General features: G+C 34.6%; 3 protein-coding genes across 4 annotated transcripts in view; 1 reads left to right on the plus strand and 2 right to left on the minus strand.

The window, feature by feature from the left end:
* Window positions 1-20,842, minus strand: part of niban2a (niban apoptosis regulator 2a) — a 50,824-nt gene extending 29,982 nt beyond the window's left edge. The window contains exons 1-5 of the mRNA XM_056446005.1: window positions 20,610-20,842; window positions 12,200-12,330; window positions 8,758-8,886; window positions 8,433-8,538; window positions 5,808-5,975 (exon numbers count right to left, since the gene is read on the minus strand). Coding sequence (XP_056301980.1) covers window positions 5,808-5,975; window positions 8,433-8,538; window positions 8,758-8,886; window positions 12,200-12,330; window positions 20,610-20,664 — 589 coding nt within the window. The 5' untranslated portion in view covers window positions 20,665-20,842. The remainder of the gene's footprint in view (window positions 1-5,807; window positions 5,976-8,432; window positions 8,539-8,757; window positions 8,887-12,199; window positions 12,331-20,609) is intronic.
* Window positions 20,843-23,984: 3,142 nt separating this feature from the next.
* On the plus strand, window positions 23,985-82,807 carry stxbp1a (syntaxin binding protein 1a). 2 transcript variants are annotated; one of them, XM_056446128.1, is made up of 20 exons: window positions 23,985-24,101; window positions 49,318-49,367; window positions 49,590-49,671; window positions 50,077-50,153; window positions 50,916-50,994; window positions 52,301-52,404; window positions 56,394-56,542; window positions 57,737-57,821; window positions 59,456-59,586; window positions 60,806-60,913; window positions 61,019-61,079; window positions 61,498-61,563; window positions 63,392-63,472; window positions 67,536-67,674; window positions 67,762-67,871; window positions 69,792-69,893; window positions 69,972-70,057; window positions 74,671-74,825; window positions 75,649-75,804; window positions 81,103-81,190. In XM_056446128.1, exons 1-19 carry the CDS (start codon window positions 24,065-24,067, stop codon window positions 75,756-75,758), a joined length of 1,812 nt encoding a protein of 603 aa, XP_056302103.1. In that variant the 5' UTR covers window positions 23,985-24,064; the 3' UTR covers window positions 75,759-75,804; window positions 81,103-81,190. The 2 variants fall into 2 exon arrangements, with proteins under 2 accessions (XP_056302103.1, XP_056302104.1); XM_056446129.1 differs by lacking the exon at window positions 75,649-75,804 and having other exon boundaries at window positions 81,103-82,807.
* A 4,944-nt stretch (window positions 82,808-87,751) lies between these two features.
* On the minus strand, window positions 87,752-138,293 carry akna (AT-hook transcription factor). The gene is made up of 24 exons (XM_056445699.1): window positions 138,149-138,293; window positions 129,447-129,768; window positions 128,202-128,370; window positions 125,080-125,965; window positions 121,182-121,485; window positions 119,248-119,322; window positions 113,477-113,633; window positions 111,148-111,275; window positions 110,987-111,046; window positions 110,787-110,905; window positions 108,697-108,862; window positions 108,446-108,615; window positions 103,457-103,624; window positions 101,204-101,450; window positions 101,014-101,117; window positions 98,911-99,206; window positions 96,950-97,070; window positions 94,395-94,565; window positions 93,100-93,230; window positions 92,810-92,938; window positions 91,985-92,080; window positions 91,790-91,891; window positions 91,550-91,688; window positions 87,752-88,580 (listed from the first exon to the last, which is right to left on the minus strand). The coding sequence occupies exons 2-24, from the start codon at window positions 129,630-129,632 to the stop codon at window positions 88,343-88,345; spliced, it is 4,362 nt and encodes a 1,453-aa protein (XP_056301674.1). The 5' UTR covers window positions 129,633-129,768; window positions 138,149-138,293; the 3' UTR covers window positions 87,752-88,342.
* Between the last annotated feature and the right edge of the window lie 5,886 nt (window positions 138,294-144,179).

Here is a 144,179-nt window from a genome sequence, read left to right on the forward strand (position 1 = left end):
GAAGGGCAGAGGGCTACTGAAAGATTTCAGCTGCTGTCTAGGTTTTCACTATGTTTCTACACCTCCCTTTCTTTATGTATTCAAAACTTTTTCCGTGTCGTTTCATTTTATAACACAGAATTTAATTTATAAACTAATTCGATTTGTTTTCTTATCATACAATTATTTATTTGGTAGTTAACATCTGGTGGAAATTTCAAGTGAACAGCACTTTTAGAAATATGTTTTTTTATTTTGAGAAAAATGAAGAGGTGTTGAATACTTATTTCCCCCACTGTAGATCATATTTGTTATGTCCCAGTTTATTAGTCCTATTTGTTTTAAATTAGCTGGAAGAGATATATATATATATATATATATATATATTTATTTATATATATTTTTTTTAATTGGCCATTTTTAAAAGGTCTATTATTTAATATATAATATTATATTAGTACATAATATTATCTAATATTAATATTATTGTCCCACTTAAGAAATTAATTCTCCAATTGCACAGAAAAAAAAAACACTAATTAAATGGGTACTAATAGGTGCAATTTAAGCTGAATACTAGGATATTTCAAAGCAAAATATTATGTACCTTTATTATGGCAAAGAAAAGACAAAATAAATCACTTATTTAAAATATTATGTATAAAAATGCATGGGAGAAAAAAAAAACTTAAAAAATGTATTTTACAGGCTATAAATATTGATTTCAACTGTATAAACAAGCTAAAAATACTTTTGATGCAGTATAAACTACTTATTTAAAATGAGTTAAACACATTTCTTAAGCTTTTTGGGACAACTTAATTGTTTTATGTTCAATCCACATAAATTTAAGTTAACTTGATTGATGTCAGGACAACATGAAGGAATTGTGTGGAATCCATACTTTTTATAGTGCATGTTCAGCAGCAAGACTTTGGAACTACTAGAGGTTCAGTAAATGATGCAAATTATCATTATTAGATGAACTGTTAGTTAAAAGCCACTAGGTTCATACACTGCCATATAGTTCAAGTTTAAATATCTTAAATGGTGTATCTGCAGTTTGCTTTATCTTAATTCCATGAATAGTCTTTGTGTGTGCAAGATGATGCATTAATTTAACTGCATCTCTTTCCATTGCTGCAATAAAGCCCAAGCACTTTGAGCAGCTGCTGTAATACCGCAGCTTTGCATGTGGTTGATCTTCTCTGCCCTCTGGTAACCCTCTAGCCAAAACACAGAGCTGCGTTCTCACGTTTACCTCAAGTCATATTTGCCCTCGGCTTCAGGCGGGTTTCAAGGACTTTGCAGAGCCCTACCCTACTGCGTCAAAAGGCAAATGATGTTCACCATGTAGCTTCGTGACACTCGTGACAGACTGTTTCAGCCTGTAACATAGTCAGGGACTTTTAGGATTCTAAAAAGGCCTGGCAGAACGCCTGGACATCTCTGTGTTTGCTGTACATATTGATCTGGGGTGTCTCTTGTTACATGTTCATTTTAAATCAATATGCAAAAAGGGCTGAGAAACGACACTTCCTCTTGACGAGTCAACATTTATCCTAATTAATGCTAATTTCTTGTCTTAAAGTGCATGGTTGATGTCAGTGTTATGTAAAAGAAAAGAGCTACATAATCCTGTATCAAAATGTAATAACTTGCTTCCACTCAGATTGTGCAGGCTATTGGCTACATGTAAAGCAACAGTAGCAATATATGAAGATTTTATTTGCAAAAACAGATAACCTCCATTTAAGCAACTGATATCTTCAATCCTCAAATTTCTGAAAAAAAAAAAAAGAAAAAAAAAGAAGAATTGTAATTTCCATAGTGTTTTTTTTTTTTTTTTTTTTGCAAATGTACCCTTCAAATGCAAAACATAAACATATATATTCCTGAAAATTACTAAAAATGGAGGTATTTGGTTTTGCAAATAAACATTTACTAACATGAACAAACAATTAGTAATAGATTTATTATGGTATTTATCTTTGTTAACATAGTTAATGTTATTAAATTCAAATGTTCATGTTAACTATCTGCATTAACTAATGTTAACAGGCATAAAATTGGGTTTCAATAATGCATTAGTTAATGTTGAACTATAATTAATAAATGCTTTACAAGATTATTCATACTCTGGTAATGTTAGTAAATGCATTAACTAACCTTATCCAATGGACCATTATTCTGAAGGTGTTACCATAAACTCTTCATCATAAACTCTTCATCACATACAACTAATTGTAAAATATTGCATATATAAATTTGCTAATAAAGTACCATTTCCATCCTACTTTCCATCCTAATGTTTTCAAAATTATCACTTTTTGGTCATTTTTATTCTTGAAAAATATATTTTTTTAAATCTGGACATTGCTGCAACTATGAAAACTACTTTCTAAAAAGTTTAGAGAACAGAACACAATCAAATGATCCCTATTCACTCAGATCTTAAAAAAATAAAAATATGCATGTCACTTTTAAAAGAAACAGTTTAATTCAAGGTTATTTATATAGTGCTTTTACAAAGTAGATTGTGTCAAAGCAGCTTAACATAGAAGTGCTAGTAAATTGAAACTGTGTCAGTCAAGTTTTCACTATGCTCCTGCGGATATCCTGTAGGTCCAGCCTGATCTCACGAGAAAAAAGTATTACCTTTTGTCAGTTTAGTGGCTAATTCATACGAGTTCAGTCGTATGAAATTGTACAATTTTAAAAAGGAGGCGTGGCACCTAACCCCACCCCTAAACCCAACCATCATTGGGGGATGAGCAAATCGTACTAAATTGTGCGAATTAGATCGTACAAAAACATAAAAATTAGCCACCAAGTCAAAACGTTACGAATTGCCGTGAGATTGTGTTGACACCACTTGGGTTTTCCTTCTAAAGTACTTTCACGTGCCTTTAGTTTAGGATGAATATGTACATTACAAAAAAAAACATCACGTTTACATAGAGAAAATAACTATTAATAGTTCACTTTCTAGTCAGCGCCAGTAGCCTCATGATCAAGTACTTTGGAATGTAGCACTTATGTTGTATGTGGCAGCACTGCAATTCTGAGTTCGATTCCCGCCTGAAGGTCCTTTGCCAATTATTTTCCAATTTCTTGTCTACACTTTACTGTCCAGTACAATAAAGGAGTTCAAATACCCTAAAATATATTTAAAATTGTTTTCTAAAATCTAAAAGCCAACCAATAGCATGCACCTATTAATATATTCCATTTTACTGCCAGGGGCGAATTTAGTGATTTGAGGGCCCTAAGAAATTCCAGCCATGGGGCACAAAAGTCCTAATAGGCAGCCTTTGTATTCATTTATTTATACATCTTTTCTATATTTTTCTTAAAATAATAATAGTAATAATAATAATAATAATAATAATAATAATAATAATTAAAAAAACTACAAATAATAAATGGTTTGATTTTTAAAACTAAATCTTTATCTGATTTGACTGCTGGACTGCTCTATTATTGAGGGGTGGGGGCGTAATTTGCACAGACGTAATAATTTTGATGCAATTCTATTTATTAGACACAATCTGACAAAACGATGTTATAAATAAATAATTTATAGGTATAATTTATACTCCAAGTATTTACTGGGGCCCCTAAATTTCCTGGGACCCCTCAAGTGGCTGCTCACCTCTCTTACTGGTTAAATTCTCCCCTGATAACTGCAATGTAATTAATTGAAGCGGTATCATGGGGAAAATAACTAAAAAAGGTCAAGAATATTTTTTTAAACAAACAAACAAATAAAGTGTCAATGCTGAAGTAAAATGGTTTGCTTAACTTCTGCTGGTGAATAAGCAGGAGGGTCCTCTTGCTATAATAAGTGACCCAAGATCAATCCATCACTGAAGGTCTGGGTTTCCTCAAAGTGGACAGACAGGGAAAAGGAATGTAAAAACTATCCATCTAAGAATCTTATTCATCCCTTCAGGTCAGGCTGTGAGTGATAGAGCTTTACTTCTTATAAGACACACCCTTAATTCATACTAGCAGCTTCTCAACACACCCTGGAGAGAGAAACACCAGGAGGAATCTGATGTAAAAGTGTCTGCGTAAATTGTATGGTATCTGTTGTGAAGTCTTATGTCATTATCATTGCTGATCCACCAAGCTAGTAACTTGCCATCATGTCTGGACAAGCCTAAGTGAGAATGCCTCTGACCACATGTCAGCACCTTTTCTTAATGCCCTGGAGTAGATCAGAGGATGTTCAGTTAACAGTCAGCGACTGGCAGAATAGAGCTATGCTGCTCTGCAAGTTCTGTAATTACTAAATCAGCCAATAAATACAATTCCTTTTATTAGTTTTGGTATTAAAGTCTTCAGAAACTTTCAGCATTTTAGACTTTTTTGAAACTAGTCTTTTTTTTATTATTATTAATTATTATTTTAAGTTTTCATCAGCCTATTTTTAAAATAATTGTTTAAAATAATTTACACAATGAAAATTGACAACAGACAATAACATTTATGGTAGATTAGATTTTTTTTTTTTCAAAATCATTTTAAAACACTGTTTTGATGCTCAAAAGATTTCTTATTGTGGTTTCCCAAAAAATATTAACCAATACAACCAGTTTCTAATAAATAAAGGATATAGTGGCCAATGTTATTGTGCATCACTACTTAAAATTACACCATTTTGTTACTATATTTTTACGAGAAAGCTCCTTGAAGATAATATAAATGCATTCCATTTGTAAATTAAAAATGACATCATTCTCAAGGAGCAGTAATTATTTCACAATTCTTGAAGGGATATATTCAACAGCAGTTAAAATGACAAAAGGAACATCCTCCACACCTTAATGTCATTGCAACATTTTGATTGAAAAAAACACAAACACTTTCTTCCGCTCACAAACACACACCCTGCTGTGTGATTTGAAATATGGCAATAGGCCAAACGACAGGTGATGTCTGAAGGTGGAGTTGAAGGTAATCTGATACTATGAATTTTTAAAAAGGTATGCAGGGATTTAAGTATACGCATTAAGAAATTGTTTTTAGGTCATGTTTGAGTGACAGCATCTAAAGGCGATCAGAAGTTAGGCTTTCATTCATCTCTTGCTGTGACGCAAAGCAGATTAAAGCAAACGTCTGAGGCTTCAATTTCATCTTGTTTTGTTTTAGAAAGAAAACGTATTTTACACTGTGGGACAATGCGTCTCGTCCACACAAAAATCAACAAATAAACATTGAGCCTGTTTCCAAAATAAAGTGGTTCTTCATTTTACAAGTCCCCTAGAGTTAAACAGGCAAGATTTTCACTTTGAAACCCATTAAGTCGATCTCTGGGTCTGTCACTCTTGGCTTAGCATAAATCATTCAATCGGATTAGACCATTAACATCTCGTTCAAACATATATATTTTTTAAATTCTGTATTTACATTTATATTTACATGTGAACCAAGACGGACAAAATTTTTAAAATTTTGATAGGTCTAGGAAATGTGCTCTCATACCAGCATTATAAAATCAACTAATTTTGCTGCCGCATCACGGCTGCAGCAGGTGCAAGAATATTGCACAATGCTTGAAAATAGTCCCCTGCCAAGTAAGAAATCAGCTGAATGGATAAAAAAATTATAAAACTCAACGGTTTAACTATAGGACACTTGTGAAGTGAAGTTTTCTTTTAACATGTGAACCAATGTTTCCTCAGATTTTGATAAACATGAAATATTAAAAAAAAGCACATAAGACCAATCTCATGCTACAGAAACAAAAACACAGGACACGGCATAAATCTAAAAACAGTAAGAATTTTTTTTTTTGGTCTTTCTTTGTGACCGTGACTCACCGTTGTTGGTGTGTCTCACACAGTCCTGGAAGACAGCATGCCACTTCTTCTGTTCCTTCTCGGTCATGACGCAGAAGTAATGATGGCGAGCGTATGGATGCCACAGTATAAGGGGAAACTGTGTGGGACATTTCAGAAATGGGGCACTGCCTGCTTTTGCCTTTATGTCTAAAACAACACATCACACAAGACAAAAAGATGAACATTAATTAAAATTTATATTATACTGATCAGACTGAATAGACTATATCAGTGCTTTTCAACCACGTTCCTGGAGGACCACCGGCTCTGCACATTTTCCATTTCTCTTTAACCAAATACACCTGATTAAGATCATCAGCTAATAAGCAGAAACTGAAAGACCTGTAATGGGTCAGACAAAGGAGACATCCAAAATATGCAGTGTTGGTAGTCCTCCAGGAACGTGGTTGAGAAACACTGGACTATAGAACACCATTTATAGATTAAACAGAGAATATATTTTGCCTCTGAGAAAAAATAAAAAAAATTCATATTATTTTGTAAGTAATAAATTATAAAATTAAATTAGTTTTAAATGAACACATGAATGAATGAATTAATCTATCCATCCATCCAATCCATGAATGATCCATCTGTCTTTCAATGTATTTACTGTATGCATCCATCAACCCTTGCATTAATTTTTGCAACAATGAAAGACAGGTAATCAATTTTTAATACTAATGAATCAGTTTTTATTAGAGATATACAGGTCAAGGACCAGATTTAAAATAATAATAAAAATAATTAAAAAAGTGTTTATTTATTTTTTGCTTTCTTTATTTTAAGAACTAATTTTGACAGCATATAAGAGAAACAAAATCAGCAGGTCACGCTTACAAAAATAAATAAATAAACAAATAAATTGCAAATTGCAATCAGTACATCTCTAGATTTTGTCTTAATGTTTTAATTTTTTTTCTATTTAGGTTTTGGTAATTATGCAAATATGCAATTTTGGTTTTATATATTTACAAACTTAGTTTGTTTTACATCTGGTTTGATTGTAATGGCCAAATATTACTTAAACTTATTTTTTTCATTTCAAGTAATTAATTATTACACATTATAATAATTATAACCAGAATACCATATTAACTAAAGCCAGTGCTTAATTTGAGCTGGATCTTACCAGATCCTGTTGCGGAAAATGTCAGAGATAATAGATCCAGGATTAACTTGTGCATGGTGAAAAAAAATCCTGTTTAACTACTGGCCCTATTTTCAGCCAATTCGGCTTTCTTATGTTTACAATCACTCTCATTGGTTGGGGATTGTTTCGCGCACAGCGAGCAGCGAAAATAATGGCATAGTGGCCAACCTAAATAATATTTGTATTTTAGAAATGGCAAAGAGGCAGTCACACATATTTTACATTTTTTAAAACCACGAGTAAATCTGATAATGAGCCTTATCAAAGAGATCTCGAGAAGAGAAAACTGCGCAAATGGATCAGGACAGCGGGAGACAAAAGCAAAGTGATCTCAAGTCAGCCATTTTTTTCCCCATTTTGCACATAATAATGAAGTGAACTGAATAGTGATTGTTCATACGATTTATGTTTGTAGCTACTAGGGTTGGGCCGATAGACGATGTCATCGTCCATCGCCGATGGCCATTAGACATCACGATGCTGAGCCAGCGTCGCGATCCTCTGCCCCATCCCCGTCACAATCCGCTAGTGAAAAATACACACTTAGGCCCCGTTTACACTAATACGTGTTAGTTTTTAAATTGCATTTTAGAATGAAAACAATGCACATCCACTCTGGCATTTCATTCAGAATTTCTGAACAGTCTGTTCACTTCAGTACACTGCTTCAATCTTTCACGCTTGTACTTTAATTTTAGGGAAAACCTCAGATAATGTTGGTTGGTTCCTGTTGGTTGTGCACCTTTTTTACAAACCAAGTTTGTCGACGTCATTATAACGTATTCTATTCATCACCTATTCATGCCAGAGTCCCACGGAAAAAGTGACTGACAGGTGGTAATTTGTGTGTAATTTCTCTTTATTTATTTATGATTTGGTTATGAGTAAAACTAAGACCATGCAGGTCTGGTAGTTGAAATTGAAACCTACAAATAATGAATTGGTTATGAATTAACTAATTATTCATAAATAATTCACCGCAGCCTATGACGACGATGCCATCGTCAATCGCGATGTTTCATATTAGACATCATACGATGACAAATTGGTCAACGTTGCCCAACCCTAGTAGCTACATGTTTTTATAATCCATGACTGACCTATGACGTCATAATGGCACAAAACAATTAAAGAGCCTTTAGAAATGTGATGCTCTTTTTGTGCTATCACCGTTCAGTGACATCATGTTCCGGGAAAACTGAAATTGTGTGGTGGACGTCGGTCACAATAACTTTTATTTCCTGGTTTTATTTCGGGAATTATTTGTTTACAAATTAAGTACTGACTAAAACCATTAAGAAGAGTCATTATTACATAAATGATTTGGATTCCCATTGTCATCTGTAAACCCTACTTGCACTTTAATATTCTTTTAGGATTCCAATAATATTTTATACGCAAGCCTACTTGCATATAAATAATTACAAGGTTACAAATAATGTGCATCTCACCACTCAAGCTGCTATTGAGAAGCTCCAGGTATTCGTCCATAGAGGTCAGGGCTCTGTAACCAGCACAATTAATGACCCCTTTGGAGTGGAGACCACGATCATGCGCCTGCAGAGAAAACAAAAAGACAGCTAAAAATCTGCAGTGAAGGAAATGACATGCATGTCCACTAACTGCAACACACCTCAAAATCAAATGAGGTCCAGTAACAATAGACTAACATTCTGATCATTTTTCTTGTGTTTACGTTTAATTATCTGAGCTGGGCGTGCTTGTGGTAAACATGGTAAAAAAAAACAACAACAACACTAAGTGGTTCACACTCACCGCTTTGCTCTCATGCAAGCTGATGTTGTAAGAGTCGCCCACATACAAAAAGCGGCTTCTCCATTTCTTGCTCTCTTCCAGATACTGAAATAGACCTCCAGAGAAGATGGATTTGTTCTTCAGAGGATCCTGTGATGAGAACAAACATGTTTTGAATGAATGTGAATCAAAATAATTTTTTTTCTAGATGAAAGCATGACTAAACAAAACAATGAATGATGTTTAGAGGACAACGTCAAACGCTCCCAACAGTCTGGAAAAACAAAAAAGGCCAGCTTCAACCATGTTTATATAACACGGGTCCGAGTTATTCAGCCTAAAATAAGAAATGGGTGGAGCAAATGCAACATAAAAGACATTCATGCTTGTGTTATGTCTACAATCATGACCGCAGCTTTCTGGTAATGGATGCTGAATTTAACGCTAGTGAACACACATGCCTTTGAACAGGTAATCGGTTAATCTTTGCAACGAAATACAAATAAATATGGATGGATATAAGTCCAGCTGTTTTGGCTCATAGCAATTAAAGGACTTTAAAAGTAGTACATCAAGTTGTGACCAACTGATTATTGTGACCAATTTAAGATCAAGGGTAATTGGTAATTGTGAGGTTTTGAAATCAAAGAGAAAAGAAAAAATTCAAAATTGAAGGTTGATGCTTTTTAAAATTTATTTATTTATTTTATTTTTAATTTTTTTTTACTTCATGCACATTAGTTACGGACAGAACTGAGATAATCATGGAACTCATTTTCTCCTCTTAAGCCCAATGCAATCTACTGGTTTTGACCAACATTATGCATTTTTTGCATTTTTTTTTTATTTCAGAAAAGATGGTTTTCAGCTCCTTAGACCTGCTGTTTCACTCCAAAAGCTCTACATTTAAAACTCCCAGAGGGCTATAATTTATATTAGGGTTGTAATTTTGCAACAAGAAAATGTGGACAAACATAGTAGATCATTGCCATTGTAATCAATTTGAAGGGATAGTTCACACAAAACTGAAAATTCTGTCATCATTTACTCAAACTTCACTTGTCACAAACCTGTTTAAGTTTCTTTTTTCCCTGTTGAACACAAAGTTAATATTATTGGAAACGTTTTTTGAATTTTATAACCATTGACCAACTATAGAAAAAAAATAGTCACAGGTTTCTGAACTTTTGTGTTTAACAGATGAAGAACCACTTGAGGGTAAGTGAATGAGTAATTTTTCATTTTTGGGTGAACTATTCCTTTAAGAAGGATAGAAAAGACTTATAGTTAGTAAGAGAGGTGCAATAGCACACAAAACAAAGGTTTGGTTTTAGGCCCTATCCACACGGCATCAAATTTAAATCCATAAAAGTTTAATATGTTTCTGCCTTCTGACCACACATCACTGCCATTGTTGCTGCCTGGAAATTTACTTTTTGAATGACAGGTTACAGAGTTGAAAACCTCAAAACCTTTTATTTGTTCTTTTTGATTGTTTTAGACAAAACTCCAATACATGCACAGAAGACAGCATGAGCATTTATATATAATGAATTTTGACACCCCTAGCAAAAAGACAACTTTTTGGAAACAATGATGTCATCATACCATGTGACCAGAAGGAGGAGGAAGAGCCCGGCAAGTAACAACAATGACAGATTACAGAGCCGTGTTTGCACTTATTAGCACTATTACAATAAAACCTGATATTGCAGTATCAGCAAGGCAACCAGTAGAGATGCATTAACAACTACACACATCAGATATCGTTAAATCCACCATGGTTTCCTGCTTATATCTGTTCTCATCGAACTGAATGAGGAATTCAAGTGCATGCATGCTGTATTCTTCTGTGATTATAGTGTATCCTGCGGCTCTGTCTGTGTTTGTTTACAGCACCATATATAGGTCTGGCATATACACTACACCAGGCATGTCCAAGCTCGGTCCTGGAGGGCCGGTGTCCTGCAAAGTTTAGTTCCAACGCCAATCAGACACACCTGGGCTAGCTAATCAAGCACTTACTAGGCTTTCTAGAAACATCCTTGCAGGTTTGTTGAGGCAAGTTGGAGCTAAAATCTGCAGGACACCGGCCCTCCAGGACCGAGTTTGGACACCCCTGCACTACACCATTTTACGCAGAACCCAGACATTTCTTGAAAAAACTAAAATATGTATAGACGATTCTAGAACTTCTAAAATCCGGAGAAGAAGAAGAAAAAAAAAAAAACCGATTGAAAATAGTAGCCGTATGATGATGCAAATGTAGTCATGGTTCAGTACATCACAGGTAAACATTAAACTGCTTTTTTCCCCATTTATTAGTGGTTTACTGAACATACAAATTAAGGATTTAGTTAATTGTTATTAATTTTATAATTTTACAGTAGCTTTCATAAGTTGTTTTTAAACGTACAGTTGAAGTCAGAATTATTAGCCCCCCTTTTGAATTATGTTCCTTTTTTTAAAATTTCCCAAATTATGTTTAACAGCAAGGACACACAGTATGTCTGATATTTTTTCTTCTGGAGAAAGTCTTATTTGTTTTATTTCGGCTAGAATAAAAAGCAGTTTTTAATTTCTAAAAAACATTTTAAAGGTCAATATTATTAGCCCCTTTAAGATTTATTTTTCGATAGTCTACAGAACAAACCATCGTTATACAATAACTTGCCTAATTACCCTAGTTAACCTAATTAAGCCTTTAAATGTCACTTTAAGCTGTATAAAAGTGTCTTGAAAAATATCTATCAAATATTATTTACTGTCATCATGGCAAAGATAAAATAAATCAGTTATTAGAAGTTAATTATTTAAACTAACGAAGAGATTTCAGCACATTTCTAAACATAAACTTGAGGAAAAAATAAACGGGGGCTAATAATTCTGACTTCAACTGTACATTAAAAAACAAATGTGTATATTAGTCAATTTCTATATTGAACTAGAAAGCTGTGTAAAGCGGTGTGACGCAGTTTAGCTTTTTTTCTCCTTAAAGTAACTAGTAATTAAAAAATAGGAATATGGCTCCAATTTAATGTCAGCTCAGGGGGAAATGGCTTGCACGAGCTGCAGCAGCATAATATTGCTGGAAACGGGGTATTGGAAAGATCTTTTGATTCTTTTATGTGCATGCATTTGTGTGTATTTGCTATTCAGGCCTTTGTTGTGGGTATTTAACTTGTGTGAAATCTGCTCCACTTCCTTTTAGCCAACTCCATGCCGATAAGCACGACCACAGAAAGCCTCAAAATAAGGAGGGAAACCACAAAGCAATAATAAAAAAAAAAGCAAAAGTGAAGCAGGAAGGCTGATTTCTGATCTAATTTTAACCTGGAGTGGCCAATATGTTGGACATTTCTGTCAGCCAAACGTAATGAATATTGACAGGCTTTCCCCAATCGCTCTGAGATTACATCACTGCACAGGTTTAAGAAATTGAGGAAAACATTGGAGACTTTACCTTTCTGTGTAGTAGTTGTGTCTGCGTACTCCCTCCTCCCTCAATCTCAAAGCGTACGCTGTTGAATAAAGCCACGGCATACTGCTGCTCATAAAACCTCCCAAACTCTGCCATCACGCTACTGGTGTGGGCTGGGTGGGAACAGAAACATGGGGATGTCAGTGTTCAAACAGAACCACAGCACAGGAAAGAAATGATTACTTTACAGCTACAGGGTGCACCGCAAATCAAATTGCAAATGGATTACTCACATATTGATTTAGTTTTAGTCTTTTAGTTGTGAATTGTTCCAAATAGCAGTAAGACACAATAGATAAAGATGCAAACACACAGACAGAAAAATCCTGGCTTCCTACAACACTAAACAAAACTCAGCAGTAATTTGATCCAAGGTTTTCGCTGACTAGACCTAAAGTGTCAAATACAAGTTACGGTCTGCTGCCAAATGCACATCATGGGCCTGTGTGTGTGTGTGATATTTTGAGAGAAATAATTGGGAGTGGGAGGGGAGGGTGATTACAAAAATGTCAGCCTATTATGATTTTAATAATGCATTGTTTGAATGCTTCAAAGTCGAATATACAATGTAAAAAAGAACAGTGCAGTTAATTTAATAATATGACTTGCCTTTACACAAATATTAATGAAACTTCCTTATACTGGAGAGAAACAAGCTACATGAACTTAAAATGATTAGGCTAGACTTACAGGGATAGTTCACCCATGAAATGAAAATTACATCTCTTCTCATGTGGTTTTACAAATCTATTTAAGTTCCTTTCTTGTGTTGAATTCAAAATAAGATATTTTGAAGAATGCTAGTTGCTATGGCATTCATACACTTTCATAATAGGGAAAAATTTTTTTTTCTAAATATCCTTTTTGTGTTAAACAGAAGAAACAAACCTAAAAAGGGAAATTATAAAGTCCAAGGCACTCGAAAAAAGGTTTTAATTTATTATTATTATTATTATTATTATTATTATTATTACTACTATTATTATTAACATGGCTATTCCATAAAACTGCACATACGCATTTGGGCAAACACTTGCCTTCATCAGGGTAATGGAGTTTAGAAGTGTCTGGAGTAATTTGAGCACTATGTTCACATGACTCAGTTCAATATATTGAAAGGTTTTACTTTATGAATCCCCTAACCAAAGAGCACCAATACATTAATTACCCCTGAATCACTTTTTGCTTGATTTTGAAACTCAAAGAGGGTTTGAACAAGTGAAGGGTGAGTAAATGACGTAAATGAGATTTGGAAAAAAAAAAAAAAAAAAAAAAAAAAAAAAAAAAAGTCAACTTTCATTTATTGGTCAATTTTAAAATTCCCAGCATGCTTTGAGGCATAAGAAAAATAAATGCTGAATATAAGTGTGTTATTGTGTGTGTTTTTGCACAGGTTTATCTAGCACAACATTAAACACTGATTCATGGCTTCCTATGTTGGGATTCACAGAGATTTCAGTTATGCTGAAATTTGTAGGTTTACCATTGTGGTGAAGAGTGGAGTGTGATAAATAAATAATAATAATAATAATTTAATAAAAAATTAAATAAATCTCTTTAACTGTCACACCAAGAATTTTTTTTTGGATTGCAACTCCTAATGATGTCGCTAGTTAACACACTCAATGCTTTTCAACATCCCAGAATTTCTTTAATATCAACCAAATGGTTATGTCGGTTTAAGGTAAGGAGTACCGGAATTAATCCATATACTTTGAAAAATCAGAAAATATGAAGTGTAAGGCCAATTTATTTAAAAACAATCAAATAAAAATTTTTTGAATACTAAATCATCTTTATTTTTTTGAAGTATGCTATAAAATATTTCAGATTCCATTTAACTTGTAGTAGTGCAACAGGATTATGTTTGTTAGATTTTTTTGTAAACCAATAACTCTGTGTGTGTGTGTGTGTGTGTGTGTGTGTAAACCATTATTTAAAATAGTCATTCTTTAAAACAGTATAAACATGGTCAACATTTGGTAAAAAGGGCAGTTATAGGATTAAGGACAATCATTGATTTGATCAATTAGCCTAAATCAAACTTAATGTCATGCCAGAATATTTCTTTCAATTGTGGAAATATTGTTTTGAATTGAAGTACAAAGTGAGAGCTATTGACAAAAGAGACTGTTACAGGAATCTGATTGTGGTTACACTTCACTATATGTGAAAAAGTAAATAAAATAGTAATCTTTTTTTGTTTTTTAATCTCAGCCCTATACAGTTTAGAAAATTTCTAAAAATCTTTTAAAAGTATATTAAAATAAAAAAATAATATATTGCAACAAATAAATCTATTATTAAAATACAGAACATTTTATTAAAACAATATTATACACACATAATATATACATACAATTAATAAATAATATTCATGTTTATAATATAAAGTATAAACATTACAATTACTTATACTGTATATATTTTTGTCATAATTTACCAAATATATATTTTAGATATAACTGCAAGATCACAGTTATAATAGTCAAAATAACCATATCAAGATTTCACCCAAATTGTGCAACCCTCATGTACTCCATATCAACATAACGGTCATGTGGAAATAGATTTTCCTCAGTGCAAACACTGAACACTTCACTTTCCAGAAATTCAATAGGATTACAACACAAAGAACGTCCAACAATAAAAGGGATTTCTTGATAAAGGGAGAGAGTTGCAAAAACAGTCAAGTGTGGAAACATACAAACACGCTGTATGAACATACACATTAAAAATGAAAAAGACCTGAGCCTGCAGGCTTATCAATGCTTTATGAAAAGAAGATGGTGCCATCAAGAGGAATTTGCTTATATAAAGAGGCCAATAAATGGAAAAAGTGACGCATGATTAGACGCGATTACATTTGAATGCCACATTCAAAGCATCTCGGTCTAGTTAGTTTTACAGCAAATGATATCCCTGGCATTTAACATTGACACGAGCTCAGCACTGGGATGAAAGCTGGCGCAGTACTGTAGGCTATGTGAAAGGAGATGTTTGCTTCCATAAGAACAGGAAGGAACAACCTGACAGGGACGGAAAGGGAAGAAGGCCACATCTGATGTCAGCCGAATTTAGAGCACTGCACCTGAAAGTACGGATGGCCTTCTGGGTATTTTGGTTTACTGTACCCTAGCCTTGGTCTGCACTCTGCACAGGAAGGAATCTCTCCACTTACACTTCATTTCTTAAGTGCTTCATCAGATTAGGAGCTTCTAGTTACAGGACATTTGAACATGAAAAGCATGTTGTTGTATTTGCATGAACGCAGCAGCCGCTGTGTCTGTCAGGGCAGACCGTTCTCCACTATTGTATTAAACTAGAATAACTTGTAGACTCAGTTTGCTTTGGCTCAGTGTTGACTATTCTACTGTGTTCATTCACATGTATATTTGCAGAAAGTATTTCAAAGACAATAAGCACAGATGGAACAGACGCTGATGTCGAATTCACTGGAAAACGGCTACGTAAACCTTGAAATGTAACACGACTGTAAACACTGCACATCACGTCACTCGTCACATCTTAAGAAGACACGTTTCAATCAGAATGCTTTAGAGTTGGGGTTTTGAAACTGGGGCCAAAAAAAGTTTGTGGAAAAATCTACATTAATTTAATAATAATAATAATAATAATAATATTAATTAATAATGTATGACCATAACAAGTACAGCTCTGTAGTGTGTGCAAAAAAAAAAATCTAAATCGAATTTATTTTTTAAATATATTATCTTATTCATTGGTCTTCATTGATTGGATCTCCCCTGTACAAAGATTAACAAAATTGTACGTCTAATGAATTAACAAGCTAGATTTAAGCAGGGTCAAGCAAGGTTAGTAGGTCAGACGTATACTTGGGGGAAAAAAAAAATCCTGTCCTTAAAATGATTTAAAACAATTACATACTAACATGTAAACACTCAACAAAATGATGTTTGCAGTTTGTTTAAACTACTTAATTAAAATAAGCTAAAACACAACTATTGAGTGTTTTGAGAGGACAACTTAAATGATTTATGTAAAATCCACTTAAAGTTGTAAAAATTAATAAGTTAACTTAATTCCTTCATGTTGTTGCAACACAAATAGATTGTGTGGAACCCAGCATTTATTTTACAGTGTATGTATGTGAAATTTGTAGCTTAACATAAATTCACAGAGCAAAGTATATGTTAACATTATATTGAAACATGTTTATATTTGCCAAAACAACTAACCACAGAGTTACAGGAGAAGAATAATATCAATCTGTAACATTTTTTATAATTTAAATGAGGGAAATAAACATGTTATGGATGTGACCAAAAAAAGTCTGCGAATTTACAGCATACAACCTACTTTGTAGAAATTCAGTGAATTAAACTGCACAACCCAAAAGAAACAATGCTAATAAGGAGTTGTGCACTATAGAACAAACATGATTTATTTCATTTTACCTTCCATTTTTGCATTTATGAGGGAAAAGCTTGGTTATGGACGTGACGTTTCTTCGTTATGGATGTGACTAAAGTTACATTGCCACTTGTATATAATTGTTTGAAAAAAACTGACAGAGACATTTTTGAGTATTTTTACAATTCTGTAAAATACAAGTATACACAAAAAACCTAGAAAGGGTTTTGCTATTTTGGTAACGTAATTTTTTCATGGCAAGGTTGACATTTGCATGGAATTGCTCGTATTTTTTAATAATATAGTATTGGGCTGCACTATATATCATTCCAGCATCGATATCGCAATGTGCACATTCGCAATAGTCAAATCGCAAGACATTCAATGTTGAGTCTGAATTATAGTTGACCAGGAGCCACAGAATTGTATTACTGTATATTTAGGATTTATACACTTTCTGAAAAAAATAAAATGTAAAAAATCTTATAAAAATTTTAGTTTCTAGTGCAAATTTCTACATTACATTTTTTTTTAACTTACCCCACTGGCTGATTATTTTACTCGTCTTAAGAAATAAGTCAGGAGAGTTTTTCCTTAAGTTGAACAAAACAATATGCTCACTTGATCATCTAACAATTAAGATGTTTGTACTAGAAACAAGACAAGGCAAAGAAAAGCTATTTATTGCATAGTGATTATTCGATTTCTGTACACGAGTACTGTTAGACTCCCCAGCAAACTGCAAAATAGTGCTAATTCAAACCATCTTTTAAAACTTCTTTTCACAATATTTATCGTAGAAAAAAATATCACATCAGTTTTTCCAATATCGTGCAGCCCTAATATAATTTAGTATAATATAATATTTAATGCTATTTAAATTAACGTTAAAGTGATATTGTCCTCATACTTTGAAAAATGCAGGTATACATGTAAAAACATCCTTGATTGGTTAGCTAACAAAATAAACTAATATTTAAAACATGGTTACTGATGCTACCAATAATACCACCTTAAGTAATTAGCAAATCCACAAAACTGTAAAAAAAAAAAATCCTGGTTGCCTTATATTTTTAAGCTGAATCAAATTAACCTTAGGAGTCCATATAAGTTACGGTAAACTGACTTGAAACAACTTGCATAACTTGTAAAATTACTTATAAAAAGTTAGAACATGATTAATCTAGTTTAATATGTTACAATGACCTAAAAACCTATGCTGTCAGAACTAATTGATCATATAATTTTTTTTAAGTGAAGAAACATATTAGACTACTTTAAATGTACTTTAAAAATGAAGATGCATTTCCATATTTGAAAAGTTAGACTAAACTAGGATGCACTGATGTATAGAAACAGTGCTGACTCTGCTACATTTATTAAATAAATACTTTCTATTAATATCATCAGATAAAAGTTATTGGTAAAAGAAATACTGAATCTCCTTTGCAGATTGTCATATTGTAATCATGTGTTTATAGTAAATTGTGCCCATTTAAACGTTGAATGTTAAGTGAATCCGATCCAAAATTTATTTTGATGAATTATGCAGAAAATCTATCTAGTACTGTATAGTGCGGTATGCAACTCCTTTGCCTTTTGCTGCTTTTTCAAACTACTTACTTAAAATGAGTTGAGAAACAATTCTAAAGGTTTTTAGGGACAACTTAATTAAGTTCAATCCACTTAAATTTGTAAAAACTTAAGCTAACTTTGTTTATGTTGGGACAACATGAAGGAATTGTGTGAAACCCAGCATTTTTAGTGTACAAATGTCTGAATTGTATAGCAATTGGGGGGGGGGGGGGGGGGGGGCAATTTGTTAAAATTGGTTTTGTATCTGGAAAAAAATCATATCAGTGTATCCCTCAAAAATTACTAAAAAAAAGCTGCATCATGCATGCCAGGCATGTTTGTGATGTGACTTAATAAAGAAACACTGCACACGTCTATGTTGTTTTGATTGTCAAGTACTAACACATACATGCCCATAAACACGTGCATGCATCAGATTTCTCAAAATTGTGCTTTTGTAATTAACACAGTGATCCCACTAGTAAATGTTTGCATTTTCAGGCCCCCAATTGACATTGTAGATTAAATAAATTGCCAAAAGATGCATTGGTCTTCCAATTATAGGTCAGGCAAACATCCCCCAATTGTTGGATCTATAAGTCCAATGCATTAATCATTGCAAGAAAGGAACCATGAAGATCAAAAGCTGACACACATCCCCTCTCACATGCACAGTCAGCAGATGAACCCCTCGCTATCCATAAAACAGAGCGAGAGAATGAAAGACAAGGGGGAGACAGACACACAGAACGAAAAGTATGAGGGCTTGATGACACCTTTAGATGATCCTCCTCCCCATTACTCAAAGACATGCTCACACTTGCACTCACGCTCTCAAAAAACACACTCAAATAGTTCACAAGGGAGGTCTAAAGATCCCGAAAGGAATTTCCGGTGTCCAAAAACCTCCCGTCAACCTCTTGACCTTATGTCCATCAACAGTGAACATCTTTATAATTTCTCCAGGCTTCATAAAGGGAGTCTATGAGGGTGGCTTTCCCTTCTGATGACCAAACATCTCCCGACAGAGTTCATTTTAAATGGGCAGAGTCAGTGTTTCATTATAAAAAGCACAAGCGTCTGCATTAGATCCACCTTGCACTGATCTCACCGAACTATTTCACAGAAATGAGCTCTGAATGGGATAATTATTTCACGAAGCAGAGAACCATTTTCAATTCAATTAAACTGTTTTTTATGCGTCTCAGAACATTTTACATAACTGAAAATAGTTTTAAAGAACAGTTAGGCAATGACTGTTTCATATAGAAATAATTCCTATGATTGGCTTAAGGGAAAAACATGAGACGAAGCTCCAAAACACAGCAACCACCACTGACGTCACAAATTATGGACTGCTAACATTTCATTTCCCATGTGTCGGTCTGGTTGGTGCTGGAAAACTATGAAATATTTATGGAAGTTTCTAGGAAAACTCCTTAAGCAAATGTGCTGTAAACTTAATTGCGGTACTGCACACTTCAAAGAATAAAACCTTTTTAATGAGAAGAGCATGTGTCTTTTTAATAACGTGATTATTTCTGACACGCTTGAGAGAGAGGAACTAATATATGGTTATGGAAGTGTGTCTCTGCAGGACATTATTAGTTCTCCAAACCAAGCAGAGGAACTAAAACAGCCAAAAATACTGCACAATATGAAAATGCATAGTCTTAACATTATTACACTGTAAAATAAATACTTGTTGCCTTAAATTAAAGTTTAACTAAATTTACTAGTAATTTCAACTTGCATCAGTTAAACAAACGAATAAATTAATTTGAAACCTTATTAACAACAATAATACAAAGTTAAAGTAACAGAAACATATGTTGTTATGATTTTTTGATGATTTCTTTTTTAAAAGTGGAGCAGAAATTATTGAAGCCCACAGAACTACTATTAAAGGGTTAATTTAAAATTACTCTTAGTAACATAAGCAAAATGCTAAACATGTATAGCAACAGTTTGTTTATATAAAGACAAATATTACTCACTATTTCCTCGAAGAGGAATGTAAACCAGTATTGACTGGGCGGTCGGCCTTATTTTAAATTTGTTGGTTAGTGTACACACGCCGTGGTTAACAAAATTCCTTCATGATTTACTCACCCTTGTGAACTTATACAAACCGATGTGACTTACGTTATTCCTTACACGTGGAACATTTTTTAAAAGTTAGGCATATAGACACTGGCTGACTTATAAATCATGACAGGACGTTTTATTTTAATTTATTTTTAGTTTTGGAGCCTCTCGAGTCTCGCTTTCTGTCCCACGTTTCTTTAGATTAAGTAACACGAGTCTCCTAAAACACTTAAATATTCGGAGATTGTTGTACCGTTTACTAACACATATAATGAAGGTTAACAACAATAATGTGCTGAAACAACTGTTTAAAACAAACACAAACGCGTTTTACCTGTAATCATCTCCCGCTTGGCATCGTCCAGATTGGTAGAAATCACGTCACCCATGATCGCGATTTAAATGACAGCCACGGATATTGAGGAAAGTTCCTTTGAATCTGAAACTCAGGGAAACACTACAGAAACGTGTCTGCCAAATTAATCATCACTGGTCACTTCACAGCTTTGCGTTCATTTCGCATTGACGTCGCTTCACCGACTGCGTGACGCCCTCTGAGAGAATCCACACTCATTTAAACTCGTTCAGTCAAATGAGTGACATTCAGAGGGCGTGGCTTACAGAGGCGGACACACCCAACCTCACAACAAACCCACTGTTGCGCTCTCTATGGTTATGCTTTGATCAGAGAATTCATACAATATAGCTTTGTTATATTTTTGGGTTGTTGTTTATTTAATTATTAATTAAAGGCAAAAAAAAACATTCTGGTATCAAAACGACTTTTCAATCTGTTTAATATTATTTGTTCAACAGCTCATTTTATTTTTAACTTTAAAACTGTTCCAAACTTTACATTTTCTCTAGAAAGTCCAAACTACTATTTAGAAATATGAATTATTTAAGGATTCCATTCTTTATGTCTATAAATATTTATTTATTTATTTATTTTATTCAATATTTATGCTTTATGTATTTATTTTAAAGTTTGCCACTTATTATAGCTTAAAATGCAAATATTACAGTATTTCATTAAATAAAATATCATGAAGATTTTTTATGAATGAAGGAATAAATAAATAAATAAATAAATAAATAAATAAGGCTTCCACTGTTTGTCAAGGAAATGACAAGGAAAAGGCAAAATGTTGTTAAAATTATTATTAAATACAATATTTTGTATTAATAACAATGATAACAACAATTCATTACATTTCATTATGAAAAAATTCTGATTAAATATTATATGTAAACAAACAAACATATTAATAAACTAAATATTGCTTTGTAGTTCGGCATAGTTTGTGCCAAATTAATAAGAGTTGTTAATAATAATAAAAATTATACTAATTATAACTAATATAAATAATATTATAACTAATAATAGCCACAAAGTAATTTTATAAACAGTTATATATTATATATAAATAAATATTATAATTGAAAATACTACTATTTTATTTTATAGTTTTCCACTTAATATAGTTTAAAATGTTAAATATTAAAGTATTTAATTAAATAAAATATCATGATGATTTTAAAGCACAAATGGTGCATTTTAAAGGCCCCTGCCTATATGCATAACTTTCTAAAGACTGAATTATGACTTATGTTGAAAATTAAGATCGTAAATAATAATAGCTAAAATAAAGTGTCGTTTTCCCATTGATGGGTTGCAGCTGGAAGAGCATCTGCTGTGTAAAACATATGTTGGATAAGTTGGTGGTTCATCCCACTGTGGTGACCCCACATTAATAAAGAGACTAAGCCGAAAAGAAAATGAATGAATGAATGAATAATGTGTCATGTATAACTAAAGAGCAAAACTATTTAATCATGTTTGATAGACGTTTACCGCCCTCATGTGGACTAAATGCTGCACTAGCTATCAAGCAATAATGATCACTCAGGATTTTTTTTATTGCACAACCATCAGGAACATACATTCAACAACACAATATAAAAGGTGAACATAAAAAAAACTAATGTAACAATGGTAAAAAAAAAATAATAATAATAAAATTAATTAAAAAAATTTAATCCACTAAGCATAATGTACAGAATTTCTACACATCCATTGATTTTAAGAATTAACAGGGGAATCAAAAAAATATTGTAATAATTGATACATATCTCAGATGTTTTGCTTTTCAACAATTTCACAGAAGAAATAAAGACATCAAAATCAATAAAAAAAATTGTAGCACTTTATTTTGATGGTCCATTTGAATATTAGTAGACTGTCTGCTTAATATCTGTTGATACTGCTCCTTCAACAGACATTTAACTGACTATAAGAAACTTTGCGAGCACATGTCAACTTACACTAACCCTAACCTAACAGTTTACTTATAATCTAATGAGAATAAGTTGGCATGTAGATGCAATGTATCTTAAATTCAACAAACGGACCATCAAAATAAAGTGGGACCTAAAAAATGTGGGAGATGACATAGCAAATTTCTGTTTATGTGAAATGTTGTCAGATTAACAATATATTCAAGACTTTTGTTGGATTTGTTTTCATAAAAAAAATTATATCTTTTAATGTAAAATAATAACCAACTTTTGTCATTTTAAAAATATATATGCTAGATCGTTCCAGGAACTGTTTACAATGTTACATTAAAAAAATAAATAAATAGATAAAGGCTCTCTTTATCTGCATTACAGAAACCACAGATGTCCTCCATTTCAATGTACTTTGATAATAAAGATTCTACTGTGTAAATTGTATGTAGTATTTTAAAATGAATCTTTACAATTTTATTGTTAATAGAGCATTTGAAGGGAGTTTGATGATCACTCATGATGATATAATAATGTAGACTACATGACAATGCATTGTAAAATATTGCTACATTGTAAAACCCAAAAAGTTACGGTAACTCACACCGTTTGAGGAAACAGATTGCAACGAACCATTTAAGTTCAAAACTAATCCTAATGAGTACTGTGAACTTAATCTATTTGAGTAAAAAAGCAATATGAGCACAGTAAATCCCGATAAATGAAGAAAACTCAAACCAACTGACTACTGTAAAACCCAATAAGTTAAGGCTACTCAAACCATTTGAGTTAAAAACGAATCTATATGAGTACAGTGAACTTACTCCATTTAAGCTGAAGTAATGAGGTAAAATGAAGTTGAAGTAATTAACTCATTACCTTCAACACTGTGTTCAAAACTCTTTTCAAATGAGTATAATTAACCTTCAGTAAATTTTGAGTTAACGACACTCATTTTATTTGATAAAGTTGACTGTTGGGTTTTACAGTACATTTTTTAGGCCAGCCTATGTATTTAGTTACACCAACTTGCTTTGATAATATATTTCAAAATGACATTTAATAGGAAATAATCAATCAATTAAACACATTTATTTAATAGTGAAATTAAAATTAAATCTAAAATACTAAACATTTACCGCTTTTTCAGCAACCCGCTCTTTAATGTCAAGTAGGCGCAACCAATGTAAAGACAAGAAACAGATGCAGGGTATTTTACAACCTCCATTCATCATGGCATGCAGAATGAGCGTGAAATGAATAAAAGGATCCACTCGTGATTCTTCGTCCGCGCCCTCAGCGGTTGGCAAGCGCGCGGCACACAGAATATCGCGGCGCGCGCTCGGTCGCATGTGAGGCGCGGGAGGGGCGGGTGTTACGCAGTGACGAATCTCCGCAGTCAGAAGCTGTGAGTGCGCAGAGAGAGAGAAAGAAAGTGAGAGAGCAAGAGGAGGAGAGGGAGGAGAAGATACAGCACACGGGCGAACACTCAGGAGCATCATGGCACCAATTGGATTAAAGGCGGTCGTTGGCGAAAGTAAGATCATAATGCTACACCTCGGCTACTGTGGTATCATATTCAACCATATATGTACGTGCTGATTTGAGGTGCCTTCCCGTTGCATGTGTCAGAAGTGTTCGGTTCCCTCAGGATGCGGCTGGTTGTTTCCCTGCCATTGTGCTGAACGGGGAGGACATTACTCTCGGGATGTTGCGGATGCGCATTGTGCATCAGTGGAGCATGACGCGAATAGCCTTTATTCCATTTGCATTATGTTTAAATCATGTATTTAAGGCAGACTAGATATTAAAAACAGCTTGATGCGAGATCATAATCCAGCACAGGAACGCCCTTATTCGAGCGCCCTTACACGAGCGTTCGAGCGATAACGCAAGGCTCTGTCGACAGACCAAATGCGATTTTATATTATTCATCTCTGGTTTCCATTTACATGAGTAACGGCGTTAGAATTGCGGAGATGTTTGCATAACTCTGCCTTTTGCGTCCAAATAATTAGCTTATGCGTTCTGGCAAAGCCTCACCCCTGTGATTGATCACCAGTGCATTATATTCCATTGCGTAAAGCTCCAGCTGCTGAGCTGATCTGCCCAGGAAGTGCCCGTGCTTTTATCATGAATGCAGCTGCTTCATCTCCAGATGAGTCGTTAAATGGCGGAGTGCTTCACGTTGGGATGGATAGTGGAAAATGAGAGCACAAAATGCGCATCCCTCGGATGTGTATATCTGTCATGTGTAGCATAGCCTATATAGTGCATGACGTTTAATAGGCTGCAGATAGACCGAATCGATGGCGGTTGTAAGTGCTTTCGTTTAAGGGAATATTTTGCTTATTCAGCAGGATTTGTAATTGTGGGGAAATAGGCAATGAATGGTTGATAGGATGCAATATTATGGCATCAAGTCTCTGTTTTAGATATTGCAGGCCTTTAAAAAATAATCTAAACATTAATGCATGCCGTGGTTAAATGCCAATATATCTACTTGCGAAAAATGATCATATATTTAAATATTTGGTACATTTTTCTAATTTATACAAAATATATTTTGTAAAACAGTATAAATGTAAGTTTTAGTGTTATTCAAAACATACAAACAAAAGTATATCCTAAAAAAATGTGCGTAAAATTAATATTGGCAAATGTTTGGCTTAAAAAATGTTTTAAATAAACAGTGAAATATTTTTTGTCTTAATATACAATTTCATATTTGAAAAAAACAAAAAAACAAAAAAAAAAACATCCGCTTAAGTAAACGGAACAAAAACACTTTTAGCAATTTTGAAAATGAAATCAATATTTTATATTAATTCATTTCATATTTTAAAAAAGCACATTTTATTTAACTAAACTGGAGTTAAATGTGTTTTAACATTAATTATTATTGTTTAAAATTACCATTGATCATTGTCGTATGTAAAACTGCAAATCATTTAAAACTTACTTTTCATGTTATTATTCATTATATTTTAAGAAAACACGTTTTATTTAGGTAATCTGGATTAAAATATGTTTTATATATATGTATATGTACATATGTGTATACATATGTGTATACATACACACATATATATATATATATATATATATATATATATATATATATATATATATATATATATATATATATATATATATATATATATATATATATATATATATATATATATATAAAACAGAGCAAGGAAATGTTCACAGTATACCCTAACCTGCCTAGTTAAGCTAATTAACCTAGGGGGGTGGGGGCTAATAATTCTGACTTCAACTGTATATATAATATATCGATATTGCAATGTAGTTGAGATTATAGTTGACCAGATATTGTTAACAACATGGTAGAGTAATTTCAGATTTTAACCTTAGAACGAAAGTTTATTATTTGCATGTTTTTAAGACCTGATTGTAAAAATTTGAAGTACATTTAAACCATTTTGGCACAATAAATTAAATATTTGCAGCTTAAAGAATAATTGTACATTAATAAATATTTACTCAATTAAAACAATAGTGTTATTATTAATATAAATATTACTATTATAATACACTGATTATTTATTTCAGCTTCTGAATACTGTTTGACTCCCCAGAAAACCATACATCCTTGTTTCTTTGCATCTTTTCTGTTGCATTTAACTTTGCTTGTCAATTTCTAATTATATTTTATGCAGATATGCTCCCCTACAGAATCATCCAAATCGATCTAAAATTATAAATTCTTTACAAGCTATTTAGGTCATCTGCTGAAATTGCATTTATATCGCAGTGAATGAAAATAACGTCAGTTTTTTCTAATATCGTGTAGCTCTAATATATATATATATAACAGTTTAGTTGTTTTCTTAACAGATAAAAACATTTTATTTAGGCCAAATGGGGTGAAATATGGTCACCTTTGCGAAATAATAAACATTTTTAAAATTGCTAACTGCAAAAGCAAATATGCATAATAGTTCAAATGCGTTTGCATTGTTCAGTCTGAATGAAAGGGCCAAATGCTTGATCAATATTGACTGCAAGCTGATCATTAAAGTGCCGTGAACACCTGGCGCGGATTGGTTCGTGGAATGACAGATTGCTTTTTCCAGTAGTTTGATGTGTGTGTGTTGGTCTCACTATCTTCTCCAGAGACATGAGATTCAGCACACATACACATGAAGGGTCAGACACAGAGCAAACAGATAAGAGGACAAAACTGGCCTAATGCATTTACGTCTTCACTTAGACTGTGGCTGTTTTGCTTTTATGTTTAAAATATGCAGTGTGCACATATTGCAGGGTGTAGTGTAAGATGACAGCAGGAGTCGACATGGAAAGCATCTGTGTGAATGACTCATATTGTGTTTGTCTAAAGGGTCTTTCATAAGCATTAGTCTAGTTCTGAATGAACCAGTTCTTTTGTTAGCCTGCCGATTTGTTGATCCATTTTCTTCAATTGAGCTTATACTATGTCCTACTTACCACATTTAGCCAGATTACATTTAACAATGAGCTTTCAGGGATTCATATTTTCTTTTATTTCCCCGCAAATCTCTTTGTAGTGAGAATATTATCCTTTTATATTTCAAACAGAAGACAACTAAATGAATAATCTTTGATAATTGTATGATTATTTATAATGTTGTACATTTTAATAAAATACATTTTTGATATATAATAATAAATGGTGTTTATTAAATAGTTACATAAATAATTTTAGATATATTACAAAATCTGTATTCAAATTAGCGCTCACTTCCAATCTAATACACAGCAGAAGAATAGCAGGTTAAAAATAGCAGTTAATGATGATTAATTCCAGTGTGAAAACAAAACAGAGAGGTTAAATGAAGAGCAGGCTGGATTTAAGGGGCAGTAATGAAACTAGATCTTTACATGTTTAGAGAGCAGCGTGACCATACTCAAACAACAGTTAAAACATCCACTGGTTGCGATATTTATAATTTACAATTCTGTAATATTTGTCAATTTAACGATTTGTAAGCTGATATTATCGAATAGACACACACTTTGCTAAATAAACAAAAAAAATTGTGTCTTGACAGTCTAAAATCACTAAATGTAAGTCTATTAGAATGCAGTTATGATCTTATAATAAATGTTATGAATATCCCTGTGTGGTAATTTTTTAATGATAAGAAAGAGAGTGCCATGATATTCATTTGATACAACTGTTCAACAAACAAGAAGTTAAGATAGAGATATTGTAGAAATAACATTGTGTGTTTTTCTATTTGTAAACAAAGCTGAAGCAGAGCATTTTTGCATCTCAGAGGAAAACTGTGGTGTTTCGTTTATGCATGAATCAGTTTCGGAACAAATCATTTGAGCCAATGATTCACTGATCCGTTCAAAAAGGACTCACATAGTCATTTCTAAATGAATCAGCAGTCTTTAACAAAACATTTGAGCCAATGATACACAGTTCCATTTATAAAGAGTTGCATGCTCCATTTCTAAATGAATCAGCTGTCTTTAACAAATCATTTGAGCCAACGGTACAGTGATCCTTTCACAAAGAGTCACATAGTTTGTTTCTAAATGAATCAGCTGTCTTTAACAAAACATTTTATCCAATGATTCAGTGATCCATTCACCAAGACTCGTGGTCAGTTTCTTAATGAATCAGCTGTCTTTAAAATGATCCAACGTTTTAATGATTCATTCACGAAGACGTACACGGTCCATTTCTAATGGAATCAGCTGTCCTAAATCGTTCGAGCCAATGATTCAGTGATCCATTCACAAAGACTCACATGGTCAATCTCTAAATGAATCAGCAGTGTTCAACAAATCATTTGAGCCAATGAATTAATGATCCATTCAAAAAGAATTGTATAATCCTTTAGCCACAGTTAATCTTATTATTGTCATCAGTAAAACACACCTATATTTTTCTTTTAGACAAACAAAAAATCAATTATTCTATATATTTATTATCAAGAATCTCTAATGACAAAGCAAACCAAAAAACATTTAAAAAGAAAATATAATTTCAGTGTTTCTATTTTAAAATGTATGATTCAACATTATTTGTAAATTCTTTGTAATGATTAGTGAAATTCCCCAGTGATTTCTGAGTTAAAACACAGAGTTTCTACATACACAGAGAGATGTAGAGCAAGTATATTTACATGAAAAGAAAATCTAATATTTCTAATCCCAAAAACCAATTCTGGCAAGGCATGCAGTGCATTAAAGATGCCGTGGAATAAATCCCCCAGTCTATTAGCCTACTGTATGACAGCATGTCTTTCTCGGTGTCTGAAATGCAACACTAGCCTGTCATTATCCGTGATTGCGCTCGCCCTGACATTTTGTGTTGCATTAGCTTTGTGCAAGAGTGCACAGACCACGTAACATTTACAGTCTCTGCAGGCGCATGCAGAATCAACCGACAGGCCAAATGAATTATAGATTTCTGTTTAGATCAGCCACGAGCCTGCAATTGCTCATATATGGGTTTCCCTGGTTGTTAGCAATGCAACGAATTTGGAAATTCGATGTACAACAAAAGGTGAATAGAGTAAAATAAAGATTAAGAGTTGCAAACCTTTTTTGTATTACAAGCTTTCTAAAATGTTATATTTAAATATGAAATGATGTATTGATGAATTAAATATGTAGTGATTTGCATAAATTTCTAACCCCCCCCCTGTAAAAATTACAGTCAGATGTTTTTACATTAGGGGATTCTGGGAATTTCTTTATCAATCCATAATTTAGATACATAATATAGCCACAAAATAATAATAATCAATAATTAATAATAATAATAATAATAATAAATTGTCACCATTTTTTGTTGACTAAAATGTAGTATATAATCAAGGCAATTTATTTATGAAAAAATGTCTCTGTAAAAATCTTTCAGATAGCAGATATGAATTTATGGCTTAAAAAAACCTATTGTTTAGAGAAAATGGCTTTAAAATGATGTTTAGTAATTGAAATCCACAGTCACCAATTGATAAAATGCAACAAAAGTAACACTTAAAACTGTATTTTGGATACGTTTTCCATTAGACTGAAAAAACACTTCAATATCTCAAAATTGGCAGGTGCATAAAATGCTGTGTTTTTGTCTGTCTCGTCTTAGAGAATAAAGATAATGTTTAGTTCAGGCTTTCTGCTGACTCTCTTTGAATATATAATCCACAATCTCCCCCGTTCAGTCGGGTTTTATGGCTTTCCTATTAAAACGAGCTTGAGCAAAAAGCTCCGGGGAAAGATAAATCAGACTTCAGAATCAAAGCTGCCGACCTGCTGAGACAGACAGACACACTGCTAAAATCAGCTACTATACAGTATAAAACATACAGTAAAATATAAAACACAAGGTAAAGAATTCTGTAGAAGGATTAACATTTACATTGTGATTCAAATGGTAATAATATCAAACAAACAAAAAAGTGTGTTTTTTAATAATTAATTAGCCTATATTTAGGTAAATGTTAAATTAAAACTTATATTTACAATAAAGTAATGATATAGGTACATATATATTGCATTTCATTTTCCTTCCACTTAGTCCCTTTATTCGTCAGCGTTTGCCACAGCGGAATGAACCACCAACTTATCCAGCAACTTATCTTACATTCACACACACACACACACACTAGGGCCAATTTCATTCATTCATTAATTTTCTTTTTGGCTTAGTCCCTTTATTAAAAAGGGGTCGCCACAGCGGAATGAACTGCCAACTTATCCAGCATATGTTTTACGCAGCGGATGCCCTTCCAGCAGCAACTTAACACCAGGAAACACCCATACACTCTTACATTCACACACATACACTAGGGCCAATTTAGTTTACCCAATTCACCTATCTCCGGAGCACCCAGAGGAAACCCACACGAACATGCAAACTCCACACAGAAACGCCAATTGGCCCAGCCGGGACTCGAACCAGCAACCTTCTTGGTCTGAGGCGACAGTGCTAACCACTGAGCCACCGTGTCGCCCCATATATATTGCATATTAAATATAAATACAAATGAACAAATTAAATATTAGTTACATCTATAACTAAAAATAAAATTGAGTACATTAAATATCGAATAAATTTAGTTCTAACTGAAAAAACGACATATTTTTTAAACAATATGCTCAACAATACAGTGCAAAAATCTAAAGGAATAAAAAAGATATATAACAAATAACAATATATTACAAATCTAATCTTTAACAAATAACATCATTTATTTATTTTTCATTTATTTAAACAATAGTATTTGATTTAAAATTATTTAATTATTGTTATCAAAATGAATTATTATTCAAATTAATTCAACTTTAATCACCAATAAAATAAAACCAAAATGCACAATAAATGCAAAATTACTCTGGATTTTGAGGTAATTAGTATAATTAGTTAAATGTAAACGTGTATTTAGAATGAAATAATTATATAGATATTGTGTATTAAATATAAATACAAATAAACAAATGATATATTAGCCACATATACAACTAAATAAAAATTTAGTACATTAAATGGGAAATATATTTTACATATTGTAAAAAAAATATGAAAAAATTTAGTTTAAACTGAAAAGGCCGAGTGCTTTAGTGTCCCACCAGTGACGATATACAGCAACATCGCACTGCTACGAGTGTGATATTGCGTTTATACAACAGTTCGACGACATAATCATGTATATAAAAAAAGAAAATCAAACACGGAAAGTCTAAAAAATCCTTTTGTAAGTGGAACTACTTTCTTCCGCCATTCCTTCACATCTGAAGCTGATGTCAGATCAGCAGAAACCATTGCTATTTTACTAATGCCACTTTAGAGCTAGTGTTTGAATGATTCTCTAGCGTAATGTCTAAAGTGCTGACAAAACAGGTGATTTTGCTCACATTTAAGATTAAGATTAAGATTAAGGTTGAACGGCATAAATCAGTCTACAGAGATTTCTCCCTACAATATTACAGTCTATTACAGTCTACAATATTTCTCTGTTGTAATCAGGATATCACAATAATTAACCCCCAAAAAAGCAGCACAATCACTACTTTTGTTGCTGTTGATTGCTGTTGCTTGTGATAAGAAAAAATGTTTAACACATGCGGGCATTTCTTCTTTCTTTCTGCCAACACAACACACATTCTTCATATGCAAGTCCCATCTCATTCAATACACTACAATTATAAGGTATAAATACAGCACTACAACATACAAAAGAAAGAGATCGACTTAGAATATCACTTACCTGTTAAATAATGACTTGATCAGCTGTAAATAGAAATTGCGCTGTTTTATGGCTTATTATGTGGTCCGGTCGCCATCTTGTGGATGGACAACCGTCTATGGTCTGCTCAATGACAGGCTGGCTAATGTCTCTCAGAAATGAAAAATATTTTAAAATAGGCACTATAAATAAACTGTATAGCTGCAATCTAAACAACTATATTCTCGACAAAAAAAGCCTTAAAAGTACTTAATGTTGCCCAACAGCAGCTAGGAGGCTGGACGAGTGCTGTTACTGGCAGAATATCACATAGCTATCAGCCATACAGATTCAAGAACCACACAGAAATGTTGTGTATATATAATATCTATAACTAATATCCTATATATAACAAATCTAATCTTTAACAAATAACAAAATGTATTCATTTCTAATTTATTTAGACTATATAGTATAGTATAGAATTATTTATTATTATTATTATTATTATTATTATTATTATTATTACAATGGGCGACGTAATGGCGCAGTAGGTAGTGCTGTCGCCTCACAGCAAGAAGGTCGCTGGTTTGAGCCTCGGCTGGGTCAGGTGGCGTTTTTGTGTGGAGTTTGCATGTTCTCCCTGTATTCGCGTGGGTTTCCTCCGGGTGCTCTGGTTTCCCCCACAGTTCAAAGACATGCAGTACAGGTGAATTGGGAAGGCTAAATCATACCTGGCAACACTCCCGTTTTTCCCAGGAGTCTCCCGTATTTTAGACCCATCTCCCGCTCACCTCCCGTAATGTTCTATCTCCGGGAAAACTACCGGAATTACCACCCCCCCTCCCGCAACTTAGCTTTTTGGTTCAGTCCCTGTGCGCACCAACGCGCAACCATCTTCATACCTGCTCCACAGTTAGCGCATACCTTCACCCCCGCTCTTCAGTTCGCGCACACCCCCGGATAAAATCTCTCGGATTTTAAGATCCGAATATTGGCAGGTATGGGCTAATGGGCTATATTGTCCGTAGTGTATGAGTGTGAGTGACTATGTATGTGTGTCTCCCAGAGATGGGTTGTGGCTGGAAGGGCATCCGCTGCGTAAAGCATGTGCTGGATAAGTTGGCGGTTCATTCCGCTGTGGCGACCCTGGATTAATAAAGGGACTAAGCCGAAAACAAAATTAATGAATGTATGAATTATTAAAATGTATTAATTAATTTTAGACAGTTTATTCCACTGTGGCAAAGAAATAAGTGTTTAAGTGAGCAATTTAGTTTTGATCACCAATAAAATAAAACAAAAATACAAAACAAATTCATATAATATCTAATATATCCACTATCATTAACCATAACATGAATACTACACATTAGCTTATCTGAACTGGCCAGATTTGCAATATTAGGCTTGGCATTAAGACCGATGGATGTATCGTGTCTTTTCAGCATCACTACACTCTGCATTCATTGAACGGGTGTGTAAGTGACTCAGCAAGCTGAAATTCTATACCAGCAGGATAGGGAGTGTGTGTGTGTGAGTGAGTGAGTGTGTGTCCTTGGACCCTGTGACGTATGTTAGGGTTTAGCAGAGCATCTTCTGTCCGTTATACAAGGACATTATTGGATAGTCACCTTCTCAGGGGCATTACATGGCACTATATGCACTGCAGTGTAGACAACAACACTATATAGCCTTTATATAATAATACACGACTCCTCAAGATCAAATAAATGATTCAGTTTCTGTTTGCTGTCCTACACAGAAGATATTAATAGTCAACCGCTCAGTAATAAAAGAAAAGCATCAAGGTCAATCATGCAACCAAGACTAAACAGAAAAATGTAGACTTTAAAATAAGACAGTCTTTATATAAAAATGGAAGTAAATTCAGCAGGATAGGGAAAATCGTAGACTGTCTCTTTAAGGTAAATGGCCGTAGCAATCCTGAGAGGCTGAGCATAAAAGTGGGTCATGAATAGAGAGTGCCCTCAGGGAGCCTGCGAATATGGAGGGTTAAATCTGCAGCGGGGAGTGTATATACTGTTGTTTTGCTTTGAACAATAGCATTGATGATTTTCCTAAACTCTTTTTCATATCTCAGTAATAGGGCTGCACAATATATTGTTTCAGCATCAATATTGCGATGAGTACATCCGCAATAGTCAGATCGCACGATTTGCAGTGTCAAGTTGGGATTATAATTAACTCTCTACCGCACGCATTATGATATATCTATAAAAAAAATATTTGACTGTTTTTCTTTTCTTAAAATGGCTTAACTTGAATTGTTGTAAATTTTTTAAGGTACTTTATGATATGTTGCCATATGGCAACAACGTCCAACAGTGGACCTAACCTAAACATTTCTAATATAGAACTTTCCTTATAAATAATAATTTTGTTGTTTGTATTATGAGCTTTAACACAGAACCTATTAATGACACCTTATGCATACTTTCCAACAACTCATATTCCAACTCTTTTCACTCATTCCATTCTTTTTTGCTGAATATTATTAAAAACAAACCTAATATTGTATTATCATGTATACAACATACAGTAAATATAAATATTTTCTGCAGTAAATATTATAACAAATAAATAACAAGTCTAGTATATCCAGATGTATCAGAATAATGTAGCTACTAGCTAACAATGTTTATATATTATACTGTACTACACCTGTCTGCCTCTGAGCTAACGTCCCTGAACTGTCTCTATCAAATGTCCAATCTGCATCATTCTCATGGTCACTAAAACCCATCTCATCCTCACTTTCATCTGCAGGAAGAGCCAGTTCTGTCCTTTTCTTCTTTCACTTACCATAGAACATGGTTGTGCTCGCTAATACACTGTTCCCTGTATTTATATCTATTCAAAAGTAGTATTGCCATTATAATGCAAATGCCATTAACACATGACTAATCAACATTATATTACTAGCTTTCATGTTGTTATTGTTACAACTTAAAAGTTCACAGCTGACCTTGCTAGCTAGCTAACCCATTGCAATATTGCATGTTCCACTATTGTACAGGGTTGCCATTTGGCAACACATACATTTGATCGATTTACAAAAAACTAATTTGATTTTAAAAAAAAATTGAGTGGTGAATATGTAATCAAAACTTACTGGAGGTGATGTTTCAGATTTTTGGGGGGATCTGACATAATTTGATCCTTTGTTTTTATTGACGTCTACATTTGCATTTAGCACTACTATACAATAAACGCCAGTCTGTCAGAAATCGCGCCACATAAAAACACTGCATATCATGTGACTTAACCAAAGCAAATCATTGCTACACTAAGGTCTTCTCTTTCCAACAACAAAAAAATTCATGTTGGTCTTAAAGAAACAGTGGCAGGGAAATGAACATAAGTATCATGTTGCCATATGGTTACACCGTGCAGTAGAGGGTTAACTAAAACACAGTTCATTACGCATTATTTGTGGTGTCATTGTGAATTTGAACCATGATAGTGTAAAAGATTTCTACCTGGGTGTATTTTTAAGGCCTGCAACTGTAAGATTTAAAGCAAGTTTAAACCATTTGGGAAATTATTACATTTCAAATTATTTATATTATAAGTTTGCTGCTTCGACAAAGATTAATTGTTAAATTATTTCAAAAATAAAGACTATACAGTGTTATTTTAAATTTGATAATTGAAGTTTTGTCCCTCAATATTGTTAGATTCTACCAAATACCATAAAGCACTGTTTACTTCATTTTTATTTTTGTCCTGTTGTTTTTATCTGTGCTTTAATTTCTTTATAATTTTTTGTATACTTTATGCAGGCGCACTCCTCTACAAAATCATCCCAATCAATGTAAATTTATGAATTATTTCCAAACAGTTACTTGTCATATTATGAAATTATACAGGAGTCAGAAATTGAGATTGTTTCATCATATAGGTACCTGGGTGAATATTTGAACAACAAGCTCGATTGGTCTGACAATACAATTCAGGTGTATAGTATGATCAGAGCCGCATTCATTAAGACAACTGAGGTCCTTTGGTGTGTGTCAGACACTGTTAAAACTTTTTATGATTCTGTGGTGTCTTCTGTGATCCTGTTTGCTGTAACCTGCTTGGGAGGGGGACTGTTGGAGAAGGAGAAAAACAAATTAAATAAGCTTATAAAAAGGGCAGGTTCTGTTGTGGGGTGTGCACTACCCACTATAGAAGAGATTTCACATGATCGAATGCTGGCAGATTTGTCAGTATGATGAACCATGATAACCATCCCCTTTTTGATTGTCCAAGCGTATGAAAGTTCTTTTAGTGCAAGATTAATTCAGCCTCGGTGTTACAGAGAAAGATACTGGAAGTCATTTTTACAACAGTGATCAGATTGTATAACCAAAGTCATACTAAATCAATTGTGCTGAACTGAAATCGTTATTAGATATGGACAAGTGTTTACTCGTTGTTTTTGGAACTAAGGTGTGCAGAATGAATGTAATTTTATTATTGTTTTTATATATATGTAACTTATTTGATCTTCTTTTAGTATGGAGAGCTCTGCTGTGATGTAAATTTCCCTTTGGGGATTAATAAAGTCAAACCAACAAACAAACAAATTATATTCATAACGTCATATATACTGCAGGAATATCGCAATGTAGATTTTTTTTGCCAATATTGTGCAGCCCTACTCAGTATAAACAGTATTGCACCGAACTGATTGGTTTTTAAGTCGAGGGGTCAGTCTTTCGGACTAAATAGGAAGAAGGATTCAAAGTAATATATAGCTTCGTTTTACCAAAATGGCTACTATTATCGCGACAGCTTGTGCTTAATTAAGATATCTACATTAAGGTTAAATATGAAGAGTGAAGATCTGGAGTGAGATGAGACACTCAGGAGGGAGCTTCGGTGTTTAAGATAAGGAGCGGGAGACTTAAACAGAGATATGTGGAATTGAGTATCTTTTCAGATATTTCAGTATCGATATGTATCAAAATATAGATATTTGGTTAACACTAGCATAGTTCTCCAAACATTCGGTTTGAATTTAGTCAAATTATCATGTTATGATAATGACAAGCTCTTCAAAGCTGCTAAACTGGAGGTCTTTGCTGGTTCAGATAGTCTGGCTTTTATTGGATGTGTTTACGCTTGGATATCTTTAATGGCTACTGAAATGCTGGTCAAAGATTGTAATATGAATTTAAAATGTGGGCTTACTCAGTATAAACTATGTTTTAATAGAAGTGAAACACAATAATTACATGTAGTTTGATTTGTACTTAAGTTTAAATAATAGTACAGATAAAATAAAAAAAAAAGTCAAATTTCACGAAAAATCTACTCAAATACAATGACTTTCCACACCTTCAGATGAGGAATACTATTGTGAACAATAGATGGTCATTGGAAAATACTTGCTTCAGCCTACATTTATGTGAAGTGAAGTTTATTTATAAACTAATTTCAAGTGGATCACATGCTTATGATTGCTTGCGGCGGGTCACGCATTATCCAATTTATGATTCACCAATCAGACGATTCCTAAGCCACAATAAATTCCCTAAGTTCCATATAACAGCCATCTTCGTTTTGAAGAATCCCCCCTTCCACCCCTATTCCTCCTCCTTTTCTAGATGGGTGACACGGTAGCCCAGTGGTGAGCACTGTTGCCTCACAGCAAGAACGTCACTGGTTCTAGTCCTTACCAAGCCATCCAACGTTTCTGTGCGGAGTTTACACGTTCTCTGCGCGCTCACGTGGGTTTCTCCCGGGTTCCCCTATTTCCTTCCACAGTCCAAAACCATGCAACTTAAGATAATTGACTAATCCAAATCGGCATCATAGACATGCTCCTATAAGTAGTTATCTATCTCTTCATTAGCTACTACAGTAGGGGAGTTCTCGAGATCTACCTGAGCTCAAACTCCCCTCTCGCCTTGCAAACGGAAGGGAGCTCTCAGGGCTTGAGGATCTTATGAGCTCAGGGGTCTCTCCCAGGACAGCATGCCAAATAAGCTTTATAAGTGTGAACTCTTGAAACTGAAATATGTGCTTAAACATCATGCGTTTGACTGCAGATTCTAGGTAAAACGAATGCAATGGGGCAACAACAGCTTTTGTTCCTTTTCACGCCAAAGACATCTACAGGGATATATTATCGATTAGCTTTGTGGCCAGTTTGCTCGTTAGCTCACTTTGTACAGTACTTTTTGTAGTACTTGTGATGACACTTTTATTTTATGTTTGATTTTGAACACTACTGGCCAAGTTTAGGGAAGGGTTTAGGTCAGTGGTTCTATAGCTGTATACAACAAAGACGTGTATTTGAAATGTAGACCATAACATGTCCAATTAACATATTTCAGATTCACAGAAATGCAAGCAGCGCCCTCCAGGGATTTTGTCATCTGAAACGTGCAACAAAACTAACCAGAAGCAACATATTTTACGTTTTACAAATACGTAGGCTGAGGCACGTATTTTATTGTTATACGTTAAAGCAATTTCCCAGAGATGGGTTGCGGCTGAAAGGGCATCTGCTGCGTAAAACATGTGCTGGATAAGTTGGCGGTTCATTCTGCTGTGGTGACCCCGGATTAATAAAGGGACTAAGCCGAAAAGAAAATGAATGAATGAACATTAAAGCAATTTACAAAGAAATAACTAAACATTTCATGACAGCAGAAGTAGTTTAAATAAAAAAGAAGTAACAATAGATGAAAAAAACACATATAAGATTTTCAAAGAATAAGCGAAGGTTCCTTACTTATCAGTTCCAAATATGTCCAAATACGTAGTAACAGGTGCCCAGCTGCCCACCTTTCAATAAATATTTCCAGTTTCACTTGAAGATGAGCAGTCATATATTCCATTCTGTCTATGAATTCTGTTTTTTCTATCCACTGAGGTATTGATGGAGAGTGTGGTTTCATGCTATTGATTGTTATATTTTTATTGCACTTAATATATGTAGTATATATCTCTTTATTTTATTATATACTAATGAATGTATTTTCATTAAGCTTTGGCTGGTTGTAAGCCATATTTAGAATGCTTACTGCACATTCACAGTTCCACTGAAGTCAAAGAAAATCGCTTTACTATGTTACCTGGATGGGAAAAGACTTCTATATACTTAATGTAAAAACAAAGACAAAATCAAAACCTAATATATTTGAAGTTTGAAACGGCTTGCCAGTGCAGTGGAGATCAGCGGCACAAGTGAATTTCACTCCCATGGCCCCAAAATATGAACTAGTGACCTAGAGATTGGGTCTTTAGAATCATAGAAAAGATTTAAGGGTGTGATTGTAAGAGTAAACTCAACTCCCTTGCTAAATGTGCTAATTCCAATCCCAGTAGAAATGGAGGATTTAAGGATTTACACTGCTGCAGTGACCCAAATGGTACTAGTTTTAGTCAGGTTGAGTATAATGATTACTAGTAAGAACTGTGGCATCCCACTCAGAGCAGCATGAGTAGATGGGCTACATTGGTGTTGTGACCCACATGGGAGACAGGTAACAGTGGTGAGTTTAATAGAGGTCAGTTAATAAGAACTGTGTGGGTGAACCTAAAGAGGCACAGTGTCGACTGATGCTGGAGGCTATGGTCTTTAGCATCCTTGGTGCCAGAAACAATAGTTTTTGCTTGAAACTGGGCGAACAGGTATTAAACTGGTGCCATGACCCGGATGAGAGTGAGCTTTAGTAAATGTTGTATTTGTAAACCTTACTCCCCTGGCCTCAAAATGTGCACTAGTAACTGATGTAGAACTGACTTATTATCGGGTATGAATACATAAGTTTGGTTCAGGGGTTCTGCCGTCTTTGATGCAGATAATATCACTCAAAAAATGACTTTTGCTGCTTGTTCAAACTACTTATTTAAAATGAGTTGAAATAACAATTTTCAAGTTTTTTGGGACAACATAATTGTTTTATCTTCAATCCACCTAAATTTGTAAAAACTATTAAGCTAACTTAATGGATTTGTTTTGGGACAACGTTATCTCATGGCAATTCGTAACTTTTTAATGCAGTGGCTAATTTGTATCTCATTGTAATCTCATTCATACAATTTAGTACGATTTGTTCATTCCCAATGACGGTTGGGCTTAGGTGTGGGGTTTGGTGCCACACCTCTTTTGTACGACTGAACTCGTGCAATTTAGCCACTAAACTGATAAAATATAAAATAGTTACGTTTCCTCGTTAGATCAGGCTGGTTATGGAGACTTAAGAAGCTTGATTTCATGGTAACCGCAGAGTCCTTTGCATTTTATCATATGAAGAAAACCATTTTGGATTTGTATTTTAAAAGGATAGTTCACCTAAAATTGAAAATGTACTCACCATTTGCACAAAAGAAAATATTTTGAAGACTGAAAACCTGTAACCATAGACTTCCACAGTAGAAAAAACAAGTACTATGAAAGTGAATGGTTACTGCTTTCCAGCTTTCTTCAAAATTAATTTGTTAGTTTAACAGAGGAAAGGTTTGAAACAAGGGTGAGTAAATGATTTAAATGTAAAAATTTTCAACTACACATTTAATGCACATTAATGTAATATTTTGATTGGATTATAAATATCTTGCTTTAAAAGTCACCTTCTTATCCAGTCGATTTGTCCAAAATCAGTTAAACCAAAACACGTCGAACTGAGAAAAATCAGCACTAAAGCTATCCAGCCTGCAGTCACAAATATTTGATAGACTCCAGAACACTGTATTACCCAATGTGAGGAGGAAAAGAAATAGCTGCAGTCTCTCTGTATATACGTACAGTACAGTATGATTTAATCCAATAGATTTCTGCTGCACTGCAAGTGTTCATCTCCTGCAGATCAGCGAGGAAGCAAAATCAATACACGAAGTCGCTGACTGATGAAGCTGTGGTTTTATATATAATAATGCTTTAATTGCATAATGGACAGATTTTGAGCCTTGGATGAGGCTGTTTGACATTCGTTTTGTCCTTCTCTGCATTTGCACTTGCTGCAGTGACCGCTATTGGTACAGTGAAATGGTTTTTACCTCAGTCCTGGAGGCTGATCATGGGCAGACGTGAACTCAGGCCAATGAGGGTTATGTTGAAGTCACGTGACTGGATGAAGTGTCCTCTGGAGATGGCTGAGAACGGCGTGACCCAGTGTGTACCTCTGACAGGGAGTGCGCTTGCTGTTAGATTCAGTCATAGTAGTAGTAGAGGAAAAAATAAAGACCTAAAAAACATTAAGAGCAGTTATCTAACATTAGTAAATATTAAATATATCTAGATTAGAATATCATAAGCAGTCTATGACATGTGTAAATCTTTGTTAGGATTCATTTTGTTTATAAATTAAATTAAATGTGAATTAAGTACACAATGCGAACCTAAATGTTAATTTAATATTATTTATATGCCAGGTAATATATTGATCTAATATTTTCACTTTTAATTAAATTTTTGTTTTATTTTTGTGCTTTTGACGTTTTAAAAAACTGTAATAGCTTCAGTAATATATAAACATTTAATAAATAATCTAATCTAATAAAACATGTAAGTATTTATTTAGATAATTTTCTTTACTAACTACACAACTCAAAACCTTAGTGTTAAATCACAGTGTTAATTTAATAATTCTTATTATTAGTATGATCTACACTCACTGGCCACTTTATTAGGCACACCTTACAAGTACCGGGTTAGACCCCCTCTTGCCTTCAAAACTGCCTTAATCCTTGGTGCAATAGATTCATCAAGGTACTGGAAATATTCCTCAAAGATTTTGGTCCATATTGACATTATAGTATCATGCAGATGCTGCAGATTTGTCGGCTGCACATCCATGATGCACATTCCAAAGGTGCTCTATTGGATTGAGATCTGGTAACTGTGGAGGCCATTTGAGTACAGTGAACTCATTCAAGAAACCAGTCTGAGATGATTCGCGCTTTATGACTTGGCGTGTTATCCTGCTGGAAGTAAACATCAGAAGATGGGTATACTGTGGTCATAAGCTGGTAGGCTGTGGCTTTGATACGATGCTCAAATGGTATTAATGGGCTCAAAGTGTGCCAAGAATATATATCCTCCACACCATTACACCACCATCAGCCTGAATAGTTGATACAAGACAGTATGGATCCATGCTTTCATGTTGTTGACGCTAAATTCTGACCCTACCATCCGAATGTTGCAGCAGAACGTGAGACTTATCAGACCAGGCAACGGCTTTTCCAATCTTCTACTGTCCAATTTTGGTGAGCTTCAAAGTCACTTAAATCACCTTTCTTCCCTGTTCTGATGCTCAGTTTGAACCACAGCAGATCGTCTTGACCTTGCCTACATGCATTGAGTTGCTGCCATGTGATTGGCTGATTAGCAGTTGGACAGGTGTACCTAATAAAGTGGCCGATGAGTGTATATGCTATGGTAACATTAAGTAATATTTTGAAATATCTTTTGGTTTTGGTAAATGGAGAAATTATTTTCTAAACTCAACAGGTCAGAAATTTGTCAAATATATTTTCTCTGACACATATAGTTCAATCCCTTTGCTCTCAGTTTGATTAGCTTTGGCCCTCATTCACATAAATTGCCATTGGAATCAATGCTAAAATCTCCAGTCAGCTAAACGGCTAATCTCTTAACATCCACTAAAACACATCCTGTTTTTAAACACCCATAATCCATCTGGATTCAGGATTTAAGTGATTTCATCCACAGAGGAGCTTAACTCTGAATCACCAATGTCAAAACCACAAAATCACCCTGAGCGCCTTCATACTGACACTGCAGCCAGATGGCTAGCGTTGCAATCATGCTAATATTGGCCTCAACAAACAAACATGGTCTCCTCCGCCCTATCCCTGCATGATAGGATTACTTACATCACAGTGAATAACAGAGATCAGCAGACAGAGATCTAATGTAGATTCAATTCACTTGGCAATGTTAGCTTAACATTGTCTTGGTGTATAGCACAATCTAGGCATCAGAACGGAGGAAGATTTTGGAGATACGCAGATTCAGTTTGCTGCCATATTGAATGCTGTCTCTGCCTTGTCCTTGCAGTCTCATATCTGATAGAGACAAATACACTTTACAGGGAATAATGCTGATAAGAATGAGATAATACGCTTCTCTTAAATAAATATTACAGTTTTTATTTTTATGTGAAACATTAGCATAACACCTCATTAGCTTAAGATAATGAGGGGAAATTAAATAAACACAATAGGTTTAATAAAACATACAGTAAGTAAAAGAAATGCAGTTGACATTGTCATAATTGCAACTTTTATTCTCAGTTATTTTATATTGCATCTTACAAATACTTTTCTTTCTTCTTCATCTCAATCTCTGACTTAATAGTTCAAAATTGACTTTTTTAAATTGTAAGTATGACTTTATATACCTACAGTATATATAAGGATCTCACAAGTTTGCCCTGTTTAAAATTGTACTAGTTTTTGTATTTAACATTGGAACATGCTATTGTTAGTTTTATTTTCTCATAATAGCTACTTTTATTATTTGTCTTTTGTATCTCACCGTTTTGCATTTTGCCCTCATAATTGTGACTTACAATTTATTTTTTTCCATATAATTGTGGCATTCTGTTGCACAATATTCTACTTTTTTACGTAAATGGCACTTCTATTCCATGCATCTCAGATATTAGATTTTTGACTGTTAAATCTGGACATTTTTCCTCATAACTACACATTTTTTGTGTCAAAATGTGGCATTGCAGTTGATGCCCTTATAATTTTTACTTTATAGCTCACAAATTACATCATTTTCCTTCTCAGAATTGTGATATATCCCTCCTTTTCCAGTTTTTCCACCTTTTTTTTTTTCATAAATGTGACTTTACATCTCAGAACAGGTTTTTTTGGTCTTAGACTTTAGATTTTGTTCTTGTAATTCTTTTAGAATTTATCTCTTTATTGTTATATTCCAAAATTACTGCTTTTTCTCATAACTTTAACATTTATTGATAAAACATTATTTTGATGGTCTATTTGAGTATTAGTAGACTATCTGCTTAATATCTGTTGATACTGCTCCTTCAACAGACATTTAACTGACTATAAGAATCTTTGCAGGTACATGTAAACTTACACCCATCCTAACCCCAACCCTAACCCCAACCAAACAGTCTACTTATAATCTAATGAGAATTAGTTGGCATGTACAGCAGATGCAATGTATCTTAATTCAACAAACGGACCATCAAAATAAAGTGTGACCCATTTATTTACTTATGTAACATATATTTTTAACTATTGTAACTTATATTTTTGTAACTGTGGCTTTACATGTTCGTTTGACATTATATATCACAAATTACTATTAATTGTGATGTTTTGCGGCAACACAGTGGCTCAGTGGTTAGCACTGTCATCTCACAGCAAGAAGGTCCCTGGTTTGAGTCCTGGGCTAGTTGGCATTTCTGTGTGGAGTTTGCATGTTTTCACCCGTGTTCGTGTGGGTTTCCTCGGGGTGCTCCGGTTTCCCCTACAATTCAAAGACAGTTGAATTGAATAAACTAATTGGCTGTAGTGTATGTGTGTGCACGTAGGAGTTTATGGGTGTTTCCCAGTGCTGGGTTGCAGCTGGTAAGGCATCTGCTGTGTAAAACGTATGCTGCATAAGTTGGCGGTTCATTCCGCTGTGGCGACCCCTGATGAATAAAGGGACTAAGCCGAAAAGAAAATGAATGAATGAATGAATCTCACGACTTACATTTTCCCCTCTCAGAATTGTGACATCCCTCATTTTCAATTTCTTCACCTTTTTTTTCATAAATGCGACTTTACATCTCAGAATGTTTTTTTCTGCTTAGACATTAGATTTTTTCTTGTAGTTCTTTTAGAATTTTTCTTTTTATTATGGTGGCTTGAAAAGCCAGCATACTGTTATCTATCTTAAACTTATTATTCTTCTTCTTCTTCTTCTTCTTCTTCTTCTTCTTATTCTTCTGAGACTAATTTCTAAGTGTATCTCCTCCTAGGCCTTTCAAGCTACATACTTCAAACTTTCGTCAAACCTTCAAACTGGTCTGACTCGGGTTGCTATATCTTTTCTAACTGATCCGACCTTGGGTTTTCCGAAAAACGACCCAGAAAAATCCCAAAAGTCCCATTGACTTAACATTGGGTCAAACTTTGTGAGCTCATAACTCTGCATCAGACTGTCCTACAGACTTCTAACTGGACTCATTTAACTCAGTCTAGCCAGCAGCCAATAACTGATGACTTTTTAACTTACTAGCCACTCCCTAGCAACCACTTACAGCACCCTAGCAACTGTCCCGTAGACTTCCATTGTAAAAGACTCCCATTTACTTAACATTGGATCAACCTTTGTGAGCTCATAAATCTGCATCAGACTGTCCTACAGACTAGAGTCTGGTCTCATTCAACTCAGTCTAGCCAGCAGCCAATCACTGATTACCTTTAAACTTACTAGCCACTCCCTAGCAACCAATTTCAGCACCCTAGCAACTGTCCCAGAGACTGTGACTAGCTATTCTAACACATGCTAACAGTTTTAACATCCTACTGACATGCTAATCTTGCTAGAAAGGTGCTAGCAACACGATAGTGACATGCTAGTCATGCTAGTAACATGCTAATTCATGCTAGAAACATGCTAGTAACATGCTAATTCATGCTAGAAACATGCTAGTAACATACTAATTCATGCTAGTAACATGCTAATTCATGCTAGAAACATGCTAGTAACATGCTAATTCATGCTAGAATCATGCTAACAACATGCTAATTCATGCTAGAAACATGCTAGTAACATGCTAATTCATGCTAGAAACAATCTAGTAACATGCTAGAATCATGCTAGTAACATGCTAATTCATGCTAGAATCATGCTAATAACATGCTAATTCATGCTAGAATCATGCTAGTAACATGCTAATTTATGCTAGAATCATGCTAGTAACATGCTAATTCATGTTAGAATCATGCTAATTCATGCTAGAATCATGCTAATAACATGCTAGAAACATGCTAACAACATGCTAATTCATGCTAGAATCATGCTAATAACATGCTAATTCATGCTAGAAACATGCTAATTCATGCTAGAATCATGCTAATAACATGCTAAATCATGCTAGAAACATGCTAGTAACATGCTAATTCATGCTAGAAACATGCTAGTAACATGCTAATTCATGCTAGAAACATGCTAGTAACATGCTAATTCATGCTAGAATCATGCTAACAACATGCTAATTCATGCTAGAAACATGCTAGTAACATGCTAATTCATGCTAGAAACAATCTAGTAACATGCTAGAATCATGCTAGTAACATGCTAATTCATGCTAGAATCATGCTAATAACATGCTAATTCATGCTAGAATCATGCTAGTAACATGCTAATTTATGCTAGAATCATGCTAGTAACATGCTAATTCATGTTAGAATCATGCTAATTCATGCTAGAATCATGCTAATAACATGCTAGAAACATGCTAACAACATGCTAATTCATGCTAGAATCATGCTAATAACATGCTAATTCATGCTAGAAACATGCTAATTCATGCTAGAATCATGCTAATAACATGCTAAATCATGCTAGAAACATGCTAGTAACATGCTAATTCATGCTAGAAACATGCTAGTAACATGCTAATTCATGCTAGAATCATGCTAGTAACATGCTAATTCATGCTAGAAACATGCTAGTAACATGCTAACTCATGCTAGAAACATGCTAGTAACATGCTAATTCATGCTAGAATCATGCTAATTCATGCTAGAAACATGCTAGTAACATGCTAATTCATGCTAGAATCATGCTAGTTACATGCTAATTTATGTTAGAATCATGCTAGTTACTTGCTAATTTATGCTAGTAACAGGCTAATTCAGACTTGGCTTTTCAAGCCACCATAAAGTTTGTCCTCAAACTTTAATATCTAGTTATTATTATGTTCCAAAATAGCTGCTTTTTTTTGGTATATTTAACTATCGTAACTTTTATTTTTTTGTAGTTTTGGCTTTATTTGTTAGTTTGAGATTATGTACAGTATCACAAATTACTATGAATTGTGATGTTTTGCTATAATTTGAGACTATATTTGAGACAAACAGCAAAAAGCTCAGCTAAAAAGAGAGAGAGAGGAAGAGTACAAATAAAAAAATAAAGAGTGACCTTATCCATTTTAGCAGAGGACCAGCGGGCAGAGTCAGGCTCAGGTGTGACGGGCACAGAAACTGGCAAAAACACAAAAACACGCACGCACGCACGCACGCACGCACGCACGCACGCACGCACACACACACACACACACACACACACACACGACAGAGCTAGAAGCTTTGCACGGCATTGAAGCAGGTGTGTATGATGATAAAGAGAGTGATAGAGAGAGATGAACACTGTGTCATTACTCATACCTTCATATCTGTGGGCGTGTGCCTTATTTATGTGTCCTACACATCGGTAGCTGTTAACATAATTCATTAAAAACATATAAGCTGCTTTATGGGGCATGACAGTGATGCAGTGGGTAGCACGATCACCTCACAGCAAAAATGTCGCTGGTTCGAGTCTCGATTGGGTCAATTGGCATTTCTGTGTGGAGTTTGCATGTTCTCCCCGTGTTGGTGTGGGTTTCTTTCTGGTGCTCCGGTTTTCCCCACAGTCCAAAGACATGCGCTGTAGGAGAATTGAATAAGCTAAATTGCCCGTAGTGTATGTGTGTGAATGCAAGAGTGTATGGGTGTTTCCCGGAGTTGGGTTGTGGCTGGAAGGGCATCCGCTGCGTAAAACATATGCTGGATAAGTTCCGCTGTGGCAACCCCTGATTAATAAAGGGACTAAGTTGAAAAGAGAATGAATGAATGAATGAATGAATGAATGAATGAATGAATGAATGAATAATGCTGCTTTCTGGCTAATTTAACAGGGTTTTACTGTGTTTGATGCAAACAAAAATAGCTGTGCACTTTAAATACAAATAATTATCCCTTCTTTCATAAAACTAGCTTTGATATAAAATAAATAATGATATATTTAGAAATCTTAAGAAGTATTTCATCACAGTACTGTTTTAACGTATTTTTAATCAAATAAATGTCACCATGTTTTAAGAAGATTTAACAAATCTTACAAATCTTCAAATAGTGTAGATGCTACTTACAGTTTTGGAGTAAAAATGGGTAAATAGTGTCATATATTTACATAACACTTAAACTGAACATATGATATTGTTTTATGCTAAAGTGCATAGTTATAACAGACAGAATAATAACTACAAATAATTTTAAAGAGCCGCTATTATGCATTTAAAAAGGTCATATTTTGATTTTGGGGGTCTCCAACAACAGGCTGAAATGCATGCCAGTTCAAAAAATACTTTCATTGTCTTATAAAACGCAATTATCTTTAACTAATCATCCCAATGATGATTTGTTCAGCAATTAATTTGTTCCCAAACCCCTCCTTAGCACGATGCTGATTGGTCTGATGACCCAGTCTGTTGCGATAGATTGACTGCGTTCATTGTGAGACAGAGAGAATCGCCCACCATGGCTTATCAACATTGTTAAAGTAGTCAGAGTGCAGAGTGTATGTGTGTGCGAAATGCAGGAGTGCATTAAAGCAATGCACACGTGGAGGAACAGCTGACGGTGGCCATAGCAACGACAAATGGCAGAGGATTGCGATCTCACAGTTACATTCAAATCCATAAACAAAGCGGCACGCGTCGTGTTTTCAACATGGTTTTAGACGCGATATGAGAATATAAAGAGTTAACCAGATACAGTACAAGCTGTGTGGACCAGTTACAAGTAACAAAACATAATTAAATACATAATTTGCAAGCTAGAGAAAGCAAGGAGGCATTTTAATCGCACTTAAGTTACTTACACTTTTGAAATGGAGGAAGAAACTGATCCATGAACTGTGTACTGTAAAGTTCGTGTCAAGCTCTGACAAAGACCCATACATCAATAGTCTTTTCTGGTCCTTCCTTTAACAAACGGCCGATGAATCCGTGTAGATTATCCGTAAGCGTGTAGATTGCTGAAGCATTCATCAGAAAAATGACAGGAACACAGCACAAGCCTGGGGCTATAATGCTGAGGTATTTTTGCAAAAATAAACTTTCCTTCACACTTTAGAGCACATCGTCGTCACGACATTATTCAACCGGGAACTGCTACAGTGTTTGTCGTCTTCTTCTTTCTACAGTGTTTGTGTGTGGGGGTTTCAATTTTTCCGGGTTTGCGTGCAACAAATGGGCGAGGCTTGAGTTTTGTATCGCCGTCACGGCTAAAGACTTGTTACAGCGGCGTTTCATTTGAACCAGTCTAAGTCGACTCTTTTATAGATGAATCAATAGTTTTAAATTCGGCACACTTTCAGATTTAAGCCTTAGCTGGATATTTCACTTCACTTAGTGCTGTGTTACACACTGCATGGAAAATCATTTTCAAAAACCCATAATAGGGGCTCTTTAAATACACTGTAAATTTGTGATATCACAGGTATGTATATAATGCTAATCCCAGATGTTTAATAAATGTTCTCTTTTTCTGCAGAGATTATGAATGATGTCATCAAGAAGGTGAAGAAGAAGGGAGAATGGAAGGTAAGACAAACACATTCACACAAACACACATTCACAACATCACACTTCTAATCTTTCATCGAGTCCCAAAATATGTGTGAATAATTAAGCCCAAACTATTTCATCCATCCTGCCATACCCGTTTTACACAGCATGCATATTTATTCCATCTCTAAATGAATTCAAATGTGTATCTGCACAAACTTAGTTTCTGAGTTTTCTGATTGTTTTTTCTCTCTGTAGGCTTTGATAGTGGACCAGCTCAGCATGAGGATGTTGTCGTCCTGCTGCAAAATGACTGATATCATGACAGAGGGCATCACTAGTAAGTCAATCCTCACATACTGAAAAAAAAATCTTTTGCGAATAGTCAACAACTCCCAGTCTCTTGATTTAGCATTGATCTCATGTAAACTCATTTGAATGCTGAGAAATGGTGGCCAGTTAAATATAAACATAACTTTTCATATCAGTAAGCCAACTAAGCATATATACGTCACAGAGAAGTCTGCAAATGAATGGATCTTGAATGCATCAAACTATATTCAATTTAGCAATAGGTAACTTTGTACAGAAACACTAACAGAGGCCAGCTAGTGAAGTACAGTGCAGGTAAACCTCACTGTACAACAATCACATCACAATCAAAAGCACTTTTAACTACATCTAGAAAAAAACCTCAACATACTTTCCTGTGACTGACCTCTTGTTTGTACCTTCATTTCTGCAGTTGTTGAAGACATCATGAAACGGAGAGAACCTCTTCCCTCACTGGAGGCCATTTACCTGATCACCCCGACTGACAAGGTACTCAAACACGATGCTAATTAAACTAAATAACACCTCCAGCCTAGACGTTCAAGTGTGGAATAGGAATCTCCACACTTTACACACTAAACATACAGTGTTGTGCAAAAGGCTACTAGTATTTTTACCAAAAACAAAGATTTATTGTCGGTTATTTTTATGATTTTCTGTAGCATGTCAGTCTGAAAAATCAACTTACATTTCCAAAACTTTATTTTGTCATTAGTTGTAATTATACAGTGAGATTATTGTCTGCACAAGGAGTCTGACTACAGCCAGCGTTCTACTCAGAGATCTGATCTGATCATCATCCATTTTGTCTGGAATGACTTACTAACTAAACTAAATCCAGAGGAACTTTGGCAACATCTCAAAGATGCTTTAAAAAACCGACCTGCAAAGCTACAGTACTGTTCAAAGTTTTAGGCACTTGCTGTAAAAATGCTGTAAAATGAGGATGCTTTCAAAAAGAATCCATACATGCATTTTATTTATCAATTAACTTATATAAACAATGACCACACTTTGACCACACTTTGCTTTTAAAACACTTGGTACACTTGCTCATAGTTTTGCAGGTAGGTTTTGGGTGAAAATACTAGTAGCCTAAGACTTTTGCACAGTACTGTATGTCACTCAATCACAATACATACTGTACACTCATGCATTATTGACAAACAGCCTGAAACTCTCCTCATTTCTATTGGCCACAGTGGTTCCTAAAATACTCTTATCTAAAGTGTGTTGTGCTTCTCTTACCAGTCTGTGCAGACTCTCGTCAATGACTTCAAGGATCCCCATTCAGCCAAATATAAAGCGGCTCATGTGTTCTTCACTGACTGTGAGTATCAGAGGGTTCTTCACTGCACTTCAAGGGCCCTGCAAGTGTAATATGCACTACAGCATTAATGTGACTATGCTCAAAACAACACCACTAGACCATCACTCAGCAAGATGAGTATTTTATGAATCTTATTTTAAAACAATGTAGTGTTAGACAGAAAGATGACTGAAATTATTGGTTTGGGATACTAAACAACACATATGAATAAATCTATAATAAAAGCATTCATTATAGATTTTAAGCTTTTCTATAATATATTTACATTTTTTTCTAGATACCTTTATTTTCATAAACAAATGTGTGTATACATCTAAAATAGTATAAATAAAATAATGAATAGTCTAAAATGTATTTAAATCATATTTTTGTTTATATTTATTTATTATTATATTTATTATTTTTACAATTATTTAGATTTGCACTGTATAATAAATGTTTGGGCGATGCAGTGGTGCAGTAGGTAGCGCTTTCGCCTCACAGCCAGATAGTCGCTGGTTCGAGCCTCGGCTGGGTCAGTTGGCATTTCTGTGTGGAGTTTGCATGTTCTCCCTGCGTTCGCGTGGGTTTCCTCCGGGTGCTCTGGTTTCCCCCACAGTCCAAAGACATGTGGTACAGGTGAATTGGGTAGGCTAAATTGTCCGTAGTGTATGAGTGTGAATGGATGCAACCCCAGAGATGGGTTGCAGCTGGAAGGGCATCCGCTGCGTAAAACATGTGCTGGATAAGTTGGCAGTTCATTCCGCTGTGGCGACCCTGAATTAATAAAGGGATTAAGCCAAAAAGAAAATGAATGAATGAATAAATGTTTGTATGATTTGTATGGTTTCTATAAAATATAAAAAATAAATAAATATAATATTTGTATATATAAAATATATAATACTTTTATTATGGTAAATATAAAACTCATTCATATATTTTATGATTTTAAATTTTATAAATTATTCTGCACGTTAATATTTTAGAATTTTATTATTTATATTATATAATATTATAAAAATTACAATAAATCATGTTTATACATTACAATAAAAAAACTAAAATATAGTAATAGGTGATATACAACTATAGTGTCTAAACTATTAACGTATATAAAATGATATTTTTTGTGTATATTTATTCTTATTTACAATTATTTAAATTTTTTGTACTGCATATAATACATAGTTGTATAATAAATAAATACAACAAAATGAAAATTAAATATATTTTATACACTACAAAAAAAAATATATAGTAATATGTGATGTATAACATGTCTAACCTTTAACACAGTGCTGTCAATGCTTCAAATGTTTTTCAGCGTGCCCTGACCCCCTGTTTAATGAAGTGGTGAAGAGCCGTGCCTCCAAAACCATTAAAACCCTAAATGAGATCAACATCGCCTTCCTGCCCTACGAGTCCCAGGTGAGCCATTTCAGATAAAAATAATAACAGTCCATATCCAATTATTCAGCTTGATGTCACACTTCACAGTTTCTGGGTTCAAACACTCCCCAAAAGCAATAGCAAACAAACTAACAAATAGTAGTAATATATGCTAATAATGTCCTGGAATATTGTTCAATATCATGATCTACATTATTGCCATGATTTTGTAAAAGATTATATAATATGTGATATAGGCTGTGCTGTATGATGATATATAAATCATATGGACAAAATACAAGTCTAGCGTTTTATATTATATTCTATTGTTTATTTCATAGTGTCGCAAAAATATATTGTTTACAGTAATACATTTTCAAAATTTAGAAGAGCGTGATATTACACAGCATTACGAGATGCAGACAGAAACATGAATAACAGCATTGTGAGAAATTTGCAATCTTGAAAGTACACTGCAAAAAAAAATCATTATTTTATGTTTTATCCAGCAGCTGGGTTACCAGAAAAAAAAAACGTAAAATAACGGCCGTTAAATAACAAAAATTTACTCTAATATAAGGGACGTTAAATTACAGAAATTTTCTGCCAAATTGAATTATGGTACATTTCTGTAATTTAACTACTTTTATTTTACGGTAAGTTTCTGTAGTTTAACAGCCGTTATTTTACGTTTTTTTTCTGGATAACGGATTTTTACAGTGTACAATGTTAACATTTTGGATTTTATTTAGCATTTTTTTCCTATATTGGACCTGTAATCATTCATTTTTTTAAAAAGTGTTTTATATTTTTATTAATATTTATTTAACATTTTCATATTTTGAACAAACATTTCAAGTTAGAATTTGCAGGAAAATGTATAATTTCTGGCTTGACTGTATATATTAATTGACTGAATTTACAAAAAATGGTACTATATCGTGATATAGTCATTATCAGGATATAAGTTGACTCACAGTTGAAGTCAAAATGATTCGCCCTCCTATGAATTTTCTTTTTTTTTTTAATATATTTCCTAAATGATGTTTAACAGAGCAATGCATTTTTCACAGTATTTCTTATAATATTTTTTCTTCTGGACAAAGTCTTACTTCTTTTATTTCAGCTAGAATAAAAGCAGATTTTAATTTTTTAAAAGCCATATTATTGGTCCCCTTAAGCAATATTTTTGTTTTGATAGTTTACCGAACAATCCACTGTTATACAATGATAATTACGCTAACCTGCCTAATTAACCTATTTAAGCTTTTAAATTGCATTTTTTAAGCTGTATAGAAGTGTCTTGAAAAATATGTATTAAACTATTATTTACTGTATTCATGGCAAAGAAATAAGAAATCAGTTTTTAGAAATGAATTATTAAAATGTTTAGAAATGTGTTGAAAAAATCTTTCCGTCAAACAGAAATTGGCGAAAAAAATATACAGGTGGGCTAATAATTTAGGAAGGCTAATAATTCTGACTTTAACTATATATCGTGAGATTGTTGTCATATTGCACAGCCTTAATATGACTAAACAGTTATCATAATTGGTTACAGAAATCAAATTCTCTCAATCCAAATGATTATAGAGGCTTGGACCCAGAAACGTCAATATCTCACAAAATATAGATTTGGAGAATGGATCTGAGGGTGGGGGGTGATGCAGTCTGGCCCATAATGCCTTGCTGCTGAGGCTGTCTGCTATGATTAATTCAGTGGAGTCAGAGGAACGCTGCGTTTCTCCTGGCGTGATGCTGCAGCTCTGTGTTTAGCAAACCGACCTCGCTCTGAGACACGTGACTGGCCGACGCAGCGTCCACAGAGATGCTCAGCCAATCAGACGAGGTTAACAGAGGGAATGAGCCATCTGCTGAACAGAAGGACAGTCATGTGACCGTGTGTGTGTGCTGATAAGGGGGGAAGAGGGGGGTTGTAAAGACCTATGACGATCCACTGTCTGTTAACATGGATTGAGCTACAGGAAATATAGAAAGGCCTGAAAGCATGACCTGGAGACACGTCACTCAACTAGAAGCTCATAAATAGTAAAAATGTTTGGAAACAGGATGTAGAGATGAGCTCATTTTGTCGCACAAAAGATGGTGACATAACTACAAAAGAACTGTTATTAATCATTTTATAGAAATATACAGAATTTATTATAATATACTTGTTTATTGAAAAATCTGAAATAATGCACTATAGATCAGAGGTTTGGAATCAATATCTTTTTAAAAGGGCTCTAATTTTGACTTTTTTTTTTTTTTTACAAAATGTAAAATAAGTCTCCAGAATGTGTCTGTGAAGTTTATTAATTTTCCTTGTTTTGTTTTGGTTCAATTTGGAATTTTCCCAACCAGCGCAGAGTCAAGGGGACCAGATTGAGTGCTCCGACTTGGCCCCCCCTAGTCCATCTTTCAAAGGAAATGATTGCTTTATGCAGCCTGCAAGCTTTACATTAAAACTGAACGTGCAGAAATACATTATACTGTTACATAACATTTATTATTTGATTTGATTATTTTTATTATTACATTTATTTTTTGCAAAAACTTTCAGCAATAAATCGTCACATGTCAGTATATTATTTATTTTGTACCTTTAACAAAGGTTAATTTCATTTTAACCTTTACATATTAAAGCATATGTTGTCCGTGACTGTTAGATTCCCTAGAAAAAAGCACTGTTTATTTCATTAGAATTTTTGTTTTATTGAATTTATTCATGCTTGTTATGTATTTATTACATTTTATGCAGATCAAATAATAATAATAATAATATTAATAATACATTTTAATTTTAACGCGCTTTTCTCAGCCCCAAAGCGCTAACAGAGATAGAAGGCAAACAAAGCAGAACAATAAAACAGTCAAAAAATAAAAAGACCGCAATAAAATATGAACTATTAATACAATTGTATGATAAAATTAACAAAAATAATCAATCTAAGTTAAAAGCAACGGTAAAAAGGTGAGTCTTAAGGAGTTTCTTAAAACATTCTAAAGAAACAGCATTCCGTATGCTGGTGGGTAGGCCATTCCATAACTTAGGCGCACTGTACGAAAACGCACGACCACCCATAGTCTTCAGTTTACAGCGTGGCTGATACAGCAAGATTGCAGATGAAGAACGAAGACTGCGGGTGGGAGTGGCCAGAGTTACCAGGTCACAAATTTAATCAGATGCTAGCCCATGCACTGCTTTGTATGTTAAAATCATGATACCAAGTAGTATTGTGAAACTGTAGTTCATAACTCAAATCTATGAAAGAAAGAAAACTGTCAGAAGTACTGTATATTATATGTTATTACAGGCTTACTTAAATTGAATTCATTATTACATTATTAATGAAAAAAGTATTTGCACATCACTTCACCTAAACTATTTTGTAGATAACTGACTAACAAAAAATACATTAAAATAAAGATTCAAACTATACCAAACAAAATTAGTCACTTTTTTAAGAGATTGTTGCGGTTGTTGTAGCTACTAAATCATATTAACAAGAACAGAAATGAACTGATTCAGATGTGCGTTCAAACTGAAACGTCAGAAAACGTGCAATAGGCTACCTAGGTGTGAATTCTACAGTTTTGCAACCTTAAAGGGCTACACAGACTACTGAAATAAAATTGTCTATTGTTGCAGAGAAGTGTGAGCATTTAAGTGACTTTTCCACATGCAACCTTATGTATTCTTGATAGACCGTAAATGACGATACAACCCTTTACAAACTACAGCGGCACCGCCAGTATTTTGAAGCCATAGTATCATGATACTACCATAGTACCATAATCTTTCAAAATCTGGCTACTTATTTCATCTAGTTAAGTCAAGCTTATATCGTTTATATGCAAAAATTCAATATTGTGGATCAGCACGCTTGTGAATGATTTAAGCACATTAAAAAATATATATTTAGTTAAACCTGCCCTTAAATGTTTCATTATAAAAACAAAACTAAAACACAAAAAGTGTCATTTGCTTGGCCATCAGTAATGAGTTTGACCATGTGTGTGTTTAGGTGTTTTCTTTGGACAACCCTGATGCCTTTCAGAGTTTCTACAGCCCTCATAAGACACAGCTGAAGAACCCTGTGATGGAGCGGCTGGCAGAGCAGCTGGCAACTCTGTGTGCCACACTGAAGGAGTATCCGGCCGTCCGATACCGAGGGTGAGCCACGGTCAACACAGCCATTAACATTTACACATTTAACAGTAGCTTTTGTCCAAAGCGACTTACGATTGAGGCCACAGATTTATCATAACACACTTTTTTCATCAGCTTAACTGATGATTTTAATGATGCAGTTCCACATAAGTCTACCGCTCAAACGTTTGGGATCAGTAGGATTTTTGCTTACATTTTATTTGAATGTAAAATTCATTCTATTAGCAAAGTATTAATGAAGACTATAAGCTTAGCAAATTACTAATTTGCTGCTTATTAATAGTAAGGTAGTAGTTGGCTTTAGGCGGTAGCACTTTTAACTTAGCTTAGCATAGATCAATGAATCGGATTAGACCGTTAGCATCTATCCATATCGCCTGAAAACAGCTGAATTTCTTTTACATTGGTCTTAGCACACAATGAAACCACAGAAGAGTCAGGCTTTGGACCAATCAGCGTAGATTAGCTTTGTGCTAAGAAGGGGTTTGGGAACAAATGAATCACTGAACAAATCATATAGGAGTCGTTGGGATAATTTAGTAAAGATAAATGCATATTATAAGATAATGAGAGATTTTTTAGTCCTTGCATGCATATCAGCCTGTTGTTGGAGACCCCCAAAACCAAAATATGACCTTTTATAATGCAAAATTATGCGAAAGATAGTAGCTGGGTTTAGATATTAGGGAGGAACTTTTAGCTTAGCTTAATTCAATTCAATTCAATTCACATTTTAGCTTAGCATAGATCATTGAATTGGATTAGACCGTTAGCACCTATCCATATCTGCCTCAAATAGCAAAATGTATCTTTCATCTGTACAAAAGGAAACTACATAAGAGTCAAGCTTCAAATATGAAAACTCTGAGCGAGACGCTAATGGTCTAATCCGTTTCAATGTACTATGCTAAGCTAAACTAAAAATTCTCCCATTAGACCCAGAGATTGACTAAGATCAAGTGTTTAACTCTTGAAATTAGCCTACTTTCACAAAAATGTGGAGAGCTCCTTAAAAAAAAAACATGTGAAAATCTTATACTGATCCCAAATCGGTAGCATATACAAGTGTATTTATTAAACAAACACACACTTACAGCAGGAACGAGTGGATAAAACAGATGTCCAGTAGTCTCGGGATTATCAGAGCTGTCTTTGGTTTTGTCTGCTGTAATGCTGTGATTCTCTGTGCACATGCAGGGAATATAAAGATAACGCCACTCTGGCTCAGTTGCTTCAGGACAAACTGGACGCCTACAAGGCAGATGATCCTACAATGGGGGAGGTGAGAGCCACATCTCTGTTATTGCACTGCAGGGAGAGAAAAAACACAATACATGTATAGCTGAAGTCAGAATTATTAGCCCTCTTGAATTATTAGCCCTGTATATTTTTCCCCATTTTCTATTCAGCGGAAATATATATTTTTTTCAACACATTTCTAAACAATAGTTTGTCTAAAAATGTCTAATAGCTGATTTCTTTTATCTTTGCCATGATGACAGTACATAATATTTGACTAGATATTTTTCAAGATGCTAGTCTTCAGCTTTAAATGACATTTAAAGGCTTAACTAGGTTAATTAGGTAACCAGGTTAGGGTAATTAGGCAAGTCATTGCATGACAATGGTTTGTTCTGTAGACAATCGAAAAAAATATAGCTTAAAGGGGCTAATAACATTGACCTAAATGGTTTTTAATAAATAAAAACTGCTTTTATTCTTGCTAAAATAAAACAAATAAGACTTTCTACAGAAGAAAAGATATTATAAGTAATACTGTGAAAAATTGCTTGCTCTGTTAAACATCATTTGGGAAAAATTCACAGGAGGGCTAATAATTTTGACCAACTGTACATTATAAAGAACTTGAATAAGCATTTCTTGAGTATAAACAGAGCAGCGATTGATTTACAGGAAAACAAGAACATATTTAATGTGTTTCATGAGTGCAATAGATGTTGCTTTGAGTCAGTCAGATGTGTAAGGAAGTATAATAAGTATCATACAACAAGAGGGAATAAAAGCAGGTTCCTGCAGGGTTTTGGAAATGTTTTATTTTGTTAAATGCATATGAGCAAAGTTACAATTTAAAATTGAAGAGAGTTTCAAAGATTAGGGCAAAACATTTTAAATAAAGAGGGTACATTTTTAATTTTATTATAATTTAATATATTATTATTAATAACACATATGATATTTAATTAGTTAAATAATTGTTCATTATTATTTATTCATTATATAAATTAATAATTAATAAATTATTAAATAATTATTATTTAAAAAAGATTATTGCACAAAAACAGTTCAAAATTCTTATTCAAAATACCTTTTTTCTGCCACATTAGATTCAAATGTTTTAACAGACGGGATTTTGGAATCTCTTTTTATCATTTCATAATTCAGAAAATACTGCAAGCAGACACAAAACAATATTAATTTTTGCATTTTTTTAAATGTAGAATGAAATGTTGTATATAATTAGACAAAATGTGTATGAACATATTCCTCTGTATCTTTCAGAATAATAAAGTTATTATGATAATGAAGAGAAAAAAACATAAGATATGATTTTAATTGAAATTTACAGATAAAGATTAATAAACTGTGACAAAATAACAAATAAAAGTGTTTTATTTCCATTAGACTAAAAAAAGCTCTTTATGGAAAGCCCCAAAGCACAACCAATGCATAAAAAATGCAGTATTGACCAATATTGCTGTAAACTAATCATTGCTTTGTCTTGGTCTCATTTATATAATCTGGACTTTTTCCCCATATAGACATATTTGAGCAGCTTGTTTACTCTTCATTCCTGCCCCAGTTATGTTTGTGGACAGCTTTGTTGATCTAAAAATGTTTTGTACTGAACATGGAGATTGTTGGGTGAGATTTTTAAGAGCTCTTCTGTGTCTGCAGGGTCCAGATAAGGCTCGCTCTCAGCTCATTATTCTGGACCGAGGATTTGACCCCGTCTCTCCTGTCCTGCATGAGCTCACTTTCCAGGCTATGGCCTACGACCTCCTGCCCATTGAGAATGATGTCTACAAGTGAGTGAAATAAAAACAATTGTAATATTATATAAAATAATGATATAATATAATACAATGTAAAAAGAAATAATGATTAAAATATAAATTGTATTATTTAAGTTATTTTAAAACAAATAAATGTTCATTTTTATTACAAATAGATTTAGTTGACCAAAAACTAAATATGTTTTAAAATGTTTCAATTTGTAAATATAATTACATTAAAAAAATTATTTAAAAAAAAAGGGATTAGACTGTTAGCATCTATCCATATTGGCCTGAAATAGCAAATAGCAAAACTAAATTCTTTCATTGGTCTTAGTACAGAATGAAACTACAGAAGAGTCAAGCTTCAAATATGAAAATGGTGGAAAACCTGGTCATTTTTGAGCAAGATGCTAATGGTCTAATCCATTTCAGTGATCTATGCTAAGCTAAGCTAAACGTTCTCCCGCCAGACCTATAGAGATCAGCTAAACAGATTTAAAGAGGTGTTTAACTTTTGAAATGAGCCTGTTTTCATAAAAATGTGGAGTGTTCCTTAAAAAACAGTAACTATTTATTTATTATACATATTTTTATATTTATTATACGCCTGGTTTTAGACCACAACAATTCATTAGTATGGTGTATGCCTCCTTTTGCAGCCAATACAGCTTCAATTCATCTTAAAAATTACATTTACAAGTCCTGCTCAGTGGCCAGAGGGATTTTGAGCCATTCTTCCTGCAGAATAGAGGCCAGGAAACTATGTGATGCTAGTAGAGGAATACGTTTCCTGACTCTAAAATCAATCAATCAATCAATCAATCAATGGCCTTTATTTGTCACATCGCATACACTGTCACTAATGACGCATACACTGTCATTTAGTGAAATTGGACCCCCCCTACCATACACAAACATCATATTTCAGGGGAAGACAGGTCACCTCAAACACCTAAAGTGGCTCAATAATATTAAAGGTCTAGTGACTGTGCAGGCCAAACCACTCTTGCTGTGTGTATTGGTGCATTATCACTCTGATACATGGCACCACCTTCAGGATACACTGTTTGAACCGTTAGGTACACATTGCCCTCCAGAATGGTATTGGGTATAGGGATTGCCATGACACTTTATTGCCATCACTGATCCACTCCCATGCTTCACTCTGTGCATGCAACAGTGGTGGTACGCAACAGCAATTATATTCTGATAATTTGTCAAATGAATGCGTTTGCTTTGTACCTGGTAGGTATGACACCAGTGGAATAGGAGACTCTCGTGAGAAGGAGGTGCTCCTGCATGAAGATGATGATCTCTGGGTTGCTCTACGACACAAACATATCGCTGAGGTCTCTCAGTGAGTAAAGACAGATATTTTTCAACCTGAAGTTTTGGTTTTCTTTTAATATTTGCCATCTGATATGTTAACGTCGCTGTTTTCTGTTTTCCCTTACACACACAGGGAGGTGACGCGCTCACTCAAGGAGTTTTCTGCCAGCAAACGCATGAACACTGGAGAGAAGGTATGCTGAAGACGGCGGTCACATTAACTGAAAATGTTTCCTTTAATAGCGGTGACGGAAAGAAATGAAGGCTGTCCATCATTTTGGCAGATTTACACACACTGTAGTTTTAAGCAATTTTCTTACAGTGATTAAAAAATTGTATACACTACCTGACAAAAGTCTTGTTGTCGATCCCAGTATATTTAATAAGCATGAATACTTTTATAGAAAAATAAAATGGTAGTCTGCATCAGACTAACTAGAGATTTTGTTGTTCTTTAGTTGCAGTGATTATGTCTGTTGTTCTCATTTGTAAGCAATGTAAACAATGTTATTCATGCAGTGTAATAAACCATAATATCAGCATACCTAATCTGTGTCTCTGGATGTGAGCCATGTCAGCGTCTGACCTCTGCTTTGCTGTCTTTTCCTCCAGACCACCATGAGGGATTTGTCTCAAATGCTGAAGAAGATGCCGCAGTATCAGAAAGAGCTCAGCAAGGTGAGAGAGGTCACAACTCAAACACCTCAGGGGAATCACCGTTCATATATTGACATTATTGACCAGTGCATAGCCATCATTTCACATGTGGGGGACAGAATTCTTTTCTTTCTGAGCTTTGTGTAATTAGTGGGTTTTTATCTCTTCTTGTTTTGAATTGTGTTAATATACAATGTATGATTTTGTACTTGCATGTTATTTTTTATGTATATTGTATAGCAAATACATTGAACACAATAATATACAGTGGGGAAAATAAGTATTGAACACATCATGTTTTTTTCCTGCGAAAAAATATTTGTAAGGGAGTGTTGACATGGAATTGAACCAGATTTTAGTAAACATCCAAACAATACAAACATAAAAATAAAACAAAACAAAAAAGCAAACAAAACAAAAAAAAAAGGAAAAATTAGTCATGTGTAATAACTGTGAAATGACAAGGAGAAAGAACGTATTTAATACTTTATCTAAAAGGCTTTTTTGGTGATGGCAGCTAAAAGACGCCTCTTATATGGAGAATGATCACATGAATTACTCAGGTGTGAGTTTTCATGGACTTGAACAGTGTAAAATCTTGATAGTTCTGTGGGTCTCGTCTATCAAATCTGATCTTCAATTTGTATTCTATATTGGATTCAAGTCAGGTGATTGGCTGGGCCATTCTACAGCTTGATTTTAAGCATTTGAGAGTTTCCTTGGCCATGTTTTGGATCATTGACATGCTGAAATGTCCACTCTGGTTTCATCTTCATCATCCTGCTAAAGTAGATGCTGGACTAAAGCAGCAAATATTGATTTACAATGATGAAGAGCAGAGGGTTGCTGAAAAACTACTGAGAGATTTCAGCTGCTGTCTGGGCTTTCTCTGCCTTTCTACACCTCCCTTTCTTCATGTGTTCAATGCTATTCCCCTGTGTCATTTCATTTTATTACACATAACTTTATTTGTAAACTAATTAGATTAGTTTTCTTTGCATACACAGATTTATTCGGTTGTTACCAACATCCAGTGAAATTTTTAAGTCAACAGCACCTTTAAAAACGTGTTTTCTGAGAAAAATGGTGACGTGTTCAATACTTATTTTCTCAGTTGTATATTTGTCTATTCTATTCTATTCTATTCTATTCTATTCTATTCTATTCTATTCTATTCTATTCTATTCTATTCTCTAAACAGTTGGAAATACGTCATTCAAATCATGTTTGCAAAGAAGTAAAGACATTGAGTATAACAACAAGTTCTGTGAACAATAAAATACCAAAAAAATCGATTTGAAGCTTTATATTTGAATTATATAACAAAAATAAGTTCATTCTTTTTCCTATTTTAACCATAACTGCTGCGTATCAGTTTAATTGTTTCAGCAGCCTGTTACAGTACGCCCAAGTCGCTGTATTTATAAAAAGCAAATGTGTTATATTCAATAATTATAGCACAGTAAAAGTTAACAGTTGTTGTAACATCTAATGCTGCCTAAATTTTGTAATCCATATAAAATCCTGTTTCTACAGACGGCACTAGTGATGACAACGGTCTTTCATCTCGTTTTACGCTTGAACAACTAAATGAATGCTTAAGTCTATTTAACTGAATGTATTGTAATTACATTACAACATCGATGCTTTAAAAACAACCTTGTGAAATTGAAAATAGTCACATTAAGCTTTCACCGGAAGGTTATCATTGGCTTTAAAACTCTAGCTGTGCATATAGCCCATTAGGCATACAGAAACAGACAGCATTTAAACTGAGCTTTTTAAATTAATATTTGAAGTATACTTTATGCCCACATTACTCATCCTGATAATCTGTGTGTGTGTCTAGTACTCAACTCATCTGCAGCTGGCTGAAGACTGCATGAAGCACTACCAAGGAACTGTGGACAAACTGTGCCGTGTAGAGCAGGTAAAATCATATACACCAGCACACATCACTGAGAAACAGAGAAAATCAGTTAGTGGAGAAATTAAATATCTTTCATGTAATGATTTTAACATTCATGTCCACCAAACTGCATTACTGTAACATAAAGAGTCGAGTGATAATAAAGGTGAGGGTCCAAACGCGGTTTCTTTAATAGCTTATTCAGACAGGCAATGGTCAAACAAGAACAAACAGATACATGAGGGTAATCCAAAATCATAGTTGTGGTCACAGGCAAAATGAGCGTTATAGGCAGCAAAACAACATACACGAGAAAACAAGGCAAAGGTCAAAAACATGGCAAGACTAGACAAGAGAATGCTTAGAAATTTTACAACAAACAAGCAATGTGTGTGAGAGTGAAGGTTATTTATAGTCCTCGGAATAAGTCTTCACAAGCTTCAGATGTGTGTTTGCAATCACAGAGAGAACTGGAACTAGTGTGTGTGAGTGGTGCCTGATGGGATTTGTAGTTCATATCAGTGGCAGATTTGTAGTTCTCCAGCAATCTGTAACTGCTTGCTTGCTGGTGATCGTGATAATTATAATATCCCTACTCATTAGTAGATTAATTGCAATTATTTGTCTCTATTAGTTCATTATATTTAAAAATAGTCATGTGATTAGTACAAAAAAGTCAAAGACGTTTTTATATACATGTATGTTTATAAAATAACAGTATTATCATTTCGATGCAGTTTGTGTTATTAATGGTGGCATGGGTGCTCAGTGGTTAGCACTGTCACCTCACAGCAAAAAGGTCACTGGTTCAAGTCCCGGCTGGGCCAGTTAACATTTCTGTGATGAGTTTGCATGTTCTCCCCATGTTCGTGTGGGTTTCCTCCGGGTGCTCCGGTTTCCCCCACAGTCCAAAAACAGGTGAATTAAGTAAACTAAATTGTCCGTAGTGTTTGAGTGTGCATGTGAAAGTGTATGGGTTTTTCCCAGTACTGGGTTGCAGCTGGAAAGGCATCCGCTGTGTAAAAAACATATGCTGGAATATGAATGAATGCATGTATGTATTATTAATATATTATTAATAATTTATCTTTATAAATATTGAAAGATTCACAAACAAAATATGCATTACAAAGAGTTTATAGAGTATATACTGTATTGTTGAAGCCGATTAATCACTCTTGCTAAATAATATCTGTCTAAAATATCTGTTTATTATTATTTTTGCTGGACTTATATCTATAGGATATTTATATTATTTAAAAGATTATATGTAAAATGATATTATAGATATTTAGACATAATATTGTTGAATTACTGACAAGATAATGGATCGTAGTTTGTTAAATTAACCAACAAAATTGTATATCTTTTAGAATTAGAATCAGAAAGAGCTTTCTTGCCAGGTATGTTCACACATACGAGGAATTTGTTTTCGTGACAGAGCTTCTACAATGCAGCAGAATTACAGAGACAGGACAAAAAACAGATAATAAATATATAAAAAAAAATACAAGTAAGTAGTGAAAGCAAATATAAAAATTGACAAGTGTATGTACAGGTATATTACTATATACAACGTTATATGTGCAGCTGTTATGTGCAAATTGGCATGTAAAGTGTATTGTTAAATAAGTGTATATATGTATAAAAGTAATACATTTTAGGAGGATTTTGCTCACAATTTATTTTGTGATTTGCTTGATTGCAATTGGACAATACTAACATCATCCATTCTTACGCAGTCTTTGGCTTTTAGAAGGTAAAAAAAAAAGCCAATTTTCATCTGTTGCAGGCTGAAAGCAGCCAAAGTGAGAGGAGGAGGGAAGTGAAGCACAGGAGCCGCTCGCAAAAGTTGCCCAGTAAATCACGACTCATTTCAATGAGCAGAGCAGAGAGAGAGCAATGAAACTGCCACAATGAGCGATAGATTATGAAGAGTGTTTCTGAAAGCTGTGTGGTGGAGGAACACTATACAGACTTCCCATTCTGGCATCAAATTAAATTTCCACTTTAATAAGAAGCTTATTAAAAGCACTCAAAGTTAGCTTTTATGATTAAAAAAAACTTGTGAAAATTTAAATATCAAGCTATGGGTATTTATCTATCGTTATTCAGTGTGACAAGTAAATTATTGTAACTGTTCTTCCCTGTACATATTAAAATAAATAAAAAAGTGATTGTGCATAATTTAATTACATTGGCAGACAAATGTGTAAAACTGGTTTCTTGTTCTAAATAAGCCTGATTTATACATTTTTTGTATTAACTACTATTACGTTGAATGAGAGTTTAGTATCTTCTGTAAATCATGGTAAAAATGTACAATAATCATAATTTTATGGTTAGGAAACATAAAAATAACCTAGATCTTCTACTGGTTAACTAAACGTAGGGTGAACAGTCTTATTTGTAGTTACTATTCGAAACCAAGTTCATTCTTAAAAGGGTATACACAAGTATCTACTATTTAGTATTCATGGATTTCATATCTATTGGATTTCAACTACCAGTAGGGAAAGTATTAGTATTGATGCTTAAATGATCTGAAAGCATCAAGGAAATGTTTTGTTTTTATTATCATCACTTAAGATAATGACAATGAAGATTGACCATAATCTTATTTGTAGATCAAACTATGGTACTTTAGAGCAGTGTTTCCCAACCTTGTTCCTAAAGGCACACCGACAGTACACATTTTCAACCGCTTCCTATTCAAGCACACCCGAATCTGAACATTAGAAGAGACTCAAAAATCTGAAATGAATGGTTCGGATAAGGGCGACATGCAATATGCTGTGTGTTCGGTTGGTGTGCCTCCAGGAACGGGGATGGGAAACACTGCTTTAGACAGAACTGGTCAATTCTTGCAAGAGAAAGCACAAGTATTTATTATTGAGCATTTATAGATTTCATTATGTCATTTTTGGATAACTTAAAAGGATAGTTCACCCCAAGGAAAATTCTGAAGAGGAAAAAAAAACAGCTGTTGACTTCCATTGTATTTTTGTTACTATAGATTCTTCGAAATACATTGTTTTGTGTTAAGAAGAAAGAAATTCCTAAAAGTTTACAGCCACTTGAATGTGAGTAAATGATGAGGAATTGTACATTTTTAAATGATCTATCGCTTTAACCCCAAGTATACGAACTGAAAAAAGTCTTCGATCCCAGTTGTAAATGCAACACATAATAACTTGACTTCTAGTTGATCGTTTAGAAAAGTGGCAGAAGGTAAATATTTCAAATGAATCATCTGTTAAACTGCATCCCAATCATCACAAATACTGCAGAAGACCTATTGGAATCCACATGGACCCAATATTCTCTCAGAAATCAGTCATGTTTGGTGAAGGAAAAATTATGGTTTGGGGTTACATTCAGTATGGGTGCGTGCGAGAGATCTGCAGAGTGGATGGCAACATCAACAGCCTGAGGTATCAAAACATATGAGAGGGCAAATTCTTTAGCAGGATAGCACTCCTTCTCATACTTCAGCCTCCACATCAAAGTACCTGAAAGCAAAGAAGGTCAAGGTGCTCTAGGATTGGCCAATCCAGTCACCAGACATAAACATTATTGAGCATGTCTGGGGTAAGATGGAGGAGGAGGCATTGAAGATAAATTCAAAGAATCTTGATGAACTCTGGGAGTCCTGCAAGGGTGTTTTTTTTGCCATTCCAGATGACTATTAATACGTTATTTGAGTCATTGCAAAGATGTATGGATGCAGTCGTCCAAGCTAATGGGAGTCATACACAATATTAATTCTTTTTCCACTACACCATGACTTTATATTCTATACTGTACATTATTTCTGTTAAGTGAAAAATACTTTTGTCTTGGCAAAGTCAGACCTTACTGTCCTAATTAAATAATTAAAAGTCAAGGCATGATCATATTTCATTATGGTAAAATAAGCATAATGTAGAGGCCTTTGCCTTTCATATAAGCCACTTCTGATACCAAATGATCAACTAGAAGTCAAGTTATTGTTTGTTGTTATTGATACAGAAATGATCCAAAAGCATCAAGGTGATGTTATAACTTAAACATAATCTATGTTCTTCTCTCCATCACCTGGCAGGATCTTGCAATGGGAACAGATGCTGAGGGTGAGAAGATTAAAGACCCCATGAGGGCCATCGTGCCAATCTTGCTGGATGCCAATGTCACCACCTATGACAAGATCCGCATCATCCTGCTCTACATTTTCCTCAAGAACGGTTAGGAGAGAGAGTTTCGGGCAGCCATTTTAAACCTCCGTTTGTTTCACAGCCATTTTGTAACATGTCTTCTGTGTGGCCAAACAGGGATCACGGAGGAAAACCTTAACAAGCTGATCCAGCACGCTCAGATCCCTCCTGAGGACAGTGAGATCATCACCAATATGGCTCACCTGGGCGTCCCCATCATCACAGACGTATGCTATCTTCTTCCTGGATGTTAAGCGTTGCACTGATTATTGGTGTTAAATGTATTACTATTTTGATATGTATTGATGCTGACATATTTAGAACAATATGATGAACTTTTCCTGTCACTCACTCACAAACTGGGTTTCCATCACCATGTGTTCATGCACATTTTGAAGTATCGCATGAGAAACAAATGATGGAAACAGCAAATTTTGGGTAAAAATCCCTTAATTAGCAAAACAAGGTTTTTACACTCGATTGAAGTTTTGGACTTGAATAAGTGTTAATATGAATAATAGGAGATGAAAACGCATTTGCCTTATAAACTCTGACGCACTGAAAATTACACCTACAGTACACCACTCCATTATGCTTACATGCTTGTTTACTGTTGGTTACTAGGTAACCAATACTACAGTCAGCTGCTCTAACAACTTGATGGATTGCACCTAATTCGCCTTTGGGATTTTTTCTTTTTTATTTTGCTTTAAAAATATAGAATTTTTACAAGTTTCACAATTTTTGAATCCATTCAGCGAATCTCCAGGTCTAAAAGGAGCACATTTACATGTAGGATGGATGGATAGATGAATAGATAGATAATTCAATTGTTTCTCGCTCAAACAGAACCAAAGAGTTCAGATAATTTTGCAATTTAAAGCTTGACTCTTTTGTAGTTACATCGTGTATTAAGGCCTACAGAAAATTAAAAGGCTGCTATTTTCTAGGTTGATGTGTCTAAGAACTAAACTCTCATTCTAGTATAATAATCAACAGAACTTTGCTACCTTACCATGGCTGTATGGCATTTGAGCCACTTAAAGCATTTTGTTTTGGTTTTTACAGCTCACCACAGCCTAGTCTGTTCCATCACAGATTCCCTTTTTTTCATTTATCCAGAGTTTCCACAGACTTGGAAAGTCATTAGACTGCAGTTATTTATTATGTAGTCAATCAAAGATATATATATATATATATATATATATATATATATATATATATATATATATATACATATTTATATATATTTACCTTAAAATTGTTTAAAAATAAAGCTTTTATTCCAGCCAAACTAAAGAAAGTAAGAAGAAAAAATCATACAGGAAAAACTGTGAAAATGTCCTTGCTCTGTTAAACAGCACTTGAGAAATATTTGAACTATATACAGTAATGAGTTCACCCCATTTTGAAAATGAATACTTTTATCCATTTCACAGTGAATATAGGTAATATATTTTGGTGCATTTGAACAAAACAGATTTATTAAACAGATATATTTAATAAAATAACATTTTAGTAAATTAACATCTTTAGAAATTGAAATATAATACAATAAAATTCAAGCAATATATTATATTATATAACAAAAATGACAAACTGCAAAATTTCAACTAAATTGTATATATATATTTTTGCTTCTCTGGATTTTTTTTTTTCTTTTTTACATTTTTATTGAACATTTTCCTCTAACATATAAATTTGGGTGTACTAAAATGTGGACCATTATCATAAGTTATTTTGTTAGATGAGTTCCCGATTTGGCTTCAGTACTGACTAAACTAATGTATATGCACTAATATAATATTGTATACCATCCAATAGAAAATATGAATTAAAAATAGATTTGTGAGGGGTGTACTTATATACAGTATGCTGAGCACTGTATATTTCATCTATTTATTATTTTTCAACTGGGCCAGTGAAAATTTAGTGTGCGCAAGTGAAACAATTAGCCTTACCAGAACAGTGATAAAAACTCCTTAACATTTCAGCCATGCTTGAAGTTTTAATTCTAGTGAATTAAGAACTGAGGACTCTCATAAATATTGTCATCTGAATTACTGCTATGGCAAAATTGACGGTACTTATACATTTCAGCATCATGCGAATGAGTTTTCCCGCTTGTGTTTTTCTGTCTGCTGCAGTCGACTCTGCGCAGAGGCAAGAAGATGGACCGTAAGGAGCGTGTGAGCGAACAAACCTACCAGCTCTCTCGCTGGACCCCGCTCATCAAGGATATCATGGAGGTCAATGCTGCTCTATAGAAACTGATAGAGAAACAGTATATAAAGTGTGTGATCTTACTTGTTTTGTGAATCTTGCAGGATGCTATCGACGACAAGCTGGACACCAAACATTATCCGTACATCTCAACACGCTCGTCCTCCTCTTTCAGCACTTCTGCAGTCAGGTACATGCGCAAGCCAGGGCTTTAATTTACTAAAGAAGGAAGTGAAATACATTTAGAACATTTTTTAAATTGAGCAAAATGCACAAGAGCAGATCTTATTTGAGTCCGTTTTGAAGTCTTGCTATACTCACCGGCCACCTTATTAGCTACACCTGTCCAACTTCTTGTTAATGCAAATTTCTAATGAGCCAATCACATGGCAGCATCTCAATGCATTTAGGCATGTAGACATGGTCAAGACGATCTGCTGCAGTTCAAACCGAGCATCAGAATGGGGAAGAAAGGTGATTTAAGTGACTTTGAACGTGGCATGGTTGTTGGTGCCAGACGAGCTGATCTGAGTATTTCAGAAACTGCTGATCTACTGGGATTTTCATGCACAACCATCTCTAGGGTTTACAGAGAATGGTCAGAAAAAGAGAAAATATCCAGTGAGCGGCAGTTCTGTGGGTGCAAATGACTTGTTGATGCCAGATGTCAGAGGAGAATGACTGGTTCGAGCTGTTAGAAAGGCAACAGTAGCTCAAATATCTACTTGTTACAACCGAGGTATGTAGAAGAGCATGGCGGATGGGCAATAGCAGAACTCAGGAACAGGACACTGAGGATATAATTCGTACAGGCTCAGCAAAATTGGACAATAGAAGATTGGAAAAACATTGCCTGGTCTGATGAGTCTTGATTTCTGCTGCAACATTCGGATGGTTGGGTCAGAATTTGGCATTAACAACATGAAAGCATGGATCCATCCTGCCTTGTATCAACGGTTCAGGCTGGTGGTGGTTGTGTAATGGTGTGGGGGATGTTTTCTTGGCACACTTTGGGCCCATTAGTACCAATGTAGCATTATGTCAATGCCACAGCCTACCTAAGAATTGTCGCTGACCACGTCCATCCCTTTATGAACACAGTGTACCGATCTTCTGATGGCTACATCCAGCAGGATAACACGCCATGTCTTAAAGCATCATCTCAGGCTGGTTCACTGTACTCAAATGGCCTCCACAGTTACCAGAACTCAATTCAAGTGAGCACCTTTGGAATGTGGTGGAACGGGAGATTCGCATCATAGATGTGCAATCGACAAACCTGTAACAACTCCATTATGTTATCATGTCAATATGGACCAAAATCTCTAAGGAATATTACCAGTACCTTGTTGAACCTATGCCACTAAGGATTAAGGCAGTGCTGAAGGCAAAAGGGGACACGGTACTAGTAAAGTGACCCTAATAATAAAGTCGCCGGTGAGTGTATATTAAAGGCATTTTGAGCAATTAAGCGTTCTTCCAAAATAAAATAAAATTTATTTAAACAAATTGCAAATATCTAAAATAATGTAATATTCAAATGTTTTATGATCATTTATTACATTGAATAAGACATACACACATCCATATATAAATTAAATATTTAACATTATATTATGGAACTTTAGTAGTGGCAATGTTGTTTTAATATAAATATATTTTAGATATTTGTTTTATTTTTTATACCAGTTTTACAAATGAGGTTCAAAAAGAGGTTCATCGGGTTTTGCTCACTATCACACACACACTGAAAATGCAGATGTACTCATGTATTTTTTACCGCAGAAGTGAAAAGACAGAAGTAACTTAAATCAATAATCATTTGTGCACAGAAAGGTAAGTAGAACACTGAGATCAATACCGTGATTGGTGGGTGTTTTGCGATGTAAGGTGGGGGTGAACACCAAGCGCTTTCAGAAGCAGTGGAGACTGGGATATTTCCTCAGGGTCAGCAGTAATGATCCCGGCACGCTCTTCTGCTTTCAGGACAAACAAACTAGCACAGCTCCTGTAAATAGTAGCAGAGGCAAAGCAGGAAGTCTCTGCTTCCCACACTGCTGGCTCCCATTGCGTAGCTATTAATTGGAGTGGAGATCACCAATGCTCATTGTGCTTGTAGATACTGTAACTCAGCTGTTGATTAAAACATAAATTCACTGTTTTATTAGATGCATACCTAACTTTTTGCCATAAGCCAATAGAGAAATGTGGCAAAGATGTAGGATAGTGTGTAAAACATCTAGAGCAATCTCTAACTGCTGCCTCTAGAAGGTCTTAAATGGTACTGCAATAACAGATAGCTTAAAATATGTCATTGTTTACAAAAGCTAAGTTTGACTGAGCTGTGGTAACTCAGTAGCCCTGACCACTCCTTTTAGTTAGAGAAATGGAATGATTCATAGGTGCGAATTCAAGTTAAGAAGACCAAGGCTGTTTCTCAATTCCAAGAACGCAGAGAACGGACTTGTGTTCTTGTGGAGAGCTGTTGCCAAGTGTCCTCGGAAGAACGAACTCAGGAGACTGCGAGAACAGAGAACACGTCCTGTGAGAAATGAGATGCTGTGTTCTTTCCTGGTTCTTCCTGATGGTCACATGACCTTCACTCGTTTTAAATGGAAAATTATTTAAACATTACAGCATTCATACTACGATTTATTGTTTTTCCCCTTTTTAATATATATACTATGCATAAAGACCTTACAAATATACGTTGGACAATAAAAATAAAACAGATTTTTATACAAATTTCAGCAAATAAACACCCTTAATGTGTTTCAAGAGTTCACACTTAGCTGATGATTGATTATAAAGCTTGTTTGGCACGCTGTCCCAGGAGTGACCCCTATCTCATAAGATCCTCGAGCCCGGGGCTCCCTTCCGTTTGCAAGGCGAAAGGGGAGTTTGAGCTCAGGTAGATCTCGAGAACTCCCCTGCTGTAGTAGCTAATGAACAGATAGTGATTGCTCTTAAGAGATAACTACTTACTAGGAGCATGTCTATGGTGCCGATTTGGATTAGTCGTTTAACTTAAGTTGCATGTTTTTGGACTCTGGGAGGAAACCGGGGAACCCGGGGGAAACCTACGCAAGCACAGGGAGAAAGTGTAAACTCTGCACAGAAACGTAGACTGGCTTGGTAAGGACTAGAACCAGTGACGTTCTTGCTGTAAGGCAACAGTGCTAACCACTGGGCCACCGTGCCATATAGGAACAGAGGAGGAATAAGAGTGGAAGGGGGGATTCTTTAAAACAAAGATGGCTTATATGGTTATATGGAACTTAGGGTATTTATAGCGGCTCAGGAATCGTCTGATTGGTGAATCATTAATTAGATAGTGCGGGATTATAAGATAGAGCAGATAGAACAGATAGATAGAGCAATCATAAGAACATGATCCTCTCGAAATTTGTTTAAAAATAAACTTCACTTATGCCTTCATAAAGATTTTCATCGTGAATGTTTACTTTCACCGTTTCGTTTAGGGAAACTGCTGAGATAAATAAGTTTTATCTCTGAACTTTAATAAAAAATATATATTAAATGCTGCGTTTCCCACCTCCTTTATTTAGCGACAATGACTTGTGGGACTTCTAGAGCGAGTTTAGTGCTCAAGTCTGCATCGGTGCATTCTCGATATCAAGAACACATCTGGGAAATTTCATACATCCTCCGTTCTTGCGGTCTTGAGTTTTGGAAATGAATTTTGGCAGTTGATGATGACATTACACGAGAACACAGAGACGCAAGATCACTGAAAAACGCATATTGAGAAACAGCCCATGTTCATGTTAAGGCCGGGATACACCAAGTCGACAGTCAGCCGTTGGGCTTCGTTTATCCATTGGTCAGCGTTGGTCCAGCTAGTTGGATTGGTTTCCCCACACGTCACTTCTTGTCGGATTAATGTCGGAGATTGTTAGCCTGATCAAAGACTATAGGATACACAAGACGTGTCACTCGTAAAGTTTTGAATGGGGAAAAGTGTAACGATCAATATGGTGAATGATTCCCCGCCTAGTACAGGAGCCAATCATCGACCGCTATAGACTGACGATTCTCCAGGAGAAGGAGCTCGGACCAGACGTGAGGTTCTGCAGACTTTGTGTTATTCGAACGTTTAGAAATTAAACTAAAGATACAGTTGTTGTTTAATTTTGTTGGTGATTCCTAACATGAAATTTAATCGTAAACTTGGCAAGCAATTTGAGAATTTGATGTTTCTCCATTTAAACAGAATACCTAAGCATACTTACATAATTGCTGTGATAATGGTACTGAATGCTGCCTGGTTTACGCTTTACTCGCGAGTGTCGGAAATTCCGGTTTCTGCCTTCCGCGGGTGCCCACTGAGCACTCTCTTGTTTCAGTCAGCTTTTGTTAGTTTTGTGTATTCCTGGGGAGTTTTAGGTTCAGACAGAACAAGACATGAGGCGACAACACAGTTGGATTTGGTTGGCGCTAGTTGTTTGGCGGTTGTTGTTTCTGGCCATAGCCGAATAAACCAATCCCTGAGAGTAAATGAACCCAGGTGTGCACCAAAAGTACCAATATGAAGGTTCACATTTGTAGTTTGATTCTCTTGGTTTGCTTGTCCTGGATCTAAATAGAAAATGATACATTTAGTCATGTCTATGTTAGCCTTTACTGTGCCATTTTTAAGACAGAACCTAAAGATACAAAACAAAAGGATTTTATGACAAATATTTTGCAATTGAACTTACCAAACATCCAGCTTGTTTTTGAGGAACACGTCCCCTAGTTGTTCCTAATAAATTCTACACTTGTGTGTTCTTTCCATGGCAGTGCCCGATATGGCCACTGGCACAAGAATAAAACCCCTGGAGAGTACCGCACAGGCCCTCGCATCATGGTCTTCATCATCGGTGGAGCATCCTTTAGCGAGATGCGTTGTGCCTATGAGGTCACACAGGCTAATGGCAAATGGGAGGCCATCGTTGGTGAGTCTGCTACTAAAAATCACTGTGTACTCAAGAGTTAAGCAACTACCCTTTAATGCTTTAAATGACACCTTTAGCTTTAATTATACACGTGTTTTTTGTATAATTTGTGTAGACCGGCAGATCTGTCTTTTGTATACTTTTCTTGTGCTCTTGTCTTGTATTTTGTGTCTGTTATGTTTTAACTGCTTTTAAATTGCAGTCATGAGCCTCTGCTGTGTTCATAAGTCTATGTTCGTAAGTTCTTCTGTGTGTGTGTTTTGTATGTGTGATAGAGTTTAAGCTTAAGAATTGTCCTTTTAACATACCTTTAAGGCAGGGGTCTCCAACTCTACTTCTGGAGAGCTACCTTCCTACAGACTTAAGGTCCAACACACCTGTCTGTAATAAATGAACTTTTTTTTAGCTGAATCAAATGAGGTTTGACTGGGGTTGGATCTGAACTCTGCAGGACAGTAGTTCTCCAGAAGCAGGGTTGGAGCCCCCTGCTTTAAGGCAGTGGCAGCCAAAACCAAAAAGTCCCAACCCCAAAAGCTCACACCAAGATGCTTATAGGTGTTTTTACCTAACAACTGTAATCAGGTGGTGAATCACGTGAGCCCCATTGTCTGCACCACTTCCATTACTTATATGTCCATCCAGAGCTTCCAAGAACCATTTTTGGGGGGGTTCTAAGAAACCCTTCCTGAAACAGATCTACAGATGGTGGGAAATGGTGTTTTAATCCTCTTTTTTATCCTCATAAAGATTGAGGTTGGTGAAAGAACGTGAGGTGCAATGTGAGATTCATTCTGAGCGTGAAGCCACCTTTGTTCCTCCGCAGGTTCTACTCACTCGCTCACTCCAACCAAATTTCTAATGGACCTGCGGCACCCCGACTTCCGAGAATCTACTAGGGTGTCCTTTGAGGACCCTGACCCCTCAGACGAGTGAGAGAGAGAAAGAGGGAAGGGTGGGAGAGAGAAATCACACTGACAAAGTAAAGGCAGCCGAACAAAGAAACCCTTTCTGAACCCCCACAGCACAAGGGCTTTCTTTTCTTGCTCCTGTTACCACACTCTACCGTTTTACAACGCCACCACGCCTCAGGGATGGGTGTCCGGCTCCTGCCTCATCAAAAGGCCAACCTGCAAGTCTCACTCAGGCACCGCCCTCTACCAGGATCAGCCAATATTGATCTGCCTCCACTTCTCAAGTAAAACACAATTGGCTGGCATTGAGAACGTAGTGGGTGGAGCTCTTTGAGTGACAGATGCAGTGGGAGTCCTGACCCCATCCCTGTTGACCGCATCCTCTCAGTTGGGTGGATTAAACTGCATTCTCCTCACTATGCACCTTTTAATTCAATGGAGCCCCCTCTTTTGACGAGGAAGGGCTTCCTCCATTTGCCCTCCCAAATACCATTCTTTTAAAAGCTTCATTTTCCCGCAGATTTAATCTACCCTCAAGACTCACCATATTCCGATTATTTCTGAATAACAATCCAAGGCAATCACTCATATTAACTTTGTTTTTCCCCCCTCTGGAGAAGTAATTGCTTTGATGTTGGATGCCAGTTGCAGGATAATTTGGTTTTATTTTGTAATCTAGTTCTTCAAACTACCTCACATCATGTCTACATGACCAAGTGGCCGTCTGCAAAGAATACTTGTTAAAATTACTTCCACCAGAGAGCGACTGGCTCTTTTTTCCTTCTGTAATATTCTTCTGCAGATGCCAAAGCTTGAAATGTAGCTATGTTCTTAAGATATGCTTTAGCACTAACGCTTCCCCCAAAACACTAACAATTCAAAACCTTGGCTGTATCCTTTTTCAGAAACCTTCATGTTATGCCTCAGGTATATTACACAGTCAGTATTAAACGGACCACAACGTCACTCATGACTGTCAGTCAACGCAATTTGTGGTCCAAGACTGATCCATAAATCAGAGGATGTTTTGAACAAGCTTATTATAACAATTTATATTACACCACTGCAATTCGTGTGCAGGCTTGTGGTTACAGTAAATGTTATGAGTTACCCATTGTAATTTGTCAAATCTACAGACAGGAATGTTCAGACTTGCCCAGCAGACACACAACGTCATAAGACATTATTATTAGGTTAGATTTAGGTCACCGGGATCTAAGGACAATGTTATTTTTACGCCCAATAACGACGTGAAATGACGTTGATATTTTATTGATTTTAGCTTGTGTTGGAAAGTGACCAAAATCCAACGACAAGACAAGATCTTAAACCAATGTTGACATCAAATGGCATTTATTGGTCAGGTATGGCAACCAAAATCCAACATCTAGATGTCACATTGGTAACGTCCACACAACATCAAGCTGTAACATCATTAGACGTTGATATTTAGTTGCTTTTAGGTTGCGTTGGAAAGTAACAAAATGCAACATCTGACATTGGACATTGACGTCGACCTGACGTTCTGTTCAGACGTCAACCCAATTTACATTTCCAAACAAAATGCAACGTCCCACAACGTTGTGGTACAACGTCAATCTGACGTGCTGTGCCTGCTGGATGAATACAAGTTTATGACACTCTGAATTACCACAGAAAATAATTTGCACTCAGTATCTATGGTGCATTGTATTATAATAATGTCACAATACACACAGATTTAAAAGAACATTAGTAAGACTTACCAATGAGCCAAAACCATTATGACCATTTATACCTGATATGCTGTTAGTCCTCTGTGTGCTGGCAAAGAAGTGCCAAACCACCAAACCATGGTCAATACAAGAACCCTGAAAGTGTCTGCTGGTATCTGGCACTTAGATCTTATAGCAGCAAATCCTTTAAGTAGCATGGTGGTGCCATCGTGGATCATCGTATGTTATATAGTTCGTATGCATCACTTCAGACAATCTATACATTTCAAGAATGAAGCTTGGGTGCAGCTTGAAAACAATGTTTTAATGCATTGCAAATGGCAAAAGTGCATCACAAGTCACTTCAGAAGTTTGTCCATGACCTGCCATGGAGCTGTTTCTAACGCACTGTCAACAAATACTCTCATCCCATTTTAAACTGGTTTAGTCCAAAAGGTAAATACATTTTGCCATTAGCAAAATCTCTAATGTTCTTTGAGATCATGTTCTCACCATAAACAAACTACTCCAGTGTATGTTTGAAAGCATACCGATACAACCTCTTCAAGCAGAACTCAGTATGCTTGTTTGGTTCGCTTTTAGCACACACTTGAGTGCATTCACACCTGCCCAAACAAACCACACCAAATCAAAAACAATCTCTAGTGTGATTCAATCAAACTAAATATGGCAGGTGTGAAAGCACCCTAAAGGATCAGACAACCTTCTTCCATTGTCCAAGGTCCAGTTCCGATGGGTGTGTTCCAATTTGTAAGTGCTTTTGATGGTGGACAGGGATCATAATAGGCAATCTGATTGCATTGTTCTGCCCTTCTGATGGCTTGGACCTTCGTTACCCTCATGCATCTATGAGAATTGGGTGCAGAGTTTGTGGTCCCCACTTGGACCACTGTACATTCTCACCACCTCTGACCGAGCAAGCCTTAAGTCTTGCTGTTACAGTCGCTTTGCCATAAAAGTTAGGCCCTTGGTCACTGAGATCTTTATTCCGGTCCATTTCTCCTGCATCCAACAAGTTTATTATAGTGACTTATTGTTAAGACCTTAGTATCTGACCTTAAGTCATAATCAACAATATTCCCTTCATCTGACTGATCACAATGCTTTGGTTCGTCTGGGTATGTTTATTTACAATAGTTAAGGGCCAATCAAGTCCATTGGGAAACCTTGCTCTATAGACGTCCATTATAAGAGCATTATAACATAAAAATGTTTTGATGAACAAATTTCTTTCTGTGGTAAATCAGATTCTTTCAGTCGCAATTAACTTGAGTTTACTCTGAATATTCTTTTAAAAATTTGAATAAATTAACCCAACTATGAGTAAATCTAACATTTATACGCCAACAAGTGCACAGAAACGATCTTCTGTAATACAGTGTTCTTCCAAATACCTGACTACACCACTCACTAAACCATTGTATAGGAATGATCATTGCTCGACCCTATCAAGTGTCAGCCTGCTAAAGCTATATCCCTTTTGATTTCCCCTTTTTCAGTTGTTTTTTTTTGTGTTGGTAAATGATCACACCATATGCAGTATGCCAGTCCTAACCCATACTGCAACATGAAACACTTTTTTGACTGCTCCAGCCATTTATGAACAAAAATATGGTTTGTTTTCATGGATGTTTCGTTTTAGACCCGTTCATCTAGTTGAACAGCTACAAATCACATTGTGTATTTGATTAGCGATGAGCAAAACTGCATGTTTACATTTAGATGATGTTAACAGTTAGAATAAGATAATGCAGTTGGACAATTCATCCAACTACACTTTCAGAGTAAGACTGATTTGCCTCTTTATGTAGGCAACCCAAGTTCTATTGTAATTACTGTCCATTTTAATCAATTGTGTTTTAGTTGCAATGTAATATTCGGAACATGCAGCTTTGCAAAACAATTTGTCTAGATGTGATTAGAATAACATTTGTCTCTTTGGGAACCAAAAATCAGAAATTATTTTAGTCACTACATCTCTTTTTCTGGTGACCCTGCGACACAAATGTTTTAGGGTAGGTTGAACGTACAGTATTAGAAATGTGTTTTCAGCTAATTATCTACTCAAATTCAGTTTGTATTTACAGTATTTTTATGTTTAAAAAATATTATATACTGCACACACACTTACTGACCAAAAATATAGTTTTTTTTAATGTCTCACCAAATATGCATTTATTTTAACAATAAAGTCTTCTGCAACATCATAATACATACAGTTGAAGTCAAAATTATTAGTCCCCTATAATTAATTCATATTTCCCAAATGATGTTTGACAGAGCAAGACATTTTTCACAGTATTTCCTATAAAATGTTTTTCTTCTGGAGAAAGTCTTTCTTGTTTTATATTTTTGGTAAAATAAAAGCAGTTTTCATTGTTTTTAAAGCATTTTCCCTCGATTATCTACGCAACAAACTATCGTTATACAATAACTTGCCTAATTAACCTAGTTAAGCCTTTAAATGTCACTTTAAGCTGAATACTAGTATCTTGAAAAATATCTAGTAAAATATTATGTACTGTCATCTAGGCATGGGCCGATAACCGGTTTCAAGGTTTATCGTGGTTTGGAAAAGTCAAGGTTTTACAAACACTCAAATCATTTGTTTCTGTTCCTAAGGTTTATGTAAGGTTTATTTTATGTGTTTTTGAAACTAATGAAAAGAGCAGAAGTAAATGATATGTTTTAATTATTTAGCCTGACATGTTCCAAAATATTATAAATGTTTCCTAAAATAAAATGTTTTTGTTCAATGGGGGAAAAGTTATTTGTTTTTTTAACCCGGAGATTTAAAAAAAACATATTTTAGAGCAGTAATTACAATACTGTGATATCGTAAAACCGTGATATTTTTATCCAAGATTATGATATTGTCAACCTACTGTCATCATGGCAAAGATAAAAGTTATTAGAAATTAGTTATTAAAACTATTAGGTTTAGAAATGTGTTGAAAAAAATCTTGTTTCCGTTAAACAGAAATTGGGGAAAAAATATACAGGGGGGCTAATAATTCAGAAGTTACAACACAATAATACAACTCTTAATAATTCTGATTTACAATAATTCAGATTTTTTGAAGTCAGAATTATTAAACCCACTAAAATTATTAAACCCCCTGAATTTGACCTTAAAATGGTTTTCAAAAAAATATAAACTGCTTTTATTCTAGCTAAAATAAAACAAATAAAACTTTCTCCAGAAGAAAAAATATTATCAGACATACTGTGAAAATTTCCTTGCTCTGTTAAACATCGTTTAGGAAAGATTTAAAGAAGAATAAAAATTCTTTTAACTGTGCATGACACATATTTTTGACATTCACTACAATAATTATCATTATCATCAAAATAAATAATTATTTTTAATGTTTTTGTAGAAAAAAAAAATATTTTTACTATAATTTTTTACAATAATCTAATGCATCTCTGTTAAATAAAACTTCACGACCTTAAACATTTGAATGGTAGTGTATCTATAAGTGTATCAATCTATAATAAATAATAAAATATTAAATTATTGGAATTTGACATGGATAGATAGAACGATGGATAAATAGCTGACAACACATTGTTAAAGTGAATCTGACGTGTGTGTACATTTCTGAATTTGTCCTTCTTGTTTCTCTCCCCCGGTGCTCATCTATGCAGGTTCGACCCATGTCGGCGGTCCCACCCAGCTTCTGGACGCTCTTAAGGCCATGAACAAACCCGACGAGGAGTAAACAAGCTAAAAAAATTAAATAAAAATCACAACTTCCTCCCCATAAACCCCCCATTGCTCAGTAACCCTCTCCCCCTCCCTCGATCCGTCACCCTGTAAATCTCACCCGCTCCTATATAAATAGTGTATGCATCTTGCTTGAGAAAAAAATACAATAAATAATAAAAAAAACATATGATTGGTGACAATTAAAAAAAGAATATTCTATAAATTTATATATATATATATTTAAATATATATATAATGTTGAGATAAAATAACTGTTGCAAGTATTCTTCTGTTTTACAATGGATGCAAAACCACTAGACAGAGTTTTCATTATTTAAATTGCTATTTCAAAACCTTGAAAGTACCAAATGTTATATGTTATGGAACCTGCTAGAATGTGTAAATGGTAGATTTTTTTGCGTTCGTTCCTTATTCAACTCGGTGTGTTTTGTTTTTCGTTTTCTTTGTTTGTTTTGTAATGGTTTAAAAGTGGTTGGGGGAGGGACTGGTTTGTATGCAAATAGACCAGTGAGGCAAAACGATGCATATCACTTCCTACACTAAAGGCTAAACTGCCGCTTTGGGTTTAATCGGTGTTTCATTTTAGATGTGCATGCCATGGACGCTACTATGTGGCCCTTTTGACATGTTTGAAAACGGTAACAAAAAATATTAAGCTCTAAAAAAAGAAAATCAAGCATCTTTTTGGGACTCCAGTGATGAAGAGGAATGGAAGGAGGCCAAAACAGATCAAAAGCCTCAAGCTGAATAAGTGAAAAAGACACTGTAAATAAATATCCAACGTCACCCCTCCCTTCAGTCGCGACTCCTGGAGCATTTACTCTCCGTGTGCTTCTTTTCACGTCTCCTTCCGCAGAGACCTCCTGATTTAGTGTGAAGAAGGCCGTTGCTTGCTGATGTTTTACGGAATTAAAAAAAAAGGGCCAGTTGTATTTCAGTATTGTATCTCGTCCAATTAAAGTCTTATCATTGGTTAGTAAACAATGTTTAACCGGGACATGCACTGAGTAGCGTGTTGTTGTATATGCCATATGTTACTGTTTTTTCGTCTCACTGTTGACTGGTGACAATTTCTGACTGTGAAGTAGTAAAACTTTCCTTTGCCGATGTGAAGCCACTGTGTTTGTGACGTATTAGCTGTAGATGTAGTGAAAATCTGGGAAAAAATTATAATAGGTACTCTCTATCTTTGGTTTGTCCGTCTGATAGTTTCTTTTCTGGTGCAATGTTATATCTTCCACTGGCGAATGGCTTTGCAATGAGACGCAATCCCCCCTTTTTGAACATTTTATTTATTTTTTGGGTTTGTGTTTGTTCTATTCTGGCAGAAAAGGTTGTATATTGCACTACGCGTTTTCTGTGATGCAAACGCTTCAATGGTTCTCTCTTTTTTAAATGCTACCTTATTTTTGGGGTTTGCTGCCGTATAGCCGTGTCAACTGGATTGATTTCTATTACATTGCTTTTTTTCAGAGAATATCAATAATTAAGAGCGTAGTCTGTCCTAAACCTGTTTGATCTTACTGGGATTCTATGTTTGCGAGTGTTGAAGCACAAACTAAAGTATACTTCATGTGTACCAATGTACTAAGGCTGTCTAATAAATTGGCTTCCATTACAAATATAGAATCAGTACATTTTTTGGGGGGACCTGCTCACACTTAATGACCATAATAAGCTCAGACTCCTCATATGAATAAATTCTGTTGGTTGATATGGAATATATGATTTAAAATAGGGTTTCTGAACCATTTAGACCACTGAATTTATTAGTTTCTTATGACTATGCAGATTTTCACACACAAAAAAAAAAAATTAATTAGACATATACAGCTACAGTATGGTAAAAAATAGGGCTGCACAATATATCGTTTCAGCATCGATATCGTAGTGTATGCATCCGCAATTGTCACCTCACATAGTTAATGTTGAGTTATGATTACATTTGAGCAAAAGTTACTGCAGAGTTTAACCACAACAGAGGGAAATTTTATAGTTTGCATGTTTTAGGGCCTGAGAGAGATTAAAGTATTCAGGCTCAAGATCCTTTGCCAATTGGACGTTTAGTAAATAATAATTTCAATGCATTATTTTTACAACAAAGACTTTGCAGTGTAATTTTTACAAATATATATATAAATTGTTTATTACATTATTATATACATATTTGCATTTTACATTTTATGCATCATTCACTTCCCTACAGAATCATCCCAATCAATCTAAATTAATACAGTTGGTAACACTTTACCGACTATTACATAATTGCTTATTAGCATGCATGTTATTGAGATACTGGCTGCTTATTAGTACTTACAAACTAAATATTCTGCATGATCTTATTCTACATCCCTAACCCGATATCTTAACTACCTTAATATCTATTAATAAGGAGCAAATTAGAAGGTAGTTTATTGACGCAAAAGTCATAGTTAATGGTTTGCTAATAGCAAGAAGTGAACGTTAAAATAAAGCGTGAATATAAATTATTTTCAAATAGTGCCATTCAATAATTTGGTGAAATTTTAGATACAGTATATCGCAATATACAGTGCTCAGTATAATTGCACACAGCCCATTTTGAAATGAATATTTGTATCCCTTCCTCAGTGAATATAGGCAATGTATGCATTTAAACAAAACAGATTTATTAAACATATATTTATTAAAATAATATTTAGTCACCAAACATGTCCTTTAAAAATTGAAAGCAACAATTAAATTCAAGCAATATATAGCGAAACCTAAATGAAAACTAAATATTACAATTTTTGCTTCTCTTGATTTATACTCTTTTATAAATTTGTATTTAATATTTTTTTACAACATATAAATTTGGGTGTACTAGTTTTTGGACCGCTATCATAAGTTATTTTGTTAGATAAGCTCCAGATTTGACTTCAGTACTGACTAACAAATATAATATTGTACAGTTTCCTATTAAAATATGAATTTAAAAGATAGATTTGTGAGTGGTGTACTTATATATGTGAAGCACTGTTTATTCAAATATAATCTTAGATTTATTATATTGTATTATAAAACCAAAATCCCTTGACCATTCATCAACTTGCAGAACTTGCTTTTTATTTATTTAAGCAAGTCAGATTGAATTGCTGTGCTAAAAGAGTCTCATAAATGTCCATTGTGCACAAAACTTGCAGTCAAGTTAAAGAATTTCCTTAAATAATACATTCAATATATTACACCCTACTGTACCCCCTAAACAATGGAATATACAACATGTATCACGTGGGAACGTTGTATTATTATAAAAGCTTAATCCTGACAGCTTTTCACTGACATAATATGGCCAATAGAAATAATTCCAGACTTATAAACGACCATGAGAACCTCATTATATCGAACTAAACTTTGTGGCATGAACTATGTTAGGCTACCAACCTTGATGACAGGGTTCTGAATGCATGACGCCCTGGCTGGCTCTCAAGACACATTTCTCTCCAAACAAACACCCGCAACTACTTAGAGGAGAATTGAAGGTCCAGTTCTTTATCTTGAGAAACACATCAAACAACTGTGAGGAAAAATAGTAACAAAAGACACTATATCAAAAATTCATTTATAGTAGTAAATGCAGTATAAACATACAACTCTATAAATAAATAAATGAATAAACACAAGAAAGGAGAAGAATACTGTTACAGAATCTAATCAGTTAACTGGGTGATGACTAAACAACCCTTTTGCTCATTTAAATTGACAAAGCGGCACTAAAAATTATATATATATATATATATATATATATATATAAATAAATATATATATAGTTTAAGTCAGAATTATTAGCCCCCCTTTGAATTTTTTTTTTTAATATTTCCCAAATAATGTTTAACAGAGCAAGAACATTTTAACATTGTCTGATAATACTTTTTTCTTCTGGAGAAAGTCTTATTTGTTTTATTTTGGCAGGAATAAAAGCAGTTATACATTTTTTATAAAACATTTTAAGGTCAAAATTATTAACCCCTTTAAGCTAATTTTTTTTTGAGTCTACAAAACAAACCATCATTATAGAATAACTTGCCTAATTACCCTAACCTGCCTAGTTAATCTAATTAGCCTAGTTAAGCCTTTAAATGTCACTTTAAGCTGTATAGAAGTGTCTTGAAAAATATCTTGTGAAATATTATTTACTGTCATCATGACAAAGATAAAATAAAGCAGTTATTAGAAATGAGTTATTAAAACTATTATGTTTAGAAATGTGTTGAAAAAAATCTTCTCTCCATTAAACAGAAATTGGGGGAAAAAAACAGGGTCTATTAATTCAGGGGAGCTAATTATATATATATAGAATCAAAATCTCACCTGTTTGAAAATTATATTTTAAAAAAATGAGGCTATTATTGGTTCCATAAGATGAAACTGACCTTACTGCTGCTACAAAGTCATGTGAAAACCACTGGATTACACTGTACATGTATACTGTAATATATATACATACAGATATACAAGTTAAAAATAGCTAGCTAGTTTTAAAAATTGGAATATCCTGGTAAACAAATACAGTATACAATTACTGTAACACAAAAAAAAACTCATTCACCTACTGTATTTTACAATAATAAGGAGTTAAAAATCTGTCACTGACAGGTTCACATTTACACTTTGAAAGTTAATCTCAATCTGTCACAGTGTAGAATTCCAAAGCTTATAATGACATTTTCTAAAAAAAAAAAAAAAAAGTCAACTACAGTGGCCCCAAAAAGTATTTGGACATAAAAACTACACTTAAACATGGACAAATGCATATTAACATTATGTAACAAAAATAAAACATCAACTTTCATATGCAAATCAAATGCGTTTAAAGCATGTATGAAGTCTTAATGCTCATACGGGTCCCATAATAGAGTAAATTGCAATTAAAGTTAATTATAATCATATTCTTTTAATATTTAGAAACTTTTAAATTAGTTTTTTACAGTATACTTGTAAATTTTCAAGATTCCTCTTTGAAAAACGCAACTGAATGTACTTGTTTTTTTTTTTTTACTTACTGATGGAAAAGAAAAATGGGTAACACTTTGCAATAACAGTACATGAATAATGATGTGTTAATATGTAAACTAAACATTATTATGAACTAATGATGAGTTAATGTGTGCACAAATCATGAACTAACTTGTGGCGTAAGCAGTATATTTAAATTAAATGGTGTATTATTATTGCATTGCGATACATTGCATTGTATTTTTTACTATTACATTTTTCGGTAACACTTTACAATAACAGTACATGAATAATGATGTATTAATATGTAAACTAAACATTATTATAAATTAATGATGAGTTAAGGCATGCACTAATGAACTAACTTCTACATAAGTCACATGAGTTCATGTGTGAATAACGGCTACCTTAATTACTTGTTAGTACATGCTTGCTTGTTAATTAATGTATTAATTAACACATTAGTTTAAGCTTAATTTAACCATCATGAACTCGTGATAAGTTAATGTATAATTATATCATGACTTTACTTGAAGGGGCACATCATCATTAACCAATTCTTAACTACTCATGAACTCCTTATGCACGTCCGTCTAGTGCAGAGATGCCCAAACTAGGGCCCGCGGGCCAAAGTTGGCCCATGGTAACCTTTGATTTGGCCCACCATCCCAATTTAATGTAACATTTTGTTTTTGTTTGTTTGTTTTAATGCTAAGCTACAAAAAACTAACTGAAATGTTTCATTTAAATGTTTTAAAATGATTTTTTTCTTAAAATTACATACTGTCACCCGACGGACAGAAGACAATGCAGAGACATCAGTGAAAAAATTAACGCAAAGGCAGATTCTGCTTGACTATTGTATTTAGCATTGATTCCACTGTTATAAATGTAATTTTTATGTTTTTATTACTAATAATTGCACTGCATTAGTTAATATGACGTAAACTTATGTTTACTTTTTTAAATATTATGAAAAAAAAAACTGGAAATTACCTATGGCAACTTTAATGTAATACAGTTTGGTATATATACAGTACTTTTGGCCCACAGCTCTCAAAGATATTTGGTTTTTGGCCCTTCATACGAAAAAGCTTGGGCACCCCTGGTCTAGTGCGTTTACACTGAATAACAAAAGTGTTCTGTCAACATCAACATGAACAGTTTACACACAGGAGTTCATGAGTAGTTAAGGATGAGTTAATTGTGATGTGCCCCTCCAAGTAAAGTCATGACACAATTAAACATTAACAGCCTATGAGTTCATGTTGGTGATATTTAGCTTAAACTTAATTGTTAATTAATACATTAATTAATAACCTGTACTAACAAGTAATTAAGGTAGCCACTATTCACACATGAACTCATGTGACTTATGTTGAAGTTAGTTAATTAGTGCATGCCTTAACTCATCATTAATTTATAATAAAGTAATGTTTAGTTTACATATTAATACATCATTATTCATGTACTGTTATTGTAAGTGTTACAGAAAAATGTAATAGTAAAAAATACAACGCAATGTTAATAATGCAATAATAATAATAATAATGATACACCATTTAATTTAAATATACTGCTTATGCCACAAAATAAAAAAGGTAATAGCTATTCTCAAAATTTTGACTTTCCTTTAAGCTAATTTTTGTGTAGTTATGTAAACATCACAGAAGTGTTAATATCTTGAATTGTGAGTTATATTTTTGCAACTGTGAGATTTCAATTCAGATTTTTCCCCCCTCTAAATTAAAAAAATAAAGTTTAAATTGCAAGATGAAAAATTAAAAGTCTTTATTTAGGCAGAAACAGCCTTTCATACTAAATCTAAATATTACTATAGCATATTAGTACTTTTTCCTTTCTGACGCAATACACACATCTTTAAGTGAGTCTTAAGTGTTTCAAATATTTTTTTGAGGTCACTGTGTTTCCATACCTGTAAATTGGTCACTGTATTTTCATACCTGTAAATGCTACCATAACGCAGCTACTGTATCTACCTCTAAAAGCAGCTGTTCACCTGAGACAATTCACATTTTCTATCATTTACATGTCATCAGCCACTACGAGATTTGTTTTATGTAAACTAATAAGTACGAACGTCCCTCATTTCCCCATGCGACACATTTAAGCAGTAGAACTAACTGAACAGATGTAGGTGTATGTGTCTGTATGTGTGTGTCAGTAGCTGCAGGATGCAGTGTGGAGGCTGCTGGCCATGCGCTGTGAGGCTTCTCTCATGTGTCTTGCTGCAGTGATGGCGCGGGTCAAAGCGTTGCTCATAGAATCCTGATGATCCTCCATGGAGGAAGAGCGTCTGCGGTGACCTCTGACCCCTGACCTCTCAGGCCTGACGGGACTTGATGAGATGTTAACGGGTTGTTGGTATGCCTGTGGAATCACTGGGCTGGAGAAATATCTACAGGAAAATGACACAGAATGATCAATCTGTTGTCAGTTTTTAAATAATTTGTTTTTCAGCAAGGACACAATAAAAAGATTGTAAGTGAGATTTGCATTTTGACAGTGTGGAAAACCTATATATTCATTTGTTCATTTTCCTTCGGCTTAGTCTCTTTATTCATAAGGGGTCGCCACAGCAGAATGAACCACCAACTTATCCAGCATATGTTTTACACAGTGGATGCCCTTCCAGCTGCAACCCAGTACTGGGAAACATCCATACACTCTCATTCACTACGGCCAATTTAATTTATTCAATTCATCAATAGCGCATGTCTTTGGACTGTGGGGGAAACCAGAGCACCCACAGGAAACCCATGCCAACATGGGGAGAACATGCAAACTCCACACAGAAATGACAGCTGACCCAAGTGGGACTCGAACCAGCATCCTTCTTGCTGTGAGGCGACAGTGCTAACCACTGAGCCACCTTGTCACCAAAATCTACATATGCGACATCAAAGAAATCTTGGACACTTAACCTTCATCTGATACTACGAATGTCAAATTTAATGCAATTTATTCACTTGCTTGGTCTAAACTACAGATATTCCTGTGATTCCTGGGGTGGGGAGGTGGGGGATATATACAGTTTCCAGTTTCCCCCACAGTCCAAAAACATGCGCTATAGATGAATTGGATGAACTAAATTGGCCATTGTGTATGAGTGCATCTGTACAGTATGAGATGGGTGTTTCAAAGTACTGGATTGCAGCTGGAAGGGCATACACTATATAAAACATATGCTGGAATAGTTGGTGGTTCATTCTGCTGAGGCTACCCCTGATAAATAAGAATGAATAAATTTTGGGAATAAAAACTGAATAACAAAAAAAAAAAAAAAAAGTGAGATTTGTAATGCTACAAGTTTTGCATTTCAAACAAATCATGTTCTTGTAAACTTTATGTTCATCAAAGGATCGTGAAAAAAAAAAAAAGATTCCAACAACTCCAGAAAAAACATTAATGAAACAATTTTGACTAATAACACAAATTATATCAAGCTATCAAGTGATGTCAGTATGTGGACTTATTTAGGGACATTTTGTCTTGAAAGTATTAACTTAAAGACTTACACTATACAGTTGAGTACTTATTTCTGAGGTTGGGTTCCGTCTTTGCCTCCTAAATCTTACATTCAGCTTAAATTACCATGAAATAATTTAGTAAATAAAGATAATTTAATAACCGTTTATTTAAACATCTAAACATGACTCATCTATTATCTGTATTATTTGCAATTCCAGTTCTTTTTTTTTTTTTTTCATTTTTCATTACATTTTTGCAATGGTGAGTTGTAGTACTGTTTTTGTGGTAATTGTTCTGTTAATGGTGGGAAAATGAGTTTCCCCTCACAGGGATTAATAAAGTTCTCTCTACCCATAAAAAGGCATAACAAAAAAATAACTAATAAAGACATAGCATGTGACTTGCTCCAATGATGTCACTTACTCTGGCTGGAAACTCTGGAAGGCATTGAGGCATATCATTATTCTTCTCCTGTTTATTTGTACAAAATTGTATGTTGTTGGTACATGAATAGTGATTTAATTATGTCGACTCTGTTATTGGGATATTTCAGTGACTCTCTAATTCACTTTATGAAAGCAATAATATGATGAAAATACAGAAACTTATTTTAAAAAGCTGCGACAGAAATAAAGCATAGTCTTTTTATTTGTTTTTTATTTTACATCATAATGTTTGTTCATTTTCCCAGTACTGGGATATTTTCTTCAAAATATATTTCATTTAAAATAAGGAAATTAGTTTCCCAGTACTGGGTGGTGGCTGGAAGGGCATCCACTTTGTAAAACATATGCCAGAATAGTTCATTCCACTGTGGCGACCCATGATAAATCAGGGACTAAGCCAAAGGAAAGTTAATGAATGAATGAATGTTTCTTCATTTAGCATTTTTCAAATTCCCACAGAAGTCTCAGACCAGCTGCATTAAACCAAAGACTGTAGAATACCCAAGACATGTCACTCGTATACTGTTGTTTTGAACGGGGAAAAGTGTAACAGTCAATATGACGAACTAATACTAGAGCCGATCATCGATCGATATAGACTGACGTTTCTCCAGGAAAGAAAGCTTAGACCAGACGTGTGATTTATGACAGTTTATGTGGTCAACAAGCGCACTGGAATCTCAACGAATACTTGCTTCACAGGCATAAGAAATATATCCACATAAAGCTTGAAATCTGTAGCTTTTAATGAACCAACTACACTTGAACACAACAGTTTTTTTGGTTTTGTAATCTCTGAAACGAACTGATATGAAACAAACTGAAACGAAACGAACTGACATGAAATGAACGCGAGGTACAGTCTGTCCTGTCAAACACGCATCACATGACAGCAACTGCTCAAACGCCCACAAACTTGTAAACAAAGAGTCACTTTCATTTCTGGAGGAGATTCATCATCAAGACCAAGTTGTGAATTACCTCAGAAGACCAGTGCGATTTGACGAACTATTATCAAGAGAATGATAATGTGCAGAACGGCCATACATAAGGTTGGTGTCGTGATCTCATTTCTTTTTAAGTGCGCATGCGTATTAGCTCGGGCAACCTGAATAAATGTCGATTTTGTTTGATTTGTACGTTTAGAAACAAACTTATGAGACAGTTGCTGCTTGTTTTTGTTGGTGATTCCAAACATGTAATGTAATTGTAAGCTTGGCAAACAGTTTTGGAGAATTTGACTTTTCCACATTCAGACAGAATGCACAAGACTACTGCCCGAGAGGCGTTTCAAAAATGGCCGCCGAGTGAAATGACTTGCCTTAAAGGGACTTTGATTAAACTCTAAACAGAATGTTGAAATTGTTCAAAAGTCATAATTCCTTTAATTTCTCTAGACAGATTCATTGCCAAGGCAAGATAATAAACATTTTTTTGGAATAGTACTTACAGTGCTGAAGGATATACAGGCACATATGGGACAACTGGAACAGCTCTCTGCAATAAAGGGGGAGGAGCCACTGTAATGTTCACGCCTCCTCTTTCTCTCAGTAAGGATCTCATTGGCTGACTCGCTCTGGGACTAGAGACTGGAATTAAAATAACCACAAATAAGTGTAGTTTCTTAAAAGCCAAATTAGATGAAAAGTTTAATGAAACCATTTCATATATAGATAATAAAGCGCCAAACCTTGCTTAGAGACTTTTTGATTGGCTTGTAATGCACCACATAGTGGGCAATGGCTACAGGAAGGTTGTGTAAGATGTGGAGAGCTCCTGCTCCTCAGGAGACCTTTCAATAATAAAAGACAAGAGGTTAGTTCATGAAAAAGTTATATCACTTTCAGACTGCTTTTTTATCCCATAATAAACAGAAAATGCTTACGTGTCGAGGCACTGGTACGGTCTGATATGCAATGTGGACACAGAGATTCTGCTCCTCGGTTTGATTCTGTTTCATCGCTGTTGTCAGATCTGCCCGCTGATGTTCAGTTAAATGACCACAATTTATTAATGATTAGTGTTGTGTACTGTAAGTTACTTCTGTTGTTAATTTATTTAAAGTCATTGATTTGACTAATTTAAGACCTTAATTTCTATGGTCTATGCTTTGAGATTTATGAGGACAGTAATTAGAAATTATAGTTTTGTAATTAGAAAAGTAATTGAAAAGCATTTTTATTTTCTTTAAATTACCTTTATATGAATACAGTTTGAAAAGTTATTTAATTTCTTGACTTTAAAATCACTATAAATACCAAAGTATAGACAATAGAAACTAAGGTCTTAATTAAATAGATTTAAATATTTTAAAAAGTCAAATATGACCTTCCAGCTTTATTAAAAATGTATCACTAAACAAAAAGTTAAACATTATAGGTATCAAAACACGATATGTTAAAAAATAGCAACAGCATATTTTATACACCCCATATATTATTAATAATTTTGGACTCAATTCATAGTTTCTTAAGCATGTGAAATTGTCAGATAAATGTAACCTTTTATAGTTAAAAGAATTTATTATAATACAAAATATCTGAATGGTAAATTATTTGTTTCTCACTATTTCTCTGAATGTAATGTAATTTGTATTTATTTGAAATATGAAAACCAATCCTTTACTTTTTCACCAGAAAAGTAATTTATTTACAGTAACCCAACACTGTTAATGACCATATACCAACATTTCTAAAATGTATTTTCTTACATGTACTATCCTCTTTGTGACATTCAACTCCCCTGGTTTGTCTTCTTCCTCTTGATTTCACATGTGACACTGGGACATATCTAGATGTTGATGGTCTTGGCTCAGACTGGGCATGCTCAGAATCAGATGCTGCAGGATTAACAAGAACAATATCTATTGAAACAAACAGCATCCTAGTGTTTGGTTATTTATAAGCATTAAAAAAAATCTCTTTTGCATCCATAAATAATGTCAAGCGTCATACTGTAAACCTTTTACAGAGAATCTTAAAGATGTGTAGTCAAACATACTCGTATCAGTTTCAGGCCGATGTCGAGGTAAAGATGCTGATCTTTGTCTGATGACTGGTCTTGGTGAAATTCCTCTCTCTTTTTCTCCATTGCCAGCTCTCTCTGTCTGCCTTCTCCTCCTCTTTGAAGATCTAGTTTTTTTAGCATGAAGACCATTTTACACAATTTAAGTAGTAAGTCATGTTCTGTACACACACCGTACAATAATTTAGCTACCAATTTAAACAAGCTGTATTTATAGTGGTTGAAACTATCCAGTTGCCTGCTTCTATTATTTGTAATTAAGTAGTGATTTTGAAGGTGACATCAGATCAAATTTTCACTTGTGTAGAATATTTTTGTTAGCTCAGACAAGTTAAAAAGAAAATACGCAGAGTTTATATATGTGTATGTACCCTCACTGGCCACTTTATTAGGTACGTACACCTTACTAGTACCGGCTTAGACCCCTTTTTGCCTTCAGAACTGCCTTAATCCTTCGTGGCAAAAATTCATCAAGGTTCTGGAAATATTCCTCAGAGATTTTGGTCCATATTAACATGATAGCATCACACAGTTTCTGCAGATTTGTTGGCTGCACATCCATGGTGCGAATCTCCCATCTCACCACATCCTAAAAGTGTTCTATTGGATTGAGATCTGGTGACTGTGGAGTCTATTTGAGTACAGTTAACTCATTGTCATGTTCAAGAAACCAGTCTGAGAGGATTCTCGGTAGACTGTGGCATTGACACAATGCTCAGTTGGTACTAATGGGCCCAAAGTGTGCCAAGAAAATATCCCCCACACCATTACACCACCACCACCACCTGGTTGCTGCCATGTGATTGGCAGAAATTTGCTTTAACAAGCAGTTGGACAGGTGTACCTAATAAAGTGGCCAGTGAGTGTATGTGACATAATTGACCTGTTTTAATTTTATGATGTTTTTTTTTCATCTACAATTTCACTAAACGATGTAAAAAAAATAATGCATAATTTGTGTTTATTTTGTTTCACTCGTGTTTACAATCAGATCATCATCCTTCATGTGCAGAGCTGTGTTTGTCAGTGTGTCTTTGATTTACACACCAACCACCTCAGAAACTACAGCTAAGCTAGATGTTTGTTTGAATACATTTTACATCAATAATGGCAGGCTGCACTGTCAAGCAATGACAAATTATACTAGCAAGCGACAGTGAATATTGTATAAAATGACATGAACTAATACTGAATATAGGATATTGTTTGTGTGGGACAGAGCAGAATGTGTATACCCAGGTCTTTAGATAAGAATTCCTACAATAGATTACCTTAAATCATGCCTCTGAGGTGTTGAGGTCTTTGGATGTGTATGATCTCTGGTATCTTCAGTGGCAGAAGCTGCTGTTCTAAAAGGACTGGCGGGTTTTGATAGTCTCAGATTTCCCTCCAATCTCTCTTTCAATCGGTTCACTTCTTCCTGCAGAGATTGAAGAGCCTCTCTGAAATGCATAAATACATAAAAGTCATTTTTATATTTTGAAAAGAGAACAAAATAAGATATTCAGTTATAATTATATTTTTATAAACATATCTCCATCCAAATGTCAGATACATCACCAGTGTTTTTATTCATAATGGAAAAGATTGTTTATGCATTCACTGTTGTGACAAAAGAAATCAACATGCCCAAATACAAACACAAAACTGGCATTTTTTGGATCTTTTTTAGTTACACTAACTAGGGCTGTGCGATAAAATCGGTATTAGTATTTATCGACCGTACACCATTGTCAATAACGATTAAAAAAAAAAATTCGGTATGAAGATTCGGTTTGAAATGCTATGGTTTCATTAAAATGTGGCTGCTGAGCGCGCCTTGGAAGCATAAAGATTATGGTGTAAGTTTGTCATTTTCAATGGTAGCGCACGACTATATTAAATAGAGAGCAATGCGTACATGGTGTGAAAGCGGCACGCACATTTTCCAGGTACACCTAATTAAAAAACATCTGAACTTTTCAGAATGCCACGAGTGCACTGCGATTCATGTAAGTTGAACTAACCAATCTGCTTCACATTTTGTATGAATATACACATTTCAGTAATAACAGTAGACTAACGGTAGACTACCTCAGACAAACACAGCACATTGAAAATGGTGAAGGAATACGCTTTTCACATGTGAGTTTTGGGTTGTGTCATTGTCACTTTAGGTCAGAAGAACAACACATGCGAAAATGAGTGCCGTCTCTAGCAGCAGTGAGGAGATTGTACATAAAAAGAATTAAAGGATGACACCGGAGTGGCTTTTTGGTTTCTTTTCTTGTGCATCCCAGCCACTAGCTCCCCATCTGAAAGATTTTTTAGCATAGGAGTAATGTACTCATCCAATTTCACAATTTGTAATGTTGCAATATGTATTTGAATAATAATGGCTGGTTCCTTTACTTGAAATCTCAGATTTGACTATCATAATTTGTGTTGTTGGCAGAGTTTGTGGTTTACTGTATCAATATTATTCACACCATAAAGTTTGCTTTGATTGTTCAGCATTTACACTTTACCATTGAACACACTTTGTAACATTTATTAAGTTTAAGAGTCTCTTTAACACTTATTATGTTTGTTTTATTATAAAGAGATCAGATGTTTTCTTCAAATATTTTTTTAATTATTTGCTTTAGTAATGTTGGTAAATAGGTGGTTAAATAAAAAAAATCCTAATATTCCTAAATGGGTTGTTAAAAAATATTCTATGAATATTGAATGATTTTATATGAAACATGATATCGAGATATTTAATTTTTGCAATATCGCCCAGCCCTAACACTAACATTGTTTTTGTTTCTTTTTCCAACAAGAATACATTAAATTGGTGAAACATGATAATTAAGACTTTTAATGTGTTTCAAATAAATTTTATTTTCAAATAAATCCTGCTTAGATCTTGTTAAAGATTCATAGTTCCCACAAAAGTATTAAGCAACACAATCGTTTTATTATATTATATGAGTTTGATGGTTTGTGCTGAAACTGTAGTTTTGCCATCACTGCAATATATATACACTTTATATTCACAGCTACTCACAGCTGTACTGGATTGTAAACATTTTACTAAATATACAGTTTTTAATGCTTTTTTATAGCAAATATCATACTGACTTTTTAAATAAATACAAAAAAAAAAATGAATAGAAAGTGTTAGTGTTAGAGGGCCACAGTAACTTTTAGACAACTTTTAGAATAGAAAACAGAATACAATATTATTAATAAAAGCGTTATTATAAAAAAATATACAATTTTCAAAGATTTAACTGTTTTTCTGTACAAACAAAGTGTATTTTCAAGTAATGTTGAGTCATGTCAGAGTCAAGTGGTCAACATAAGCTCTAGTCTGGGCCAGACTTAATGCTGACAGTTAAATGTTGTGATTAAATGTTTTACGGCGCTATAGCGTTCATATTGGATCTGCAGATATTTTGAGTCTCTGTTAGAGTTCAGATCAACACAGCTTTTTAGAAATAATCATTCCATTCTTAGGCAGTGAAAAACACTGTGGCTAATGTTTTATTATTAACTAATAGTGATAAATGCTGATTTATTGATGCACAGCTGAATACATACCAGCGTGCTTTTCAGATCGTCTATTTGACACAGACTCCTGCTGAATCAAAGAAAAAGGAAATAATGAAAATTAAATCTAATTATCCAGATGGAGCTCTGGCTGCCGGGAAGTAAAAAAAATTATTTCATAGAGACCACTTAATACCGCTGGAGATTTTCCCTGCAGTCCCTTTTACAATTGAGCACTGGCTCAAAAGAGTGGCAATAAATCTCTGCTTGTTTGTGCTGCAGTGGCCGGGTCAGCCTTTAGGAAACTCACTGGTGATTTGTTAGCTGAACAGAACGGTGGTGATAAGGCCTGTGGAGGGAGTGGCTTCTGTGAGAGCGGAGCTGCTGATTGGTCGATTCTAGGTTTTTGTCTTTCTGTGCTTTTTCTTCTTCTGATAAGAAATGGACAGAAGAGAGATGATGAAAGTAGGATATGGACAGAAAATATTCAAATATTAGCATTATATACAGGATACATTGATTTTACGGTAAGTTCACTAATAAACAACATATTTGGGTAAAAGACCCAAGGGTTTTTTGAATATCCAAACATAAATCAGGGTTCACACATTTTCATGAACAGCAGATTCAAGGACTTTTAAAAGCACCATTAATTTTAAATCAAGCACCTTTGTAATTTAGATCCCAGAATATGTAGTGCCATGAAAGTCCTTACAGTACTTAACATTTACGTTAACAAAATTTATATTTATGTTAAAAATGTCAGAGGCATTTTCAAAAATTACAGTTTTAAAAGGTAATGTTCAAAGAACTTTAATAAAATGAATATTGAATTCAATACTGGTAATTGTGGTTTCTGAAATATTGATATAAATATGCATTATTTGCCAGTGGTACTGTGCAAGATTTAAATGTGACATTTTTCATTTAAGAATTTCATTTTTTTTTTCGTTCTGTTTTTGACAATTGAGTATAATTGGTCAAATAAAACCATAAACAAATTATATTTCAAATTTAATTCAAGTACTTTAAAGGACCTGTGTTTGTTTTTAGGTACTTTCTAAGCCTTGAATCCATACGTCTGATATTCAAGTACTTTACAAGAGTGGGAACCCTGATTAATAAAGCTCTTTAAAATATATTGTCTTAAAAATAATGTCCTGTTTAGTTAGATGTTTTTTTCTACTTCTTGACCATTATTTGCAGAAGATACCCAATAAAATGTCATCAAAATAAAGAGTAATTATAATTGTGAGAATCATTTGACAAGGTAATTATAGAAATTTCCAAATAAAGAATCACAGTGAAGCCTTCAAAATATAGATTAACGTTACCCTTTCACACAGTGATACCGGTAAATATCTAGAAAATTTCCTGAATGACTCTAGCGGTAGATTCAAAAAAGCGGACGTTACAGAATTTTTCCGGAAAAGACCATTCACACATCCGTTCCAAAATACCAGTAAATTCTGACATCATTAACCAGAAATGACCTCCAAACGGCTGCACTTGTATTTGTAAACATTTGACTTCATTAGAAACTCTGTGGATGGATAAGTATTGTGAACAACTTCGATGAAAACATATAGAGGAACACTTTCACATGTCAAGATGTACATAATATGTGTGTGTGTTGGTGCTCACTGGCTGCTTCGCGTATACACTCGTCAAGCAACTGAAGCAGAGCTTGAAGGTAAACAAACAGCAGTTTATCATAAGCATTTTATCGATAATTTTTTCCACAGATGGCATTAAGAAGGAACATAGAAACATTATCTGACTAACATCTAGCAGCTAAATGTGTCTGTAAAAATATTCAAAGGCTTTTATTTTCATAAACAGCGTGGATGTGAATATATCTGAATGTTCTGATTGGCTGGAGTAGACGTCTCACATCAGTGCATTCTAGACATGAACGCGCTCTTTTCGGAAATTTTCCATCTGCGTTCACACAGCGCAGCTTTCTGGCAATTTACTGGTAATGTTACAACTTCTCTTTTTGGAAAACTGTCAGAACAAATTTACCGGTATTTTCAAAAAGGGCCTGTTCACGCATACAGACCTTTGCGGAAAATTTACCCCATCTTTCAAACTACTAGGTTTTACCCATTTGTGAACCCTGTTAAAGTATGATCCACTGTTGAAGATCCTCAAAACATTAATAAAAACAACAAATTAAGCCTTTTTATAAAATGCTATCAAATGCTATCATTTGACACCAATCTGAATACAAATAATAAGTTTTTGGTTCTTTCTTATGGTGATACCCACCCTCATCAGCTCCACGCTCTGATTGACTGGTCAGGCTGCTCGTCCAGGGCTGAATGCTGCTACGTGGCCAGTGAAGGGGGGATAAGGAGGAAGAAAGACTGGAAAAAGAACACCTTTCCTCCCCTCCTATTCTCTTAACAGGACCTGCGCATTTTCCAGACGTACCAATGTGTTTTTTTGTGGTATTTAGAGAAGGTTGGGATTGAGAAGGAGAGACCACGAAAGGCTGCCCAGGAGGAGGAGCAGACTCTGGTCTTTCTGTGTCTTTCGTATGAGGGTCAGACAGTCTGATGGAACTAAAGAAGATATCACACAAAGTAAAATGCAGAAATAAAAGATGAGTATTTGAGGTGTTTTTTTAAAAAAAATAATATTTCCACAAATAAAATTTACATCCATATTTCTTTAAATGAATGTTTAGAATTTTACAATGCTATAAAAATATTTAAAATATCTCTTTTTTCGAAATAAACAGAGGTGTTTTTTTGTTGTTTGTTTGTTCATGGGAATTTTTTGTCAACCTACAAAATTCATTCATTTTCCTTCGGCTTAGTCTCTTTATTTATCAGGGGTCGCCACAGCAGAAATAAACGCCAACTATTCCGGCATATGATGTCCTTCCAGCTGCAACCTAATACAGGGAAACACCCATACACTCATTCACACATGTACATTGTTCCAGCCGGGACTCGAACCAGTGAGCTTCTTGCTGCGAGGTGACAGTGCTAACCACTGAGCCACGTGCCGCCCTCCTACAAAATTCTAACATAGTAAATAAAACATTAACTGTCAGAATACCTACATTTAAAATTGTTTATATTTTTGTGAGCTGAAAGGCCATCCGCTGTGTAAAACAATTGCCAGAATAATTTGGTGGTTCATTCCACAGTGGTGACCCCTGATAAGGCAGCGAATAAGTCAAAGAAAAGTGAACAGAAATCGAAACTCTGATTTTTAATAATTTGAGAGCGAGTAAATGTTCATTTTTGGGTGAACTATTCCAGTATATATGCGCATACTTATTATTAGGCCCACACGGAAACTGCATGCAGAAATCCACAGATTTTCAGCCCATCATTGAGTCTGTTTATTTAATTGTGTGTAAATGTGTGTAACTTATATTTATTAAGTTTTTTAATTAATTTCAGAAATATTACTGACTAATATGAAAATGTTCATATGATTTACTTACAATAAAGTTTGTAAAGTAATAATTTCTGTCTTTTAGTAGATATAAGGTAGATATATTATATGAGACTTGCTTTGTTTACCAATTAAATGGATCTAATAGGATTTGCATTGTAAACATAAATAAAAGTTAAAAACATAAGATTTTTTATTTAATTGATTAAGTTTTTAGTTTTGATACACTCAAAATCATTCCTGCAGATTCTGTCTGGCACTACTTATTACACATATTTAAAAGTCGAACCATGCAATGTTCCAATTTCACTTTTTTAGAACAGAAAAACACACTGCAGTTTTTAGGATGAACAAATTAAGAAAAAATATCTCTTTTAAGAAGAGATTCTTGAAAGTGAAATTATTGCATCTACTGAAAAGCATTGGGTAGCCAAAAATAGTTATTCTCTACATGGTTTTACACCCTTCTGTAAGACTGAAACCATTATTTTAATGGGGTAGGATGGCAAAAAACCTTTTGTACAATTTTCTGAATAAATAAAGATGTTTTCAGTTGTTTTATGACACTTTTTTCAGTCCTTTCGTTCTCCTGTTGAAAATGACAGTTGATATTTTGTATAACACTAGTAGTAACCATGTTTGATTTCCAAAGAAGGAAAAGATAATAAGGAAGTCAGTGGGTCACATATTTCAAAATATCTTTTTTTTATTCTTCAAATGTTTAAAATTGATTTGTGAATTGAATTTTTAAGCTAAATAACTGTATGTCTCATCTAGCCTTATTAAACATCACATTAAAGTTCACCTGGGGTTAGGTCATGTACAAATTTGCGTTTTATAAATGAACTAAAAGTCTACAATCTCTGGCATGACATGAGGGTGAGCAAACAATGACAGAAGTGTTATTTTTTGGGTGAAAGTCACAGTCTGATTTGTTCACACAGTTAATGCATATCATACCTCATCACCGCCCTCTGGTGGAGAGGACTATGTAGTGCAGGAGTAAGCTGACTGCTTTCAGAGCCCATAAAGCCACTGTCTGTTTCTGGAGACATGACCCCATCCTACAGGGCCAAAAATATATGCAAGAAATAATTAAATAATATAAAAAATAAACATCGAAAATGAATATTCAATGTCAAAAACTGACCATAGGGGGCGCTCTTAGAGTCTTGGCCTTCGCTTTCAGGCCTACAGTTCTGTGGTGTGTCCTATCTTCCAGGCTGGTCAAGCTACTGCTTTGAGCTTTCCTGTTTCCTGCTGTTTTCCTCTCTCTGGTCGATTCTCCTGCCAATACAGAGGAGTGGCAAAAAGCCTCTGGGCGAGTTTCCATAGAGTCGCACACCTGTGAACTGACAGATGGGCAAGAGGGAGGGTCACAACCTGCTGCTGGCTGCCTAAAAAAAGAGAGGTGAAAGAGCGTAAACAGACATGTGTTGATCATAGTGAAGCGCACTGAAACTGCTGTAACCCTCAATTATCCAATAAAGCCTGATAACAACATACAGCTGATGTGTAGAGCACAAACACAAAGTATAATCATTATATCCATGTCAATTACCTTCATCTGTACAAGATTTAGATTTATAATAGAGCTTTTTTTTTTTACACAGAAGGTTCATTTATCACTGGTTCTCTTTCCCATAGGGCTTTTATAAGTTATGTTTGTTTTTTTTTGGTCTGTGGTAAATACTTTGATGTTTTGCTCTACAAAGTAAATTATACAAACCCAAACTATGAACATAAATATTAAACTATGTACTTTTAGTTTATGCACCCAACTGTTTAGTGTATGTACTTTCTAATTTTATTTTGTCATTCATCACCAAACTTTACTTTAAATCAGTACACATTTTCTGAATAATAATGTGGTATGTATTTATTTTATTTTTTGCAGACAGATTATTACCTCATAAGACATTAACATATTATCAGGAGCATTTACTGGTTTGCTTCTTTTTTTCTCTCTCTGTTTACACTAATACGTTTTAGTTTGAAAACGCATATGTTTTGCTACTGTTACGCCTTCCGTCCACACTTCCCCAGAGTTTTCGAGCCCCAAAAATGGAGCGTTTTGGCAACGCTGAAGAGGCCGTTTTCATTAAAAACACTGCTGCTCTGTCTCAGTGTGGATGGGAGAAAATGGAGACATCTGAAAACAGAGGCGTGACTGCAGATATTCGCCTGTCTGATTGGGGCCTTTTCTCGATATTAATTAGACTACACAAAGTTCAGTCTTGCATCCTTTCTTTAAGTTCAGACTTTGCAAGTCTGATATGGAAAACTCCAGAGGACACATGGGGTTAATCTTCAAAAGGAACAGTGTACTTTATAATGTCATTCACATCACTCTGGCTCAATGTTTCACTTTCTTAATAACAAAATAAAAACATGATATAGGGAACTGCTTATTTTCATTTTGATATTAAATTAACAGACACTAAAAATGTTGAGGTGTCATGTATCTACATATTTATATGACTTTCATCTTCACTGTATGCATATTTATAACAAACGAAGCCTATAACATAACTATAACTGCCTCCTTTCATTTTCTTCAAAATATACAAACCATACCCTCTCTTTTGCTGAATATCAGTTTTAATAATCAATAATGGCCATTATAAAAGTATAACTATAAAATTATAACTTACAATAAGTTTATACAATACAGGCAAACAATCAGTCAAATGTGCAGAATCAGTGTACACGGTTACATAAATTAATATATTATCTTATTTTTGCACTTAGGCAAAGTACGTTACCTGAGAACAAGTAAAAGATTCAAAAGACCAAAGAGTCGTTAGATAGAGACAAGATGAACTAAATCTCACGTTTAACAACTATATTGAGAGGAAATCCAAAGGAAGATCCTTGGTGAACAGTCCGAGGTGCGCTACTCTCATCTGGGAAAGTGCCCGCAGAGCACACGCTGACTGCCAGGAGCTCAGACATGCGAATATGCTGCAGCGCATGCCAGAGTGTGTGTGTGATCACGTGATGTGCGTTTTCAGCTGTATAGTGTGGACGGAGATCTGTTCAGGAACGTTAGGTGTGTGGACGCGGATTGTTTTAAAACTAAAATGTATTAGTGTAAACGAGGCCTCAGACAAATGGAATTTTTATGAATAACCAAGAACTAAAATCTACTCTAAAAGTTCTACTGAAGAAAAAAAACGTGACTTACAACTTGAATGAAGCAAATTAATAGCAAATTGTATTTATTGGGTGAACTATCTTCTAAAAAGTCTTGTTTTAAATTTCTTGTTAAAAAATATCTTCACAAATAAGAGTATATTAATTTTTTATGCTATACTATAAAACAAGACAAAAATACAAAGCAAGATGATCCATTTTGCAGAGCAACAGTGAAGCTATAATGTGAAACAGGTTCAGGACTCACTGCTGAGCAGGTTCTCTCATCTCTCTCTCATTAACAGTCTTGAGTGGTTGTCTGTCCGTTACACTTTTATTCCCAGGAGGAACAGAGCTTCCAAAATCCAGCAAGTCATGGCTCTTTAAAGTCACAGCCTGATCCAGTGTCCCGGGGAGCTCTTTAACACTCTGATAGCTGGGAGGTGAGAAGACCATGAGAGAGAGATTTTGACATATCAAGCTGTTCATTTTAGATACAGTACAGAGGCATCCACTAATATTGGCACTAGTAAAATATCTTTACTGTTTAAACTTATGATCTTTTTTCTTCAAATATTAATAACAAAAATGGAAAACGTTTAAGGTTGCCAGAGTTTTTTGTGTTTTAGAATGAAGTTTTGGAGACTTTTTGACCTTAAAGATCCTACTAACTTCTTCAATTCAATTCAGCTGTAAATCTAGGATTTTTTTAAGCCACTTCAACCCCCACCCAACAGTTTGTGTGGACGCAAGACGGGAAACTTTTAAATCATTGTTTTGATGGTGGAAATGGGCAATATCAGTGTTTTAGACATTTTCTGATAGCCACTTTTGCCATTAATTACAGCTATGTTTTTGGTCCGAAAGAGCATATTCCAGGTTAGATAGCCCAGTGTATCAGTGTGCATTAGAGTAAAGTAGGAACTAGATACTCTTTAAAATATACGTTAAAGTTTATCATTAAGCCATTTAGGTTGTTTTTAGTCACAGAAATGTTCTTCCACATCTAAAATGTACCAGGCTGCAAGTGATGTCAAAAGAGGTAGATTGCTCATATACAGTAAACACTATCAAAACAATGGATTTGTTGTGAACAGTTTTTCGAACGAATTGGGTTGAAAATAAAACTGCATTATATTACGTTTTTATATTTTTCATTTGTTTTTCATTTTTCTTTGGTATGCCTTAAGTTTAGAATTTGACCTTGTAGGACTAATCTATTGTAGACGACTAATGAATGTATTTGTTTTGCAATCTCAGGACAGGACTGTAAAAATCACACTATAATATATTATTATTATTATTAGGTTATCTGTAATTTTATTGACTAATTTGAAGTGATAAGACATTTATTAAACTTTGATTTCATTGATAATTATGAAGTTATAGGACAAGCAGGCTATGAAATAGATGCATTTAGGCATATAAAAGCTAAATTAATAAATAACAAGATTCCCACTATTTCATAAACAGCAGATTCAAGGACTTTCAAGAACTTTTTAAAGCATCGCTAATTTCAAATCAAGCACCAATGTAATTCACACTGCCAGCATACGTACTGCTATGAAAGTCCTTACAGCAATTAACATTTAACGTACACTTAATTTTTACATTAACATGCCAGAGTATGATGATGTTTTGAATGTGTCATTTTTAAAGAGCCCATATTATAGATGAAATAGGGTCATATTTAGGTTGTAAGGGTCTCCAACAACAGTCTAATATGCATGCAAGGTCAAACAACACTTTGATGGTCTTATAATATGCATTTATTTTTACCTAGTTATCCCAGCGACTCCCATATGAATCGTTCAGCGATTCATTTGTACCCAAACCCGTCCTCAGCGCGAAGCTAATCTGCGTTGATTGGACCAATGACAGGCTGCTGCGATTGGTCGACGACACTGACAGGCTTCAGGGCGAGACAGAGTGAAATGCCCAGCAGATTATCAACAATATAAAAGTAGTCACCGTGTACACACGCTTCATAGTGGATTTTGGCTGCCAGTGGGTGAATGTAAATACAGACGATGGACTAGAAAATACTGACGACTAACTATTTTATCAAGCAAAAATCCAAGAACTGGCGAGGATATGTCCTAGCAGTCTACTTGCTCTTTTTACACACACGCACACACAGGGCCGGCGCGTCCAGAATAGAGACGGCGCGGCGGCGACACCTCCCTCCCCCTCCGCGTCCTCAGTTACATCCGCGATTACAACCCTAAGATTTCAACCGCGACACCCCCTAAAGTCCTCACTTTACAAACGGGTCCCTTTGATCACCCTTTGCCTAGAGCTTTACCCTATTCAGAGACACGCACACACACACACATCAACCTCCTAAGAGGAGACACTCACACAAACGACCGTCCTCAGAGGAGCCACACACACATTACACACACACACATAGCTGACTATCCATAAACAAAGCGGCACGCGTCGCGTTTTCAACGTGGCTTTACACGCGATATGAGAATATAAAGAGTTAACCTGATACAGCACACGCGGTTACAAGTAACAAAACACAACTAAATACATAATTTGCAAGCTAGAGTAAACGAGGCAACAATTTTAATCGCACGTACTTACACTGGTGAAATGGGGGAAGAAACTGATTCATGATCCACTGATCCTTGTTCTGACAGTCTTTACCGATCCTTCCTTTAACAAACTGATGAAGTCTTCTTTGTAAGCAGGTAGTTTCCAGAGGCTCTCGATCTGCTCAAGGCTAGGCTATATGCTAAGGTTTCATCTTTGGGTCAACTGTCAATAATCTCCATCTGCACAGCGTGACTTCATTCTACCGGTGTCTGTGTGTGTCTCTGTGTGTGTGTGTGTGTGTGACTTTTTTCTGTTAGTGGGCGGGGCCGCAGGTTTCAAATCTCCCGGGCTTGCGCGTGCAACTACTTGTGTTTCGTAGCTGCGTCATCGCGAAACACCTAATAACTCGTTATCAAGACGACTCGTTTGAAGCACTATGAGTCGACTCTTTTATAGATGAATCAATAGTTTTAAACACTGTACACTTACAGATTTAAGCCTTAGCTGGATATTTCACTTCACTTAGAGCTGTGTGACACACTACATGGAAGGGCATTTTCAAAAAGCCATAATATGGGCTCTTTAACATATGCTCAAATAACTTTAATCAAATTTGTTAAATTCAATATTATGTATGTATAATATCCAAATGTGGTTTCTGAAATATTGAAAAAAAAAAAGTTGTTGTTTTTTTTGTCATAGTTCTTGTACAAGATTTAAATTTAAGATATTTACAATAATAATTTATCTCTTTTTAGTTCTGTTTTTGACAGCAGCACAGTGTAAGTCTTAAAAAAAAAACATCATAAACAAATTTCATTTCAAATTTAATTCAAGTACTTTCTAGAACCTATGCTTGTTTTTGGGTGGCATGGTGGCGGAGTGAGTAGCGTTGTCGCCATTCAGCAAGTAGGTCGCTGGTTCGAGCTCCGGCTGGGTCAGCTGGCATTTGTGTGTGGAGTTTGCATGGTCTCTCTGTGTTCGCGTGGGTTTGCTTTGGGTTCTCCGGTTTCCCCCACAAGTCTAAAGGCATGTGCTATAGGTGAATTGGGTAAGCTTAATTGTCCGTAGTGTATGTGTGTATGTCCTGGTCCTCCAGGTTAGGTGGTTGAGCGTTGGGCTAATGACCCACCTCTTAAAATAAGATGTTACAAAACACCAATATGGTCCAGCTAAATATTAAAATTATAACTTCGATATAAACGCCCCTGGGAATATGCTTGTTTTTAAGTACTTTCCAGGCCTTAAATTTATATGTCTGAATTTAAGTACTTCAAGAAGTGTGGGAACCCTGAAATAAAGACTGAGGGTGCTTTCACACCTAGACTTTTGTTTCAGAATCTGGCGCGTTTCCCCAGTTAGCGCGGTTTGTTTGGCATTTGTGATTTCAGCAATCACGCTCGGATCCGCACAAAAACAATTGGTCTGAGATCGCCTGAATGAGGTGGTCTTGGCTCAATTGAAACGAACTCTGGAGCGGATCGATTGTAGGGAGAAAGCAAAACGATCTGGACCAGGCTATATCACAGTGTATTATGGATATGTAATATGCGGCTTTATGAAGAGAGAATTATGAGTAGGGATGCCATTCCTACCGGTAAATGTGCGTTTCATGTCAAATACAAAAGTTAAACCATGCTGAACTATTATCGACAACTGTTTATCTGTTAGGAAAATTGATTGAACAACAGTGTTGGTCTATCTGTTATTTCTCTATATAATGTAAAGCCTATAACGCATAATTCTAGCCAACTATTTATGAGGAAGTCTTACCTCTGATTTATATCTGCTTTTTGCTTATAATGTCTTATTGCTCATCATCATAAATTAAAATAAACCATGAAACTCTGACCAATATGAGGAGAGTTTACTCACATGTGACTTGTTTTAGCTATTTTGGTCCGATTAAAAACTATGTCGTGAGAAAGTGGACCGCATCAAGAACAAAAACTAACATTGTAACAATTTTAATCCTTGTTTCGGAACAAAAGAATCGATCCACAGGTGTGAAAGCACCCTGAATGACTGGCTTAAAAATCTGAACAAATCTGCAGATTTCTGCCGGAAGTGTGATATGCACATTAATATAGCTGCATTTTTTATGACACTGTATAACAATACTTAATATTTTTACGTTACTGTGACGGTTTGGTTTAGGGTTGGGGTGGTGCTAGGCGTTAAAAAATACAATTTATTGGGTAATTTAATAGATAACATAAATAATAGCCAGTACAACTACTGTTTTTACATTACTGTGACGGTTGGGTTTAGGGTTGGGGTAGACGTAAATAAAATATAATAAATGTGAAATTTAATAAATAATATATTTATCCGATTACCCGATCTAGCAACAACCAATACATCATTCATTCATTGCTGAACAACTTCCTGTTCCTTGTCACCTAAGTATGCTAAAATGTAAAATATCAGTCTGAATATACTTTAGAATCCATAGGGGTGACAATAACAGTGACACAAATGTATTTAATAAAGTTTTTTTAATGTTTTTTATTGTATTTAATTAATTATTTTTTAAAATAAAACTGTGATGTGATGGCAAGAAACCCAAATTGTTTAGTTAATATTTTCAGCAAAATATGAAAAAGGTTAAATAATAAACACTTTTTTAATTTATTTGTTTACCTTTTATTTATGTTTACCAAGGGTGCCGATATTACCGGAGGATACTGTATGAAAGTCAAAGACCCCTCACCAGTCCATGAGTTCACTAAAATCTTTCTCCACACATTGGTGTTTGTTATCGAGGGGATGAAAAAGAAACGGCAGGATCTCCTCATCCTCTCTGCCTCCATCACTCTCTCCACTGACCGAACTGACCTCCACACCAACACAAGCCTCAGGATGGACTGCTGACAGGGGACTCTGAGCACAAATGAAGGTGAACATCACTTTAATATCTGTGAGCTCATATGTTAGTGAAGTTTAGAAGTTATTTTGAGGAACCTGAGGCACTGGTTCAGGCTCCAGCATGGATGCAGAAAGCACATCTGAAGGAGGGAATGGGGATAAAGTAGGTTCAGAAACAGGTTGGTTCAGTTCTGCTTGTTCCAGCCACTCTTTCAGCTCCTCTAATCGCATCCCTGACCTGAAGATCTGACCCTCTAGATCCCTGCGTCACACACAAACACACAGCTATGAATATAAGCACTCAAACAAGGGACAGATTTTTAAAGGTTTTGAAAGAAGTCTCTTATTTGATCAAAAATACAGTAGGAGCCAGTAATATTGTAAAATATTATTAGAGAAATAATAAAAAATAATTCAACATTTACAAGATTTTTAAACATTGACGCAAATAACAAAATAATCATAATAATACAAATAATAATAAGAAGAAGAAAGAAAAAAATAAACTTGTACAGAATAAGAGAATTGCAATACACCAATCCAAAAAAAAGAACAACTTTTTACAAGTACATACAACAATATTCAGCATATATATTAAGTATATAAACAAGCAATGAAAATATTCTCACTTGTTTTACAAGGCCAGTGACATCAATTTATTCATTAGAAATAAAAGTGGGGATTTGCAAACTTAAAATGCTAGATTCCCAAGAGTCTCAAGACAGGTTCCCATGTATTAAAATAAATTTTATTAACAAATTTAGTACATTTTTAAATTGTAATTTATTTCTGTGATGGAAATAAAAATGATTTTCAGCTGATGTGGTAAAAATAGCTATAATTAATTTTTTTTTATTCTTTCATTAAAAGGTTCAAAAGAACAGAATTCATTTGAAAATAAATCTTTTATACATTATAAACAATCATAATGAAATTAAAACAAACAATTAAAACCATATAACTAAAGAACAATGTATATTTTAATTAACAAATAGACATTTAAAGTTATTTAACAATAACTGAAACTCAAACAAACATTATATCTTTGTAAACTTGAAAGGGAGCCCTATTACTTGCACGTTACTCAAACATTAAAAGTTACTATTAATAATAATAATAATAATAATAATAATAATAATACATTTTATTTGTGGGCGAGGTGGTGACACAGTTGGTAGCACGATCGCCTCACAGCAAGAAGGTCACTGGTTCGAGCCTCAGCTGGGTCAGTAGGCATTTCTCTGTGGAGTTTGCATGTTCTCCCCGTGTTCATGTGGGTTTCCCCAGTTTCCCCAAGTCTAAAGACATGCGCTATAGGTGAACTGGGTAAGCTAAAATTGGCCATAGTGTTTGCATGTGATTGAGTGTGTATGGTTGTTTCCCAGTGATGGGTTGCAGCTGGAAGGGCATCCGCTGCGTAAAAACATATGCTGGATAAGTTGGCAGTTCAGTGGCGACCCCAGATTAATAAAGGGACTTAGCCGAAAAGAAAATGAATTTTATTTGTAATACACTTTTCTTAGACTCACAACGCTACAAGGCAAAACACCAACAATAGCAGAAACAGATAAACAATGAAAAAGAATAAATAAAACAATAAGAATATAAACCATAAGGAATAAAAAACTTTTTAAATTTGAAATATTATATATCTTTATACCTTTATATATCTTAAAAACATAACAAATCTTTGTACTATAAAAAACACACTACAAATTTAAAAACCGTATGTTCAGTAATTATACCATAGTAATATTGTGCCCTACTGATTGCAACAGAAAAATACTGGGAAATCTTTGTAGACTGATGTAATTTCATGCTGTTCAGTTTTATAATCTTATGTCAGCAAAATCACCTGTTTTGTCATCACCTTAGACATTACGCTAGAGAATCGTTCAAATACTAGCTCTAGACTGCTGTTCTGAAGTCAGCTGCAAATGTGAATGAATGGCGGAGGAAAGTAGTTCCTCTTACAAAAGGTTTTTGAGACGCTCTGTGTTTGATTTTCTTTTTTATACAGAAGATTATGCTGTCAAACTGTTGTATAAACGCAATATCACACGAGTAGCAGTGCGATGTGGCTGTATATTGTCACTGGTGGGACACTAAGGCACTCGGCCAAACGCACTACTACTCATGAGTACAAAAGGTACAAAATCTGTACACCAACATTTAAAAATGGCTACCTGTTTGGGTCAAAGATGGCATGTCTGCCTTGTTGTTGCTGCAGCATCTGATATTGGACTCGTGCATTTAGATAAGCCCTCTCAAGAGACTCCTGCCCCTCAGCCAGTGTGGAGAGACCCTGTTGAGAATTCACACTGAGCCAATCTGACTTCATGTGTTAAAAAAAAATACACAAATCGCAAACATCATCATACAGTACCTTTGTCTGCTCACACGGCTTGAGCTTCCCACCCTTTAAAAGTGACTCAAATGCATCAACCTGCACAAAAGAATAAAAAAATACAGTACAGTAGATGTGAGGATTCAAAGCACTGCTCTCAAAATAACAAATCTCCAGCTGCTAGATTTAAAGATGGTGACCTGTAGCTGAAATCTTTGGGTCTGGTTGGATAGAGTGTCTGTCAAATGGTCTGGAGTGAGAGATCCAGACCTTCTCGAGCTGATAGAGCTCACAGAGGAAGGCCGAGTTGCTGCTTTTCTGGAGTTTTCTACAATGTGAACAACATACATTTTCATACAAACGTATTCAGTTTGACTGCAAATGAGATGTACTGTAGAAGAGTAAGACCGTTCTTAAATGGACATTTTCTTTGAAAGGTTTAAATGCTTTGAAATTAAAACAATAAATGTCAATTTAAGGCTTTAAGTTCAAGTGTCACATAAAATGATACATTTTTGCTCTTTAATTCTAGTTATAGCACAAAATTCATAAGACATATAGGGTCAAATGATTTCCGTGTTATGGAAAACATGGATAGAATAGTGCAATCATGTGAGATTTTTCTTGCCTCTATAATGTGGATTTTCATGCAAGTTGGCACATTTTTGGATGAATAAATCAAAAGTAGGTTTGTACACGCAATCTGTAACTATACAATAGTAACAGTAGTAATAGTTGAGGATCCACATGCAGTTAGGGATGACTGACGTGAAACTGACATTTCGCCAGTGTCGAGATCCCTGAAGTAATTCAAAATACTGCACCGAATCATGATCTGAAACACCCAGGTCATGTGACTAAAGTGTTTCGAAGCACCAGGTCACATGACTTAAGCGATTCAAAGCATCGGTCATTTCAGAAGTGTTTGAAACCTGGCAAATCTGTGTTTGACTGACAGGGTTAGAGCATATTCTATCTCATGAAGTCTAATGGACATGCGTGTGCACAGAGTAACTGTGCTGCAAATGGCCTGAGTTCGAATTCCGACTTGTACAAATATTTAGAAATTATGACATGATGTATTTTAATAATTTAAATTTTTTATAACCAAAACAAGACATATTTATTCACAAAGTGTTTGTACAGATGTCAGACTAATGTTAAAACTAAACATACAAGAACAGAGCATTCATTCATTCATGTATTTTCTTTTTGGCTTAGTCCCTTTATTATCTGGGGTCGCCACAGCGGAATGAACCGCCAACTTATCCAGCACATGTATTATGCAGCGGATGCCCTTCCAGTTGTAACCCATCTCTGGGAAACATCCACACACACTCATTCACACACATACACTACGGACAATTTAGTCTACCCAATTAACCTGTACTGCATGTCTTTGGACTGTAGGGGAAACCGAAGCATCCGGAGGAAACCCACGCGAACGCAGGGAGAACATGCGAACTCCACACAGAAACGCCAACTGACCCAGCCGAGGCTCGAACCAGTGACCTTCTTGCTATGAGGTGACAGCACTAGCTACTGCACCACTGGGTTATCAGAACAGAGCATTTAAAAATTCATTAAATTTGTACAACATGGGATTTAATAATTTAATTTGTGTAACTGTTTCTTTGCTGAAGCTGTTCCAGAGCAATACATAAAAAATGACCTCTAGGTGTCACTCTAGAGACGGGTTTCACAACGTTTCAAAGCTTCGAGACATTTGCTTCGACTGTGACAGTGTTTTATGAAGCCTCGCTTTGTCAACCAATACATGCAGTTTATTCATAAAATAAGTCAGGCAGGCAACGGTCAAAACAGGGGCAAACAAAAGCATATAAGTAATCCAAAATACATTGTCAAAAAAGCTAAATGTTCAGGACAGGTGGCGAAACAACGGAAACAATAAAACAATGCAAAAGGTCAAAAACACAGCTAGATAAAGAAGCGCTTCATAAAGTTACAGACTAAAAGTGAACAAGACTCAGCAAACAGTGTGTGTGAATGAGGTGTCTTTATAATCCTGGAAATAAGTCCTAACGAGAATCAGCTGTGTGTGTGTGTGTGTGTGTGTGTGTGTGTGTGTGTTTGTGTGAGTGAGTGTCTGGATTTATTGTCAGCTATAGCAGATGTTTGCTTGGCACAAAGCATTATTAGAGTTGTAGTTCATGTAGTGGCAGATGTGTAGTTCTCCAGCGATCGGCATAGGCTAGATCACTGGTGATCCTTACATAATCAGTGAAAAAAATATATCAATGTCTGTGAATATTAAACTGCAAGAAGTCTGTTGAAGTTAACATGAAGACTGCATGTTGTGTGTTCATAAAAAGATTAGCTTTTTGCTGAATAAGGGGACTCCTCTTAAAAATATATAGTTAAGGCTCCTTTTTGATGAAAACACATTTCTGCCGTGTTTTGAACTATTACAGAATATATAATAGATCTATTTGATTATAATAACAGTGTCATTTTACATAGAATAACTAAGCACAGAGATTTAGTGAGTTAACTGTCGGTGTGATGTACCTGAGAGCTCCTTCTGTTGGGTCAGATGAACAGAACCTGCACTGAACTCTGCCCTCTGTGCTTGAGGAAAACTGATGGTTATGACTTTTGACCCTTCCTGAATAACTCCCGACAGGACAGCTGTACTCGGTTTAGGTGGTTCAGAAGAGAAACCCACCTGAAAACAAACAGCATAACACAACAATCATAAGTTGAGGGGTAAAGTACTCCTTTGGACAAATTTTTTTCATTTAAAAACAGTCAAAGAATTAATCAAAATAAATTTACAGAAGTCATTTTATAAACATAGAATCCAATTAAATGCTACTGAGTTTTGTAATATAAATAAATAAAAGGTCAAATTATTGGTAAAATAATGTTGCAATGTGGTCATTCAGAGTGACACATAAATGAAATATATACAATTCAACATATTAATTTGAATGTGTACTACTTTTTAGTTATAGAATATCAATTGATTACACTATATTGTATAACATTGTATACTGTATACATTTAATAATTATAAAATTAAATAAATTGGTAAAAATAAATAGGTAAAACAGTGGTTTGAAGGATAGTGTCAAAGTATAAAGATTTAAAATGACAATTTTTGGTGTATAAAGTATTGTTACTAATAATATTACTTAAGAAATATTACTATTGATGTCACTTATGACATTCATTAGGTGGTATGTTTGTTTAAATTAGGGCAATAATGCACACCAGCTTAGAAAAGTACAATTTAAAAGGATGCAATTTAATTTACAGAACAATTAAAACTACATTAGACTTTTTTTTTTTTGATGCTTGAAAACCTTTTTTATCTTTGACAAAATAAAAAAAAAAACATGATAATTCAGTGTAAGCACATTGATGCCACCATTCATCTCTCTAAATGCCTATTTCATCAAGTAAATTCGATTTATTTTCAGAAATAATTCCAGTTTCGGTGTAAGCAAAGTCTACATTTGGATCTGGAATGTAATAATTCGTGCCTGAAGATTCTCAGTGCGTTTTCCAACATGCATTAGGAAAATCACACAACAAAGACCATCACCACTCACTACAGTATGTAGCTGCTGAGCCCTTCAGAGATATACAGCCCTGGTGTGCTCATTCAAGTGACAGAGCCTCAGATTTACCACCTAGGGTTAGTGTTAGACCACAATGGAGGACGGAGAAGACTTGCATACAATAAAAGGGCTGATAAAATAGGCAATATAAAGTGTTTTTTTCCACTACTGGACTTACCGATAAGACACTGGATAGATAAGTACACTAAAAACACAATGTCAATAGGCATTCTTCCATATACGGTAAACACACAGACACACACACACATTTGACTCAAGTGTAAGGTAATGGATTTTTATGTTGCTTAAAGTCTGATGGAGGCTGAATGACTGTCTTGTCCTGATAGGACACTAAATAAAACTCAACATAACCTCAAAATGACCCCTTAGTCCTTTTAATACAACACAGTATATTGTTGCAAGATCAGAAAAAACTCAGGTTTTACCAGCCAATTCTTAAAAGTTTCTCATGGGGAGGGGGATATAAGCATATATAGTATTTTTTTAAGCTTCCTACAACTAACATCCGATAACAACAATTCCCCACTCAGGTCAGAAATGTATAGAATGCTTAAAATCAAATGTCAAAGTATGAAATGATTGCTACTTTATACATTGCCTAACTATTCTAAAGAATCCCAAGTTGTTGTGCGGCAAAGTATGTAACTGGCCTACCCCCCGCTATTTTTTTCCACCACTGATGTTGGCGGTGGAACTTGGGTCATTGTTTGATGATGGCAATCAAAGCACATGAGTGTTGAACTTTATTGTAAGACAGCGTATTGATGGTACAGGGTTCCACTACCACACCACAGACAATATTGTAACAAATACTTCATTCTCAGTTCTGCTGTCATTGTTTTTCTGGTAAGAACACCATCTGCTTTATTTCTTATTCCTTCCACTTTTAAATACGTAATAATCAGCTTTGGTAAGAAACTGCACAGAGGGACTTACTTAAGATATTGACGATAATAACAAAAATAAAGTAACAAGAGCTTAAAGTGTTTAAAAAAAACTGGTAAACTGAGACTGGGACCAGAAGATGGAGCTGGTACAGTGGAGGAGGCTGCGGGTCTGCTGTTTGTCCAATCATGTTTTTTTCTTCCGTCAGATAAAAATATCAGGCTACCTCAAATCGACCGCTCCACGAAAAAATATGCATTTAATTAATGCTCCACTGTTTTTATTATTTCACAAAATCTCTGTCAACATAATCTCTGTCAAACATGTCTACATGTTTAATAAAAGTCATTAGATTAAAGATTATGTCTTATGATTATGACTTATTTCCTACGTCTCACTCGCGGTTCATGTGTGCGCGTGCTGCATGTGATTAAAAAGAAAATGACAATGAACGTCACGGCTCATATGTTGAATTTTTGTATAACAATTTTGTTGTTTACATATGATATTGCAATAATTTGCATACATGTTTTATAAGCTGTAAAATGAAGGCCTCAGTTTGGTGCAGAGTTTTCATTATACAAAAATCAAGAAAATCTTTGGATTTGTTTGATTCGTAGCTTATGTAGGCTATTTTAAAAACTGATATTATATAGGAGCTATTAATAACTGTAATTTTCCAAATGGAAAAAAGGTTGGTTTGTTGGTTGTACACTAAATCATCAATAGCCTGTTTGTTAAGTTTATGACGCGGCTCCAGGCAGCACAGAGGCGATCAGCATCAATGCTGGTTTATGTCAACTCATCTGTGTTAAACTGTGACCAGAAATATCCTTCTTTCGTTTTGCTCTATACATCTGTAGACACGAGTGTTTGTGCGCGAGTCGTGTTTCTGTCATTCTTATAATTGTAATTTTTAATAATATTGTGATATTTAAGATCTATAAAGTAATACAGCTCTGGATAACTTGTAACAGCGACCACAAGTCTCTCTTTCAAAAGTTCGCCGTAGTCACCTTGACAACACAAACCCTGCTGTCACCTCAACAAAAACCCTGCAGTGCTTTTATTTGATTGAAGAATGAAAAAGATGCGACTACAGCGTGCAACGGCAATATGTGAGGAGCCCAGGGTGCATAAGCAGCACATAAAATATTTGCTGCCATTAGTAAACCATTCAACAGATGCGCCTCTCAATGCAAAAAGTGCATTCGCTGTGATCGGGCCCTTATGCAGCCAAACTTAAAAAATATATAAAATAATGTTTTTTTTTATTGTTTAGATGATACCATAAATTGGTTACAAACGCACCCTTTCGGTTAACGGTTAATTGATTATTTTGAACATCTCTAATTAAACCGCATGCGCAGGCTCTAAAATCTAAAAAAAAATTTCCCTCACGGCTGCACGCTGGAGATCCGGCATGGTGCCGGAATACTTTAAGCCCTGCATTTTTAAAAGGGATTATAAATCATGAGCTTTAACTTTGCAGAAAATAAAACTGTGGAGTTTCCTGCACTGTAAAAAAGTAAGGTTCCACATAATTCATTCATGTTGTCTCCAGAAAAAAAATCTCCAGAATTGTGTTGTTTAAGCTCATTTTAAATAAGTAGATTGAACAAATAGTAAAAATCTTTTTTTTTTTTTTTTTGATTGCAAAAGGAGGGTTAGGTGGTAGGTCAATAGAAAATGCAGTTTGTACAGCATTAAAACAGTGGAAACCTATGGAATGTCCCCTCAATTCACAAAAACAAATACATGTTTGTGTCAGTGTGTATTCTTAATGTAATTTCTGCAACATGTTTGGTTTACTAATGTATTTGTGTCTGAATATTAGGCTAATGAAAAGGCCATTTACAAATCACAACAGTTTTATCATTTATCACTCACCCCTCCCCCCGTTTCCACACACACAAAAAAGCCCACAAGAAGTCAATAAGAGATTAAAGTGAATGAACCCATTCTATCTCAAGCTGTTGTGTGTGTGTGTGTGTGTTAAAGCAGAGGCAGATGGTCAGGGCACGCGGGAGAACAACTTAATGAGCATTAGAGCAACTGCAGCTGGAGGTGCAAAACTGAACAGCGGAATATCAGGAAATTAGCTACTAAAAATAGCTACCCTTAAATAATTAGCAATGGTTCTGTAAAATCAGCCAGAGGTTATGCACTGCTGAAATTAGTTTAGATGAGGTGGTGACATCATGTAACACTGACCTCTTATATAACGATAAAGGTAGACATGATGACACATTCTGTTTTAATCTTGTCGGTTTGGTGCTGTTCAGTATTTATTAACGGTTTATTAAATAGAAAAGAACAAATAAGAAGTTGTGACATGTGGCAAAGTATGGTGACCCATACTCACAATTTGCAACCCAGGCTCATTCTGAAAACGTACCCCTATATACATTTCTGGAGAGCGCCAAATACGTCCCAGAAGGTACATTTGTTTGCAGTTTTTGTTTTCACCAGAGGCTGCTGTGTGCACCTGCTGTTCTCGCGTAAATCCACCAGAGGCCGCTGTAGACTGACTGATTGACCGACCCACCCTCCTCCTTTCCTTAAACCCAAACAATAGTTTTTTCAAAAGCACCGATTGACCAGCCCACCCATTTCCCTAAGCCCAACCAATATTGTTTACAAAAGCCCTCTCCAGATTTTTATCACGTTTTCAGATTTTACCACATTCTCACCCTGTTATTTTCTTGTTGATTTTATTTTTTGGATTCTGTTTTTGTCTTACCCGCTTTATGGAACCATTCTTCATCGGACTTGAACCTTGTCGTCGTGGTCAACTCCTCTCTATATCTCAAGTCCGCCAACGTACATGGCGAGCTTACTAGACAAACTGGTAACAGCGGGAATGCTGTCCATATGGAGGTAAGTGGTCAGCTGGTAAATGCGAATAGGAATGGCAACATACCGCCCCATAGCGATCAAAAACGAAATGCAGCCATACGTACTTCTGCCTACATAATTCATGATCTCCAGAAATGTATATAGGGGTACATTTTTGAAATGTATTTACATATACATAATATACACAGTACACACTTAAATTGTCAGATTTTATTTTGGATGCATTAAGGTTGCCTAAATTGGCTGTGTAAAAAAATGATATGAAATACTATTAAAAATTTCACAGGAGGGCTAATAATTTTGTCTTTTTTGCATAATAATCCTACAATTTGTGGAATTAAATTAATATTTAAATAAAGAAAATATATCATGCAATGAATGTATTAGAGCACTAATAAATGCATTGATATGAAAAAAGACTATAAATAAAAAATATAATATAATACTGAAAACTATAATAAAACTATAATACTATGTACTATGAAAACTAAAGTATTACATTCAGCTGCATACATACAACAGCATGCAAGTATATTATGCATTTGTGCTAATAATACTTTTGTATATACACTTCTAATTGCCTCAGTTTGTTTGTTTGCTAGTCTTTCTCTAAAACGGTTTTGCGTCCCATGAGGTAAGCCTTTCATTTGAATAAAAAAAAAAAACATCACAATCAGAAAGAGCCCTCAGTTTGAAAATGAGCCTGTGTTTGAACACGGCGGTGCTGCTAAACCAAGAGCTGTGATTATAGTCGTCACAAAAGAGATTCTGCATTTAAATAGTGTTGACTCAGCCTGAGGAGTCTAAAAATAACTCTGGTCGACATCAGAGCAGGCGGGGAAGAGAGACAGGCCTGCTGATATGAGCAAGAGTATGGCACTGAATTCATATCAGCCTTCAGATGAAAAGGGAAAAAAGCACAAAACTATAAACACTGTCTGTGAAGCCAACCTTTGCTTCAAGGCGAAGTCGATCAATAGTATTTTCAGCTTCTGCATACTTGGTAAGAAGCCTGTTATAGTCCTCCTGTAAGAAATAGAGAAAAAAATAAAAGAGATGGATTAAGAAAAATAACAGATTTCTTCAGCTTTCATTTTAGCTTCTTAGATAAATTAGCATCATGTTGAATGTGTTGGATTGTTTGAAAACATTATATGCTTTATAAACTATGTATACTACACCTAAATCTTACTATATTTATCAAAACAAGTGATTTACTCGCTTGTTTGTTGTGAGCAATTTACTGTAGGATTGTCTGCTCGAACTTTAATATCTCTTTATTCAAAAATTGGATTAAAAAAGCACACAAACTGTATTTCAGAGAACACCAATATAGTGAGATTATGTGATAATGCAGAATATTACTATTTAAAATGTTTCTTGCATAATGCCTTAGGGGTGTGCAATGTTTATTGTCTTTGATAACATTGTAATTATTGACGTGCAAGCTAACATGGTCTCTTTGCAAATCATTTTCTGAATGAATCAGCTGCTTTGAATGATTTACTTGAATCGATTTCAGAAATCCCTCATTGAGACAAGGAATTGTTGCCACAAATGGGCAGATTTAGTGTCATTTTAATCACAAAAACCCTGTTGTAAAAATATGAATAATTGTAAAATAAATAAATAAATAAATAAAAAAAACAGTAAATGCAAAAAAATTTAAGAAAAAAAAGAATAAATGCTGTTCTTTTTATATATTTTTTAATATAATTTCAACAAGCATATTCAACAGCACACCACTCTGCAACAAATAAAATAAATTTTTTTGTTGGTTATTTTATTGGAAATCAAATCGCTTGACCTCTTTATGATTCTGATGTAACATATTTCAATAATTTTCTCATCTGTAGGATTGTGCCTTTACACCTGAACCAGAAATTGCACTATTTGTGTACTCTCTTTCTCTGCTGCATTATAATGTGTCCAAAGAAAGCACCTAATTTTCTGAATGATTATTGCTAAGAGTGTCATTCTAAAGCTGTGGAAATCAGATCTATTCCTTAATTTAAGACATGATTGACTTATCTCACTCAACTATTGCCCATGGAAACTGTCCATATAGAGTTATGGGTAATCTTGCTAAGTTTTACAATATATAGCAACCATATCTGGACCAATATAATGCTGATTCTGACAAAGCCGTGTGATATGTTCACTGCTCCTTATTGAATGCCTCTTTGTATTTTCATTATAACTGATTTTAGGTACTTTAGGAATTCCTTGTTTTTATTTGTTTGTTTTTCGCTTTTTATTACTATTATTTTTTTAGTACTATCATTTTTATTTCTTGTATTTTGTTCCTTTGTTGCTGTTGTGTTGTTATTGTAAAATGTAAAACTAATTAAAAATACCTATTTAAAAAAAAGATCAGGTGACCCCAAAAACATGAAGTATTGGCTAATTAATTGACTTTTTCATAATTATTTTTTTCAGGGTTTTCACCTTTAATGGATAGGACAGTAGACAGTATTGATGGGAAAGCATGGGGAGCAATAGGACCTCATGACGGGAATTGAACTCCGTGAAAACCGGAGTACACGTGTCGATGTACAAACCACTACGTCATTGTCTCTGAGCTGTTAACATTTTTTAAAAGCAACTTTGCTATCCCAAGAATTTTAAAGACAACTAAAACACAAAACAGTTATTGTAAAATGTAATAAAATTTCACTAATAAAATATCACAATATTTTAAATAAAAAAATGCAGCATTAGTGAGCAAAAGAAAGTTTCAAAACCATACGAAAAATCATATCAACCCTAAATGGAATTATCCAGACAACGCATACTACGCAGTGTGTACTGAATAGTAGATTAGCATCACATGTGAAACAATAACCCAATATAATCTCAGTGTTTCTTGATGACCTTCTCTTTACCTGTAGCTGCTGCACCAGTGTGCTGGCCTGCTGTGGGCAGCGAAACTCTTCTGGGACGGTACTCTCCAGGTGCTTCTGGGTCCCACTGGAGGAAGGACTTCCAAGCATCCCATCAGAGCTGCTCAACAGGACCTCTCTCACAATCTCAGCAGGGGATTTGAATACCACTGGACGATCTGGGTGTGATGTTCGAACATGAGGGGGTCTTCGGCTTTTAGGAGGCTTGTATTCACTCCTTTTTGGAAAACGCACCCTCGGTTCTACTTTGGAGAAATCAGGCAAGGCATGATTCAGCTGTCCTTTCCTAAAAAAAACACACGCATATAACAATAATCAGTTCAAATTGGTACAGCAGGGATAGCAAAAATGATATTGCAACTTGTGTAAAAAATATGGGTAAAATATAAATACACTAAAATCCTATTAAATGCAAATAACACAGCAAATACAACTTTTGTAACTAAATCTAAGTCTGAACATGTGTCAAAAAGTGTTCATCATCATTCAGCATGACAGTTCATTTATGTAAAATGAACTAACATACTTATTATGACCCATACTTGATGGAGGCTGAATGACTGTCGTGTGCAGATAAGACACTGAATCAAACTCAACATAACCTCAAACTGACCCCTTAGTCCTTTTAATACATCACAGTATATATTATTGTGGGATTATTACAAGATCAGAAAATCTCAGTTAAGATATGCCAGATACATTGCCTAAAAATTTCTCAAGGGGAGGGGTTATAAGCATTTCTTTTAACCTACCTAAAACTAAAATCTGATAACATTTCCCCAGAATATAATGTGTATGTTGCGTGATTTATGTCTTTTGTTAACTAGTTAAATATCCCTAAATAAACCTTGTATTTACAGACAATGGGGTCTTGGATATTAGGAGGGTAAATATAAATGTATTATTTAAGAAATGTATGTGTGTTTTAGTAAAAGAATAAAAAGACGGTATAATATATATATATATATATATATATATATAAAAAATTTTTTCTTTATTTGATATTAGAAAAACTGACAAAAGGATAAAACCGAGTGGTTTAACTGATAGAGGTAGGTTATACATTTTTAAAAATAGTATTTAGGGGTGGCACTTTGATCCTTAAATAGAGCTTTTTGGTTCTTTTAGCTATTAAATTATTAGAAATCTAAATATGCCTGACAGGATTAAAAAAAAAAGTATACTTTGTTTTTATTTCTCTTTTTTTAAGGAAGAAAAAAATAAGAATACAAATAATAAATAATATATTTTTTTTTTTTTTATTTCGGAACTTAAATGAACAGTTTACTGGTCACATATTTCCTTACAGGTCACAATAACAAATACAGATAAAGATCAGTTTACACTGTGTACAATCTATTTCTCCCAATATTGCAGGTATTTGTCCAATTGTAGTTTTAATGAAAAAGTCTTCCTCTCCATATTTTGAACATTAGATACGATTTCCAACCATTCCGATTTTGCAGGGGGTTCGAGTACAGTTTTCTTACTGGTTGCTAAGAAGTATTTTTTAGTAAATACTTGTCTTTTACCATTAAGTTGGTTGCAATATTTCCCAGATAAATTGTTGTAAAAGAAAAGTCCACTCCATCACCGAAAATATTTCTTATTACTTGCATTACATCCTGCCAGTATGACTGAATGGCTGGGCAACTCCAAAATTTGTAAATTGATTTGCTAAGTTTTCTCCACATTTCCTACAGCACTGTCCCCTATCTTTCTCCCATGTTTGCATGTAAGTATGGGCCGGTATGAGATTCTGACAGTATGATAACCTTGGATAAAAATATCACGGTTTCACAGTATTGCGATTACTGCTCTAAAATATGTTCTTTTTAAATGTCTGCTTAAAAAACACAATACATGTATATTTTATTTTGAGAAGCATTTATAATATTTTGTAAACATGTCAGGCTAAATAATTCAATTGATTAAATGACTTCTGCTGTCTTCATTCGTTTCAAAAACACAAATTTCTTTACTTTTTAAAACGACTTCTTTGGATATCTTCACTGCTGGAGATATCGTTGTCCTAAAAACAAACATAAAAAATAAATAAAAAATCTTATATATACCATAGGAACGGTATAGCAGAAAATTTTGGCGGTTTTTAAAACCTAGACTTTTCCAAACCACAATATACCTTGAAAACGGTTATCGCTCCATGCCTATTTGCATGCATGTTAACTTAGGGGTTATAAAGTTTCTGGTAAGATTCCTCCAGCAAAAATCTTGCCACATATCATAGCTGGAAGAGGTGGCCTGTACTTAGCAGATATTCAACCAATGTTCCTCTGAGATAACTAGGTTGGATTCTCTCTCCCATTTTAATCTGATGTCATTTGTTGAGGGTTCCTGACAGGATTTTTTGATGCACTCACTGTCATCGTATTTGGTTTCTGTCTCTCATGGTAGAAATGATAATCATAAATCATTTTTGCTTAGAAAAAACTTTAAACATTCTAATAAATGCTGAAAATTAAACTTTGCATTACAGTTTTATCATTTTGATTCTTATTTTGACATTAGAATATGTACAAAATATGATATAGCCCAAGTGTGTTCAAGCTGTTTTAGTGCAAGATTAATTCAGCCCAAACGTTACGGAGAAAGATACAGGAAGTAATTTTGACCAACAGTAATCAGATTGTGTAACCAAAGTACTAGATGAATTATGCTGAATTGTAATAGCATTAGATATCGATAAGTGTCTACTCGTTGTTTGAAACTAGGATGTGCAGTATTGTTTTTTTATATATATGTTATTTATTTTATCTTTCTTTAGTATGGAGAGCTCTGCTGTGATGTGAATTTCCCTTTGGGAACAATAACGTCTAACAAACAAACAAACAAATAATGTTTTATTTACTATTTCCAATAAAATAAATAGTACTTTTAAAAATAATTTTTAAGCCAAAATATTGGCAAAGAAATGCATATTGATCAAAAAAAAAAAATGCATGGTTTCTACTATATTCATTCTTCCATGGCAGGGCGCCATACCAAAATTCATTCCTACCATGGCCACATTACATCATCTCATTCAAAACATTCAGTTGTTGTAGTTTTTTATAGCGGGTTATAATCACACCAAAACATATTAAAAGGTAAGTGAATTATAACAGAGCAAACTTTTCTGTAATCGTAATAGTGCTGTGCTTTATTTGTTTAACCCTTTAAGGTGACATGCTGACTGACTGACTGACAGGGCTGCGCGATGTGTGAGGCCAGCAAACCCAATGTAGCTTTCAGTTATGATGAACACAGTTTCCTTAATTATACTTTATTTATAGATAAAGGTCTATAGTTCATACAATGACTTTATCCTGCTGGAGTTTAAAGCCGTTTCACTTTACTTCAGGATGCATTAATGCCGTTCTGTAGGTCTATTGGAGACATTCAGAAATATTCCAAGCAAATCTAACAAATGTTGGAGAGTCTTGGAGACATATTCGTTACATAAACGCACTAAATCGCACTTCAGCAGCGTTTATTTGAGAGTGCACAGGAAAATTTGTGCTTGAGCATATTTGAGGGGGCGTGCAAGAAATTTAGTGCATGAACAGAGGAAATCGACGCTCAAGCAAAGAGCAATGCATGCTTGTATTACATGAATGCGATCTCGACTTGTAATACTGCGTCATGACATTTGTCATTGAAATAATACCATAGGTAGTTGGAAGAATCATGTAAAGGGCCTGCTGCCACAGCTGGAAAAAATCCTAAAGGAAACACTGAAATGTACAATATAATATATAATTTACTGTATATTACTGTAATAAGTATTATTTAGTGGTCAACTAACAAATGATGAATCCCATTAACGGTTCAAAAATCCATCATAAATCACATTTTTGTTTATTATTGTTTTTCCTCTCACCTGATGTCATCTGGATCCGTGTGAGAGGTTTTGCAGTTTCTGTGGTTCTTTATTGCTGAATTTCTGTGAGGTGTAGGAGGAGGCGATCGCTCTGAGGGGGAGACGCTTGCTTTAGAAATGCCCTGCGCTGGAATGGAAACCTGAGCGCTGCAGGAAGCAGAGGTTGTTTTTCTGGGAGAGGCTGTTGGAGGCTGCAGATTGTGGTAAGGCCTGTGTAACCTCCCATCTATTTTTTCTCCACTCGTAGCATCTTGGTATATTTTTTCAGGGCTGTTTTTTATTACAGGGCTTCTGGCTGAAGTTTGAGGCGCGATCTTTTGTTTAATCTCTTCATGGTTTGATCTGAAAGTGTGATTTGTTTTAGGGACAGGACTCTGGTACGTGCTAAGAGATGAATCTGACCTAATTTCTAGCTCAGGTAGCGTCTCAGCTTCAATCCCACAGTCATTCATCGGTTCCTCTGAGGATAAATGGGGAAAACTGATGGGATTGGAAGTGTTTCTAGTGAAATGATGCGAGACTGGAAGAAATCGGGCATCAAGTTCCTCACAGTCACTTTTATCAGAGAACTCTGGGATTCCTGAAATTAAACAATCTTGATCTTTGGAAATTCCACTCACTTCCTGACTAAAGTCAAGGGTTTTCAGAGTTTGAAACACAGCTGCCGTCTCTTCTGTGACATGAAATGTTTGGTCCATGAATCTCTGAGCATCTTCGCACATATCCTTCTCCTCTATCTCCTCATCGGTCATGTCCAATGCTGTGTCTCTCTCAGGGAAAGAGTTTAATTTGTGCCTTTGGATTACTGGGCTCCCAGTACCACCCTCATTATCAGCCCAATCCTCAGATAACACGCTCCGGTCATCGTCTGTTTGGTGTTCTTCCTCTAAAAAAAAAAAAAAAAGAGAAAATAAAAATGAAGACCAAAGTTTGGAATTTTCAGAATGAAATATTATTTACAGTGAATAAACATGAAATGAATTTACTTCATTAAAGTACCTAATTGCAAAAATAGCTTGTGCAATTCGGTAGTGGGCAATAATTATTATACAGTAAGAATTTTTACTTTACTACTGTACTTAAGTACTACATATTTCAAGTATCTATCCTTAATAAGAGCATTATTATTATTTTTTTGGAAACTTTCACTTTTACTTCACTACTTTCCAAAACAAAATGTTTTTCTTTTTACTCCACTACATCTCCTACATAAAGCAGTTAATAAAAAGTTATGTCGAAGGGGAGAAATCATCTGCTCAGAGACAAGATAGTGGTGTTTAAAGGGACAGTTCACCCAAAAATAAATATTCTGTCCTCATGTATTCACCCTTTACGAGTTTATATCTTCTGTTGAACACAAAAGAAGATGTCTTAAAAAAAGCTGAAAACCTGTAACCACTGACTTCCGTAGTAAGAAAAACAAATACTGAGGAAGTCAATGGTTGCAGGTTTCAGCTTTCTTCAAAATATCTTCTTGTGTGGAGAAAAAAAAAAACTCAGAGAGGTTTGAAACAGTCAAATGCAAGTAAATGATGACAGAATTGACATTTTTGGGTCCCTTTAACTATCCCTTTAATTCATGAACATCCATTCTTTATTAGCATCTGTTGAATTACTTCACATATTGCACTGAAAAAAATTATTTGTGAATTGGAATGGCATCTGTGAATGAGTTAACAACTTATTGATTCGAATGATGCCTCACTAATTCAAATGATCCATTCAGAGTGAGTCTCCAGTGAGCGATTCACTGATTTTACCATCTAATCTGAATGGGATTTAGCATATGAATGTGTATAGAACCAGATCAGTCTCAAAAATAATACATTTACAAAATAAAATTCCATACATGCACAGCACAGTTCACATTTACAAAATCCAATTTGTACATCTGTAAACACAATTTGTGAATTCACAACTAAAGATCATAAATATTTAAAATTTTTAAGATTCGTGTATTTCTGAATCGTGGTTTGAATTTATGAATTAATCATGTTTTGAACTTACAAATTGAATTAGCATATTTATGAATTGTGTTCTGAACTTACAAATTGTATTTGTGTATTTGAACTTATGAATTGGATTTGTGTATTTTGAATAATGTTTTGAATTTACGAATTGGATTTGTGTAATTTTGAATTGTGTTTTGAATTCACGAATTGCATTTATATATTTTTGAACTGTGTTTTTTAATTTTCTATTTGGATTTGTGTATTTTTGAATCATGTTTGGAATTTACTAATTGAATTTGCATATTTTTTTAATCGTTTTTTTATAATTTACAAATTTGATTTTTGAATCGTGTAATTGAATTCACGAATTAGATTAGCATATTTATGAATCGTGTTTTGACCTTACAAATTGGATTAGCATATTTATGAATCATGTTCTGAAAATACAATTTTGATTTGTGTATTTTTTAATCGTTTTTTTAATTTACGAATTGGAGTTGTGTATTTTTGAAACATGTTTTGAACTTACAAATTGGATTTTCTAAATGTGAATTGTGTTGTGGATGTTTTTTTTTTTTAAATGCATCATTTTATTATTTAAATCAGGTACTTCTGTACTTTGGCTCAAGTAATATTGAAAGGAAGACTTTGTACTTCTACTGGAGTGAGATTTTATAAAAATTTTCAATATTTTAAATCAACTGCCTAAATTGTGTGTTGTTTTAGCACTATTTTCAGATGCTTTCGAAACGGTCATTGTTGTCGTGTTAATTTGGCTATTAGTTGGTGGTTTATTCCACTGTGACGACCCCTGATAAATCAGGGACTTATGCGAAGGAAAATGAATCAATGAATTACTTTGTTATTGTGAGGAAAAAGCACAGCACATACTGTATACTGTACATCCAAATGGCATTCTCAGCAGTGTGGATGTCCACTAAAACTTTTTAAAACTTGTTTTAAACCTGATCATCAACAAGTACAAAACTGGCTGATACAGATACATTGTCCATCACTTTGACCAATTTTATCCATTCTAAATAAATAAATACAGGCTATAAAAATCAAATATTACTAGATGAATTGATGAATAATACCTTTGCACAAAAAACACTACTATAAATGTATTTGGAAATTTAGTTGTGAATCTTTAATTAAACAGCCTTTTACGCAGTGATGGAGAGTAGTAGTGGTCTCCCGTGGCCTGAGAGAGCGGCTCAGAGTCCAGCAGTTCACTCAGATGACAGCTTATCTCCTCTACTGCAGGCGGCGGCCCATGCTCAGGCTCAGGGGTCTTTACATCCCACAACAGCTCCTCTGCAGCCTCCTCCTCTTCTCTCTGATTCACACAACCATTATATGTTTAGCACACAGTTTTGAAAGCACCATTATATGGGCAAAGAAGGCTTGGAGGAAAAAGTGTCTTTACTGTTTGATCCTTTGTTCAAATATTAGCTAAAAACTGTTTGTTTTAGGATGAGAGTGAAGCCTTTCCTCTTGATCCCTTACAATTTGTGGTGATGTAAGTGACTTTGAATTGGAGATCTGAAGACATTTGACCCACCCAACTACTTCAGTTCTCCAGCTGTGATGCTTAGTGATTTTTTTCGCTATCAAAACCATAAACCATAACAATAAAACTGCTTTTATTCTAGCCGAAATAAAATAATTAAGACTTTCTCCAGAAGAAAAAATATTACCAGAAATACTGTGACAATTTCCTTGCTCTGTTAAGCATCATTTGGGAAATATTTAAAAAAGAAAAAAAAAAAGAAATAATCAAAGGAGGTTATACATATATAATTTATATATATACACACACATACACACACACACACACACGCACACGCACGCGCACACACACACATACATACATACATATATATATATATATAAATAAATAAATAATCACAAAATTGTCAGAAACTTCTAGAAATTACAACCACAAAATCGACGCAAAATCGGCTTTCAGTACTGTTTTTGTAATAAATGAAAAGCAAATTACATTTCAATTCAATTCAATTCAATTTTGTGATCTGTTACACCAGATTTCATATCTAAAATATCTTAATTTGCGTCCCAAAGAAGAATGAAGGTCTCGGGTGATTGGAGCGACATGAAGGCAAGTAATTAATAACAGAATTTCCACTTCTGGGTGAATTAATCCTGAAACTGTCCTATGTTTACAATTGTGAAAGCACAAATTTTTGTTAATATTTTGAGCAAAAAATCAAAACAAATCGACATTTTTTCAGAGCATTTTTATCATATTTGCCAAAGGTGACATTGTTAGTCAAGGAAAACACTGTGGATGCATTTGTACTCTGCCATCCATTTTTTAGTCTAATGAGACTCTTCAGATCTTAATGACCAATTAATAGACATACATCAGTCAAATGTCTCTGCTGTCCTCACCTCCTGCTGCCCTTGCCTCTCTGCCAGACCAATGATGCCATTCTCATCCATCTGGCTTTGGAAGTCCTGGTCCGGTTCTTCATCCCAGCTGAAGTCTGACCCCTCTGAGGCTGAGGGAGAGGAAAGCTGTGGGGTAGGTGTCCAAACCAGAAGCCCTGTAGAGGTGCCACCTCTGCTCCGCTCCATTACCTGCCCTTTTATCTCTTTCTTTTATTCCACCTTGAGCTCCTCAATGATCCGCACCTCTGCGACATTGATATTGACGTCATCTTTCATGGCTGACCAGTTATGGCTGCTTAATGTTTACTCACAGAGAATCAACCTGTTGTGAAAACACACAGAAATAACACACTCAAACACACTCTAACACACATATTTTCTGCTATTTTGTTAAATATATAATTGTATAGGTATCCAAGCAAAAAATGCAGTATGTTTATAATAAGTATATATACAGTGAATCCGGAAAGTATTTATAGCCCTTCACCTTTTCCACATTTTTTTTATGTTACAGCCTTATTCCGAAATGGATTAAAGTAATGTATTTCCTCAAAATTCCCATAATGACAATGTGAAAAAATATTTTTTTGAAATTGTTGAAAAGATTTATTAAAAAACCCTGAAAAATCACATGTACATAAGTATTCACAGCCTTTGCTCAATACTTTGTTGATGTACCTTTGGCAGTAATTACAACCTCAAGGCTTTTTGAATATAATGCTACAAGCTTGGCACACCTGTCTTTGGGAATTTTTGCCCATTCCGCTTTGCAGTACCTCTCAAGCTCTATCAGGTTGGATGAAAAGCGACGATGTACAGCCATTTTCAGATCTCTCCAGAGATGTTCAATAGGATTTAGGTCTGAGCTCTGGCTGGGCCACTCAAGGACATTCACAGAGTTGTAGTGAAGCCCCTCCGTTGACATTTTGGCGTTGTGCTTTGGGTCATTGTCCTGCTGGAAGATGAACTTTGAAGTCTCTCCAGTCTGAGATCAAGAGCACTCTGAAGCAGGTTTTCATTCAGGATGTCTCTGTACATTGCTGTATTCATCTTTCCCTCTATCCTGATTAGTCTTCCAGTTCCTGCTGCTGAAAAACATCCCCACAGCATGATGCTGCCACCACCTTGCTTCACTGAATAGATGGTATTAGCCTGGTGATGAGCGGTGCCTGGTTTTCTCCAAACATAATGCCTGGCATTCACTCCAAAGAGTTCAATTCTAGTCTCATCAGATCAGAGAATAGTTTTTTATGGTCTGAGAGTCCTTCAAATGCCTTTTGGCAAATTCCAGGCGGGGAGTGGCTTCCGTCTGGCCACTCTACCATACAGGCTTGCAGAGATGGTTGTCCTTCTGTAAGGTTCTCCTCTCTCCACAGTAGAACGCTGGAGCTCAGACAGAGTGACCATCGGGTTATTGATCACCTCCCTGACTAAGGCCCTTCTCCCCAATCACTCAGCCTAGATGGCTGGCAAGCTCTAGGAAGAGTCCTGATGGTTCCAAACATCTTCCACTTACGGATGATGGAGGTCACTGTGCTCATTGGAACTTTCAGAGCAGCAGAAATTTTTCAGTAAGCTTCCCATCCTTGTGCCTTGAGACAATCCTATCTTAGAGGTCTACAGACAATTCCATGGTTTCCGCTATATTCATTCTTCCATGGTGGGGCGCCACGGCTACATTACAGCTTTTCATTCAAAACATTCAGTCGTGTTTTTTTAATAGCGGGTTAATACTGCTCTGTAGGTCTATTGGAGACATTCATAAATATTCCTAGCAAATCTAATTAATGTTGGAGACATGTTACATAAACGCACTAAATCACACTTCAGCACTGTTTATTTGAGAGCGCACAAGAAGATCTGCGCTTGAGCAGCGTATATTTGAGGGGGTGTGGAAGAAGTTTTGTGCACGAGCAGAGGAAATTGGGGCACAGGCAAAGAGATTCGCATGCTCGTAGGCTATTACATAAATGCAATCTCGACTTATAATACTACGCACATGACATTTGTCATTGAAAAAATGCCACAGGTAGTTTGTAGATCTATGTAAAAAAGGCCTGCCGCCACAGCTGGAAAAAATCCTAGAGGAAACACTGAATTCCTTTGTCTTCATGCTTGGTTTGTGCTTTGACTTGCACTGTCAACCCTGGGACCTTATATAGACAGGTGTATGCCTTTTCAAATCATGTCTTATCAACTGAATTTACCACAGGTGAACTCCAATTAATCTGCTGAAACACCTCAAGAATGATTAGTGGAAAGAGAATGTACCTGAGCTCAAAAAACATATTGGATGTCATTGGATATTGGATGACATTAGCCAAAAAGCCCAAAATCTCGGTTAGGTGCATGAAAAAAAGTAAATTTTTGCTGGCATCTTAATCTTGCCTTAAGAAAAACACCATGAAATCACAGATACATCAATTTCAACTGTTTACAGAAGCATTAAGAATTAATATATCCATTCAAGCAGTAAGCAGGTGAACCGTTCTTTGTAAACACATCCAAAAGCATCTTTGTAACCCTCTACAATAGTCTAATTAATGCTGTCATTCATGTACTGTAGCTCTATGCTAATTGAGCATGATAAAAGGCTACGCTAAGTCTGTAAACAGCTGCTCTCAAGTGGAACAGCAAAACATGTGAATAAATAACGCAGCTCTTCACCTGCTTCACCTTGAGACACAGCAACAGAGAGCGAAAACCTAAAACCAACAGATATATATACATAATAAACATATATATATATATATATATATATATATATATATATATATATATATATATATATATATATATATATATATATATATATATATATATATATTGAATTGTATATTTATGTATCTGCTAAAATGGCAAAACACTACTCCAAAGTTGCATGTGAATGCTTTTTTATTTATTTATTGATTGGGGCGATGGTCTCTACATAAAAACCCTTCATCTACTACAACCTCCAAAGGACCCTTGGTTGCCATGGTGACCACACAACAACAATCTCTGCCCTGCACTGCCAGTCACAAGCATCAAAGCATCATTCTAAGATCAGCCAATCCGCATTCAGAACACTGCTTCATGAAGTAAAAGAGTGTCTGCTGGTAAAGTACTTAATTACAATAGAACCCCCTTTCATGAGAAAAGCAGTGTCCCGTTATTAACTTATTCTAAAGTCAATTTAGAAGCCCTAATTGTGACACAACAAGTTACAAACTTTTTAATCAAATAAAGGGCAATAGGTTGAACAGTCATACTTGTTAAAATCTTACAAATTGGCGAAACAATTCTAAAAAGATTATTTTCCACACAAATTCTTGCTGTTTATTTCTAAACTACAAGAACAAACATCACATGTTCTTCTGTATCTACCAGACCTATTTGTGTAGACTAAGACGGCATAAAACTGGGAAAACATACAATATGCAATGTTGTTGAGTATTTCGATTAAAATATTTCTTACAATATAACATTTCTGTAGCAATTGCTATTTGATTAGCTATTTGTTAGTGCTGTCAATCAATAAATCACATTTAAAAAAAGTTTGTGTTTGTACTGTTTATATGTACTGCACTGTAAAGAAAATTCTCCCTGCCTTTTTTATTTGAATCAAATGAACTTTTCTAGTAATCTCAACTTAAATCAGTCAAACTGACTAAAAATATTATGTTAAACTTTGAATTGCTAATGTATTTAACTGAAATTTGATTAATGTAAGAAAAATAAGTTAAAGTAACATAAAATTATTTGTTGTCATTATGTAGTTGTCAGTGTATGTATAAACAGTACAAATACAAACATAAATAAAATATAAACGTTTATATAAAAGGGTGTGGTATCAGGAAAGATCCCCAAGCTGGAACTCGAACTCGGGACACCGAAGCACAATGACGCTAAATGTCAGCACATTGACCATGATATCAGTGTCGACATTTGAATTTAAATGAATGAATTCTTTCCAATTATATAGCAATTTAATTCATCTGATGAAATTGTATTAATATTGCGATATATGTATTGTGGATAATCAACATACAGTTGAAATCAGAATTATTAACCCCCCTGAATTATTAGCCCCGTTTATTTTTTTCCCAAATTTCTGTTTAACGGAGAGAACACATTTCTAAGCATAATAGTTTTAAGAACTTATTTCTAATTACTGATTTATTTGATCTTTGCCATGATGACAGTAAATAATATTTTACTGCATATTTTTCAAGACACTTCTATACAGCTTAAAGTGACATTTAAAGACTTAACTAGGTTAATTTGTTTAACTAGGCAGGTAAGGGCAAATAGGCAAGTTATTGTATAATGATGGTTTGTTCTGTAGACTATAGAACAGGCATGGGCAAACTCGATCCTGGAGGGCCGGTGTCCCAGCAGAGTTTTGCTCCAACACTAATCAAACACACCTGAACACCCTAATTAGTGTCTTCAAGATCACTAGAAAGCTACAAGCAGGTGTGTTTGATTAGGGTTGGTGCAAAACTATGCAGGGACACCGGCCCTCCAGGATTGAGTTAGCCCATCCCTGCTATAGAAAAAAAACATTTGCTTAAAGGGGTTAATAATTTTGACCTTAAAATGATTCACTCTGTAAAAACATATGCTGGATAAGTTCATTCCGCTGTGGCGACCCCAGATTAAAAAAGGGACTAAGCAGAAAAGAAAATGAATGAATGAGATAGGCATGTATAAGATTCTGACAATATGATAACCTGATAAAAATATCACGGTTTCATAGTATTGTGATTACTGCTCTAAAATATATTCTTTTTAAATGTCTGGTTAAGAAACAAAAACTTTTTTCCCCTTTGAACACAACATAATTTTTTTTTGAAAGATTTATAATATTTTGGAGCAAACACGCAGGCTAAATAATTAAAATGAATCATTCACTTCTGTTGTCTTCATTAGTTTCAAAAACACTGATTTCTTTACGATTTAAAACAGCATCTTCGAATATTTTTTTCTGCAGAAGATATTGTTGCCCTAAAAAACAAACAAAAAAATGTGAATAAAAAATCTTACACAAACCTTGACTTTTCTAAACCGCGGTATACCTTAAAAACGGTTATCGTCCCATGTCTGATAGCAGAAAAACAAAATATCGTAATGTCAGATTTTTCCAATATCGTGCAACCCTAACTCCCACCAATAGTATTTATTTTCAACTCTCTGCCCTCAAGCACTATAGTTTCACCTTTGGGCTGGTCTAGCCAATTCATAATAGCACCTAATGGATAGGCGTATATAAAGATAGTAAGGCCCCATCTGATTGGTTAAATTTGGATAAACAATCTATGAAATAAACATAAAATAAAATTCATTTATTGCACCCCTCAACAATAGAGGTATGGCAATAATAATGATTGTTCACTATATTGTGCAGCCCAGTTTTAAATGCAACTTCAGTTTGTGGCAAGTAAGAATTCCAGAGAGACACACAAACCACAGCAATCTGTCAGCACACAAACATACTCACCGAGGGAGTCTGCTAATCTCCAGAGTGCTCGGTGTTCTGCAGCGTACACTAATTAAACGCTCGTCTAGCTCCCCACCATCCATTCAGCGAGCTGTGGTGAGCTCAGCCAAGAGCAACACGTATCCTATATATATAGATTATTCACTGTTACTGTACTTAATAGTCTACATAACAGGGCCCGCACATACAGACTGAGCGAATAGGATTAATAAGGCACACAGTGAGCCCTAAAGCTCCTTATGGGCCAAGAAGATCCACAGAGTCTGAGGAAGAATATCTGTGTTCGCATAATCAACTCTAGTATCTGTGCAATGCAATGAATGTGCCATATAGACCTTAAGCTTTCCTTCTAAGATGATAAAGTGTGTTTGGGATTGTTTCGCCTAAATAGTGTACTGTTAGGAGACATTTTCAGCCCAACAAAACTTTTTATTTTAGCTACCTACCGCAAGAAATATATTTCAGAACAGTAAACAGATTTTAGTTCATATCCCAAGGGAAATAAACATTCGCAGGTTCATGGATGAGAAGCCCTTAATTATGAATAGAAAATAGTGATGAGACTTTTAGATATAGGCATTCTGCTTTCCTCTCTCTCTTACATTCATGTGATATTATAGCAAATAACATTTAAACATTTAAATATATGGCATATAATGGCGTATATGGCATATATTTCTTCGCATATAATGAATTAAAGTAAATTCATTAAACATAATATATTAAAATAATAATAATTAGAACAAATAATATTTTTATATAAAAACCATAAATGCTGCTTAAAACCGTTTTATTATAATCACATTATAGGTTTACTGTTGCTAATTAACTTCACATCATGTCAACAACCCATTTTTGGTTTTCATAAACCCACAGTTTTACTATTAGGGTTATTTTATGCTTCTTATTTCACATATCACAATTAAAATGCTATTAATAAAGCATATCTAAAAGCATGTTATAAAGGATTAATATTTCATAGCTCTGGCTGTAACTAACAAAATAAACATATCCAGCTTTGTTTTGTTTATTATATTATATGGGTAAGAGTCAAAATGCCCTATGTTGGTGTCTACATCAAATAAAACTGACTAAAAGGTTTTTAATATGGATAGAAACCTACTAAATGCGGATCACTTTCTTTAGCCTAATTTTGTTGGAAAACATGCTCTTTTGTAACAAATTTCATTCGGTATAATTTGTTTCTTTATTTTAATGTATTTTTGTTGGTCAATTATCTACAAAATAAACAAAAAGAATCAATACATTTTAGGTGAAGTGAGATGCGAATAATACTTTTTTGCCTTATGGGGAATTATGAATTACAGTCAAGTAGGCCTATTATAACAATAAAATACAGTATTTTGGACAATTTTCTTTATAATTTGAGTTATGAATTACAGTATTGCAATACTGCTTGGTATCATGATACTTCAGATTAATTAATGGTATTGTGACAACCAAACTTTGTGGTTTAAAAGGGGTGATTTAAAAATTACAATTAATAAAGATTTTTGGGCATTCACCATGCTGGAAGTTAAAAAATTGTTTATAATATATTTTATATTGTACATAATAGTTAATCAAATTGAAATTACACTGAAATTAGGGGAGCGCAGGGCACAAAGTAATGCAGGGTAAAAAGTAACCCAGAGTTTTAAAGTATTTACTCAGGGTTAACCATGGCATGCTTCCAAGGTTTTCACCACAGTTTCAGCAGACGTCTTCCTGCCAATTATTGAAAAACTTCAGCGAAATTTGGATGAGAAACACAGGAGAAACCATTTCTGCAGCATAAAAGTATTTTTTATTATACTCAATATATATATATATATATATATATATATATATATATATATATATATATATATATATATATATATATATTTTTTTTTTTTTTTTTTTTAAATATGTAAAAGTATGTTAGTAAAATCTTATATTGCTGTGATTAACATCTTCTAGGCTAAAAGATGAAACCATTTTGAAAGATGTAAAACAGTGACTGCTAGCCAGTTATGAGGGAAACATGACACAGCAGGGTTAGTTGTAACATGGTGTTACAAATAAGCCACACACTGTTGGACACCAATTAAACTAATATTATTTTAGAATTTTGAATGTAATGTTGAGAAAATTTTATATGAAAATATTTTTTTTATAGAAAATATTTTTAATTGCTAATAATGCAAATAAATGCATTGTATAATAATCTAAAAATATTGCAAATAAATCCAAATGTGTTTATCCAATAGACAGATAGATAAATAAATAAATAAATAAATAAAGAGTGTGCTTTGTAGAATAAAAAAAATAGCCAAGTACTGAGGAAAATAGCTAGTATTAAATGTAATCTGTATTTAAATTACTTGTGTAAAATCTGCCCTTTTAAGTATGTGTTACAACTAACCTTCTGTCTGTCACAACTTGCCCCACTGGTGGGGTAAATAGTAGCATTTTTACTCCTGGCACATTTGGCAATACTGCACAGAAACCATAGGTCTGGCGATCATAATTTCAGTGCTCATTTGCAGGAGAGGCTTGTGATTTGTTGGTAAAAAAATAAGGTTTGTCTAACCCCATTACTTTGTTCATTATTTGGCCAAAAGCAAAAAGTGTTACTTTGTGCCCTGCTCTCCCCTACATTGCATTGGTGTCTTCTGTAACGTGAAATCAGGTTGAACAAAATTATGAAAGCTATTACTTTATGCTTATAAAATGATTTAACAGGACACATTCTAATAAATGGGAAAACATAAATCTGTTGAAAGTTTTTTTTACATTGATGTACATATTACATAGGAAGCTCTTGTTTCTGTGTAGTTAACACAGAAACAACTTGTTCAACTTGATGACGAGCAGAAGGACGTTCAACCTGTTGATCAAGATGAACAGTCCTCTGTATAAGAGGCGAATATGCACGTCTTTCTGCACAAGCATTTCTTTGAAAAATGCAATATGTTATGAGATACTTTAACAAGCAAACGCCCCAACGACTGTTGTATTTTAAGATGTCTTACCTCTCAGCATCTATAAACTGCCTTCCGGTGCAACACAGGCGCCCTTCATGTGAACATATGAACTTCAGACGGTTGCCTTGAGAACAGCACACAAACTAACACCACCATAGTCTCTCAGTCACCAAGCGACGAGGCAAACACCAATTTCCATCACCTGATTTTTGACAAAATGCATGTAACTCAATGTTCCAGATCGCTTTTACCTTTGTTATTGTCCGGGTGTTCAGCTCGAGTGCGTTGTGCTGCTCGAGCTAGCCAAAATCTGTGTTATTCACTCCACGCTAAGAGTTTTATTTCACTTCATAGCAAAATATTGAAATACAAAAGCAAGTACGAGCATGTTTTATATCCTGGGGTAAAAAAACGTGAACTCTTTCAGCAGAAAAAGAGTTCTTAATAAAGCTAGAACAAAGATTTGGAGTATTGGGATTAATTAATTATACACAAGAGAAGAGTGAACGACGTCGGTTTGGGGGCGGGGCTTCGCAGTCAAATTCTACAAAATGCCGAAGTGAGCGCTTTGGTTGGCTCAACAAGGGAAAGAGGCGGGATATAAAAGTTCCAGATAATTTATAAAGCTCACAAAACAGCATTTTTTTCTTTCAATTTAACTTATAAAGAACAACATGCTTGATCATGCTTAATATTCACATATAGCTCTATTCTGGGAATCATTCTTATTTTTATAGTCTGAAATGAACGTGATATTACTATCAGACACACGGTGGAGCCATAGGTCGACTTTTTAATATCCGTTCAGGTGAGTTATCCACACATTTCATAACAGTATAGTGCTTTTATTCATCAATATATACTTAAAATATCATTAATATATTGTACTTTCGATGATTTTGAACACAATCACAGTGCAAAATAAAGCCTGCAATTAATTATTTCTTCATATCTATGTTATTCATTACAGGGGGAGTTGTCCCCCCTAATTAACGCTTGATCCCTCTGAAAGATTTCAAAACAACATGTATAGGGGGGTCAGCTCTTAAATACTGAGAAATAATTTGCTCTGCTTTGTATTTTAAATAATAATGTTAATAATTACAATTAAAATAAAAAAACATCTAATTAATGTAAATATAGGGGAGACTGGGGATGATTGTAACTCAATTTTTCTCTAGCACCTAAAACTACTGTTTTTTTAAGCTACACGACTGAAACCTTTAGGGAAAGTACCCACATTTGTCAACAATTTAAATTTCTTAAACTATCACAGACTTTGTGAGATGATGACAAATACAAGGTGGTCACTTGTAACAACCTACCCCACTACTGGGGTGAGTTGTAACAGGTAGACAAAATGCACAAAAACTAAAGGTACTACAAGTGATATGCCGAAACAACAGTTTTAATGTAAATAAATGACTGCAACAATACAATATATGGGCATATTGGAAGTGTATGCTTATGTGTATATTGTGTGTGTTTGTGTGTGCATGTCTGTACGTGCACATTCATATGCATGTGTGTGTGTGTTTGTATTAGCATGGTGCTTTGAAATTAGCTGGAGGTTGATACACCATTCTTTACTAGAGAAACTAGTTTGACCTGATATAACTCATACAACATCATCTACAATGGCAGAGGTACTAAACAAAATATTATCTTGAATTCAGAATTCGATTATCTGTTGTGGCTTCTGGAGATATTGCAAGACTGACTGGAAAATCTCCATGTGTGATTAAGGAAACTGAAAATGTTACATGACCCCTATCTTATCCCTGATTCATGGAATTGGTGGTGTTACAACTCTCCCTGTGTTTCAAATATACCCTGTCTCCCCTACATTTGACCACCCCTATAATGGAAAAAAAACTAATTCAACAGTCTAAAATCAGACAACATACCTTTTTTTTCTCATAAAATAGCTGTGTGTTTAGAAATATAGCACAAAAGTCAAGTTAGATGCACCTCAGAAGTAGCCAATCGGATACTGTAGGTCAGAATACACAAAATATTCCAAAAACACTTACAACTTAAATATATTTTAATAATAAATTAGATGTAATTTGAAATAATACATACTTTTAATTCACTGAAGGATGTTTTACAAAAACTAACATTATCAACGGGCAGATTTAGTGATTTTGGGGCCCTAAGCAATTCCAGCCATAAGGTCCTGAAATGCACCCTTTCTACTTTTATTTAATTTTTATTTATATTGCTGTTTTATTTATCTTTTTTTTTTTTAAATGTATAATTTTACTGCTGGACTGCTCCATGATGGATATTTCATTTTGTAATATTATTATTATTACATAAATTACATTATTACTATAATAATTTTATATTTCATTGTATATTAAATTATATTTAATTATGTTAAAATTGTATTTGTAACTCTCACCATACAAACTATGGTAGAAAACGATGTTATATATAGCTTATAGATATAATTTATATTTCTAAATATTTGTAGACTATATAGATTACAGATTAGATAATATCTACTTTCTGAGGCCCTAAGCAGCCGCTTAACTCGCTTATTGGTTAAATCTACCTCTGATTCTCGAAAAAGTTGACCCCTCCCATCATCATTGTATAATTCGCACCCTGCATCCAGCCATGCGTTATATGGTTAATTAGGCTTTCTATGTGCATTGTACACCTCTAATGGATTTTCTCTGTTCTTTGACACCAAATGAATGAATAAGCAATATATGTCTCCTGTTTTGCAGATAACCATAACCAGTCTAGATAATTGTATGTTTGTGTGCGATTTGATCAAAAGGGTTGAAAAGAAGTGTCGCTGGGGAATTCGTTCATATTTTAGACAGCAGCGAGGGTCTATTACTTTTACATAATCTCACAGATTATCGTTAATGAGATTTGTACCTGAGAGATGAAGAATGGAAACACAAGGGGGTTATTCTGCTTTTTTTCCTTGTACTTTATCTTTATTGGAATATAAAGCACTTTCTGTGGGTATGTCTGTCTATTCTTTAAACTGCACAAGAGTCAGACAGAGGAACAAAGGCGGGTTTTTTGAGGTAAAATTGCAAAGGGAATAAAATAAGATGATGAAAAACTAATTAATACATGAATCCTGCTGCTATGTTTCAACAGATTGTGTATTGTTGTTAAAACACCAGCACTTCTGATGGAATTATTCTGAATTGAGGTCTAAGTAGATATTTTGACTCTTTCTTTCTGCTGTCACTCACAAAACTAGCAGGCTTTGTGGGATGTGTGTGGGATAAGTTTCAGTTTATTTTTTAGGACTGTCAAGATATCTAGACTTGTCACTATTTTGTAAAAAAAAAAAAGAAAAAGGCAAAAATACGCTTCACATTGATGTCTCATAACTATATTTTTAAAGGATTTTAGACTAATTTATGAGATGCAAATGATCCTTTTGCATTTTAACTTGTCTAGTAATTATTATTACACTCTGCGTAAGCTACACATTAATAATATTTAATAATCTATGGTAGCATAATCTCTGCAAAATTTGAAAACTGGTAGCAATTCTGCTGAATTTACTTTTTATTATTCAGTAAATTGTGTCTATTACATGCTTGTTTATTATGTTTCATATATACAACAATATTTATTTACAAATGGTTATAACAACATGATATTTATTTTCAAAAATGTACAATAGCCTACAGTGATCCTTATATTACTAGTGCTTATTAATATTTTTGAATAATCTTGCTTGTTTTTAGTAATATGTCTTTTTTGAAATAAAATTTTAATAACTATTTTTCATTTGATGTTTTTGTAGATTAGTACTTGTAGTTGCCAAGATTACATTTTAATCACACATTAATATTCTTTCTATTTCTGTATTTAATATTATATTTTATTTCAACTTCATTTTAATTACTATATATGAAAATTTAGTTATTCATATTTCATATTCATAACACTGATCGGGGGTGAGGGGGGTAATTCAGAAAGCAGATGATGTGACATATCCAAATAAGTTTAAGGATATGTGAATGGATAACCCTCCAAAAACACATTTTAATAGTATGTTTACACTGCAATAATGTAGTTAAAAAATAGTTTTTTCTTTGCATCTTAAAAAGGAAGACAACATTGCCAAACGATTGGCTTCACATTCTCATGGATGTGCAAAAATGACAAAATTGCTGTAAAAACATGCCAGGCCAGCAGTTGGTGCTGTCACTTTGTAAAAAAAATGAAAGAAAAAATACACTTGTGCAAATACTGTCCTTTTTTGGTGTATTCGTTCGTTCATTCATTCATTCATTCATACGGCTTAGTCCCTTATTTATCAGTGGTTGCCACAGTGAAATGAACAACCAACTATTCTGGCATGAGCCCTTCCAGCCACAATCCAGTACTGGGAAACACCCACACACTCACTCTCACAACCACACACGCACTCATACACTATGGCCAATTTTGTTTACCCAATTTACATGTACCTATAGCGTAGCGCATGTCTTTGAACTGTGGGGGAAACCCACACGAACACGGGAAGAACATGCAAACTCCACACAGAAGTGCCAATCCAGTGACCTTATTGCCGTGAGTTGACAGTTCTAACCACTGCTGCCTCGCTCTATATATAAACAATGACCATTAAATTTCAGCAAGCCAGCTCAAGGGCTTCTGGTGAACTACGATGCCATCATAAAATCACCACATTTAAGATCTGATTTCTTTAAAATCAATGATTTTCACTGCCTGGTTGATATACAATATAATGTGGGTCTCACATCAGACAAGAAGCACTGCATTAACTTTAACAGTTCGACGCCATGTCTTTAAAATATGAAGAGTTCAGATGCAAAAACCTTTAAATGCCATCTGAAATTTTCCTCTAAAATGAGAATTTTTATCAGGTTCCTGTGTGTATGTTCAGTAATATCACTTTTATAGCAAAGAATAAGTCATTTTCTTGGTCTTTAAAGTTAAATATCTCAACATAAACAAAGGAAATTAGATGGAAATTTCAGACGGCACTTAGAGGTTTCTGCATCTGAACTCTTCATATGAAATTTTTCCCACATTATTTTCCAATGGAGTTTCTGTGCTCCCTTGTTTCTCCTGACAGGGCTTGCGTTTAGACAGCTTTTCATCTCATTTTACACTTAAACAACTATTGAATAAGTCTATTGAACGGGTTATATTTAATTTAATTTACATTATCGATGCTGTTAAAAGAACCTTATTAAATTGAAATAACAGTAACATAAACTGGAATTTCATCCGTGGCTGAAAAACACTTGCCGTGCATATAGGCCATTAAAGTTTTTGACTCTTTTAAAGAATAAAAATACCATAATATGTTTGCAGATATTTAAGAAATATGCCAAGTGAGCATACTTCTTTATCTGAAAAACAATGCTGAAGTAAGATATTCTGCTTTGAAAATGTGTTTTCTGTGCCAGAATGCTGTCTTTGTTCTGGTAATTTTAACCTGCCCAATGCCAAATTAGTCAATTATATTTCAGCACCCTGTATATTTGAATATTTCATTCAGAAAGGCTCTAAAAGCATGCATCAATGGCATGAACGAAACGCGACCTCTGGTGGACAGTAGCAGACTCCGAAATGAAACGCAGATTCAGTTCCACATGAGTTGGTTATTATTTAGCAAATAATATAAATATTACGAACGTAAACGTTAGGTAAGCAGGTTACATTGTAACCCTGTGTCCTAACAACACGCTTCGTGACAAGATATGCAAGTGATGAGCAATTTAGCTGTTTGCATCAGATGAAACACGACCGAAATTTAAATACAGCCATTCAGAAGCACAGAATATGCTCTCACTCACGAAATAGAAAGGTTTACAATCTAATTAATACATATTAAACCTTTTTAACATTATTAAATGTACATGCTGAATCACTGATATGTGGTTAGTTCTAAAGCTCAATTTAAAACGGTTTATTTTATTTTCAAGATCTGGGGTGAACTATCTGCTGCTGCTTTCAGTATATGGCAATAAATGGCATTCAAGCTTATACTGTTAGCATTTAATGCTGAATAAAGCACATGGGGTGTACCTGAGGTGAACATTGTCATAGTTTTCTGTTGTTCACCTATGAGAAATAAAAGCCATTTCTAAAATATCAATTCGATGTGTTGGTTAGGACAAAAAGTCTTTTTAATTTGGAAAATATTCCTTCTATCGGGCGCCGTTGCTTTTATTAGGAACGCGGTTTAAATCACTTGCTCTTGTCCTCAATCTGGCAACCTGCGTTTGCGTTTGTTTTAATCCAGGCGTGCAATACCTAGTT

The sequence above is a fragment of the Danio aesculapii genome, chromosome 21 (assembly GCF_903798145.1).
Source record: "Danio aesculapii chromosome 21, fDanAes4.1, whole genome shotgun sequence".
Lineage (NCBI taxonomy): Eukaryota > Metazoa > Chordata > Actinopteri > Cypriniformes > Danionidae > Danio > Danio aesculapii.

Bases quoted from the DNA above. Each gene is read 5' to 3' on its own strand.
- stxbp1a (XM_056446128.1), top strand. From the start codon at position 24,065: ATGGCACCAATTGGATTAAAGGCGGTCGTTGGCGAAA. The intron at 49,368-49,589 runs GTAAGACAAACA...TTCTCTCTGTAG, and splicing joins AGAAGAAGGGAGAATGGAAG to GCTTTGATAGTGGACCAGCT. The intron at 50,995-52,300 runs GTGAGTATCAGA...AATGTTTTTCAG, and splicing joins TCATGTGTTCTTCACTGACT to CGTGCCCTGACCCCCTGTTT.
- akna (XM_056445699.1), bottom strand. From the start codon at position 129,632: ATGGAGCGGAGCAGAGGTGGCACCTCTACAGGGCTTCTGGTTTGGACA. The intron at 125,966-128,201 runs GTAAAAGGCTGT...TTTTTTTTTTAG, and splicing joins CTACTACTCTCCATCACTGC to AGGAAGAACACCAAACAGAC. The intron at 94,566-96,949 runs GTGAGTTTCCTA...TATGCATTTCAG, and splicing joins GTTCAGCTAACAAATCACCA to AGAGGCTCTTCAATCTCTGC.